This window comes from Syngnathoides biaculeatus, chromosome 12 (genome assembly GCF_019802595.1).
Source record: "Syngnathoides biaculeatus isolate LvHL_M chromosome 12, ASM1980259v1, whole genome shotgun sequence".
In the NCBI taxonomy this organism is placed as follows: domain Eukaryota; kingdom Metazoa; phylum Chordata; class Actinopteri; order Syngnathiformes; family Syngnathidae; genus Syngnathoides; species Syngnathoides biaculeatus.
This window is the reverse complement of record NC_084651.1, coordinates 15,554,139-15,697,555: the sequence shown is the minus strand read 5'-3', so window position 1 is coordinate 15,697,555 and position 143,417 is coordinate 15,554,139. Positions and strand designations below refer to the sequence as shown.

The 143,417-nt window shown below is 40.9% G+C and overlaps 7 protein-coding genes and 1 pseudogene across 22 annotated transcripts in view; 4 read left to right on the top strand and 4 right to left on the bottom strand.

Annotated features, from left to right (window-relative positions):
- Nucleotides 1–1,458, top strand: part of LOC133510201 (transmembrane protein 229B-like) — a 1,904-nt gene extending 446 nt beyond the window's left edge. Inside the window, exon 2 of the mRNA XM_061837986.1 lies at nt 989–1,458. Coding sequence (XP_061693970.1) covers nt 989–1,458 — 470 coding nt within the window. The remainder of the gene's footprint in view (nt 1–988) is intronic.
- A 2,461-nt stretch (nt 1,459–3,919) lies between these two features.
- On the bottom strand, nt 3,920–9,104 carry haao (3-hydroxyanthranilate 3,4-dioxygenase). The gene is made up of 11 exons (XM_061837568.1): nt 9,079–9,104; nt 7,019–7,188; nt 6,859–6,937; nt 6,331–6,414; nt 5,556–5,662; nt 5,290–5,379; nt 5,179–5,222; nt 4,962–5,107; nt 4,569–4,637; nt 4,120–4,202; nt 3,920–3,992 (listed from the first exon to the last, which is right to left on the bottom strand). Exons 2-11 carry the CDS (start codon nt 7,105–7,107, stop codon nt 3,920–3,922), a joined length of 864 nt encoding a protein of 287 aa, XP_061693552.1. The 5' UTR covers nt 7,108–7,188; nt 9,079–9,104.
- Nucleotides 8,680–20,283, top strand: tmem87b (transmembrane protein 87B). 2 transcript variants are annotated; one of them, XM_061837567.1, is made up of 19 exons: nt 8,680–8,846; nt 11,735–11,795; nt 11,874–11,965; nt 12,040–12,174; nt 12,253–12,306; nt 12,396–12,564; nt 12,847–12,908; nt 12,985–13,168; nt 13,252–13,351; nt 13,435–13,528; nt 13,663–13,730; nt 17,710–17,822; nt 17,910–17,968; nt 18,058–18,161; nt 18,241–18,314; nt 18,388–18,458; nt 18,729–18,781; nt 18,888–18,918; nt 19,014–20,283. In XM_061837567.1, exons 1-19 carry the CDS (start codon nt 8,700–8,702, stop codon nt 19,053–19,055), a joined length of 1,713 nt encoding a protein of 570 aa, XP_061693551.1. In that variant the 5' UTR covers nt 8,680–8,699; the 3' UTR covers nt 19,056–20,283. The 2 variants fall into 2 exon arrangements, with proteins under 2 accessions (XP_061693551.1, XP_061693550.1); XM_061837566.1 differs by having other exon boundaries at nt 11,732–11,795.
- Nucleotides 20,284–24,584: 4,301 nt separating this feature from the next.
- Nucleotides 24,585–47,548, bottom strand: LOC133509716 (fibulin-7). Of its 3 annotated transcripts, none has more exons than XM_061837031.1 (9): nt 47,423–47,548; nt 47,174–47,312; nt 35,919–36,081; nt 34,355–34,531; nt 30,537–30,662; nt 30,315–30,452; nt 29,094–29,231; nt 28,601–28,739; nt 24,585–26,330 (listed from the first exon to the last, which is right to left on the bottom strand). In XM_061837031.1, the coding sequence occupies exons 2-9, from the start codon at nt 47,303–47,305 to the stop codon at nt 25,958–25,960; spliced, it is 1,386 nt and encodes a 461-aa protein (XP_061693015.1). In that variant the 5' UTR covers nt 47,306–47,312; nt 47,423–47,548; the 3' UTR covers nt 24,585–25,957. The 3 variants fall into 3 exon arrangements, with proteins under 3 accessions (XP_061693015.1, XP_061693016.1, XP_061693017.1); XM_061837032.1 differs by having other exon boundaries at nt 47,216–47,312; XM_061837033.1 differs by lacking the exons at nt 47,174–47,312; nt 47,423–47,548 and adding an exon at nt 36,840–37,063.
- On the top strand, nt 37,814–46,574 carry LOC133509714 (zinc finger CCCH domain-containing protein 6). Of its 3 annotated transcripts, XM_061837026.1 has the most exons (13): nt 37,818–38,093; nt 38,193–38,303; nt 40,681–40,894; nt 40,967–41,089; nt 41,169–41,406; nt 41,484–41,629; nt 41,701–41,826; nt 42,565–42,679; nt 42,764–42,873; nt 42,960–43,186; nt 43,262–43,665; nt 43,738–43,926; nt 44,008–46,572. In XM_061837026.1, the coding sequence occupies exons 2-13, from the start codon at nt 38,218–38,220 to the stop codon at nt 45,432–45,434; spliced, it is 3,405 nt and encodes a 1,134-aa protein (XP_061693010.1). In that variant the 5' UTR covers nt 37,818–38,093; nt 38,193–38,217; the 3' UTR covers nt 45,435–46,572. The 3 variants fall into 3 exon arrangements, with proteins under 3 accessions (XP_061693012.1, XP_061693011.1, XP_061693010.1); XM_061837028.1 differs by lacking the exon at nt 38,193–38,303 and having other exon boundaries at nt 37,814–38,093; nt 44,008–46,574; XM_061837027.1 differs by having other exon boundaries at nt 37,817–38,303.
- Nucleotides 47,466–105,730, bottom strand: itga9 (integrin, alpha 9). Of its 2 annotated transcripts, XR_009797432.1 has the most exons (29): nt 105,173–105,730; nt 104,877–105,004; nt 102,387–102,493; nt 100,473–100,596; nt 98,025–98,092; nt 95,408–95,537; nt 95,240–95,325; nt 95,090–95,152; nt 94,426–94,563; nt 94,012–94,117; nt 92,728–92,822; nt 91,520–91,610; nt 91,160–91,205; nt 90,919–91,070; nt 89,059–89,219; nt 75,054–75,206; nt 74,078–74,154; nt 73,045–73,192; nt 64,170–64,256; nt 62,070–62,149; nt 61,560–61,643; nt 61,084–61,192; nt 60,886–60,993; nt 59,457–59,582; nt 59,237–59,356; nt 59,050–59,145; nt 55,634–55,753; nt 52,125–54,328; nt 47,466–47,599 (listed from the first exon to the last, which is right to left on the bottom strand). XR_009797432.1 is itself a non-coding variant. In XM_061837029.1 (28 exons), exons 1-28 carry the CDS (start codon nt 105,346–105,348, stop codon nt 54,230–54,232), a joined length of 3,078 nt encoding a protein of 1,025 aa, XP_061693013.1. In that variant the 5' UTR covers nt 105,349–105,730; the 3' UTR covers nt 51,558–54,229. The 2 variants fall into 2 exon arrangements, 1 of the variants encoding a protein (XP_061693013.1); XM_061837029.1 differs by lacking the exon at nt 47,466–47,599 and having other exon boundaries at nt 51,558–54,328.
- On the top strand, nt 103,924–104,042 carry LOC133510332 (5S ribosomal RNA; annotated as a pseudogene).
- Nucleotides 105,731–106,724: 994 nt separating the features above from the next.
- Nucleotides 106,725–140,957, bottom strand: golga4 (golgin A4). Of its 10 annotated transcripts, none has more exons than XM_061837016.1 (26): nt 140,742–140,957; nt 139,927–140,004; nt 139,259–139,291; nt 135,395–135,496; nt 128,760–128,828; nt 128,327–128,653; nt 128,204–128,251; nt 128,069–128,125; nt 127,855–127,953; nt 125,659–125,803; nt 125,373–125,563; nt 122,901–122,984; nt 122,473–122,620; nt 122,202–122,380; nt 121,977–122,075; nt 121,729–121,884; nt 117,590–121,239; nt 117,293–117,414; nt 116,552–116,682; nt 116,212–116,298; nt 112,490–112,510; nt 111,673–111,741; nt 111,252–111,327; nt 108,639–108,736; nt 107,282–107,368; nt 106,725–107,049 (listed from the first exon to the last, which is right to left on the bottom strand). In XM_061837016.1, the coding sequence occupies exons 1-26, from the start codon at nt 140,817–140,819 to the stop codon at nt 107,032–107,034; spliced, it is 6,252 nt and encodes a 2,083-aa protein (XP_061693000.1). In that variant the 5' UTR covers nt 140,820–140,957; the 3' UTR covers nt 106,725–107,031. The 10 variants fall into 10 exon arrangements, with proteins under 10 accessions (XP_061693000.1, XP_061693002.1, XP_061693001.1 ...); XM_061837018.1 differs by having other exon boundaries at nt 125,373–125,560; XM_061837017.1 differs by having other exon boundaries at nt 139,259–139,288.
- Between the last annotated feature and the right edge of the window lie 2,460 nt (nt 140,958–143,417).

The following is a 143,417-nucleotide window of genomic DNA, read 5'->3' as shown; positions in this document are numbered from 1 at the left end:
ATTCGTGGCAGGCCATTTTTTTTTTTTTTTTATCAGGTTTGCTTCCTCTCTTTGATCTCAGGCGGGGTTGGGCACTCCTCTGTCTAATATGGATGAGCGTAATGTTTAGCCCAAGATACATGTGCACACACACACAGGATTAAAAAGTCTGAGGGAAACACATATGCTGCTTGATGATGGAGCTGAAAATATTACATGAGAGGAGAACACATGGTGTTGGCCCCTTAGGTGAGAGTTATGGCTGTTCATTGTATGTTAACTTGTGTTGAACTGCTGTTCATGTTCACACTCGGTGAGTTCATGTAGCATCGACTGGCACTCGCAAACATGTAGTGATGGAGCGAGGTTCAGGGTAGCCCATTGTAGTAAACTGTTCGTAAAGGAAACAGAGACAAAGTCACAATAGCTGCCCAATCTGTTTTGGTTGGAAACTCTCTTTGAGTTTTAAATGCAAGAGCTTTTTTGTTTTAACGCAAAGATGACCCACTGTCTTCTTAATCCCAATTAGAGAGGATACTCGACTGTTAGTCCTTTATCTGCGACAAATGGAATGTGTGTGTAGAGTCATGAGAATGAAATAGAAACTATCGGGAAAAAAGGGTAGTTCCACTTGACAAATTATAAGAGCAATGTCTTACTATAATGTTCAAAATCCCCGAAAGGACAGAGGAAAGCACTTTTTGACTCCCTGCTTTTATTTTTGGCGCTTGTCTTGGCATCATTTGCAATTTTATTCAGTCCTATGCTTTCCGACTCCAAAGTCCAAGTCCCCAACAAACTGAGCTCTGGCCCCCAAATAGCACGCAATGGAGCAGACACCCCCAACAAAGTTGAGCTGGTTGAGTTGAATTTTATATATGCATCATTTAACCTTTTTTTTTTTTCATTTTACCATTTGAAATTGTTGAATTGTTTTTTTTTTTTGTCTTTTTTTTCTTTTGATCACACACCATCACTTGTTGCACTAACAAAATTTTCTTGGTAGCAGGACAGGAACCAGCAGAGGTTTTCGGAAGGGCCTCAACTCGTTCCCTCTCTGTTTTGGCTCGTCTCTATGTGTATGCATTGCACGGCTGCTTCTGTGAGGTGACTTTCACTGCTGTGTTGGACTGGTGCAGCGTCCAGGACAGGAGGATGATGGGGTACAGCAGCCTGTGGGCGCTGCCGATGTACGCCACTGCAATCTACCTCATGGAGAGCCTAAGAGGCTGGCTGCTGACTCATCATCAACCGCTGTGTCTGCGTCTGATAACCTACACACTGTTCATCTACCTCTGGGAGTTCGGCTGGGGGACTGGGCTCAGGCTGCTCGGGGCATGTCCCTGGGACTACTCGGGTTATAAATACAATCTGGTAGGACTGGTGACTCTGGAGTATGCACTACCATGGGCTTTTGCAGCCTTCATAGCAGACCAGCACGTTATCAAGAACACGCTGAGGATAAGAATGTTCAAGTGAACAGCTAATGTTACAATCTCGAAATATTTGCTTCCAACAGCTGCTTTGAATGAATTTGATCGCGCTAATTTCAGAGCAAACCACACAAGTGCACTGATGAAATGTTAAACATTTTTCAGGGATTTTTTTAAGTGGGTGTGTTAGACTAAACCATTTATTTTTGGATTTTCAGTCCAGTTTTTATTATTCTTTTCTAAATAGGAACAACATTTTTATTCATTTATTGAATGTACAACTAATTGAAGATGGCTAAGGTTATTTACAGCATTTGCACCCAATGTACCAATGCAAGAAGTTATTGTGAATGTATTTTTAAATAAATCCACATCTTGGATTTGAACCATTGAGCACCACATAGTCTGTATTTTTTTATATCAAATTTATATGTTATTATTACAGTATCCATTCATTTTGTAAATTCACTAAAAGGGCTATTTTCTTCTGTTTGAAGCCCATCCATCCATTATCTGAGCCGCTTTTCCACACAAGGGTCACGGGGGTGCTGGAGGCTATCCCAGGAGGCGGGTACACCCTCAAATGGTTGCCAGCCAATCGCAGGGCACATAGAGAGAAAAACAACCAGTAGCACTCATAATCACAAACTATCATAATTTAGAGAAGGGGTCGGGAACCTTTTAGGCTGGTAGAACCATAAATGCCAAATATGTTAAAATGTAATTCCAAGAGTGCCATACAACATTTTTAAAACTAAATACAAGTGTATGCTGTTGCTGACCAATAATGACAAAAGTACTTCTTACCATTCACACGACTTCTGGTGCTCCATGGTTTTGCTGATGGCTTTGTAGTCTGTTTCATACCTCATTAGATTAATTTTCATTCAGGCGTTGAGACGTCCATCCATTAATTGTGGACGTAATTCAATTTGATTTGCCATCATGCTGGTACGATGCTGAACAGTTCTTGCCAACAAAGGCATGTCTTTTATTTGTTTGATTATCTTGCCTTTATGCAAAAAGTTGTCCAAAAGTTCGTTGGCAACCGTTTGGGCAAAATCCCGGTCTGTGAATAACTTTGAATTCCAGTCATGTTGGGTTCAAACACTGAGTTGCTGCTGACTAGCTTGGACTCTGGACAGTAGGTCTTGACATGCTTTTTTTCTTGCTGTCCCCCGCAGGATATTTTGATGTAAACTCAGTAAGGCGTGTATAGAAGTGATGCTTTATACTTGAGAATTTCATCGTTTCAATTTATAGGCTATCTGTCTTACAATGGATGAATGGTCAAGGCTTTTGAGAAACTTAAGTATGCAACATAATTCTTAATTATAGCTTTTCTCAGAGCTCTATTTTGTGAGGCACAGTTGAATGTGTTCAATGTTCAAAGTTCAATGCTTCTTCAGCCAAGCAAATTCGAAGCAGATGGGTTTTTTCATAGGGCACGGAAGTATTAACTAAAACACATTGATGAGACTTGAGGTTGGCTGACTCCAGTCAGTCATACGCCTGCAGTATTGGGATCAAATGCAAGGCACAGGGGCCAGATCTGGCCCTCTGCATCATTTTATGTGGACCGTGAAAGCAAATCATGTGTCAAGTACGTCCAAAGAAATCCATACCAAATATCCAGATTTCCATATGTAATAAATTTGGAGCTTTTTTCCATTTCTTCAAAATAGCTTAAGAACGATTCCTTGACTTCTGATTTCAAAACTACTGTAGTTATTTATCAATTTCTTGTGTATATGCAATAATATTATAAGCCAGTTAAACATTTGGAATCTTGTCTCAATAGCACTCTTTTGTAAACCTTAACTGCAATGTGGCCTGTGACGAAAAAGGTATTTGACACCACTTACCAAGTGGTTCACAGTCTTTTTCCATTCTGCACTGTGAATTTTCATATTTTGTGTGCAGTAAACACATGAAGATACGTCATTGTTAGTGTGGTAATTTACTCAAACCTTGTTTGTCTATTGTCGGCCCTGTGGAGCAACTGGTTAGCGTGTTGGCCTCACAGTTCTAAAGACCAGAGTTCAAATCCCGACCCATCTGTGTGGAATTTGCATGTTCTCCCCACGCCTGCATGGGTTTCCTCCCACCTCCTAAAACAATGCATTAATTGTAGACTGTAAATTGCCCCTAGGTGTAACTGTAACTGTTGTGTTGTGTGTACCCTGCTTCCAGCCCGTTGATAGCTGGGATATGCTCCGGCACTGCCACGACTCTTGGGAGGATAAGCGGCTTTGAAAATGGATGGATGATGTCCATTGTTATTGTCAAGACTTAACAGGTGAAGCTCAGAACACATTTGATATCCGACCTAACTAAGCTAGCTTCAGCAACCAGCAGAAATGCATCTAATTACAATTACTAATTACTTGCAACTGTATTTTTTATTATCGTTATGATTCATATTTTCACTTTCACACTTTTCACTTTTGCATTAAAATTTTTCAATTAGCAGTATGCTGAATGTTGAGCGTTGCTCGCAGATCTGTTCAAGGTCTTTTACGCTCCGGGTTTTGAACCACAACCAGTGCTACGGAGTCCTCATTCCGCTTCCACTCGTACCTACAGAAAAAGATAAGAAGATATACTGAATTAAAAATCAGAATCAGTGATGTGCTTCATGTGAATTTTATGACAGATTGAAAATTACAGTTTTGAATTGATATTGCAAATAATAAAGTGCACTGACTGGGTGTACTCAAGAATGAGCAAACTGTCTCCAGCTGACAGATTAAACTCCTTTTCGTCCATGGTTACGCGAGACGATCCCTCCTAATGGTGAAAAGGAGAAGAGATACAACGTCGCTACAATGTCACAGTCTACAATGTTATCGTGAAGTTTTATTTGGTGATGGCGTACTTTGTAACCAAGTGAAAAAACCCGGTGACATGCTTGCTTTAAGTGATGAATTATTTACATTTTTACATAAAACTTCCATGTCTGGAATTCATTCATGATATTTTGTAATATGAGCCTACTTCATTTTGAGAGGAATGTTTTACATGACACATAAAAGTACTCAAATCTTCCAGAATTATGAAAACGTGTGTGAACTGTTAACTTGTTCGGCACGGAGCCATCAGATGGCACACACAACACAATGCTGTACACTAAGCAGCACATTCATAGAAACATACCAGTTGCCAAACCCAGAGATCAGTTTGTGGTGAGGAAGTGTCAGAAAAACCAGGTCCATACACGGTGACCTATCAGGGTCACAAGCAAGCTGTATTATTTCATAAGGGTGACGTTATAACCTTCTTCTTTGAAAACACGTGATGGTGGCTGTTGTATGACAAGACACACAATCTAAAATGATTCCGAAAAGCACTGTGAAGAATCATTATGGGGACCTTTAGTGAGACAAGCTTTCTTGTGTGTATGCAAATATGTTATCAGAGATTACAGATATTACATCATGTACCAGGTGTGCGACTGTACGTTACTGATTGTTGATATTATCTAGGTGTTCAATTGTACTTTTCAAAATGAAAGGCTTCATTCGCATCTGATAAGGTCCAACATTGTACCCGTGTCTCAAACTGAGCTCCGAATATGTTAACGCTGCTGCCATTGCCGAGGAACGGCTTTTGTTTTTCCAACCAGGACTTCAAGGAGAAGGGCGACATCACGTTCATGCTGTTCAGCTGGAATGGCGGTTCCCCGAAGACTTCATCTGTTCCAACAATAATGACAATGAGATTCAGAAAAAAAATAACAATTGCAGATCCCAAAACAATATCTGACTTGGATCAGGTTTTCCTGTCTTGCACTGCTTTGATGCCATGAACCTGGTGAGAAAAGGAATTTATTTTGAGTAGAGCCATGAAGAGTGGGCGATCATAAAAAAGCTCTTACTCTTTGATTATCGGCACCAGTTGGGTTCCAAGGTTTTCGCAGTAGAACCATCTCTCAAACAGGATGTCAGTTGTGTTGCCAACATAATACCTGAAGGCATCACCACATGCTTATGTCTACATGAGGAATTTGAATCAGGCACACATGCCTTTTCCATGGTGACAAAATAAAATCATGTCATATGTGGAAATCTACACTTTGTCTTCATTTATTCTTCTACTCTTTTCATTTGCCCTTTTTTTCCCCAAGAAGGTTCAGTCCGAAACCTGAGGCAGTCAGTCTCAGTCAGCAGCCGTTTCCTCTCTACCACCAGTCCCATAGTGTCGGCCTGTCTCTGAGGCGAGTGGGGTATCCGAGCAGGCAGCAGAAACATCTGAAAATTTGAAGAGAAGCACTATGAAACTGAGACATCCCATCATGGGGTCCCGTATTACAGAAGGGACAACTCAAGAGTTATTTTCTCAAAACAAGAGAAAAGCCACATTTAAAAAAAAAGATTGATGTTGTCATGCTATCTTTAGTGTAAAGACTCGGTTATCATTTGTTGAAAATGTTCAGACTGAGCCAAGGAAGTGTTTCAACAAGATAAAAATTGCAGGTGAGAATATATGACTCATAACAATTAAAAGGCCCTTATAGAAGACATAGTACGTTAGCGATGGTGTAGTACACGGGGGTCAGGAACCTATGGCTCGCGAGCCATACCTGGCTCTTTTGGTGGGTGCATATAGCTCGCAGAGCCCTCATAACGACATACTGTACATGTGATTTCTGTCGTGCAGGCAACGCAAATGATGCAGAGACGACAGGATTTATTTCTCATGGTCTTGTGAAACCGACTCGGTTGTACTCTTCAACCCAACTACTTTTGCTAGCTACCAGTATAGGACCCTAAAGGAGGCACGTACTCACAGAGAAAGGAAAACATGCAGCAATTATAATAACATCAATTAATTAGTTATTCGACATGCGTTGCTCTCCATTTCATTTTTAATGCATCCTGTATCTCTGGTTGTGTGAATGAAGTATATTGAATTTCACCTCTCCTTCCTTGATGTGTACATCCTTTCTCTTGCCATTTTCAATCACCTTCAGGCACATGTCACCCCTCACCATGTAGAACAGCTGTTGGAGATGAATAATGTTGCCACAACAAATATTATATTACTACACGTCATGCACGAGTAAGACGTTTTGCGGATGAGGAGAAAAGTTCTGCCTCTCAAGTGACCTTACTACTGAACCACAGGTGAGTAAAAGCCCAGAGTGTGCGACATATTGTATGGAGCTACCAACTAACTACCATCTTCACTGCCAGATTGGAACACAAAAGCTAAAAAACATGAATCGAATTGCAAAATTAGATTAAAGTTTGCCCCCGTCTGGGTGTCCAGATCAATAGTGTCCAGTACCGTCTAAGGGAGGAGGGGTACGATCTGTGTAACATCAAAGTAGGAAAAATTAAAAAGCTACAAACTAGCAACAGCACTTATGCCACTATCATGTGTATTTGTATTTTTTGAAATTTTGTATATGGTGGTATTGATTGTAAATCAGCGCTCGCCATACCTCCTCCCCTTCTTCTATATGGTAATCCTTCCTGGTGTTTGGCCCTCCAACAAACATAATGATTAACTGGGAAAAGTGCCTTAATAAAAAAACAAAACAATAATAGTAAATTTACACATTTAATACTGTACAGTATGTTGTTAATGAAGTCCTTACTCACATGAGCTTGTTGCACACTGGTGGCAAGAAGGCATTCTGGTTCGCCGTTATCCAGTTGTCCACGTTCACAAGAAGCTGACTATTACTCATTATTTCAATCAACGTTTGGGGGCTTGGAGCTTTACCTTACCTCTCTGGCCTCTTTTAATACATTAACCAGTCTGACTGTCACTGAAAGTCCAAAATGCAAAAGTGGGTATCGGGCACTGGGAAGGTTGTTTTTTTTAATGGTGAGAAGTCACGTGTATTTTCTGTTACATCACATGTCACATTTTCTCATTTGGATGGAAACAAACAGGAGCGTTCTTCAATCATGAAAAACCCTTTTTAAAATAATGACCGAGTGAAAACTAATGACTTTGGTGTCCTATGTGAAAAATTCTGCAGAGGAAAAAAAAGCCTCTAGCGATAGCTTTGCCTAGATGATCTCCTACACAAGGGGAGGCTGATACAGTGAAATTGTGTGCCCACTCTCTATCAATGTCTGGAAAGTTACAATCGATACCCCACAAAACCTCTGGGTGTAATTAACAATATTGGCCTGACATGAAAAAGAGCTCGTCTCGCAGAGACAACTGAAGACATAAGATTGATAGATTCACAGTTTATCCTTACTAAGTTAAAAGTTCAACTTTTTTTTTATGCCATATCTCTTTGATGAACTTTCTGTTTACATTTACAGGTATGTAAAATACCTGCTCTTCATAAGGGTCAGAGTTATTCTGGTAAAGGGCCCGGACAGGAATCCCTCACTACTTCACGCTTCACTATTTGTGGCTTCAGTGCTTCCTGGCCCCCATTCCCACACAAACAGATCGGCCTAGGGTATTGGGGAAAGACGCATTGATACAAGAGATGTGATGGGTCCCCGGCACGACATCAAGCAATGAGAGCATGTGTGGATTTATCTGTGAGAATGAATGAAGAAAGACATATTGAGACGAAGAGGACATCACAATGGTGAGACGAGGGGACGTAACAACGGTGAGAAAGAAGGGTTGTCACGGGTGAGTCGGGAACATTTTGTGCCCTGCACTCTACAGGAAAAGAAATCACACGTTTGCTTTGTTTGTCATGTCAGCTGTGTTTGTTACACTGCGGACCACCCTAAGGAACTGAAAAGGACGATTCATGGGGATGTGGCCAGAACGGGCAGGAGATTTTACACATCCCATATGTTCTCCTCGCGAGCGAAAGTTACTCTCGTCTTCCCTCCTTTAATTTCGTACTTTAAATGTCCTGTGTTGCGTAAACCTGACAAGCACCTCCAGCAGAAGATTCTATCGAGTGAAGAATGTTAATTCCGTACTGCAATAAAAATGTTATTGTTTTGTGTTAAATTTACTATTTTTTTTTGTGTTTGGAGAAATGTTAAAAAGGTTTTATCTTTGGTTTTTGTGTTTTGTGATATGCTAATGTGTTTTTGTGTTTCGTTGTTGTGTTTCGTCTTTTGTTTTTGTTTTGCACTTACAAGCCACCAACTATATCCAGTAGAAATTCTAAAATTAAATAGAAATGGAAAACAATAGATTCCTGCATACAGCTGTAAAGACCAATATACAGTTTGGTGAAGTCTAATGTTTCCGAGGTAGATGGAACGTAGCATCGACACATACAATGGCTCTCTCGCCTGGTGCGTTTATGACACCTCGTAAAGGGAAGTGTTCACTCGCTTTGACAACATGGCAGCTGTTCCAATGAGAACGTGGAGAAATTTCACAACAGACCGTTTCTATCCATGGATGCGTCTTTATTTGCTCTTACTCGTTACTATAAAAACGACCGCTGCTGCTCCAGAGAAGGGATTGTGGAAAATTATTGCTTTAAGTGTAAGTAATGAATCAGAAGTTGGCAGCTCAATAATGACACGGCTAGCTGTGTTAGGTTTAGATGTGTGATGCTAGCCGAGCGTGCTGTCATCTGAATTTGTCCGTCGTTTAACCTACAAGTCCACACAGGTGCACATCATAACGCAAGAATTGAAACAATTAGACTTTAGTTTGTTTATGTCGTGAAAGACAAATGTTGTCGTTTACTCAGCTAGCTAGTTACCTTACTTACCAAATTGATATGTCAGTGTATTTTGGTTCATTAAAACCAATGGCAGAAAGCTTGAATGTTTTTGTCTATGAGAGAAGTTTTTGTGCTGTTTTTATGCATTATGCTTAAATTTATGCAAACTAAATTCGTGTATGTACGCATTATATGGGATGAAATATCTGAGAGTCGGACCTGAATTGTAATCCTAAATAATTCAATTGCAATTTCTTCACGTGAAGGAGATTTGGGTGTGGAGTTTTTGTCCAACTTGTTCAACACAATTCTAGTGTGTGAGAAGATGCCTGAGGAATGGAGGAAAAGTGGACTGGTGCCCATTTCTAAGAACAAGGGTGATGTCCAGAGGTTTGGGGACTATAGAGGAATAAAATTGATGAGCCACACGATGCAATTATAGGAGAGAGGAGTGAAGGATAGACTCAGGACAGAAGAGCTAGCAACAATGTGGTTTCATGCCAAGAAAGAGTACCACAGATACTTTATTTGCCTTGAGGGTGTTGACGGAGAACTCTCGAGAAGGTCAGGAGGAGGTACTGTACATTATGTCTTTGTGGATCTAGAGAACACCTATGATAGAGTACCCAGAGAGGAACTGTGGTATTGCATGCAGAAGTCTGGAGTGGTAGAGAAGTACGTTACCGTAGTATAGGACATGTATGAGGGCAGCAGAGCAGTGGTGCGTGCGGTGTGGTGTAGGTGTGAGAGAAGAATTCAAGGTGGAGGTGGAACTGCATCAGGGATCAGCTCCGAGCCCCTTCCTGTTTGGAGTGGTGATGGATAGGCTGACACATGAGGTTAGACTGGAATCCCCTTGGAACATGATGTTCGCAGAGCGGCAGATGATATTGTGATCTGCTGTGAAAGCAGGGAGCAGGTGGAAGAACAGGGAGAAGGGTGAAGGCATGTAATGAAAAAGAGCGAAATGAAGATTTGCCGAAGTAAGACAACATATGTGGATGAATGATAGGAGTGGAGGGGGAAGAGTGAGGCTACATGGAGAAGAAATCGCGAGGGCGGAGGACATTAAATACTCGTGATCAATAGTCCAGATTGGTGAGGGTGGTCATGAAGTGAAGGAATGGGTCCAAGCAGGTTGGACCAGGCAGAGGAAGGTGTCTGGTGTATTATGTGACAGAAGAGTCTCTGCTTGGATGAAGGTCAAAGATTATAAGATATTGATGAGTCCAGCCATGATGTACAGATTCCAGACAGTGACACTGAAGAGATAACAGGAAGCAGAGCTGGGGGAGATGGAAATAAAGAGGTTGTGGTTGATGTCGAGAAAGTTAGAAATGAGCAGCTCATCAAAGGGACAACCAAGGTTAGATGTTTTGGAGACAAAGTTAGAGCGCAGACTTTGATGGTCTGGACACATCCAGAGGAGAGAGACTGAATATATTGTTAGAAAGGTGACGTAGATGGAGCTGTCAGGCAAGAGAACTCGAGGAAGATCAAAGAGAAGGATGCTGGATGTAGTGAGGGAAGACATGAGGGCTATTGGTGTTAGAAAGGAAGATGCAGGAGATAGCTTTCCATGGGAAAGGATGACATGTTGTTGTAACCCTTAATGGGACAATCTGAAAGGAAATGAAGAGAAAGATAATGTCGTCTAAGCATTGAACACCATGCTTTAGACTCCACTGACACACAGGGGTAGAAACAACACACCATATCTTGATATCGGCAGCATTGTTTCAAATGAATTCGGATTGCGTTTGTAAGTGCAATGTTGCAAATTGAAATTGTGTTTTTCACATTCAGTTTTTGAATGCAATTATTCAAGAATAGAATTTCAAATATTGGTTCAAATTCACTCGCTGCTGGCGCAGATTTCAGTCCGTAAAATGGATTCTATTGTTATTGTTATGACGTTAATTGTGCTGTGCTTTCCTGGCCAGATCACCCTTGAAAAAGATAGGTCCATCTCTATTGTTTTTATTTTCAAGTGAAGCTAAATAATTAATAGTCATAATGCAGAGACATTTCAGTTGGGACTTGAATTATACTGTATATATGAACCTAGAAGGGTGAATTGTCAAGCACATATCCTATAATTACGACACAAATCATTCAACCATTCAAAGCGTGTATCATTGAGGTGAAATTTCAGGGTGAACCTGAAATGCATGATATCCTGTACAGGTGAATTTCATTTGTTGTTGTGTTTAATGTTTCAGTGCCTATTGCACAACTTGCTCTTCTCTAAAAAGGAACTGAATGGCAAAATTCACAACCAAACACATCCATGTGCCCCTTTATGACTTTCAGTCTCTCTATAGTGCAACCTGCGTATGACACATTATGACATTCTAAACTTAGCGACATCTTCTCTCTGAGAACATCGTGTTCGAAGCCTCGGAAAAATGAAGTGCTGCTGATCAATTATTAGGTGTCATCTTGGTCTCAAAATTTGAACAGCCCGATGAAAAGGACTGTTTCGATACAAAATCTACTTGAACCAAAAAAAAATAAGGTTTGACACCTGCGTTCAAAGTTTATGTCTAAAACTTCATCTATAAGAGTATTTTTGCATCCTGAAATTTCAACTGGAAGTCCAATATCATTGGACCAGCATTTTGTCATTATTGTACCTGTAATGATTTCAACAATAGTAAAAAGAGCTGTCGTCTTATGCAACAAAACATTTACTCTTCAGCAGACCTCAAGACCGCTCCTGTTAAGAAAATCCATGTTCAAAGACACTAACATTGAATTGAAAGGTAAGACACGAAAAATAGTCTGAAGAATTCAGTAATGCACACTCATTTTTATGTTTATTTTCTTTGTATAACTTTCAGTTGTTTCATTTGGCTGTCCTGAGGAGGTAACATTCACCATCCAATGGTATTTAAAATACTACCCCTGCCATAATGATTTCAATAACATTGAAGTAAGTGTGAATGTATTTAATTACTTTGTTTGACCTTGCTTGATGACAGAATGAATCGTTCTTGTTCTCTGTAGGAAATGTATGAGCGACCGCTGCTGAGTCGTGGACAGAGCCTTGATCCCAATCCGCTTGTACAAGGAGAGTACATCGAGCACAAATACAAGCCTATAATGTGCAACAGTGAACTGCGCTCCTTTCCAACGTTTAAAGTAGGTTTTTGTATCAATTGTATAGTCTTCCTCAGGACCGTTAGTCACATGGTCTTATTTATGATGTGCTTCTTGCAGAAAGCCAAGGGAGAACCCCGACCCGTCAGTCCGCATGTTGAGGGAGAAGTGTTGGTCAGTCAAATTGGGAAGTCAGCCGACCATCTCTGATGGCAGTTTTTTGTTGTTGTTATAATCACTGTATTATCTTTGTAATGCGGCAGGACGAAAGTGAGATCAGGTGGATTACAGAAGAGTACGACAGTGACGCGGTGACAAGCAATGGTACAAAGCTCAAAGACAATGTCATAGCCTCCACGTGGAAGGATGGGCCTTACATACTCGTGGTGAAGATTGTGCCCAGTAAACAAGATGTTAACTGGAATTTAACTAGTGAGCTTTTTTTTACCTTACTATTAATAACAATCCAAAACTAAAAATAAACAAATTTGACATCTGAAAAGGTAATGTCACTGAGGGTATTGAAACACACTTTACGTGAATGGTACTACTTTTTCGTGGTGTTCCATATGATGCATTAAATTGAAAACAAATGATTTCATGTTTGTTGGAAATTTTTATAATCTTCATTGAATTGAAACACACCAGTGAAAGTCAGTCATGGTAAAGTCATTTTTTCACATTATGCATTAAAAATAATGTTTGTCTTTCCAGTGAATGTAGTGATGAAAGGCAGGCATGGCTACATTTCCATCACGGAATATCCTCTTATGATTGTGAGTAGACATTGAAAACATTTTCTACTATTTGGTGTCTCATCAGTGAGGTCAAATGGCTACCATTTGTTCACAGTTTTACATGGTCATGTGCGTGGTGTACATCCTGTTCGCCCTGTTATGGTTCACCTGGGCTGCCTGTTACTGGAAAGACATATTAAGGATCCAGTTCTGGATTGCTGGAGTTATATTCCTCGGTATGGTGGAGAAGGCGGTCTTCTGCGCCGAGTATGAAAACACCAATGCTGTAGGCTCTGCTTGTGAGCGTCCACGGAAATTCTTTATTCGAATGTAAATGTTTCCTAACATTGTTGATAACGGTCCTGCTCTTTGGATTTTTCAGCTCCAGGCCTGCTGATTTTTGCTGAGCTGGTCTCGGCCCTCAAGAGAACTATAGCCCGATTGCTCGTCATCATTGTCAGCCTCGGCTATGGCATTGTAAAGTATGTCAACATTGCTACTGATTTCAATGTGAACAGGCGCTGATTTATTTTGAATACTTTTCTATGCGTCTCATTCCTCACAGGCCTCGATTGGGGACGGTAATGCACCGAGTGGTTGGTCTCGGAGTTCTCTACTTAGTCTTTGCTGCAATCGAAGGAGTACTGAGGATAACTGGGGTAAGACTTCGGCCCCTGTAATGTAAAATGTTTTGACCTCAGGTAAACGTTTAGTGTTCTCACTTGATACTGTACACAGAAAATGTTTCAATGTTAAAATAAGAAACTCTTATGATTGTGCCAAATCATTTAAGGGTCGAGACAATGGCCCAGCTCTCATTACAGCAATTGTTTTGGCTGTGTTAGACTCATTCATCATCTGGTTCATATCCTTTCAGTGTTTTTATTTTCAAAAGGCAACTCATCTCTGCTAATCTGTCATTGCTGTGGGCTCATGGGCTGGGTTACCTGTTTCCTCTTATCTCCTACTTGCGTGAACGGCTGCGTTTCTTGCACCTCCTTGTGTCCTCCGTGTCCTGTCCTTTCCAGGCAAAAGACTCTGACTTGGCCCTGCTGGCCAACATTCCCTTGGCTCTGCTTGACTCCTCTCTATGCTGGTGGATATCCTTCCATGCACATAGACCTTTCCTCCCTTTCTTTAGGAGTACTTAGACCAAGAGTGGTGAATCCGCAGTGTCGGAATAAGACTTCACAGCAAATATTACACACCAGCGCCTTAGATTCTAATTCAATCACTTTTTCTGCCTTGTTGCGACTAATGACGTCTCTTGGTCTAAGTTGATTTGTATGCATTCTTCTCAAACCTTTAAAATCCTTCTACATGCCACTACCTTCCTTGACCACAACATTAGCCACACTAGCCAATTCAAATGGTCAAAGAGAGGTATTCATTTGTGTTATCGGAGTTGTTGAACTGTACTGCATCATACCGAAGCAAATGGAGGTGGGGGGGCGGGAGCAGTGACATGGTAATTTAATTTAATTGGGTCTATTTCAAAGTCAAGGTTCTTTAAAGCAGAACAGTTTACATCTAGGAAAGAAACATAACCTAGTTATACAGTGTAAAATACCTCCAAGACCTGTACAACATTTTAATGACAGTGTCTTATATTTGAGAATGTAAAATAACGTGGAAAAACCACATCCGCCAGAGGATTCTAATCAGCCCCAAAATGGGCTGTCATGTACAATTTCATCAAAGGATGATAAAATACAAATGTACAATTGTAATGAGGCCGTGGCATTCCCAAGCGCTGCCTGTTCCAACCAGGATGTAGCCGCCTCATTTTCTGTATCGCTGCTCTCTATCGTGTCAAATTCTCATCCATTCATAACTTCTCTTGAACTCACTAAAATCATGTTTACTGTTCATAATTTTTCCAATGACCTCTGTGTAGAATAGTCTTCTTGTCTTCATGGAGCAATGTTTTGAACTCCAAGCTGTACACATTGAAACATTCGGATATCTTCTCCAATCAAGAGCGCACACCTCATCGTGCTGAAAACACAAAGTAATACTGTACTAATACTGTAGTTGTGTCCCTTGTGGTTTTCCTTTATGCTCTTTCCACTTGAGTTAATTGCTTTCGTCACATTGCAGGTTATATGCCCTCATAATTGTGTGTAAATATGTCCTGCTTATGTAAAAGGTGTGTGTGTGTGTGTGTGTGTGTGTGTGTGTGTGTGTGTGTGTGTGTGTGTGTGTGTGTGTGTGTGTGTGTGTAATCAGTGGGTGGATCTTATGTACCGGTTTATTCAATAAGTGGAATTTTACATTAATTTTGGTAAAGTTACAGCTACACCAAAGGCTGTACAGTTTCATTTTACGTAATTGTGATCACTATTTTGGCTGCCACGATAACATTTTCATTATTTTTTTTTCACATTCAAAATGCGGGCACTGCTGCATATGAAAATTTGCAGTAGCATCCACAGCCTAGTCTGCCAGTCACTAGGGTGTGAGTGGACAAGGCTCACTGGACAACTTTAAGTAAAAACTACAATGTAGTAATATATGAAACTTTTGTTTTGAAGTTGCACTCTCAGCACATTGGCAGAGAGGCGGTGTGTCACGTGTTAGACACTATCAGAACCATAATCGTCTTCATTTTGCCAAATATGTCACAAAACCACGAGGAATTTGTCTCTGTACAACTTCTTTTTCTTTCGGCTTGTCCCCTTAGGGGTCGCCACAGCGTGTCATCTTTTTCCATCTAAGCCTATCTTGTGCATCTTCCTCTCTAACACCCAGTGTCCTCATTTCCTCCCTCTAATCATCCATCAACTTTTTCTTTGGTGTTAAAATTGTATATTTATCGAATGATAAATCATTTTAGAGTGGGGAAAAAAAGCTTGCTGCTGAATGTTGTTTATAATGAAATTCATTGGTGTTTGGCGTCCCCTAACGGTTGTTGTACTCTAAACAACGAAGTTGGTCACGCTTCCAAAACCACGGAGGACCATTTGCAGTAATTTCCTATTTTCTGAAAAACTACCCGAGGCTCATTTAAAAATTAGGTTGCAAACACTCTCTTTTTTTTAAATTAACAGGAAATATCATCATAAAATCTTTATTGACTGTACAGGCAATTGTTTTGAATGGGAATGTTCAATCGCACTTTTTTTTTTTCAAACTGATAGCAACCAGTATGAATATTACCTCTTGAGTGCTACCTAATACCGAGTCCCACTGGTACTTTTGATACATAACATTTCAATTCTTCTTCTTTTCCTTTCCGCTTGTCCTAATTAGGGGTTGCCACAACGTGTCATCTTTTTCCATCTAAGCCTATCTCGTGCATCTTCCTCTCTAACCCCAACTGCCCTCATGTCTTCCCTCACCACATCCATAAACCTTCTCTTTGGTCTTCCTCTCGCTCTTTTGCCTGGCAGCTCCATCCTCAGCACCCTTCTACCAATATACTCACTGTCTCGCCCGTGAACATGTCCAAACCATCGAAGTCTGCTCTCTCGAATCTTGTCTCCAAAACATCCAACTATGGCTGTCCCTCTAATGAGCTCATTTCTAATTCTATCCAACCTGCTCACTCTGACCAAGAATCTCAGCATCTTCATTTCTGCTATCTCCAGTTCTGCTTCCAGTTGTCTCTTCAGTGCCACCGTCTCTAATCCGTACATCATGGCCAGTTTCACCGCTGTTTTATAAACTTTGCCCTTCATCCTAGCAGAGACTCTTCTGTCACATAGAATACCAGACACCTTCCGCCAGCTGTTCCAACCTGCTTGGACCTGTTTCTTCACTTCCTTACCACACTCACCATTTCTCTGGATTGTTGACCCCAAGTATTTGAAGTCCTCCATCTTTGTGGTCTCGTCTTCCTGTAGCCTCACTCTTCCCCCTCCATCCCTCTCATTCATGCACAGATATTCTGTTTTACTTTAGCTAATCTTCATTCCTCTCCTTTCAGGTGCATGCCTCCCTCTTTGTAATTGTTCCTCCACCTGCTCCCTGCTTTTCCCGCAGATCACAATGTCATCAGCCGCTCTAGTACAACACAGGAACTCAATTGACAGATTCAACAGTCATTAAGCAATAAAAGCTTGCAAATCAATAAATACATAAATGCATAATGAAAGTATCATTGTAAATTGGCTGTTTAAGAATTTAATTGCAAGAGGGAAGGAGCTGTTGGAATGTCTGCTATTAGGTGGCGTGTCACGTGTTTGACACTGTTAACAATCATTGTAGCACGTCTTCAATTTTTGGACTGGGCTGACACAATTAAAAAAGAAAAATGGGATTAGTACAGCACATCGAAATATAACCGCAATTGTGGAGACCTGGACAATTCACTATAGCGACAGGGATTTTCAAATGACAAGTCGCTGCAGCCTACTGCTATTGCATTGCGGTGTTATGCATTTACTGTACTGTAGTTGATTCCCTTAAGTTGCAATATGTGATGGGTCTTTGGAAAAGCATATTAATTCTGGTAGCCCTTGGTAAAAGTAGAATTTTGGAGGTACATTTTATTTATTAGTATCTATTAATTATACTTATTCATTACAGATTCATTTTGCAGTGATAATGGTTGCATATCTTTGGTGAAAAGTCGTGCAGTATAAAGATTTTTCCTTATCATGAGGAATAATTGTGATTACAATATTGATCAAAATAATTTGGATTATTATTTTGGTCATGTTTTTGTGCAGCCCTAGTTACACCTCATTCCAAGGACCAAGCATAAACCACCAGAATCCACACTATTTCAATGTCATTATCTGAAACACTTGAAATTGTCCACTCTGTGATTGCATTTATTTAAAGCAAAGTATCATGGTTGATTTTAGTTGAGTTGTGTGTTTGCCTTGACTGCCAGTTACATTTTTGTCAGCCTGGCTCAAACCATCAAGACTCTCAAGCTGAGAAAAAACCCGGTCAAGTTGTCCCTTTACAGGCACTTCACAAATACACTCGTATTTGCAGTCATTGGTGAGTCGAATACACAACACTTCTCATCAGATGTGGAGATGTTATAATTACCGATACTTGTTTTTCCATCCGTGATCCGTACACCAGCGTCCATCATTTTCATGGCTTGGACAGCAAAGAAATTCCGTCTTGCAGATTGCCAGTCAGTGAGTATGCTTGGGATATCTGTATTGGCTGACTTTAAATAATAATAATGTTGGCTACAATTTTTAAGTGGGACCTAATTTGTTTTCAGGATTGGATTGAGCTGTGGGTGGAAGATGCTTTCTGGAGGTTTTTGTTCTCCCTCATTCTTCTTGTCATAATGTTCCTATGGAGACCATCTGCAAACAACCAAAGGCAAATTCTTTCACAGTACCACTCTGTGCCCTATTTCCCTCCCCCCTTATTTTTCATCATCAAATGTCCACGCCAACAGGTACGCTTTCACACCTCTCATTGACGACTCCGATGATGAGGAAATTGAGGAATATGTTGCTTCCCCAAATATCGGTGCGATAATGTCACAATGATCACATTTTGCACAGTCTGTGCTCCTGTTTTAACATCTTCTCCCTCAACGCAGCTGATGGCATTAAACTGAGAGCCACAAAATACGAGGCAAATAGCGCAGCGACATCTCCGGAAACAAACCCGGTCAGTAATGCAAATGCAACAGTTTTAAAAGGGTTTGGCAAAAATAAAATGATCTATAAGTTGAAGGGCTTTAATGTCTTAGTAAAGGTATGTTAATGGATACATGATGGTGTAGTTTACTGTGTTTGGCTCCTGGGGAGAAAGCACTTTTCTGATTTGGATCATGAGCTAAAAAGTCAAGGGAATAATGCACTAGTGCCACAAGAGATCTGGAGTTCTAAGTGTTGTCCTACAGGCGGCAGTGTTAACCATCTTTTTGTCTCCTTCCAGGAAGAAGACTTGAAGTGGGTTGAAGAAAACATTCCAAGCTCTCTCACTGATGTGTAAGTCATTTAGCATAAAAGTGTATTCAGTTTAGCAACATGCTTTGAATCCATGAGATTTGGTTGAGTTGAGTGACATTCCAACAGTGTCTTTTTGTGTTTTCAGAGCACTTCCTGTTTTGCTTGACTCTGATGAGGTATGCACTTGTACTGTATGTTATATCAGGAATGAATTCCATTGTTGAAACATCAAATGTTGACTGCAGTTGACACTACTTCTATTCCTGTGTAGGAGAGCATGACAACCAAGTATGAGATGTCCAAGCTGGAGTGAGGGGAAACCTTCAGAGCTGTCAGCGGAGGATGTGGAGACTATTCCTGACTCTGCAGTTGTCTTCTGTGCACAGTTGCATCTTATTACTGATGGCAGGTCATGGTGGAGGTTTGCTAGTGACCCTTCCAACACCTAAACTGTTTTTTCCTCTCAACAACTGGTTCATCTTTGCCCTGACAGAATCAGTTTGAGCCTTTCTTTCCAAAGAGATGAATTGATTTTATATTATGTGCTGTATTTATTAGCATTATGTCTACTTTATAAGAGTTTTTCTACAAGTAAGAACAGAGGGTCTCGTGCATGAGGATATTCAAAGACACAATGTGTTTGGGGGGTGTTTCAAATGATGAAGATGGGGATAGTTGGTTTTATCTCATTGATTTAAAGTGGGATTTAGCAAGCATGCACGTTTGATGTACTGGTGAGACATGGTTGAGATGATAACGGTGGAAGAGAACATTTTGCGTCTATGCACTTTCACCATCCAAACTGTGCCTACATGTCGTTCTCGTATCAGCCCCGATGTGATATTCCAGTCGTCTCAGTGTTGATGTGTCAGTTAGTCTGTGATTGGGAAACTGAAAACAACGTCGTTTGAACAATTAAGGCACAAATGCGTTCAGTAGTTAATTAAAAGGGCAGGTGGGTATTTGTCTTTTGAGCAATACAAAGTTTGTCTACAGAATTTTGTAGCTTCATTCTTATTTATTTATGATGAAAGTGTACTTAAAAGTCATGTTCAGCGTTTCTGTATTTTTCAGAGCTGGACCAATCTGAATATATTGGGCAAATGGCAATTTTTTTTTTTTTTTCTTGACTTTGCATTCTGCTCATTCTGCTGGGTGGTGCTGTCAGTCGTTTGGAGTATAAGAGCACTGTCCTCATGTTTTGTGTGATGCTTTCACTGGTTAGCAAAAGCACAAGCTGAACACTCAAGAGGATTACAATACTGTAATGTCAATGTTCACAATTGTTCTTGGGTTATTTGATTGAAAGACACCTGCCTCTTGAATATTTGTACAGATGCCTGATTTGTTCGTGACATAATTTTGCCTGAGTTTTAAGGGGTAATACTTGATTTTTTTTTTTTCATTTTAAGTATTTTTCATTCTTTTTTTTCTTAACTTTTCCATTTTGGGAAGTGTTCAAATAAGATATAGAGGAGTATATTAGTTTTCTGGACTATAATTTGCTCTGTTTTCACTCCAATAAAAGGAATTATTTTACAGTGGTTGCATCATCCCGTAATGCTTTTCTAACGTCGCTTCAAAAAGAAATCTGATACAAATGCTGCAATATTATGACAAATGCTAATGAAACACAGAAGGACAGTTTGAAAGAAGATCACAGTGAGAATTAAACTTCACGAGTAGTTGAGCCTTAAAAGTCTTTGCCACTTCAATCTAATTTATTTGGCATGTCACTACATAGTCTGACATATAAATGTTACTCTTGGCAACTTAAAATAGATGAACAATTTTGGAGCAATGTGAATTGACTTTGAAATTTGGGCTGATGCTGATGATATGAGTTCAATGAGTTTTCTTCTTTTTTGTACAATTCTTTTGTAATACTGTATTTATTCTAACACTGGCAAAGACATTCAGCACACCTGCACTGACGGACACCTGCATTTCAAAGATGTATTAAAAAGGAGTCACGTGAGACGGTCAAAATCTAATCCCCACCCCTACAAGAAGACTATGAAAATAGAACAAATAATGAATCCGTCTGTCCATCGCTTTTCTTACGCTTATCTGAGGTTGGGTCGTTGGGCTGTAGCTTAAGCAGGGAAGCCCAGATTTCCTTCTCCTCAGGCACTTCCTCCAGCTCTTCCGAGGGGATCCCAAGGTGTTCCCAGGCAAACTGAGAGTCCAATGACAAAACCACAAAGTTGATCATCAAATTGTGACCTAAGGTGTCCTGTTAGCAAGTGCACACGTGGACACCCTTACACTTGAACATGTTTATGGACAATTGGATGAGCACAGGAGTCCAATAATTGAACACGACTCCATTCCTTCCAAACCTGCCCTTCTAGATCTCACTGTCATTGCCCACGTGAGCATTGAAGTCCCCCCAGTGAAACGATGGAATCCCTGTTGGGAGCACACTCCAGCACCCTCCACAAGGGGAGCGTACTCTAAATTGTTGTTGAGTGCCTAGGCACAAAAAAACACGACGTGTCCCCCCACCCAAAAGTGGAGGGAAGCTACCATCTTGTCCAGCCGGGGTGAGCCCCAATGTACAGGTGCCGAGCCGGGTGTAATAAGTATGGCCACACCTGCTTGGTGCCTCTCACCGTGGGTAACTCGAGTAAGAGCCCAACCCCTCTCAAGGGGACTGGTACCAGTGCCCAAGCTGTGTGTGGAGGTGAGCCCAACTATATCTAGTTGGAACTTCTCGACCTCATATACCAGCTTGAGCTCCAGGGATCCGGGAAAGGGAAACTTTTGCTTAACTTTGTTCATCACAGGGGTTCTGGAGCTGTGATTTGTCTGATCCCTTACCTAGGACCCCTTTTCCATGGGTGACACGACCAGGAGACCATTCCTAGGACCATTGAGAGACACCACGAGAGGGAGGTGACGGCTCAAGGATGTTTTTAATCGATACTGGATATTATCATCTTTCTAAAAGCAAAATTACAAGCCTCGAATTGGATCACATTATACGGTGTACATTGCCAAGTCATGGGACAAGAAAATAGTATATAGTCCACAGTATAATGTCAGTATAGTCCATGATTAATATCACTTACGCAGCATCAGCATCACAGACGGCACCCAGGTGGTATCTTCTCTTTCCTGCATAATGCATTGCAGTAAAATTGGAAAACCTTGGGATGGAGGTCCTTAAACTGATTCGTAAAGGTGAGTTAGCATAAACTAATGACTTGAACAGCTTTACAAAATTGACATTAGAGCACTGGGGCTTTCGCATGACAAATCAACGAGAAGTGACCAGCCTGTAACAGAATATTAACATCAGCCTGTTGATGGGTGCGTTCACATCTTTCATCGTGTTTTGTGATTTATGGACCGAAATGAAGAACTTGCCAAGGTCCCATCTGTTGAAATACTTGTCAACAAAAATAAGACTTGGCTTTTCAAAAGTATACATATTTAATTGGGTAATTTACATGTTCAAACATGAGGAAAAAGAAAAGGTCAGTGAGTTGCAGTGCTCCTCAAATGTGTTAACCGCATCAATTTGGACTTTAGTAGCTTGTTACTTATATCGTCCTCCCATGTGTGTTCGGCCCACTGCAAGCACTCAAGCCACCGCGGGTTTGGAACCCACAGGCCAAAACACACTGGAACCTGGCTTTGCCTCAAGGCCTTCCTTGTGCATTCTCTCTCTCTCTCTCTCTCTCTCTCTCTCTCTCTCTCTCTCTCTCTCTCTCTCTCTCTCTCGAGCAAATGGCTCGTATTAGGAAGCCTGTCATTCTCCAGTTGTCTCTGGCAACATCCTCCCTTCTCGGAATTGATGCAACATGTGCGTGAGGACAAGCCTTGAAAACAACCGCACAAATGAGAGTGGAGTCGAACCTTTGAGGTTGAACACCATTCATTATGGGATGCTGATCAACCTCCAATTTGGATAGAATTTTTCCTAGAGAGAAATGGAAATAATCTGAGTGTCAAACGAGTGTTATATCATATATCCTTTGCAAACTGCACAGGTAATATTTCAGATTTGATTTTACCTTTCTAATTCTAATCTCTAGTGTGAAGATTTGTCAATATATCCTTACAATTTCTGTACCGATTTGCAAGTAAGCTAGAGCATTACAGAGCTCAGGAGGCATACATACAGTGAGTATAAAATGTCTCCAGACCCCTGTTCAAATGCCAGCTTTTCTGGAATAAAAGATTGTAGACTAAGGTCAATCATTTAACAACTCTCTGCAACATCAATGTTACCTATAACTTGTACAAATCTACTCCAAAGACAAAAATATTTTCAATAGGGCAAGAAGGAAACATAAGCGTGTTTAAAGGTGGTTGCAAACTATAACTTGGGCTATGTTCGGACTGAACCAATCACTTTCCAACTTATTAAATGGAAGTCAGCACAAGCCTGCAATTATTTAAAGTCCCTCTGATTAAGTTCAAATCAAGTTTGGCTCTTCTGGTAGGATGTTTTTGCTTTCTAGAAGAAGTCTGAAGGTTTTGTGCGAACACTGACTGGTATTTGGAACTGTTCATAATTTCCTCCCGTGTTGAATAAGGCTCGAGTTCCAGCTGAAGAAAAACAGCTCTAAAGCAGAGGATGTTGCCACCACCATGCGTCAGAGTAATGGTATGGTTTTCTTTTGGTAATCAGCAGTGTTGTGTTTTTTCCAAAAACACCTTTTGAAGTATGGCCCAAACAGTTCAACCTTGATTTCGTCAGACCATAACACATTTTCCCCTGAAGCAATTTCAAGTGGGGTTTTTTTGTTGTAAAAAGTAGCTGGGCTCGGATGCTTTTCTTTGTAAGATCAGACCGCTGTCCTTCTTGCCACCGTGTCCCGTAGTCCAGAAGTACTGTACTGTATGAAGACGCCACATTGTTGTCACATGTACTAAATGGCCTGTACTTTTCAGAAATCCCTGCAGCTCCTTCAGTTTTGCTGTTGACCTCTTTGCAGCCTCCCTGACCAGATTTGCTCTTCTCTGGTCATCAATTTTGGAGGCATGTCCACTTAGTAAAGTCATTCTTATGCCAATTATTCTCCTCCTCGAGTTGATTGTCTTGTGGTCGAGTTCATGTGTATGAAGGCGAATTCTATGAATCCCTATCTCCTGACCGATACTTTTCAACAATGAGAGCCCACTGATGCTTTTGAAGCTCTCTATGGACCATGGCTTAAACAATATGATATTATTTCTTTTTAATTAGAGGCATTTTAAAAATCATTGTGTAACATGAGTTAAATGTGATTGGTTATTTCTGAAAACAGCCACATTCCCTGTTATAAGAGGGTGTGTACATTTCTGCAACTATACTATTGTATTTCAGTTTGTTTTTACCTTCCCTTTTGTAAAGATTCAGGGGTGTGTGGACTTTCTACATACACTGATGAACACCCATTCAGTCACACGACAAGTAAAGCTCACTTTTATTGGCAAAGTATGACGCTACTCTATGGCGTAAATGAATGTTGGGCATCGTTTTTCAAATATTCTCAAAATTTGTCACACAAGTATCGAGAGGTTAACCGGCGGAAGACGTGAAAACAATACAACTTCCACTGGATCTGCTTCAACACTAGGCAAATTGTATGGTTATCTTGCCAGTCTTAAGCGCTCACTAACTCCCCGTGTGTATTTTTCTTGCCGTTATTCTCTCCTCTTGTTGAAACCGTTTGATCTTTTGGAGCCCACAGTTAATACTTTGCTTGCTGAACTTACATTTAACTCTTCTGAGGTATACGCCAACGTCGTGCAAGATTTGCTGACGTCTCACACGACGGGATCCAAGACAGCAGCCCATCTTTTGTTATAAGTACTGCAAAATAATCAAAGAATGAATAAAACGAGCTCTGAGTTCCCGTGATATTATAATTGACCACAAGTCAAACGGTGATCATTCGTGGGATTTTGTACAGAACATATTTTTCCTGAAATGGACTTCCCATATCATAAATAAGGCATGTTGTGATGTTCTGTGCTGTGTATTTTTGATGGTCATCCCCAAACCCCTTTGGAAAAATATACTGCACGGTTTGATTTGAGTGAAAATGTAAGGCCCAGGATGGGATGGGATAGAAGGTAGTAAGACAACACACGTTGAACTTCAGTATCTTATTTAAAAAAAAAAAAAAAAGTGAGATTTGTTTTTACATACATGTATTGGACAGTTTCCGCACCTCGGATGAAATCCAAACGGCTTTGAAAGTGTGCTGAAACATCTCGTCATTCATTCTGAAAACATTTTGTTGCTATCCAGGATTTATTAATCCCCTGAGGTTTGGTTTTACTACCTAACTCTGACTTGGAAAGAAGAATCTATGCTGAACCAAGTGAGGTAACTTACAAAAGCTGAGTAGTTACATTGAGTTTATTTCATTTATGTAGAGACGTTATTTAAGATTGTGCAGTTATTGTCCTCAAAACACATGTACTGTATGTATGAAGTGTGAGTATATGAAAAGTCCTGCTACTGTAGATGATTCACTCTCGAAAAGAAGAAAAATACCCTTAGTAGGAATGAATAGTGTGCTTATATACAGTATATGATGGAAGATAAAAGATGCAAAAAAAACAGCAATAATATATCCCATATATAAAACTCCAGGTACCCACGTATTAGAACAGGGGGCCAGGGCTACTTTGGTAGTTTTGTGCAGTAACACAACCGTCTACAGTCACGTTCTCTGAGAAGGAAATTGGATGTTAAAATAATGGGTATTCACAGCAATAAAATCCAAATTTGAGAATTTGAAATAAAAAAAAGAGAACTGATGAACTCCTGTCCCCGCTGTGTTGAACTCAAAATTCTTGATTTAGTTATTAGTCTGCATGTACTGTATGTTTGCTTTGTGCTTCAACAAAATGTGTTAGTTCCCCAATAATTCACTCTGAGTGTCATTGAAAGTGTCATTTTAGTCCAACTGAATATTTTTAATAATCTATCTTCCCATGGGTAGTGTTGAGAAAGTTTTAAAAATTGATGGCTCTTGTTCACCCAATTTTTCATTTGACGCATTCAAATCCAGGACCTTTTCTTCAATTTTCAACAGACAAGACAACTACTAACTTTGAAGGCTGCATTTTGATGTTGATTCAAATTATTTGGCCCTCGTGGAGGTCTGCGCTCCACTGAGGGACAAATCGTGCTGTCATAGTTGTCCTGGGATTTCTTGTATTCATCGTATATTTTCATTTTCTTACTTTCACTCCTCCCAGACTTGTTCAGAAGTTATAAGGTGACACCAGGACATGGACTCTGGCCACGTGCTTTGCTTGAAAGGTGCGCTCGGCATATTCAGACATGTCCACGTCCACGTTGATCTCCTGAGGGCCGCGCAGCTGCTGGACCAGTATCAGCTCGCCGGTTTGTCTGTCTGAGCGCTGCATGACAAAAATACCCCGTGAGTTTCCTCCCACGATGCCAAAGCGCAGGCTGTCAGGCCCCGAGCGCCCGGGGGCCCCCGCGGTGGCCATACGGAAAAGAGTGGCGGGTGTCTGAATGTTGGAGGGGAGGGAGAGGTAGTGGAACGAGACGGTCTTTGGCGCGAGGTGGCAGGAGCGGCTTTCCATGGGGCAGGGATTCCTCTCGCATTGACTACACAAGACAGAAACACATCGAGTTAGAGGCACAGGAAAGATAAACTCTGCTTGATTTACAGTCCACATGTGGCGCTGTTTGATATGTGAAGGCCCTTAACACAGAACGTAACCCTACGTTATCACCTCAGTGAAAAGCCACTGTGCCATTCAAGGTACAATTCCGTACTTTATGAATTCTTCATAAACAATAGAACCATGTGTGAGAGAGCAGAGCCAGTGAGTTCACGACTACATTTTAAGCCTTAAGGAGAGGGATTATATTTTTATTTACAAGCTCGTGAAAGCCCAAGACTGTCATATGCTATAAAAAGTTTCTTAGCATAGTTTTTCTGCGTAGCATAATGTTTTCGGTTCCCTAACACTGCAAAAAAGCAAAATATTACCAACTGAGCTTATTTTATTTTTATTGAAAACATCTTACTAAAAGAAAGTCTGGTTTTAGGTTTTAAAAAAAAATTGCCATGCAATTGATAAACTTTATTTAAAACAAGCCTTATGTCTAAAAATGAAAAAAACCTCAAAACTCTTAAATTCAGTTCAATAAGATGGCAGTCACTCAGTAAGTAAGGTGGCCACAATAAAATGGAGTCAATTGGTAAGATTTGGTTTTCTTTGCTGTGAAATCTGCGCAATGACATCACTATTTGTGATTTTGTTTTGGCGGCTTGTATTTTTAAGACAACTGAAATCACGTTTCTTTGTGTTTTCCACACATGAAAATCTGCATTTGTGACAAGATTGTGGTTATAAATATTTGCAGCATAAACAAAATAAAACACATCATGGGAAATGTGTGTCAACTGCAATTTCCTTTTAAGAGCATATTTTCCGCCAGCTGGCATCGCTCGGAATGTGTGGAAAATGAACATGCGGTTATGAAGAATCAACAATAACATCCAACCTGACTCCTATGCTCAGTGGACGCTTCATTAGGTACAGCTAGATCTGATCAACTCCATTACGAGGGATGTCTCAAAAACCTGCATCGCACTGAGAGACTTTTCGATGCAATGCAGCATAACACGACTGCAAACTGCAATCATAATGCAATAACTACACTTACAAGATCTGTTTGAATCAAAACCTCACTGATATTGGTGAGGCCATATGGTGTATTTGATTGGGCTAAGCTACAGTGCTAAACCACGCTTTACTTTCTCCGTGTTAGCGTCTGCCAAAAGCTTCAGTCATCTCCTCCGCTGGCATCAGCGTTCGACCACACTGCTGGTTAAGTAAGAGCACACGGCGTTATGTTTCCGTCCTTTAGACCAGGCAGCTTGGCGCGACTGAGACGTTGTAATGTTTCTTAGCAATTGGACAGCATAAAGAGAAAATCATGTTTGGCAAATGCAGTTCTGCTGAGCATGCATGCTCTTGTCACATATGGTTTGCTTCACTATTTTACAGCTTTAACCACAAATCTTATTTTTGTAGTTTTGGGCTTCTCATGTGGCTTCTGTGTGTGTGCACGCACAATCGTCTCATCCTCCTCCTTTGAGCTGCACTCCAAGGTTAATAATGATGAAATACACTCACAACATTCAGTACACTTGCACAAGCTAATGGTGTTCCTCCTCAGAAGTCGATCAAATATTGCTTTGAGTGTTGATGCAACAAAATGTTGATAAATTGTTGTTGAACTTTGTCCTGGTTTCAAAGTATTCATTCCATAGTGTTTCTAATATTCTGATGACCTTATTTAACACTTATCCCTAACCTGACAAGGTACTGAAAAATAACGAAACCGTTTCATTGTTAAATGGGGTTGATTGCATTCCACTGGTCTGCTCAGTTATCGGATGGTGCAAACTGTCATGTTAACTTGAAAAGTAGCACATGCAAATGCAAAACACAGACAGCACCACAGCAAACCTGTTATTAAATTCAAAATGAACAGATTTATCATGCTTTGCACACACAGCTCCATCCCGCCGCGTAGGTTTTGGGATTTCTAGTAAAGCTGCGTATACCAAGACTAACTAAACTTGAGCCAACATTAATGATATGTGTAGTCCTGTTTGACGTAAGTATTCCCTTCTTCTCGGTCCACCCTCCACATTCAGACCTGATTTAAGGGCGAATTTGGATTTGATTTGGGGGTTATAAGTAATCAGAATAGAACTTTTACATTTTACTCTTCTTTTCCATGCGATTAGTCAAAACGTTCCCCAGGAACTATTTCTCCAAACACTAAGGGGCCATTGAATGCTGCTGTAACATCAACATGATAAAACGGTAGCAAAGAAGTTAAAACCGTACACATACAGGGCAGATGTTTTGACATAGGTGATATTGCCATGGGAACGGGGACAGTCCGGGTTGACGCACTGAAAGCCTCCCCCGGTGTTGATACACGTTGTTCCTCGGCTACAGTTGTGCTGCTGGTTTAAACATTCGTCCACATCTGGAAGACAAAACAGAAGAGGCATGTAAGTAGAGTGAGGGGCCGGCAGCCAGACCGTCCACAGTCTTAGCATCGGGCGCTGAGCTCCAGTTGTTTATTTGGTTTTTTGGTTCAGTCTCACATAAATGCTTCATGTCCTACAGATCCTTTCTGCTGGGAAATGGTGAGGTCATTCATTCCAAAGCCAAACATTTTGTTCCAAAAAATTGGTCACTGGTCAAAGCTCAGTGTTTGGAAGCTTTGCACTGTTGTAAATCACAGGTGACCCCCTTTGGTCTAAGACACCAAGTCGTCTCTGCAGCTGTTCAGGTCTTGTGAATGAGCCTTTGTCCCCTGTGCCCTCCTGTCACTCACCCTCGCAGCTCCGCCCATCTGGGAGCAACTTGTAGCCACTGGGGCAGGAGCAGTGGTATGAGCCTGGGACATTGACACATTCATGGATGCATAACGTCCCTCCCTGATCCAGACGGTAGACTTCACACTCGTTGACATCTGTTGAAAACAGGGAAAGGCTGGCATCTCGGGACCATACAGGGCTGCTATACACAAGACTACAGGAATATTTGGGATAGATAGCAACCTAGGTTGGCTGGGTGCTATGCTACACGATAGTCTCCCAAATACTTTTACAGCCATTCATTTCCTGGCCGCTTATCCTCACAAGGGTCACGGGACTGGTTGCCAGTCAGTCGCAGGACACATACTTTTACATTTTGCAATAATAATCTGCGAGATTACAGTCAGATATCTTAAATGCCAAATTCAGTTGAGGAAAAATGCAAGTCAATATGTCACAGCACTGCACTCCGGTTTCCTCTCACATCCCAAAATCATGCATGGTAGGTTAAGTGAAGATTCGAAATTGCCCATAGGTGTGAATGTGAGTGCAAATGGCTGTTTGTTTTTATGTGCCCTGTGATTGGCTGGCGACATATTCAGGGTGTATCCCACCTCTTTCCCAAAGATAGCTGGTCACAAGCGTGCTGTAGCGGGCTACACCCTCAACTGGTCACCACCAAATTGCACGGCACATATAAACAAGCACCCATTCACATTCACAGTAACACATACGGTCAATTTAAAGTCTTCAATTGACCTACCGCACGTGTCTTGGAGATGTGGTGGATGACTTGATGGCGATGATTTGAACCCACATCATCGGAAGTACGAGGCTAATGTGCTGCCAGTCGTGCACCGTGCTGCCCACGAGAAGTTTAAGAAGTGCCAATATGTTGATGTTACTTCGCTCTGTTAAATCCTTTTGCATTGTTTACAACAACATCCGTGTCACTTTTACCGTGAATGCTTGTCTCTTAATTACATCCTAGAAGCACTTGAACCGTGACCTAAATGGATGCTAATCACCCCATGACCCCTCAAGAGGATTATTTTGTTTGGTACAGAGTGGCCTCTGCTGATTACTAGTCAAAGATTCAGGTATTTAGCGGATGTTTTCTTGTGCAGTTGCAGATAAGTGAGGAAAATGAATGGCTACGAAATTCAAGCTGGGACGCAACGTAATTACAGTTGTGACAGGAGTCGAGTGAAACATTACTACAGTCAACATTCCCTCACCCTGGCAAATGCTGTTGTCCGAGGTGCCACTCATGTGGAAGCCCGCATCACAGCTGCAGTGTTGGGCCCGGTTCACTTGGGCACAGCGAGGTTTTCGGCTGAATGCCGGGTCGTTCATTACGCTCCACTCAGGAGGAGCTGGATTCAAGGGAAAAATATGCATTGGCCTATGTATGCTAAGTAAGCTAAAGAGAGCAGTGTGATTTCTCGAGTGCTACCTACCGGTATGAGTGTGGTGCTGGCAATGGGAGCCGCTCCAGCTCTGTGAGCAGGCACATTTGTACTGGTTAATACCTTCCACACAGGTACCTCCATTTTGACAGGGGTTACTTGCACATTCACTGATGTCTGAAGTCACAGAAGACAGATGATAACAGAAATATATAGAGTATTTTTCCATCTTGATGGACAACAAACAATGTAGGTAAAACTGCAGCGAGTCATGTTGCATTAGTAACTTTACACTCACATTTGCACCTTTACAGTGCAGGAAATGTACTCACGCAGCCTGCACTGAATGGAAATAGAATGTAAAAAAAAAAATTACAACATAGTTTGGAAGGACAACTAAGGTTCAGCAACAAAAGGAAAAGAGAATGTCTTTAAATTCCATCACTAGTAGTGGTGAGTCCAAGATTCCAAAATCAAATCTTGAAAATAGCAAATGTCAAAGTTTGATATGGAAACATTGACTAAGTCGTTATGCTCTTAGGCTAAAAGTGAAAGTTCTTTGGCCACTGACATGAACATTGTATATCCACATCAGTGTCTACAAATGGACTCATCCATAGCAGTAAATTCTCCTTACACACATTCTTTCCGCTTAAATGTGCACAAAATACATCTGCTGGAGCACCGCAGACAAGAAGATAACTCAATAATAATAAGGTTGTATAAAGGGGAATAAATACATGTGTGCATACTGTACATACAGATACAGACGTGAGCTACAAAGAACCACATTAACAAATATCCTCACTACTTATTTGTAGGCAGTCTGGTCCAATGTGATCTTGTGTGTGTTTTATCCTTGATGTACCAATGCCAGCAATCTTTTTTTTTCATTATTTATTTTCCTTGCAGTGTGGAGAACAGCACAAAATGAAAGATAGGACTCTATTCAATTAAAAAAAAAAAATAATTTGAATACAAACAGTGAAATTACAGTTGCACCAATGCTGTGAATACATGATTTTTTCCCTCTCACTTAAATTGGGGGTTGCAGTGTTAAAACTTAGCAAGATTTGAATCTATCCTTCTTTCACTAAATCTCGCCACCCCACACCAAGTCAGTGACTAAAGCCACGCCCCTCCCTGTGCATAATGTACACAGTGGCGCTAGCCGTGACTGTTACATCAGTTGCATGATTTATTACGGTTGGACTGTTACTATAACACTAAAGGCTCTATTTTCGTAGACAGTGATTCTGCGGGAGGGCACAAATGCTGGAGTGTCCTGATTTTCAAACAAGAGCAAGGCTCACTACTCATGTTTGCCAATTCAGCATGGTGGACAAATGGTTATCACATCTGCCTCACCATTCTGAGGATCCAGATTCAAATCTGGTCACGCCTGTGTGATGTCTGCATGTTCTCCCTGTGCCTGTGTGGGTTTTTTTCTGGGTATTCTTGCTTCTTCCCACATCCCAAAAACATGCATGGTAGGTTAATTGAAGACTCTAAATTGTCAGTAGGTGTGAATGTGAGTGCAAATGATCGTTTGTTTATATGTGGGATGCGATTGGCTGATGACCAGCAGGCCTGTGACCCCAATGAGGATAAGCGGTATGGAAGATGAATGAATGAATGAATTACTGGGGCACAGACAGACTGGCACTAAGGTCTGTGGACATATTTGAGTTCCCAGCCGTGATCAGCACCTCATTCTGGATTTAATAAGGGTAATCGTGCACACTGCCTGTAGTCTAGATAGATTTCAGCGCTCCACGTACGCATGGATTGCTACGATTACGCCTCAGAGAATGGCGCTATGTATCTGTCGAGACTGTCAGTTGCGCCACATTAAAAAGGGAATGAGAGGAGCCGCTTTGATTGGTGGCGACCGAAGTCAACTGTAAACATTCCCACAGCGGCACAGCCAGCCAAATGTCTCAACAAAAAGATTTATTTTAGAATGTACAATCAGTTAAAAATCAAAAAGGTGATAAACACAGCTGGCAGGCTGACATGAAGCTAGTTCGATGTTCTGTATGCTTCAGACAGAGGTGTGAACTCTGAACCATAACTTAGATAATGATTTGTTACTGCACTGGGACTGGGGCCCATTTATTTGAAAACACTTGCCACTTTTGCAAAAGTATTGAGAAATAGATATTGAGACACTGCAATTTTCTGTCAATAGCTCAACAAGCCAATGCTTCCTTTAGGACTAGAATTTCAGAATGATATCATCTGAAAGTGATCTTAAGACAGATACTGTTGATTATCTAAAAGAGGAAATCAATTGGTTGTTCAGTATTAAGTGAACTGTCTCATTTTCTTTTGTGTATTAATAATTTCTTTTTAACCAAACAAAAACATATTTTATCTGATTACATAATTATTCAAGAGAATTGTCTGTAGGGTAGTCAATTCGTAATTGTAGTGCTACTGGATGCAAATTTTCATTTGTGACAGGTCTGTTTCATGTAACTTGAGAAAAAAGGTGCGAAGAATTAAGTCATAGCACAGCATTTTCATCGATTAACTAAAAATGTCCTATCGATCGATAAAAGCTGAAAAATCAAGAACAAAAAGGGCTCACATAAATAATGCTCAAGAATTGATTTGGAGCAGAGATTATCATCTTAAATTTAAGATGTTCCACAAAAAAAATACATTTAACAATGAGGAATTACGACCACTTTTATGAGTACTTTTGAGGGGAAAACTTGGATAAAAATCCTCCTGCCTCAAGTTAAATCTGGAGGTAGCAAATCAAGATACTGTACTGCATTTATCACCGTAACCGGCCAAGTGAATTCTGAGAGTGTTCAAAACTGAGCAATGAAGTCACTGTATAGTCGATGACAACCATCTCATTTAATATTTTGTTTGGCTTGTCAGGGGGCCTCCATTTTGCCTAAACATTTACCAGCCCACTTCACTCTGCAGGATATTTTTAAACTAATTTAAACTCGAGTTTTTTTCCACACTATGTCAATATTGTTTGTTAAGTGTGGCTAAATTTAGAATGCTGATGCCAGTTATTAAAAAAAAACAAAAAAACAGGAACAGCGATAATACTATAGCAGAGTTGTGCCGACTCACATAGCTCTATGAGTGAGTGGAAATATAGCCTCTCAAAAATTTGGGATTTTTGAGTATGAAATATGCTGAGACTGCTGCCTTATGGGGCTATGAACAGCATGCTTAGCATACTTCAGTACTATCAGACCATAGTTGGGATATCATTTCAAGGCCAGATCTCATCTAATAGGATACTGCTGTGAAGAAACATGAGCGAGGTAGTGAGAGGAGGAGAAATAATAGTCACCCAACACAGGCGATTCGTGTTCAAGAGAGGTACAAAGCTGGCTGGCTCCATCGCACAGCAAAATGAAATACAGGTGCCTTGTAGTGTTCTCAGACATTGAACGCCACATTTAGGGCCTTCTATCAAATTGTCAGACGGTCCAGGAAACTGAACAAGGCTTCCTTTCTCTGCTTTCCGGATGTCACGCTTGCGGAACTGGATTTGAAATATAAAGAAAGTGAATGAACATTGAACTCAACTCAACTAAATTAAATTAAACTCAATTGGGAGTCACTGATGTTGGAACAGCTCACTTGCATGACTTAAATGCAGGCTGCATGTGTGCAGTACCAAAATGAAGACGATGGATGGATAGATCAATTAAATTTGATTTGATTACATTGAATTTGGACTGGAATCTGAATTGAATGCCACTTGCAATATTTGGAAATCCATTTCAGTCTCCTTGGGTCGCACATGAGCCAGCTCCGACTTGACTCTCATACCTGCAGCTAGTAGCGGAAGCACGTTATGAGCAGGGCGGGCCGGGCCGGGCCGGGCTCACCTTTACAGACGGCGTCCACTCCGCTCCAGGTGCCATTGTCCTGGCACACACGTGTGGCCGATCCAACAAGGTGGTAGCCCTGCGAGCAAGCGAAATGCGCCTCATGTCCGGCCAGGTGTTTGGATCCAAACTTGGTCCCGTGATCCGGTTCTTCCAGGGGCCGGCATGTGGCGGGGGCTGTGGGGAGAAGAAGGCCGATCACACGTGGAGAAAATCAGCAAGCCTCCCAACATCCTCTGGCATTCTCTGCCTGAGGATATATCGTACACGTGTCGTTGGGCAATCCAAAATGCATCATTAGCAGCAAACTGGAAATTTGATTGCCAGTGTAAAATACAGCATTAAAATTACATAATATTATTAATAGACTCCAATTTTGCCCGTTATGAAATATTTATGCTTTCTCAACCTATGAAGATTTTGAACAAGTGTTTAATAACAATACAGTTTGGTTCTTTTGTACCTTGAGACCAATTTTGCAGTTAAATGTTTTCCAGATGAAAAGGATAAACTTCATGACGGAAACAAGCCACATGAGAAAGATGTGTGCACAGCAACATTGGAAGGCGTGAAGCTTCTTTTTTTTTTTTTTTTTTTTTTAATATAATCGAGAATGACTCAATCCAAACATCTTAATCCACCAATTTGCCATCTTATATTTTGCCATTCTGCTAAAGAGTTTTGGACTGGACTTTCACGACTAAAGCATCCAAAGAACACAAACATTCCACATTTCTGCTTCCTCTTTTGAATGGTCACCATAGTGACAGATGACCTTGACTTTTTAGGGGTAAAAATGACGCCAGGCATCTCTTGTCAAAGCTGAAAAATGGATAAATGACTAATACATCCAGTATATTGTGTGTATTCTGTATTATTAGGCACTTTTGTCATAACTGAAAAGCCACTTTGTGATCAGGGTTCCCTGATAAAGCGTTTACATAGTATTGACTGCATTTGTATTTATCTTTACACTACAAACACTTATAATTGTTCTCAAACTGGGGTCCCTGGGCCCTTGGAGAGGGAGACACAGTCTCAGTGAGAAAGACACAGTTAGGGTCTGGGTCTTCAGCCCAGCTCCTTCTCCACAACAGACCAATACAGAATTGCATCCTGCACCGATCCATCAGTCCATATCCTGCTCCATTCTTCCCTCACTCATGAACAAGACCCCAAGCTACTTAAATTCCTCCACATGGGGAAGGAGTTCTTCCTCGACCTGGAGAGCGGCACACCACCATTTTCTGCCCGAGAACCAAGGCCTCATATTTGAAGGTACTGATGGTCATCATGTTCTTTAACTTTGGGACAATTAGAAGCTGCGATATTACCGAGATGCATCACATAAATCTGACATTACTGCAGTTGTAGGTCTCACATTCTTTCTCTTTCTTTCTTTTTTTGGCAAAATATTTTCAAAGTTTTTGTCTTGGATGTAAATACATTGGATCAAATTTTTCCATTATGAACATTTAACAGGGACCCTTAATGCAGCGTGCTACCCCGATATTTGTTAATTTTGCCCTCTCATTTGATAATTATGTGACCATTGATCACTCACCAGCTGACTGGTCCGCTTGAGGCAACTTGGAGACCGAACTCTGAAGCGTTGCCAGTTTTGACTTCATGATCCGGAAGCCCTCAGTGAATCGAAGCTCTTGGCCTTTTAGAAACTTCTCCATCTGTCGTAGCACCCCAACCACTTGATGTTTATCCATGCAGGTCTGTAGAACAAGCGATGATATTTGTTATTGGAGGAAATGTATTATGTTTGTAATTGGCACCATAAAGTCGTGTGTTCAACATGATCCATTATTTTAAATCAGGTAGAAAATATACAAGTTCAACCTACAACTTTTCTAAGTGCAACCCAAACACAGCAAGACAAAATCTGTCTGGCAGATGTCTGTGGGACATGAGGCCAAACGTTGTTCCTTTGTATATTTTGCATGGCAGCAGGACAGTCAAAGGTTATGGGATGAACCTGAATGACTAAAATCAAAGTGGATTGGATGTTACAATCTGTTACTTGAGCAAATGTTGACGCCAAGGCGGTACAGAGTTGCATTTAATCCTTCCTGCGCGGTTTATTAATCACATGCTCATTGAAGCAATTTCTCAGGCACGGCATACCTTGAATTCCTGTACTCCTATTTGTAAGGAGGGGGCTTGCTCCAACAGCAACTAGCTTCAAGACATTACATATCAAAATGTACATAGTTTTGACCTGTGTGCAATGGCAAGTACTTTTCTACATGTCCGAGGCTAAGGAGAAACTCCTCCAGCTGACAACACACGAGGACTTCCAATTTTCCTTCCAGATGCTATAGCAAGATTGATTTTTTTTTCTCCGTGCCTGTACTAGGACGATTTGTTGAATAGAAATTAAGTGTCACCCAAAAAAAAAAAAAAACGCTCTAAACCAACACTTCTAAGCATTATGTCAGACAACTATTATACACAATGACAATCGTATTCATACCTGAACTGCGGCGCGGCCGTGAAGAGCTGTCAAACACAGTAAAAGCAAACACCTGCACCAAAAAGACAGCCCCATATCTCCAGAAAGCAGTTTGTTCCTCTTTGGTAAGACCCCGTACCAACCTAACAATTAAATTAATAATAATTCTAACAAGGTGTCCTTCAGGTGGGTTGGGAATATTTCACTGGGATGCTCATCAGGTGTCTCAGAAGGTCTCGACGCTCCGGCAAAGTTGGGTCTCTGGGTTTTACACGTCGCCTCCTGCTGCATGAACCCCTCCCACAAATGGAGGCTACAATATCCACTTTCTAGCATTCGTACGGGACGGAAATAGCTTCCTGTGATCAGTTAATAACCCTAAGTGATAAGTAAATAAAGATTTTGCAACGGTAACGTTAATATTCTTTTGATTTTGGGTGTGAAATGCCAAATATTTGTTATTACAGGCTAACAAATGAATTGTTATTCGGCATTATCCCCTTTAGCGCCAATAATTATTTTTACAAAAGTTTTTTTTTAAAATAAAATAAAAAGTCTGTTATTATTTCTAGTTAGTTCTTATACTGTATTTGCATGTGGTATTGACATTTCAAACTTACCACTTCTGTCTGTACTGTACAGGATATGCTTTCCATGCTGTGTGGAAGGTAACAGCGACACTTAGCGGTTGAATACTGAACCGCACGAGTCCCCGAGGAGGAGCCCGTCTTTATGGAGAGCACGTCTCACACTTTCGTAAAATTAAACGTCGAGTGTACAATGAACTTACGGAAATACGCTTTTGCCTGTAGATCAATCCTCAAATTTAAAGTGAAATATAGGATCGCAGACACTTGGAAATGTGAGGGGAAAATAACTGACAACAATTTGAACCAACGACAGACGCCGTTGTAAAGACGTCGGCGAAATCTGACCAATCGCAACCGGTGATTGGTAAACTCCAGTTAGCTAGATCCGCGAAGGGCTATAAACGCGCGGAGGGATACTCCGTTCGGCAATGTACGCGGCGCGGCAGAGTAGCCATTTTGAGATCATATCGCGGTTGAGAAATCCTATGAAGATGCTGAAATCAAGGAACATGGTTACAACACAGATTGTTTCTCCCACCGTCTCCTCTCTTCTTTCACCATGGCAGCTGTCAACCGACGGGACATTAGCAAAGCGGGGTATCGAGCTGTGCTCACAGAGTTAAAACGTCATTGGTATGAGAGAGGAGAGTGTCTGTACACTGTCTCTGTCGAGACATGAAACACCGTGAGTTTTTTTTTTCCTGCAGTCTGAACATCTTCCAGCATCGGTCACAACACAACGTCTCATTAACTGCTTGAGTTAATTCACTGTTGTTCTGGACAGAGAAGTGAAGCAGATTTGATTTCCAATGGCCTCTGTGAGCCTGGTTTCCAGTCCCCCAGCCCCCGTTTTTGACAAAAACATGACAGACTCTGAGCTGGCAGGGGACGAAAGGTCGAGTAACAATCTTAATGTAATTCTTAACACAATCATCTGTGCGTTTCAGTGCTGTGCCTCCACATGCTTGTTTTTAATTTCTGTTTCCCTTCTCATCATACATTTGGCAGTATTACATTTCCTGGCCCTTGACGATCCTTGCATGCCTTTTTTTTTTTTTTTTTTTTTTTTTTGGTGCATTGAAGTATCGCATCTCGCTTTTCTGCCTAAACGACTCATTCACGGTCATTTCTGTGCGATGGCAGACATCATCATCATTTGTGTGGTGTTGGTGGGATGAAGCCATGGCTGCATTGTTGCAATTTGCAGGGAGCGATGACGCAATGACACGCCCATCGCTCCATACCCTGCTGGCCGCTTGCCGGTACTGCAGGAGAGACCGTTGCAATGATGATGGTGATGATGCCCAGGCCTATGAAAAGCCATTAGATCGCCTTTTTAAAGTTGTTGATATCCAGCCCAAGGTCCATGTACTAGTATGCTTTTTCTTTTCTCTTGTAAAAAATTTCAGCACACTAATAGAATCAGAAACATCTGTATTGGTCAAATACGTCAACAAAACAAGAAAGGACAACTGTCTTACTACAATAATATATATATATTTTTTGCGACTACGAGTGCCACTTTTGGCCTGCTAGTACGGTAAACCTAGTTATTTACTCTTCTGCACTTGTAACACCATAGGCCCAACTAGCAGCCATGTGTCACACACTAGTAGCCCTCTGGACCTGACTAGTACTACTAAAATGCCCACTCCAAAATTTGCCGTACTAATAATGTGTACTTGTCCTAAGGACACAGTATACAACTAGTACATGAGTCTGAAGCTGGGTTTCAAGGATATTGAGTAAATCCCCAAACTAGCAAAGTGACAACCTGAGTATAGGGAAGCAAGGATTTGGAAAATCAGATGGCATTTCAAATGTCCTCACTGGCCCTAAAACCTTGACTGTACTCGTGCAAATGGAATACAGTACAGAGAACAACAGTGTGGGAAGTATAATACGTCTGTACTTAATCAGTTGTTTTTCCTGATTTTGTTATGAAAGATTTCAGATACGCTTTAAGTTCTCAATGTTTTTTTTTTTTAGAAAATTTCACAAAGATGGCACAGACTTGTCACGTTGCTATAAACGGCATTTTGAACATTAGATGACAATTCTGTGGTACTTAGCTGTTAGTACCACCAATAACATTAAAAATTCAACTAGTTAACATTTAGCACTTCAGTATAATTAGCATGCCAATGTCAACTAGTGCAAACATTTGCTTGGCTCGTAATGTCCTACTACTTTGCCAAAGTTTTACACTCAGTGTGCAGAAATGTCATACAGTGAATGATGTTCCTTTACTGCACCCTAGTTATTCTACTAGTGTACTGAATTGTCTTTCAAGAGAGTTGAAAGAGTACTAGTACATCAAGGGAATCAAATACTACAAACAGCTTGATGGTAAAGGGTAAAGAATGAAATGGTAGCTCCATCTTATTTTATTATAGCACAAGCATAACCATTATATTAACTGACAAAAGTGCTTTATTTAAACAGAATTGTACTTGATAGTGAAAATATATTCACTTTTACTTCTGGACAAAAAAATAAGCCTTAATTCTTTCAAATCAAATTTGTCTCATTCTGGTTGTTCTCAACAAAAATTATGCCAAATATGTAAACAATGTTGGCGTTAAAACAACAATATTGTAATTTGGATTTCACATTTATTTGATTGTATCGTGATTTGTTATCAGGACATCCAAACCAAACATCCCCTCCTTGTCGTCATTCCACCTGGAGTAAAACAATCACACATGCATTGCACAGGCAACATGGTGTTAGAATCTCTGCTCTGGCCTTCCTGTGGAGATGTTCTTTCTATCTGGGGATGCCTGAGATTAGAGAGGTACTGCGGCTTCCTCTCACGTTCCAAAAACATGTTGGCATCGTTAAAAGACACGAAATTGTATGTATGAGGGAATCTGAGTCTGAATGGTTGTTCATCTATTGGTGCCCTGGGATTGGCTGCCATGGCCCATGCACAAGCTTGGCTTTTCCAGTCTTTGTAAATAAAAATTGCAATCAAGCAAAAAGCATCGAAATGTCAATGTTTGCAAATGTACAGATTTTGATTTGCATTTTTTTCAAAAGGTTAAAATGATCTGTCTCAAAACTATGGAAAGTTAAAAAAAAAAAAAAAGGTTGTCACTTGGAACCACTTTTTGGATGATTAAAATGATTAATTAAACATTACTATTTGCTGATTTAAATATGGAAAGTACTGGATTTAACTGAAATTGTTTCAAAACAGATGTTAATTTCTTCAGACATACCATGTTACGCACCTTTGATTTTGAATGATTTTAAATCAATTGTTCTAGAGAGGATGGCGAGTTGGAAGACGGAGAAATTGATGATGAGGGGATTGGGATAGAGGAGGAAAACAAAGAGGCTTCAGAAGAAAAGCAACAAAAGGAGAAGGAAAAGGAGAAAACAAAAGAAAAAGAAGAAAAGTCTCACCGGTACTCACGCAAACGCTACAAAAAGACCAGAGAGAAGAGAAGGTCGAAAAGGAGGAGACGGGACAGACAGAAAGTAAGCTGGACCTTACAATTTGAGTTTGATTGGTTCTGTGATTCAATGGGCTGTTTTTGTCCCTTTACTCAGCATCACTCATCTTCGAGCAGTTCAACCTCTGACAGCTACGGCTCCGACTATGACCGTCCAGAGAAACCCAAAAACAGACAGAGTTATGGATCTGGACGCGATTGCGACCTCCAGAATCCTCAGGTGAGCTTAAGACTGTACACCCTCCCTTCCATTCACGCAGACAGGTTATGATTGTCACTTGTCACTGTTGATTTTCCAGCATGGACGAGACCAGAAAGGCACGCGTGGCAACTTGCACAAGTCCCCGCCCCACAAAAGCAGCAGCTTTAACAAATACAGCGACTACAGCGGTGATGACTACGAGGACGAGGAGGACCATTATGATGACGAGATCGGGTACCTCCAGTCGAAAGATACAACATCCGGCATGGGAAAAGGCCGCTATGCGAAGGAGCAGATGGGGAAGAGGGGAAGCATGAGGGGTGTTAAACAACAATGTGAGAAAGCAGTTATGAAATATTTCAACCAAATGTGTTAATGGGCAATTTAAAAAAAAAGACTTGTTACCCTGCAGTTGGGCAGAGAGGAAGAGGCAGAGGGAGTGGACCTGGAAGAGGACGAGGGATGCTAAAGAACAAGAAGATGAAAGGGGGGAAGCCCTGGATGGGACGCGGAGGGCGTGGCAGAGGGGGTGACCAGGACATGGAAGACATTGCTCCTGTATGACCGTGAAATCTTTCATTTGCAACAAATTGTTGGGGAGTGCTAACGTGTTCCCTTTCATTTGACAGGAAGTAAAAAATTCTGGTTTTCAGAAGAAGCGACTGATCATGAGCAAAGAATTCATCAGTCAACACACAGTGGAACACAATGGAAAATACATTTGCAAGTACTTCCTGGAGGGTCGATGCATTAAGGTACACTCTACTTCTAATCAGCATATTTTAACAACGCCAACAAGGACTTTCATTGCCATTTATCTGTTTGCTTTGTTAACTGTTTTCTGACAAACTTTGTAAAAAGGTGAGACATGCCCCAACCAAGAACTTTGATTTAGTGCAAATACGGAGTTGTAACAATTACCTTTTAGATCATATTTCAATGGATTTCCTCATTTCAGAGTGAATTCATTGATTACAACTCTCTAAATAGAGCACTGTTAAAAACAACTGCAGCTGTAACCAAGTCTGAACATAACACCAAAAAAGATTGAATGACAATTATCATCATAATTGAATAAAATATTGTTTTCTAATTAAAATATACAAGTAAAGCTCGTTTCATATTGGCATTTGGGATACATGAGGTCCAGATTTTGTCATTTGACAGTTTAGGATGTGTGAATCATGTGTACAATTCATTCAGAAAATGGGCCATCCACAATTGACAAAAAAAACTGAGTAATTACTGCACCCGCTTAATAAGTTTGTAATTACCTATAAATTTGAAAAGATGGTGGCAAAGTACTACTTACGTCTAAGTGAAACTCAGTGAAATAGTGGATCATAGGTCCCCCCCCCCAAAAAAAAAAAAAAAAATCTGAAAATGTCAAACTGTAAATATGGTGCTATTCACTTTAACGGTATGGATTGGGGGGGGGGGGGGGGGAACTACTGTCCATGAAACTGAAAAGTGGTGGTCATCTCTTCCTGTAGGGGGAGCAGTGTAAATTTGAGCACGAGCTTGTCATCCCAGATAAGAAGAAGGAACTTTGTAAGTTCTACCTCCAGGGATACTGCAGTAAAGGAGACCATTGCATTTATATGCACAATATCCTTCCGTGACAATCACGCATGACTTTGTAAAAGCAATTTGCCAATTCAGTGAGTGAGGCTCCTTAACTTGTGACTGAACGTGAATATCCTTGCAAGTTCTTTCACACTGGAGCCAAATGCTATCAAGGGGACAACTGCAAATTTTCCCATGATGCTCTGACTGATGTGACAAAAGAGTTGCTCAATAAGGTGAGATATATTTAAAGGACAACAAAATCACAACTGATTGAAATCCAAAACTAATTAAGAGTTTCTTCTCTGGGACGCACGCTAAGATCATTAATACAGAGGAGGAGAATGCACGCGAGGATGAATTGGAGCTGGAGGACCTGAGAAAACAGGGCATTGCCCCACTTCCGAAGCCGCCTCCGGGTGTGGGCTTGCTCCCCACGCCAGGTCAGAGCAGCCCGACAGATGAATCTTCTCAGGGAGGGAAGATCCCCTCCCTCTTCGAAATTAAGGTTCAACCTACGGTCGACCTGGCACATAAGATTGGCTTCAAGTAAGGCACATAAAAGGCAAGTGACTTGTTATTCAGTCAGCCTCAAATTAATTGCGCATTTTACCTCATCATCAGTGAGTCCAGCTACCAGGATTCCAATGAAGGGACTGACCAACTTAGTGGTGGGCCAGAGGAAACACAAAGTGGAGCTTTGGTGTCTTCAGGCTCTGATGCTCCCACAGCGCCTTCGTTAGGGTCACCAGGTACCATGGGATACCCAGCAGGACCACCCACGAGTGACCAGAGCCCTCCTGAACAGCAGCTGGCACATGGATACCCACTGCAGCAACCAATTCCACCTGGCCAATTGTCAGTGTTTCATGGAAACATAAACCGGCAGATGACTATGCAGAGGCCTCCCTTCCCTGCAGTACCAGAACTACAGATGCTGCAGAGCCTCTTCCCTTATCCATCGTTGGGCCAGAACCCACTAGAGCTCCTCAGCAACTTACTCCAAAACCAGCCGGTGGGCCATCAAGGTTTGTGTCACATTACCACCAGTATGAATTTTTGTTGCTTCAAGTACAATGGATCTTTTTGTTCTGAATTAGTGGAACCTGGGATGAATCATGTCCAGAACCTCCAGCAGCAGATAGGTCCAGATGTCCAGTTCCAGTCTTTACCATCAGCGGTGCAGAAAGCCATCATTCTACACCTGTCTCAGAACCAAGCAGAGTCAAAGCCACCAGAGAGCAATCCACAGAGGACAGAAAGTCAAGGTGACAAGAACACTAACAGAGGCAAGTGTCCGTTCTGATCCAAAAGATGGTCCTTGAAAAGCACAGAGATTGCTCCAACGTCTTTTCTTTTTTTTCCTTCAGATGAAACAACAAACTGGTATTCAAGCGATGAAGATGGTGGAAGTAGTGTTGCTTCCATCCTAAAATCTCTGAAGAAGCAGAGTGAGATGCAGCGGCCCAAGACCCCAACGCCAGCCCCCACAGGACCCCTGGGTGACCCTCGACTTGTCAAGGACAGAACTCAACCAAGTGACCCACGTGTGAAAGCAGACCCTCGGCAGAGACCTCCTGATATGAACAAGGTGTCTGATGCAGGTTTGGATCTACGACTCTCCAGAGACCCTAGGAAACAGAGACCTATGGAGTCAAGCTCGGAGCGTCAGCAGAACCAGTCAACTGGACCAAAAAAGCCCCCTGGAGATGAGGATGATGAAGGGGAGAGAGAACTCAGAGACAGAGCGGCCCTCATCCCGTTGGAGGTCAGTCCGGGTGTGGTGCTGCAAGATCCCCGCTGTCAGCTGAAGCAGTTCAGCCACATTCGGGTGGACATTTTGCTTCAGCGGCCGGCCTTCGCCCAAACAGTGGTCTGGGGTCCTGAAGACCTGATCCCATCTCTGATACCCAAACAGGAACACTCCATCAATTTGCCCCTCCCACCTCTTATCGCCGATGCTCAGATGAACAAAACAAGTGTGCCGGAGCACCCGCCCACCTCCAGCCCTCCGCCGACCGACCCCAGATTGGCGACTGCTCGCTTAAAGGAGCGTCTCGCTCGTCTGCCGTCTGGATCCTCATCAGAGAGACCTGCTGATCCACGTCAGCAAAAGAATTTAGACCCCAGACTTAAGCGTACAATGAGTCTAGACTCCAAGCTGCTGGGTCAGAAGGAAGCCTCAGCAGACGCAAGAGCCACACAACCCAGGTTGCAAAAGACCAGCACCAGCACCACCCTCTCCGAGAGGCTGCCGCCCTACGCCCCTCGGCTATCTTCCTCTGGCGGGGTCCTGGATAGCCCCACGACAATCCTGGGAGGCATAAGTCTGTACGATCCCCGTAATCAGACCGAGCCAGTTCAGAAGGACCAGGTGGAGCCACCTAAAAAAGTGGGCATTCTCAAACATCCAGTGAAGAAAGACACTCCTCCAACACAACCCGCCTCACCAAGTCAATGTCGTGTCTCTTTGGAGGAGACAAAAAGCAGAGACGGTTCCTCCGATCGCTATCACACCGCACACGATAGTCCATCCCCTCTTCCCCAGGACTCGGTCATCACCCCCCACGCAGTGCATATTCTGCCCGTCCAGGCTCTGGCAGGATTGATCAGGCCCCAGTATGCTGACGCCAGGCAGGCCAAACTGGCAGGACCAAGTTCTGCAGGGGATGCAGAAGAACAGAAAGAAGTTCCAGCGGAGGAACCTAAGCAGACTAATGAGGAGGAGCTCGAAGACAGGACGCTCAAAGAGGTCTTCAAGACCTTTGACCCCACAGCTTCTCCTTTCTCCCAGTAAACTGTGTTAAATTTTTATATTGGTGGGACATGCCAATCACTATTTAGCTTTAAATCTATTTATTTGTACATTCACTCTATAGAGACTAAAAATGGTATAGCATGTTAACATCTGTGAGTAAATTTAGTTGATTGATTGTGGATTTTTTCAGAAAGATTTAAGAAACACAAAACATTCTTACCCCTTTTGTTTATTTCCTGACAGTATAGTTAGTTATACTTGCAATGTGAGATGGTCCTGTTACTACATTTACTGTCTTTAAATGTTAAAAACTGATGGTTCTTTTCATAGTCTCCATGTGTTCAGGTTTTAATCCCCTTTGAACATTTCATAAAATATTTTCCAGTGAAAAACTTGCAAATAGCACTACACACAATAGGTGAATCTCAATAAATTAGACTATTGTTGTGTAGTTGAAATCAAAATGTTGTGTAATTGTGACGATTATGGCTTTCAACTAAAACCCACAAATAACCTTCAAGAAATTATACTAAACTATTTTTCATACTGTATATGAATTATGTAGGCAGCATGGTGGTTAATTGGTTTCATAGTTCTGAAGACCGGAGTTGAAATCCTGGCCCCACCTGGGTGGGGTTTGTACGTTCTCCCCGTGCCTGTGTGGGGTTTTTTTTCTGGACACTCTGGTTTCCTCCCACCTCCCAAAAACATGTATTAATTTCAGACTCTAAATGATGTAAGTGCGAATGATTGTTTCTTCGCGCCCTGCGATTGGCTGGAAACCAGTGCTGTGTGTGCCCCGCCTCCTGCCTGAAGATAGCTGGGATAGGCGCCAGGACTCCCACAAACCCTTGTGAGAATAAGCGGCTCAGAAAATGGAGGGATGGATAGAAATTATGTATGAATTGGCTTTTCCTTTGTTAAATGAATCTATGAGTTTGCCTTATTGAATTTAACTGCTAAATTTATTGAGATGCACTTACAATGAACACTTTTACACTTGTTTTAAATCTGTTTTTATGTCAGACGGTTTGCCTCAAAATGAGTTTGTATTTGAAACTTAAGCCATAAACATTTTTGTATTTTGACAACCATTTAAATGACATATTCATTGTATTTCTTGATGTTTTCTGTGCACATTTTATCAGCTTTGAAATACAGTGCACTGTATATACTGTATCCTAATATTAATTAAATGTTTACAACACAACAGAGGAAAAAAATAGTACTGAGTGGGTATTGATTTTTTTTGAGGGGCTGTGTAGTGAGGCCTTGTAAATGTGAAGCTATGGATTCAGATTCAAAGCTGCAATCACAATTTCAAAAACAAAACAGGATTTCCCTCACTGAAAGTGTCAAAATGAAGCATTTTGTCCTCAAGCTAGAAATTCCGGTACAAATCTACTGTGATATTTCCTTCGAAGGATCGAGTTGGAGCTATCTGGTAGTGGCGAACCAAGACTCGGTACGAAAAAGTACAATGAAATCTTCCTCAGAGCCAGCTCAATTTGGGTCAGGCTGCTTTAAACCCTGAACGACACAACCCATTCGTAGACCTTAAATGTAATTCCCGTATTACATCAATCCGCGTCTGTCCTATTTGCTGTGATACAGGCGGTCTCTGGGGCATGAGCACACTTCAAGATTGTGTAGAATGGATTCTGTGTATTGTGGACATAATTCATGTAATTCACAGCCAGGTGTTACAGAATTGACACTGCAGTGCAAAAGATTTATCTCATTACATTTTTTTCCAGCCTCTGTTCACGTATCCTGACCTGGAAAGAATGCTGAGCTGGTTGGTGATAGTGAGAACTTACTCCACTATGTGGGAAAGTTCCAGTACGTACTTCGCAACCAGGCAGTGGTCGCCTACGACTTGAATACCGACTACGAGTTTGACATTGCATCTTTGTTCTAATGAAAAGCACAACAAAGCTCAAAGATTATTTAACACACCAGTGAGGATAAGTGGTACAGAAATTGATGGATGAATGTATAGTCAAATGTCAAATTAATAAACTTACTTTGTCTCGTGGTCTTTACCAGTTTACCCGTTCCTCAGGTACTGGGTCATGTGGTGCAATGTGTATTCCATCTTCCTGGTCTCCTGGACTATCTTGTCTGGTATCTCAGCTTGCAGCTTTTGTTTCAGAAAAAGGAGCACGACGTCAGTGAAGATGCTTCATTGGACCCAAAACAACCTGCAGAGAAATGATGTGGATATAAATCTTGAACAGGGGCCCAGATAATGACATGGGAAAAAATTGAAATAGGTACAACATACCTACGAGAATACAAATGCATGGGTTTGTTCACGTTACTATTAAAAGCAGCAACAACACTATTATTTCATGGTCACAAAATGTCCCTCCCCCCCCCCCCCCATGTTCCGTCAGTGGTAAATGAGTTCTATTCTGTCTAAATGTAAATGATTAGCGGGACCCTCTATACACATTTCCATTCATTCATTTTCTATGCGTTGTAGGTTAGAGGGTGAGCAGAAGCCTGTCCTTGACCAGGGTAGGCCCAAGACTGGTTGCTAGCCAAATACAAGGCATAACCCTGTAGACACCTAACTGTTCACTCACATGTACACCTTGGGATAATTTAGCCTCCAATTAACCTAACCTTTTTTTTATGCAGCTCTAACACAATCTTTTCTGAGGTGATTTCCAGTTTAGATCAAATTTAACTTGGAAACTAAACACTTACAGACTTCACAGTCCTTGTGGATCCATGTTTAGTCTGAGTTGACATCTTTGATTTTGCAGCATTTTCGCGTGGCGTTACAGTATTTGTACCTTTCCATCTCTTCACTGGATGTCGGGTAGACATTCTGGACACCCCCAGCTGTTGTCGTGCCCCCTGAAGACCTGCTCTGAAGTCCTCCTTGACCTCCTGGTGGATCCTCTCTTGCTTACTAATCTCCTCCATCACATAGCAAGCTTTGGCTGACCAGCACCGAATCTTCACTTTCAGGTTGAATGTGGTTGATTATATCAGACATTATCAAAGACAGTTGGGTGTTGGTGGAGCACAGGTTGACGCGTTCACGGGGATCTTGCATGTAGTTGCAGCTCTCTTCCATTTTTTTTGGGTGGCATTGTTAACATTTTTACGATAGAAACTAGCAGAATGTTCAAGTCTTTGGCGTTCTCCTTTTGATTTGATCCCCTCCGTTTGTGTTCCTGTCCAATGAGCAATGCTGACCATATTGTGTAGCGTAGTGTCGTACTTTTGAGTTGCTTTGCTCAAAAGCCCAGAGAGCGCTTTCATCTGAATTCTAAGATCTCTGGCTTTGCGAGCTGAATGACATTACGCGTTCGTCAAGGTCCTCTGCAGCATTGAAGGTAGCGCTCAGTCTGAGTCATAAGCTCATCCCGGCAAGCCTGTTGGTTTAAAAACACTTTTATAAGTTTACTAGTAAGCCTTGCGGCTTCCAGGATTCTCAGAGTTTTGGCTCATGGTGCCTGACGTTCCCAAAATCCTGTCCAGATAATTCAAGAAAATCTGAATGGAAGCACAGCGCCTGGAGCTGATCTATCAGACTGTCAGATGAGGCCCTAAAGTTTCGGGCCTAAACTCTTAGTCAGATATTTTGTGTGGTTCTGGGCTTTGTTCAGTTTGTGGTACAAAAGAGTCAACGTTTCCTGGGTGTCACTTTGAGGTGTCACGTGATGACATGAGAAATTGCACAGGGTCAGCACAGCAGTTAATCATTCCACTGAGCTGTAAGGGCATGCAATAAGCCACCAAGAGGACAAGATGGGAGAGGACAGATAAGCCAGGGCAGGTCAGGATGTGGGAAATGAGCAAGGCAGTGCTGCGACGGTTTGACATATTGGCAAATCATCACGTGTCTCAGAGAGAAAGAAACGTCTGTGGTCACAACAATCTTTCAGTGTGAATTGAAGTTTTACTAGTTCCCATTTTTAAGAACAAAGGCGAGGTTCAGAGCTGTGGAAAATATAGAGGAATAAAGATGATGAGCTACACAATGAAGTCAGGTCAGAAGTAAGTATATGCGAACAACGGTTTGGTTTCATGCCTAGAGTACCACAGATGCACTATTTGCCTTGACGATAATTGTGGAAAGGAACAGAGAAGGTCAGAAGATTAGAAATGAGCTCATTAGAGGGACAGCCAAAGTTGGATGTTTTGGAGATAAGGTTCGAGAGCGCAGACTTCGATGGTTTGGACATGTTCGGAGGCGGGAGAGTGAGTATATTGGTAGAAGGGTGCTGAGGATGGAGCTGCCAGGCAAAAGAGCGAGAGGAAGACCAAAGAGAAGGTTTATGGATGTGGTGAGGGAAGACATGAGGGCAGTTGGGGTTAGAGAGGAAGATGCACGAGATAGGCTTAGATGGAAAAAGATGACACGTTGTGGCAACCCCTAATTAGGACAAGCGGAAAGGAAAAGAAGAAGAATTGAAATTTTATGTATCAAAAGTACCAGTGGCACTCGGTATTAGGTAGCACTCAAGAGGTAATATTCATACTGGTTGCTATCAGTTTGAAACAAAAAGTGCGATTGAACATTCCCATTCAAAACAATTGCCTGTACAGTCAATAAAGATTTTATGATGATATTTCCTGTTAATTTAAAAAAAAGAGAGTGTTTGCAACCTAATTTTTAAATGAGCCTCGGGTAGTTTTTCAGAAAATAGGAAATTACTGCAAATGGTCCTCCGTGGTTTTGGAAGCGTGACCAACTTTCTTGTTTAGAGTACAACAACCGTTAGGGGACGCCAAACACCAATGAATTTCATTATAAACAACATTCAGCAGCAAGCTTTTTTTCCCCACTCTAAAATTATTTATCATTCGATAAATATACAATTTTAACACCATTACAAAAAAACAACACTCTATAATGGCAATAATATTCAGTGGCAGTAGTATATTCAGACCAACCCGACCAAAATCACCTGGATGGCAGATGGAAGAATGGCAAACCACCAAAACTCTCCTCTTCCATCCCAGTTCAAACTGACCCCCCAGTAAAACCTCAAGTGTGTATCTGCATTTAGGTTTAAATGATCAATAAAGTGGACTGAAGACGGGATGTTGTACGCAACATATGCAGTCATGCCAGTGGAATTCATTGATAACATGAGAAGAGTGGCCCGTCCAAACAACACAACACAACCGAAAGTTGTTTTTTTTTTTTTTTTTTTTTAAATAAAGTAATCCAGGTCATGGGAAGCCACAAAGGTCGACTTTTTCTCTTCCTTTTTTTCTCTTGTTTTCCAACAACATTCCGAAAGGCAATTAGGTTAATTGCGTGACCATGTGATCTTCCAATGAGCCCCGAAAATCTCGTTTCTGTACAATGATTGAGTGTAGCCGATTGGCGTCTATTTTTATTGCGTGACTCACACTGCAGACCCGCTGAGGGGGTCCAATCACACTCTTGCATCTGGCTGCAGAGGCCCATGCACGCGGCTCGGGTTTCCAACTCTACGCCTCACGGTACTACAAGCAAATAATAAGAGACGATGACATCATAGTGACACTTAATACGCTCAGCTGTCATCAATCGAGGATCAGATCGCACATAAATCAGATTCAGTCAAGTATATTGAGAATTTAGGACATGACACAGGACACAACATTAGGTACACCATATTAAATCTTATCCGTCTGAAAAAAGAACATAACTTTTACAAGATGAACTGTGTATAAATTATGGTTGAAGTTTGCACTAATTCATACTGACAGCTCTTTGTCGATGGGTTTCCTCGTCTTTAACTAAAGGCGCCCTAATATTAGAATCACCTCTTTTTATATCAGTGTGGAACATCCAGCCATTTTCTGAGCCGCTTATCCTCACGAGGGTCGTAGGACTGCTGCAGCCTATCCCAGCTATCAACGGGCAGCAGGCAGGGAACACCCTGAACCGCAGTGCCCGGGGAAAAGCCACGCAGGCACTTGGAGGACGTGTACATTCCGCACAAGGGGGCCTAGGATTTGATTTGAACCCACGTCCTCGGAACTGGGAGGCCAACGATCTAACCGGTTGCCCCACCGTGCCACCTTCACCGTGAAACAACTTTTTCTGAATATTAGGCGAGAATAATACTGTACAGTGGAACCCTAAAAGTTGAACGTCTCAAAAGGCAACACAAGATGGTGTTTGGAAACTCAAACCACTTCAAATTGGTGAGTTTTAATAATATGGAAAGGGTTTTGATTTTTAATTGACTTTTTTTTTTAATGATGGCCCCACACAGGGTACCACTGACAGTAAAAGAGGAAAAGTGTAATAATAACCATAGACCAGAAAAAGAGCACAAACCCTAACCCGAATTACAGTATGCATGTGCAATTTTATTCCATACACAAGTTAGCAGACAATAATCACTGATTAACATTAATTCTAGCAATGCTTATTACAGCCAAAGTGACAACACGTTCTACGAACAGCACCTTCATGCTCCAACTATGTTCCATCTGTCAGGAATCTTCAATAGGTGAGTAGTTTTACTATTTTATTTATGTTTATTTATTTGTGGTTAACTTCTTACACTTTTATGACAGTCAAGAATATTCAAATGCGTGTTAAAATTGGGGATGGGCTACTACCGATCAGTATGAGGCTGACGCTATCCTTACTTCAATGTGTTGGGCACTTCATGTAAGAGGCCGATACCAGCCACCGATACTTAAGATAAAAAAAAAAAAAAAATCTAATAAACTCTGAAATTGACTGGAAGTCCCGCTCACCAGTAGTTGGTGGTACACAGTGATCATCATCCATCCATCCATTTTCTTTCCCGCTTACCCTCACATGGGTCGCAGGGAGTCCTGGAGCCTATCCCAAGTGTCAACAGGCAGGAGGGGGAGTACACCCTAAACTGGTTGCTAGCCAATCGCAGGGCACATGGAGACAAACAGCCGCACTCACAATCACACTTATGAGCAATTTAGTGTGTTCAATTAATGTTGCATGTTTTTGGGATGTGGGAGGAAACCAGAGAAAACCCACGCAGGCACGGGGAGAACATGCAAATTCCACACAACCAGGGCCTGAATTGAACCTGGGACCTCAGAACTGTGAGGCCAACGCTTTACCAGCTGATTCACCGTTCCGCCTACATATCATCGCATCTCGGAATCAAAAAACAAAAACGCGTGTCATCACAATCTTTCATTGTGATAATTGAAGTTTTATGTATCAAAAGTACCAGAAGTACTCAAGAGGTAATATGTACAATGTTATCAGTCTGGAAAAAAAGTGGGATTGAACATCCCCATTCAAAACAAGATTTTATGATGATGAAAGTTTGACCATGCAGAGCATTAATTTATATTCTGTTTGTTTTGAAAGTAGAACAGCGAGTATCACAGTACACATTGCGCTCCAGTTTTGAGGTTCCACCGCAGTCGCTGAAATGAGAATGCGCAGGTGTCCCTAATGTTGTGTCAGGTGAGTTTATTTACGGTACTCATTTTCAGGGTCAGTCATTTACATATTGAGCAATGATTTTGAGAAGAATGAGCACATTGCACTTTAAAAATAGTCCTTCATATGAAACATCACTGAAAAGGGAGAACGAGTTGGTCAGCAAGACTGATTTTTTTTTTCTGTTGAAAATTACAACCTGAATAGGCAAACTAGAAGTCAAGCAATTATAAGGAATGCCACAAATCTGAAGATTCTGGCAGGAGGATTTTTGACTCAAGATTCATATTCAATATAGATCAGTGATTCCCAACCAGTGTGCCGTGAGAGATCAGATCGGATCGCAAGAAATAATCCGTCCATTTTCCGTACCGCTTATCCCCAATAGGGTCACGTCTCTCCCAGCTATCTCGGTGCGAGACGGGGTACGCCCTCAACCGGTGGCCAGCCAATTGCGTTGAAAATTGAAAATCCATTTTCACTTAATTGCTCTGGAAAAAAAATGCATTTTCCACAAATACCGTATCTTTGTTCATATATCTATGCCAGTGACACAGGTAGAGCAATTCCAAGCATTTTCACTAGAAGGGAATTCATCTCCACGTCTGATTTTTTTGGTGACTTTTTCAAGTGGTGATGTACATTTTATTCTGCAAAATATGTGCCTTGGGTCGATAAATGTTGGGAAAAACAACTGATATAGATGATAAGAAAGCATGACCTCGGCCAGCACATTCAGTGCGCTTGTGGGCCAACTCCACAACAGCAGCAGAGGCTACAGTGTTAAAAACGTGTGTGTGTGTGTGTGTGTGTGTGTGTGTGTGTGTGCGCGTGCGTCTCAAAGACAACATTAGTTTAAAAAGGAAGATCAATGAAAAGAGAGAATTGTCCACTGTCAAAATACGAAACACGTCAAATCTGTTCTGGGCAGGATCTCTGTCGTTGAGGCGTTCAGGCGTATCAGACACCAGTGCTTTTAGGAAAACATACTATAGACGCAGTATGTTTAGAACGGCCCTAACGCCTCTCCGAGACCACTTTTTGCACAATATGGCTTAAAAGTGTATAAAAATAAAGTTGCTATGAAACACAGCCCTGAGGTTTTTGTTGCCCACCAGTGTCCGCATTCGGACCTTACACCGGCAGCTCCGTGTCGCCAGCTGGAAGTTATCATAATTCTTCGTCTTCTGGCAGGCCACGCTGTCACCTCGCATGTTCCCGGCCCTCTCACCCTCCAAAACATATCAAGTCTCCAGAAAATATGGAGAATATTCTTCTTCTTCCACATATGGAAGGCTTGATGGGCCTGGTGCCACCAGGGTGGCAAGGCTATAAAGGAGCCCGGTGCCATTGTATTCGTCCCCAACCAATTCCGAAATGTCTTTGGCTCCACAGGGACCCCACCCCACCGCCACGACCGCTGGTCTCAGTGGTTCTTTTCCATCCAGTCCCAACTATCATCGCTGTCCTTCCTGTTCCGCTCTGCCTCGATAATCTCGCGGTACCGCCGACGGAAGAAGCCCATCTGTCAAAAACAGCAATTGTTAGTTTTGGACTGTTGCAGTCTTCTCAGTACATATTCAGTACAGTACTGTTGAACACAATACATTAGCAAAACATTTCAATAATAATAAGGTTTGAGGAGCATTAAAATGCAGTAATAATAATACACGTGATGACCTTTTGAAGCTTTTTGTCACAAGTGGATCAAAAAGTATTTGGTAGCATTTAGCAGTTAATTAAGTGGTTTTACTGTAGTTTGCAATGGGAGCAGTTTATAATAAAGTAATATTAACTCAAAACCATTCATTTAGCTTATGACAAAAAATGTAGTATGATGGTATAAATAAATTATATTCTGTTGTGTTACAGTAGAACCTATGAATTCTATTTTTTTCTCAATCCAGTTTCGTTATACAGCTCCTTTTTATATCATAATTTAAGAGAGATTCTACAAATGCATTTTCTGGACCATTAATATCCTTGCTCAAGGTCACGGGTAAACTGGAGCCTAAAACTGCACTGATCCGCAGTCAATTGCAGGGCACAGAGACAAACAACCATTCACACTGCCACACCTCTGAAACCCAGAGTTAGAAAAAAAAAAAGTACCGTAATTTACGGCCTATAAGCCGTGACTTTTTTCACATGGTTTCAACCCTGCGGTTTATGTGGTGATGTGGCTAATTTGTGCATTTTTTCTAATGGCTGCAAGGGGGCACACGAGCGGAAAAGGTAAGAAGAAGACCGGTGGAATGTATGTGCCAAGGATGTTACTTTTACCAGGTCTGTGCTATGCTAGCGTGTTATTGCTGTGTCTCAGTGATTTTTACCGGTATGTTTTTTCTTTTTTTTTTTTTTTTTTAAACCAACCCTGTTAGCGCGGCGCTAGCATTACCGCGGCGGTGTTAGCGTTAGCACGGCGGCGCTAGCGTTAAACTCTCTGTGTACTGTCTTTTATGTTTTAATGTGGGTGTCAATGTGGGCACGTGTGGGTTTTACAGAGCTGTGGCGCATGTATGTACCAAACGGTATTTCCTTTACAAATGTACTGGGTGAGGCTTAAAACCAGATGCGCTCTGTAGGCCGGGAATTATGGTCACAAATACGGCTAAAACATGCACACTCCACTAGAGAAGCCTCTCCAAGCAGAGATTCAAACACAAACCTCTGCCTATGAGGCATACATGCGAACCACACCTGTGCCACCCATTCATAACTTCACGTCTTTTTTTTTTTTTTTTTTTTTTTTTTACACTAACTTGAAGTTACAACTCCAGCGACAAAACACACACAGATAGGAAAAAGTACAGTCATGAGTAGATTTTACCTTCCACAGCAACACAGCCATGAGCAAAAAGATGAGGATCCCCACCAGCAGACTGATGGCGATGATCCAGCCCACCACGTAGCCTCTGGGCTCTTGACTGTGCAGCGCCTCGAAGATCAGCTGTAACGGACACGGGTACGGTACGTACTGGATAAGGTCAAGTGTCTCAATGATGCAACATTTAAAAAACATATGGAGGGCATTCACTGGAATACTTGGAAATTCCCAACCCTAACACCATTGATATGACATCGGAGCGTTGATAATTGAAAATCCATTCAAAATATTGCATTGTGTTACAGAGAAAGGAAGTAATCACAAATGCTTGGTTGAGTTTGAACCAAAGCACTCAAAGTGAAGCTGAAGACAAGGGAAAATGTGCACAATCTAATTTAATTATCAATATTACGTCAGTACTGCTGCACTTTTATTACTTTGGCTCGTGGGGAAAACCAATATTTCTAATTAAGGACTTGAGCTGAAAAGCATTTTAGAAATGATTCTTTAATGCATTAAAATAATCTGATAAATGAAGGTGTATTTTGGTCACCGATTTCCAATATGCAACGTCATATATATTATCAGCGTGAACGGGGCTGCAAACGTTCATCTTATTAGGTCAGAGTATCTGTAAATCATCACTCCCTTTTTAAATTTGGGGTCTCCCCATATCAGAACAAATTTTTCTTTACAGTTCATAGGTTTAGGCTGCTTCCCAGTACATTAACTTCCTGGATCACCCATTTTTGTCCAGTTTTCCTCAATAAATACAAACTGCAACTCTTCACTACAATTATAACATGTAGAGAATTTACCATGAAGCAATGCTTGGATTTTTGTTGGATTTCCTCAGGATTATTTCTGTTTCCACCACAAGGATATGAGCATTTTTTGCTTTGAGAATGAAGTAATTTGATATTTCTGTGCTAAAACATAATAACTTTGATTGCTTTAATGTATTTACACTATATTAGCTTGAGTGGAAAAATAGCAATCTTTTACCACAGCTCTAAGCCAGCGTTTACGTAGCCATCAAATGGAAATTCATGAGACGTATTTATTTAACGATGCAAAAACGATCTTGGACAAATGCAAATTACATGACATGAACGGACGCTTGCACAATTACATGAGAGGCACAACGTCATACTAAAGGCAGCTGCCTAGTCTTTGAAAGGCAAATGAGGCCTCAGATAGCGAGAGAACACAAATTAGCACCTTGGCCCAACTCACAGTGGTAGAATTCAACAACTATTGAGCGTATCCTGGCGATTGCTCTTCTTGCAACATGCAATCTGCTCATTGTGGGAATGTCAGGTTGAACATTAAATTCATACCTCATGAATTTACGCTGATGTGTTTACACCACAGGCGTCAAACTCAAAACTAGGGCGCCAGATCTGGCCCGCCACATGATTTTATGTGGCCCGCGAAGGCAAATCATGTGTGTGAACTTCCATGATTCTTGTGAAAATCTGTACTAAAACTTTAAATTGTGAGATCATAAATGATAACAGTGACATATTGCTAGCATTTTTGTATTACCAAACATGAACAACAGTTGAAAAGCCATTAGCCTTGATTTCTTATTCCAAAATGACTTTATACATTTTATGTGTGAATATGATGTGGGGTGGCACAGTGGACAGCTGGTAAAGCGTTGGCCTCACACTTCTGAGGTCCCGGGTTCAATCCTGGAACTGCCTTTGTGGAGTTTGCATGATCTCCCCGTGCTTGCGTGGGTTTTCTCTGGGAAGTCCTGTTTCCTCCCACAACCCAAAAACTTGCACCATTAATTGGACACTCTAAATGTCTCCGAGGTGTGATTGTGAGTGTGGTTGTTTTTCTTGATGTGCCCTGCGATTGGCTGGCAACCAGTTCACGGTGTACCCTGCCTCCTGCCCGTTGACAGCTGAGATAGGTTCCAGCACCCCCTGTGACCCTTGTGAGGATAAGCGGCTAAGAAAATGGATGGATGGATGGATGGATGGATGGAAATATGATGAAGTGGCAGCACGGTGCAGCAACTGGTTAGAGCATTGGCCTCACAGTTCTGAGGACCGTGGGATTCAAATCCCGGCCCCGCCTGTGTGGAACATGCATTCATTGGAGGCTCTAAATTGTCCTAAGGTGTGATTGTTAGTGCGACTGTTGTCTGTCTCTCTGTGCCCAGCTTTGTATCCCTGCCTCCTTCCTGATGATAGCTGGGGTAGGCTCCAGGACTCCCGCGGCTCTTGTGAGTATGAGCAGCTAAGAAAATTGATGGATATGATGAGGCAATTAAAGGATTTTTTGGATTCACAGTCATGATGGCTCTTGGAGGGAAACTGTAACTACAATCTGGCCCTCAAAAGGAATGATTTTGACCCCCCTGGTTACACGGAATGAGTGATTAGAAATCCAACTTGTTGGTCCGCCCCAAGTAATGCAACATGGGAGCACGAATCAGACTTTGGAGCATGTGTTTTTTTTCTCTACTTGATGCTGGTGGATGGGGGTGGTTAGCATGTCTGGAGCTCAGGGTCAGAAAGCCTGCTCTTTGATCACTAATGTAATGCTACCAAGAGGATGCCGGGTGCCCAATTTAATCATCATGACTGATCTTCTGAGCCATTCAGTCAGTCGGCAAGTGGGGGGAGCGTCTGTCCTTGTCTGCAGCTTCATGGGCCCAGTAAAAGTGCCACCACATACCCAAGGGCCTCAGCTGTTACCCGCAGGGCTCAACACATTACCGTCACACAACATTTTAATGCGGATTTGGACTATTTCATCAGCAGAAATGGGGAAAAAAGCAGCTTGCATTCAAGTTTTAATTTTGATGAGAAAAATTCAAACAATAGGAATGATATTAATTGGAAAATAACACCTATAAAGCCATCCATTTTCTACAGCACTCATCCTTGTTAGGGTCACAAGTCTATTTGGGTGCACCCTGGACTTGTTGCTAAATAACAGAACAGTTGACTCAAAATATGAAGTGATTTTTGTCCGTGGTGAGTTTCAAGGTATGCATCTCCCAACATCCACAAACCTCACTGTGAACACTTCTTATTAGAGTTGTCACAACAGCCTGTATAATAATGACAATTTTGATTAAAATTGTCAGAGGGGTGTTCATTTAACAATTTCAGCAGTGTACAACTGAACACTTAAAAATATCCTGACTCGCCTTTTAGAAAGAACCTACTTCTCTGGCAGCGTCATTCAAATCTGGTCATTTTTATTGTTATTCAAATCGACAGAAATCATCTTTCGGATCTCATTTTACTGTGCATGTATACACTGAAAATCTTACATCTAGGAGCCTTTTTGAAGTTTACAAAGGTGCTATGTAACATTTGGAGTGTTTTATTTCTGTCTGTGTACAAGATCTTAATGATTGATGTGTTATGTAGTAAAATATGTACAGTACTCACAGAGATGTCTTCTGGCAGGCCTTTGGGCACCTCAACCGTCCTGTCGTCTACTTGCACGTGGCCACGTGTCACAAATTGAACCACTGAGGAGGTATCCTGAAGAAAATCCAAGATTACATTTAGTCTATGGTGAAGGTCACAAAAACTTGCACGCGACTGTCTCGTGAGGTGGTCAAAAATCTCTTACCCTCTTCAGAATTTCAGTGTTGAGTAAAATTTTTAGATCTATATTCAAAGCTTCTTCTTTGAGCTGCGGCCCCAGACTGCAGGAGATTGTCATACATGGTCTGCCTGGCCGGTCGCAGTCCTGAGAAAAGACAGCAGAGGAGCAATCCGTGTTGAACTTACAAAAGAAGAAAAAAACAACAACTTGACTGTCAGGATATGTGAATCCAGTGCAACGTTACCATGACTTTGCGGCCTGATTTAGTGAAAAAGGCAACTATTGTGTAGAAGATGCTCTCTCGATCCTGGGGGATGGTGCAAGGTGTCGGGTTCCTATGGGGGGTGCAGTTTCCTCGGTTGTCAGCCACCTGAAAAAAGACATTAATGGTGATAAAGTTTCCTTATTGAGCATCAGAACATCAAATGGATGTCATTTTATAGAGAAACAAGTCAGAATGGATGATATAGGTGCAAAAATTGCTTCAGGTTTCTGTGCCCTAAAATGATGTGACCCCATGAATGTTATGGCTTTCCACGGGGAAGCTAAGAAGCTTTCCCAAACATAAGGTTTCTCATATGGAGTGATTTAGAGGTAGCTGCTTTACAGCTCAGCCCTCCCTCAAGGGAATCATTCCCCTTTTCCCCCACTCTTGAAGCTCTGGAGGTGAAATGCTCCCATTGTCAGGGGTCATACATCTACAACTCAGCGATCTATCAAGAAAACTCAAGGTGACTTCATAATAAATTTAACAGACACTCAAGGCTTTACACAATCCAACATTCATATCGTTTCTAAATTCGGAAAATAAATGGCTAAAGAAATGATTGGAAGATGATACTGAAAACCTGGCATATCTGAATGTACCATTTTTCAAACTTCCTGTGTGCTCTGCTGCCATCCAGCTCGCCCGACTGCACACTTTACTTTTACTACATGGCTTTTTCATGCGCTGGCTTCATCCTGCCATCGCTGCTGTGATGATTCATCAATCCTAAACCTGCTAGATTCTCTCACCCCCGGAAAACCGTATTTGCATGTCAAAATGGGCAAGATTGAGGGATTTTGCACAGAAAACTAGGAACATGTGGCAGGAGCCAAGAAAGTGGATGTTGTAATCAAAATAAATGAATAGATGAAATTAAAGAATCTTTGGCAAAAAAATACAAGTGAGCAACTGTCTGGTGTCCTTCAGGTACCTATTTCAAGGCATTTTGATATGTACTCCCAAGCTAGGGATGGTATAGGGCAGTAGCCTGCGCCACAGGTGTCCCTTTTCCATTCCGTAAAAGCCGTCTGATCCCTTAAAAGTGATTCCAGATGGGCTCCAGGAGGGTGGGATATACTCACTCGCCCACCCATTCATAGTCAATACAATTAACAGCTTGAGCTCCCCCATGAGCTGCCTCAATGAAAGGGCCAATGGAAGGGTTAAGAAAATATCCAAACCATCTGGGAATATTGTGTTCCTTTATCTAAATGCAAAATGGTGTGAAACCAAATGACTGACTCGCTTCAGGAGCAACATTAACAGTTTGAACTGTGCGCCTCACACCCAGCCGCGGCACCAGAAGAAGTCAGACAGAAGTCAGACTAAAGATGTGGCTGCCTGTGGGTGAATAAACAAACAATCAATGGTTTGGTCTGGCAATTCAACCGCTGTTGCCATCCACCTGTGTCTCAACAATGTGGAACATATCAGCTCCATTGCCAGCCAGCCGGTTGGGTATCCTGATATCAACAGTGGAGCCTGGCAGCCGGCTGGGCCCGTTATTTATCACCTGGAACAGATAAGAGACGAAAAGGTATAAAGACACACACAAAGCTAACTAAATACAGATGACTGTGTGTGTACACTGCGCCGGCGCTACCTGGAAAGTGACATTGAGAGGCTGGAAGTTGCACTCCATGTCGTCGAGCTGAACGAAGCGTGAGGCGTCGATGGAGTTTCCATATACAAAGGAGCTCGGTGTCACCACACTGTAGAACACAGGGGAAGTAATGTTTGCATTTTTTGTTTACAAGTGTGTGATTTATAGCGGTATTCGCTCTATATGAGCATCCCTGTATACTGTAGTTGTTAAGATAAGAACCAGATGCACTCTGACACCTCCCTTCGCGTTACAGACAGCAGGCACGGCAGCCTTATCAGATGTCAAAGTTCTGGTGGGTTTAAGCTGTTTTACATCTCTCTCCCATTCGCACGGTGATAAAACATTCTGAGATAAAGCCTTTCATATTGATGTGTGACAACAACACTCCCTCATTTCCTGAGAGCCATCAAGCAGGCAGTCAAGCCACATGGCCATTTTAAGGTATTACCGTGGATGTGTTTTATGGTTCTTACCCAGTAATTGTTGTGTCAGTCTCGTGAATAAGCGGGATGGAAAGATCCACAACATTGTCAGAGAGTTTGTGCTCTGGATTGGCGCTACGACAAAAAAAAATATATAAATAAATAAAAAAAAAAAAGAGTCATCCAGTTAAATAATTTTGCACACAAGCCGCAACATTAGATAGAATCACAACACTGCAACCAAACAGAATGTGCGTGTAGTTTGGAGTGGAGTCTTATCTAAAGTGTAGTTTGCTGTGGTTTAGAAGATCACTGTCATAGTAAGAGGTGCTTTTAATTAGTTTGACCCTCTCATGTAGCTAAATAAGGGATTATATAAAAAAATAAGGGATTATATCAAAATGATTGTCAGTATGATACTGTGCAATGATTATAATAAAGATATTGTTAAATGGATACCTCTCAACACTGATCATTTTTAACTTTGAAACAGCTCTTATATTAGGGTGATTGTGTACCGTAGGCTTACTGTACTAAATTAAACGTCTGGTGAGAACATACCTTTTTGCTTGCACCAAGAACTGCAATGTATCATTTTCTCCAGAGATCTGACTGGTGTCAAAAAGGACTGCAAAATGATACTGAAGAAGACAAACAGAAAATACAGTGGCAGACCATTACAATGAATGACATCAGAGTAACGCACTATATTTGCTCCATTACATCTACTCAAGTAGGAGTTTTGACAAACTGTAGTTGTCTGGAGTACTTTCAATGCACCATATTTCTAACTTTTACTTGAGTATTTATGTAAAGGATGGATACTTTTAGTCCACAACAATGATCCACATGCCAATCACAACTTATATTGAGCGTTCGAGTCTATTTTTAAACATCTTGAGCTTCCAGAGAGAACACCCATTACAACTAACATGATCACAAATGTCATTTGTCTCTAATTGACCAATCAAAAGACAGAAGGCAGTCACTGGCCGCACAGTCTTCGTGAGCCAATCGAGATGATTCGTTTAGGGGGGAAAACAGCTGTGCAAGTGTGTTTACTTTCCAGACTCCAAAAAGCAACAGTTTTGTCATTCAGCTCTTAAATTTTGACTGCTCGAACTTGGATATTTTAACCCACTTCTAACTTGAGAAAACACCTCACGCTATGTTGCAGATGTTTCCATTGTTGTTTTGTCGGTGGATATTGCAACATAAGCCCTATTGTATGGTGTCGCGCATACAATCATTAATCTGGGCCGCAAACAGCTTCTTGAAGTCATTTAAGTGAATAACGCATGTAGTACTGAAGCAGTACTGTACTCTTATGTTTCTGTAGAGCTCAATGCTTATGTTGGTCTTCGGGTAGTTAAAAAACCAAAATGGTGGCAGGTTTGTGTCAACTCCTAGAGATTGTTTGTTTAATTTTATTTGAAGTTCCTGCTTTGATTTTTAAAAAAAAGTTAGTGACAAGTTAATCTTTACTTGAATAGTTTTTATCATTGAGTACTTCTTACTCTTAATGGGGAAATCCAGTGGTTTGCATTAACAATGTATCCAATAGGTCATGTAATATGTACTCTATCTTGACAATGTGATGTTAAATCCTCTCTCAATTAACAGTGTTATGAGAAGGTTTTTAATTGACAATTACACATTTTCAGGGCCGCTGGCATTTTCACGAGTTACACGACCTACGTGCGGGGATGTGACGTGTTACCTGCCGTTCCAAACGCTCGATTACATGGGACACTATTATGCCGGTGGTGGTTTCTCGTCTTTATCCTCATCTTATGAAGAAATAGCAGTATCGGTTGATCGGGAAGACGGAGGAATGCTTCTATAAACATCCGTGAGTGGCACAGCTGTGAGCGGCTCTCCAACCGCTTGGTTGATCGGGAAGACAGAGGAATACTTCCACACAGAGACGTGAGTGGTATGGCCGTGAGCGGCTCGGCCGCTAGATTGATCGGGAAGACGGAGGAATACTTCCATACAGATTTTAACCTGAGGCTGTAAATAATGCCGCTGAGCGGTGGCGTCGTGAGCTGTGCTCCGCCGAGTGGCGGAGCCAAAAGCTTGCTCCATCGCTTGGCTGTAAATAATGTTGAATATTCGCATGGTTCTTTGGGCGGAATGACGCGGAGTCTGACGAGCTCGCTGGCCGAGCGAGCTCACGGCTCCGCCGTTCTGTATGGAAGTATTCCTCTGTCTTCCCGATCAACCGATACTGCTATTTCTTCTTCAGATGAGGATAAATATGAGAAATCAGCGCTGGGCATAATGGTGTCCCATGTAATCCAGCGTTTGGAACGGCACGGTACACGTCACATACGCCCACGTAGATCATGTGAATCGCCAAAATGGCAGCACCCGTGAAAATTCGTAATTGTTGATAAAAATCTTCTCAAAACACTATTAAATGAGAGAGAATTTAACATCACATTGTCAAAATAGAGTATACATTACATGACCTATTAGATACATTGTTCATGCAAAGCACTGGATTTCTTTAAGTAAATATTCAGATGAGTGGTTTTTACTTTTACTCAACTCATATTATTTTAAAATAACAGTACTCTTACTTGAGTACGATATTTGGCTACTCTCCCCACCTCTAACTGACACTAAGAACATCATCAAAGCCTTGCTTAGCGTTACCTTAGTCTGTGCTCTCATGAAGGGAAATCCCACACTGCATCGGAGGAAGTCCAAGTCAACAAGTTCACAGGAAATACCCTTCTCTTCCTGCAAAAGGAGAGATAGATGGAGTAAGGAGGCGAGCCAGACGGACTGGAGACTGAGTAGGTGACATGGGAATTGTAAAAAGGAAGCCACGGCAAAGACAAGACGTTAGTCAAAAGAACAATCACTTCTGATGACAGGTGAAGTTTGCCTGTGGCAGCACGTGTACACTATGATGACAAAAGTGTTGGGAGACCTGCTCTTTGCACCCACAGAAAGTGAAAATGAAAGGATACCTCAAGACTTTACAAATTATGAGTGTAAGAAGTGATTTTTGTCCATTCATTTGGAAGAACATTTGTGTGGTCAGACCTGAGAGATGGCCCGCTCACAAGCTTTGTTGGCATTCATCTCGAGGTGGTTTGATGGATTGAGGTCAAGTTCTTCCACACCAAACTCTGCCAAGCATGCTTTTATGAAATTATCTTTATGGACCTTGCTTTGTGCAGTTAGGAATGGGATGTCTGTAGTTTTTGCTTACGATCTATGAGTAATTAAATGGGTCTATTCCTCTAAATAACAGATTATATAAATCCTAGGTGTAGTTACTGTTATTATTACTACTATTATTGTCAGTATGAGGTGTGAATTAATGTTTGAATCTGTCAATTTTCTATAACTGCTGTCCTCATTAGGGCTGACTTAGGGCAAGAGACAGGATGCAGCCTGGACTGGTTCCCAGTCAATCGCAGGGCACATATTATTATTCAAACTTCAAACAGGAAGGCCTGAATCAAGATTCAACCCCCCCACAACTATGTAGAGGACATAAGAACCACTAAGATATCATGCTGCCCATTGTAATAATATGTTTCCATGTAATATGCACCAACTAGCAGAGGTGGAAGCAAGTCACAAGGAAGTCTCAAGTTCCAAGCAAGTTTTAAGCAAGTGCCAAGTCACTGGAGGGAAAAATAAAAAATAAAAATCAAGCAAGTCAATATCGAGTGACTACAATATTTTAAGTAAGGCAAATCATGTCATTACTTGGTTGAAGCAAGTAACAAGTCAAGTCATACAATCCGGCTCCATTCGCAACATGTATTGAAGTGGTAATATATATATTTTTTACACAAGTTTAAAAAATAAGTATTTACACCATATAAAACTTAGACGAACACCAATTAATAAGGTTAAGATTCATTGAATTTATTGCACTGAATTTTTCCGATGTATTTCAAACTCAATTTAACTTTATTTTTGAACAAATGATTGTGTTCACTTTGTGGTGACACTCTTGTAACTCCAAAAAACAAAAGCCATATACCGTATAGTATATATTTTCACTACTTTTTTTTTACCTTTAATGTGTCACATAACCCAGGTCACTGACGGTGTAGTGGTACACACGCCTGACTTTGGTGCAGGCAGCGTGGGATCGATTCCCCCTCAGTGATGGTGTTGACATCTGCCCTGCAACTGGCTGGCAACCAGTTTGGGGTTAGTCAGCCTTCACCCAAAAAAAGTTAGCTGGGATAGGCTCCAGCTCTCTCCCCAGATAGAATGGATGCAGAGGAGTTACATCGGGAATGGCGTTTGCATAAAAACAGTGCCAAACAAATATGAGCGGTCATCTGAGATGACACGCTGTGGCGACCCCTAACGGGACAAGTCGAAAGGAAAAACAAAGACATAACCTGTACAACTCATTTGAAGAAAAAAATGGAAATCTTTTTGAAAGAAGTAAAATTAAGCATAATAAAACGGTTGCTTACATGTGCAAATGCGCTCATAACTTGGCTTACATTACTTAGCTGTACTTAAAATGTTCACTAACACTTCAGTTTCATTTTTAATCATCCCAAACCAGTCCAAGAAATTTAATGATAGAGCAGCTAGCTAAGATGTTAGGTAGCCTACCTGTTGTCATGATTTATGCGTCTTTAATGTGCGAGTTGCAAGCAATGCAGGTTGTCCTCGACTTTTTGTGGACTTCATCGAACACATAATCCTGGAATCAAAATCTCTGGAGCTTTTTCAAATGTCAGTAGCTACTTCACACTGACAAGTGCACAACAATCCAGACTGCGTTGCCAGGTTAGTACAAATGACCCCCGTCCTCTACTCCCCCTCCACCCCAAAAAAATGTTTTTCTATCAAAAAGAAGGTAAACTAACTATCTTTCTTCATATGCAGTTTTCCAACTATAAACGAGGACAAATGATGAATCAAGTCATGTAGTTCAAGTCAAATCTTAAGTCAGGTCTTCCTTTAATATTTGGCAGGCAAGTCAGAAGTCTGGCTAGTCGACTTTAGTCGAGTGAAGCGACTCAAGCTCCCCCCCATCTCAGTAGACAAGTCACAACAGCATGACCTCTTCCACAGGATAATGATATCCAATACAAAAGCTGTGTTAAATATTTTATTTTTACAAAATAATATGCTCAGTTTTGATTTAGAAATTGCACAAGTAGAAATAAGTGATCATTATGTTGGGGGCTGGTGTGTGTTTAGTCTCATGGATTACTTTATTCTATACAAATCCTATATTGTACAAAGCAGTGATGGCGCGCGCGCACACAAAATATAATCTTGGCGGGTGGGTAAATTGGCCAACCTCCAGGCTGTGTGTTTGGAAGCTTGTCTAAACAACATGGAGCTCCACCGGCTGCACTGTGTAAACATTTGGGCCATGACCCTGTGAGCAGTAAGGATTCTTTTTTTAAAAAAAAAAAAAAAAAAAGATTCGGCGGTAGGCTTTTGGCCAAACCTGTGTTGTGGGAACATAAGATGAGGGCAGACAGACACAAGTGAAAAAGACAGACTGGCCCTCCTACAACATTCTGCAGGGGGTCAGCCTTAGAGGATGTTTGAATACATGAGTTGCTGCCAAGTTTTAACAAGCCTGGAAAAAAAAACACTTCCAAAAATGATAAGGCAATGAGCTGCAAGGACAGACACTGGTGACATATTTGTATGGTCCTTGCTTTGGTTCTGCTGATCCAGCAGGGTGTGGCAGTGTACCTCCTCATCATTAACTCAACTCAATTAAACAAGCACAATTTCTTTCTTTATGGGGAGTGGGGGGCATCAGACACAACTGGCAATGATGGAATTTCCTCTATTTCCTGTATTCCTCTGTGCACACACTGCCCGTCCCGTGGGGTTGCGCATGCAGCGCACTGGGGAAGGCAGCCTATTTAGTCATCACCCACCTGGCCAGCCTTGAGCAAGAGCAGAGCACGGACATATGGTGTGACGGGTCTCCACGGGGTGAACAACGACAAATGTCTTGTTAGTTCAGCACTTCTCCACATTCTGTCTCTTACTTTCTCCGGTCTCACATGAAAACATACACATGCGCAGAAAGGGATTCTTACAAATGTCAGGCCCATTAAGGGTCATTGGGAGTGTTTAGTGTTCTTTAGTGCACTATTGAAATGCAGCCCTATGGGGGCACAAACCAGTGCAATCTGTAGGCCGGTCCCAAGCCCGGATAAATGCAGAGGGTTGCGTCAGGAAGGGCATCCGGCGTAAAAACTGTGCCAAACAAATATGAGCGTTCATCTAAAGAATCCCATACCGGATCGGTCGTGGCCCGGGTTAACAACGCCCGCCCCCGGCACTGCTAACCTACAGGGCGTCGGTGGAAATTCAGCTACTGTGGGTCGAAGACAAAGAAGAGGAGGAAACCGGATCCAGCGTCAGAAGAAAAAGAGGAATGCACAGAGCCTACAACTGAGTGTAGGGACTTTGAATGTTGGGACTATGACAGGAAAAGCACAGGAGTTGGTTGACATGATGATTAGGAGAAAGGTTGATATTCTGTGCATCCAAGAGAGCAGGTGGAAAGGTAGTAAGGCAAGAAGTTTTGGAGCAGGGTTTAAATTATTCTACCACGGAGTAGATGGGAAGAGAAATGGAGTAGGGGTTATTTTAAAGGAAGAGCTGGCTAAGAATGTCTTGGAGGTGAAAAGAGTATCAGATCGAGTGATGAGACTAAAATTTGAAATTGAGGGTGTTATGTATAATGTGGTTAGCGGCTATGCACCACAGGTAGGATGTGACCTAGAGTTGAAAGAGAAATTCTGGAAGGAACTAGATGAAGTAGTTCTGAGCATCCCAGACAGCGAGAGAGTTGTGATTGGTGCAGATTGTAATGGACATATTGGTAAAGGAAACAGGGGCGATGAAGAAGTGATGGGTAAGTACGGCATCCAGGAAAGGAACTTTGAAGGGCAGATGGTGGTGGACTTTGCAAAAAGGATGGAGATGGCTGTAGTGAACACTTATTTCCAGAAGAGGGAGGAACATATAGTGACCTACAAGAGCGGAGGTAGAACCACGCAGGTAGATTATATTTTGTGCAGACGATGTAATCTGAAGGAGGTTACTGACTGTAAAGTAGTGGTAGGGGAGAGTGTAGCTCGACAGCATAGGATGGTAGTATGTAGGATGATTCTGGTGGTGGGTAGGAAGATTAAGAAGACAAAGGTAGAGCAGAGAACCATGTGGTGGAAGCTGAGAAAGGAAGAATGTTGTGCAGCCTTCCGGAAAGAGGTGAGACAGGCTCTCGATGGACAACCGAAGCTCCCGGAAGACTGGACGACGACAGCCAAGGTGATCAGAGAGACAGGCAGGAGAGTACTTGGTGTGTCATCTGGTAGGAAAGGGGAGAAGGAGACTTGGTGGTGGAACCCCAAAATACAGGGAGTCATACAAGGAAAGAGATTAGCGAAGAAGAAGTGGGATACTGAGAGGACTGAGGAGAGGCGAAAGGAGTACATCGAGATGCGACGTAGGGCAAAGGTAGAGGTGGCAAAGGCTAAACAAGAGGCATATGAAGACATGTACACCAGGTTGGACACGAAAGAAGGAGAAAAGGATCTCTACAGGTTGGCCAGACAGAGGGATAGAGATGGGAAGGATGTGCAGCAGGTCAGGGTGATTAAGGATAGAGATGGAAATGTGTTGACTGGTGCCGGTAGTGTGCTAAATAGATGGAAAGAATACTTTGAGAAGTTGATGAATGAAGAAAATGAGAGAGAAGGAAGAGTTGTAGAGGCAAGAGTGAAGGACCAGGAAGTGGAAATGATTACTAAGGGGGAAGTCAGAAAGGCACTACAAAGGATGAAAACTGGAAAGGCAGTTGGTCCTGATGACATACCGGTAGAGGTATGGAAGCAATTTGGAGAGATGGCTGTGGAGTTTTTGACCAACTTATTCAACAGAATACTAGCGGGCGAAAAGATGCCTGAAGAATGGAGGAAAAGTGTTCGAGTTCCCATTTTTAAGAACAAAGGGGATGTTCAGAGCTGTGGGAACTATAGAGGAATAAAGTTGATGAGCCACACAATGAAGTTATGGGAAAGAGTAGTGGAGGCTAGACTCAGGACAGAAGTAAGTATCTGCGAGCAACAGTATGGTTTCATGCCTAGAAAGAGTACCACAGATGCATTACTTGCCTTGAGGATGCTCGTGGAAAAGTACAGAGAAGGTCAGAAGGAGCTACATTGTGTCTTTGTGGATCTAGAGAAAGCCTATGACAGAGTACCAAGAGAGGAACTGTGGTACTGCATGCGTAAGTCTGGTGTGGCAGAGAAGTATGTTAAAATAGTACAGGACATGTATGATGGCAGCAGAACAATGGTGAGGTGTGCCTTAGGTGTGACGGAGGAATTTAAGGTGGAGGTGGGACTGCATCAGGGATCAGCTCTGAGCCCCTTCCTGTTTGCAGTGGTAATGGATAGGCTGACAGATGAGGTTAGACTGGAATCCCCTTGGACCATGATGTTCGCAGATGATATTGTCATATGCAGTGAAAGCAGGGAGCACGCAGAGGAACAATTGGAAAGATGGAGACATGCACTGGAAAGGAGAGGAATGAAGATTAGCCGAAGTAAAACAGAATATATGTGCGTGAATGAGAAAAGTAGAGGGGGAAGAGTGAGGCTACAGGGAGAAGAGATAGCGAGGGTGGACGACTTCAAATACTTGGGGTCAACAATACAGAGCAATGGAGAGTGTGGTCAGGAAGTGAAGAAACGGGTCCAAGCAGGTTGGAACAGCTGGCGAAAGGTGTCTGGTGTGTTATGTGACAGAAGAGTGTCTGCTAGGATGAAGGGCAAAGTTTACAAAACAGTGGTGAGGCCGGCCATGATGTACGGATTAGAGACGGTGGCACTGAAGAAACAACAGGAAGCTGAACTGGAGGTGGCAGAAATGAAGATGTTGAGGTTCTCGCTCGGAGTGAGCAGGTTGGATAGGATTAGAAATGAGCTCATTAGAGGGACAGCCAAAGCTGGATGTTTTGGAGACAAGATTCGAGAGAGCAGACTTCGATGGTTTGGACATGTTCAGAGGCGAGAGAGTGAGTATATTGGTAGAAGGATGCTGAGGATGGAGCTCCCAGGCAAAAGGGCGAGAGGAAGACCAAAGAGAAGGTTTATGGATGTGGTGAGGGAAGACATGAGGGCAGTTGGGGTTCGAGAGGAAGATGCAGGAGATAGGCTAAGATGGCAAAAGATGACACGCTGTGGCGACCCCTAACGGGACAAGCCGAAAGGAAAAGAAGAAGAAGAAGAAGTGCACTATTGACATGTCATCCCAACCTCTTCATGGAGTAAGCACACCATGATGACAATCCCAACTTAATACAGTATTGCGTTTTTGGGCATTCCCTCAGCCTCAGCATGTCAATACATTTGGCTTTACTCAGTCTTGTGATTCTAAACTCGTGTCTTATTCCCAGCATGGAGTCAATTTTCTGATTATTTTCCAGCAATATTGTTTTGTTTTTAAAAAGTTCTTATGACTAAATCATGAGTTGCAGAAATATTTGAATCTTTTTTTTATTAAAATTAAAAGTGCACATGATGCTTTTAATGAGCAAATAAAACTACAAAGCTGTCTTGTCCTTAATTGGAAAAATGCCTTCTAAATATAGTTACAAATAATGATTTTATTTTTATTTCAATAGAATAGAAAAGGGCAATAATGTAATTATGTCACTCATTTTTTTTAATGTTGCTCATCCTCATTAGTGACACAGTGAGCTAGAGCCTATCCCAGGGACTGGGGAAAAGGCAGGGTACATCCTGGACTGGTCGCCAGTTATTAGCAGAGCATACACCTTTCAAACAACTGTGGACACAATCATTCACACCTCTGGACAATTTGGACAATTCCTCAATGACCCAAACATGCTTGTTTTTGGAATGTGGGAGAAAGAGCAACTGGAGAAGGTTGCAAGCAGTTAGTGATAGTTATGTATTTTGCCTCCTCCTTCATTCCAATATGAGGTGTCTAAAAATATTCAAAGTATATATATATATATATATATATATAATATATATATATATATATATATATATATATATATATATATACACACACACACACATATACACACACACACACACACACACACACACACAGGCACAATGTGCAGTAGAAACGTTCAAAGGAATCTGTGTGAGAAGTGAAACTACATTTGCGTGGTCGTTTCACCGCTGTTTTCAAGTTCATATACGTAGCTTTTCGGTAGAGAAGCTACTTTCGCGATCTCATAATGTGGTAGCACCCACAGAGGCTACATTTCTGAGACAGTTCTAAATCTTAAATGCACCTCTTCCAGTTGACATTACATCACGATCCTATCCACCATGAATGAACGATGGAAGACCGTGATAATTTTAAAAAAGAAATAAAAAGGGCAGCGGTAGGATGCAAAATACAGTGAGTTATTGGTTCAATAAGTTGAATCTTCTTTTTGTATATAATGATAATACTGCAGCTGGTAAGAATTAATTAAAAAAAAAAAAAAGAAACACTGGTGTTGCAACAGCCTCACAGGAGTCCAGGCAGCCTTGTCCAAGCAATTGACTTCCACGGCTTTCTGACAGCTTTCGTTGCAAGAACAACAGCCAGCTAAGACCCCTCACTCTTAAATCTGAGGGGCAGGAAAGTTCATGCTGGGTGTACTGGAGGAAATTGCCTCTGGGGAGAATGGAAAGTTGGCCTTGGCTTTGCAAAAATAGAGCAAATATCATCCTACTGGTCTTCTACGGTAGCGATTCGAAACGTCTCTAAGAGCACTTAATCTGGTGAATGGATTGTTTGTCACTGAAGTTGGCTTCCTGCTTCCTCTGCAGCAGTTCACCCGGACTATCAGGTTCCTGCACCAATTTGAGGCTCTGTGAACGTTGGCAACCTGTTGAATGACGTCAACAAGCAACATTAAATTAACTAGGGCACTCAAAATCTGCTTTTCTAATCAAACTCATCCATAGTTCAGGATGCATCTAGATTGGATTTCATCTTGATTGTTATTTTGCATTATTGGATTTGAGCTTTCATCCATCACTTGAGTCTGATGTGAGCCTCCCGACCGGATGTGTTCCTGCGTAGCAACTACAAAGCGAACTGATGGGGCGTCTCTGAGACCTGCTCGGCTTCTCTTCCAACTGACGTGCACATAGGCACATGTTGCCACCGTGAAATCCATTTGCATTCAAGACAATCTCTTTCCCCGAGATTAAAGGAGATGGGCAGCGGGTTGAATTTTACTGTCAGGGTGACATCATGACTGAGTAATAGCGCTAATTAATATTACACAATGTTACAGTATATTGACATGAGTTTAAAGGATGTCTGAAGGATCAGCAATCTTCTACATATTGGATGGTATGTAAAGCCCTCTGCTCTACATTAGGTTTGTCTTTTCGCTGCTCCTGCTTAACCAACATTTGTTGTATTTTTTTTTTTTTTTACCTCTGAGGAAAATGGAAGAAGGGGTGACTGCATCCAAATATGTGACTGATCCTAGAAAAGTGCCAGGCGAGGAACTGACCTTCTGCCAGAAGTTGATATAGAAAACCTCTCGGGAGAAGTTGAGATAGACGTTGGTGTCGTAGGCATCGTCGCCAGCGTTCGAGATGGTCACATTCAATGAGACGTTCTTTACTCCTCCCAGGGCCAAATGGGGCTTGCTATGTACCCTGATTGGAACAATGAGTAAACAATATATGTCAGTGAATATACTGTTGTTTGAACAACTCAGAGCGATGTCACAGGAGAAGACATGTGAAAGTCTCTTCACTTTCAAAATCCAGTTTTAGGTACACCTAAACAATCCTGACAGCCATTAAAAGAATAAGTGTGCAAGAGTTTTGACATTTATTGTGCTTAGTTTACAGTGTTGCAGTGTCATTTTTTCACATTTTGAGTAATTAATAAATATTGGGGACACGCTCAGTATGATCCAATAATGCCACCGCAACAATAAATAATTCCCAGAGGCAGTTTTCAGATATTCTAAGGAATTCTTGATGAATCTTTTGTATTGTATGTCAGACTACACGTGTACCTAAGGTTTTGTCCATTGAGAATTAGTCATATTGTAATAGAGTTAACATAATGCTATATTTTGGACCACCAGATATAATAAACACATTGCCAACAGGTGGTTTCCACTTATTTAAACAAGAAAGTGAAGGAAGGAAGTGAAAGTAAGAAAACATCTGTCCGCACATTGAAAGACACTTTCCACAGCGCCATGAATAATATAAATGACAAAAAAAGAACATCTGATGAGAATTTTGCACAAGTTCTAACAGGCAGAATCAAGAGAATGCTATTAATGCAGCACTGCAGTAGAGTATACTTGTAAGTTTAAAAGAAAATCAACCAAAAAAGACCTTTCAGTGAGTTTGAGGAGTAATAAACCATAAAAAGAGGGGGCGCTCCCTGTGCATGGAAAAAAAAATGGCTATCCTCCAAGCATGCGTCATGGCCCCACACCCACAGGGCTGATGTCTTCTCACTGTGAAAAGGTCCAAAACGGAGACTGAATGTGAACAATGAGATAGTAACTTTGTTTTTACCCAGAAAGCAGCAGTTTTCCATGGAGCCGCAGATCCGCAGCACAGTCGTCCGACACGCAGTTCTTCTCAAACCAAGTCTGACGAAGAAACACAATGACTTTGTAGTCAGTCTAAGGTCACACCTTATTTACTTCATATGTGAAACCTTTTCATCAGTCTTTCTACGGTCAGGCTAATCCTTACGGGGAAACTTCAAGCCAAGCGGATCAGAAGCCTGTATTAGACGTTTCTGATTAATTTCAGATAAATGGAATTTGGGGTTGTCGAAAGATATGAATCCCTCCATTTTTCAAGACATGCAGCCCATCTTGGAAACATGTGGGCCAGGTTAGAGGTGGTGACAGTGAAAATAAATGAATCTGTCTCTTGGATTCCACTAGAGAAAATCTAGGAAGGAAAATAGTAAGCTGGTAACGACCACATCATTTGGATCTTCATTCATGCTCCTTCTTTAATTTACCATTTTTAGAGTAGAGTTCAATTTCACGATGACCAAAGGCCCAACTGAAGGATGGGTTTCCTTTGTCACTTTTCCACATCGACCACTGACACTGGAGAAATTAATTAATTTTGACCGTTATTAGTGCCCGGAGGAGGTGTAAGAGTGGAAGTCGGCATTGTTTTAGCTGTACTTCCCATAACTGGCGTCACAGTGTTCTTTAGAGGCTGAAGCAACGACACATCTACTGGTTGCAGTCAAGTACTGCACAAATCTATTTCACACACTCAAAACGTTTTACCAAACAAGTATACATTAAAATGTAAAACATATGGCCCATGTAGTGAGTACAAAGTGATGAGCGACCTGCTGCCACTTTATGAGATTAGAATGGATGTTAAATTAGGTTAGGTTTGACATTGAAGTTTTTGTAAATCAGTTTAAAGTCAGCCACAAGAAAAATTCACTAGCGTCACTGTGAATCTGATAGGACACCCCACAACTCGTAATGCCCCCGTTCTTCCGTATCTTTAGTACCTCATTCCTCACTGCGATCTTGTTTCCTTTCCTCCACCGTAGCACTGGAGTGAGGGAGGGCAGGTCTCGCCCCAGGTCTCCACTTAGTACGTGCTTCCCAAGGCTGTAGGACACCTCAAACGTGATGGCTGTGAACACCTCTTTCACTTCCTTCTGTAAAAGAATTGGAAAAAAAATAAAGCATCAGTGCGACTTCCACCCAAGACACATATTTGCATATACATTATAGAGCAGAGTAAACAGTACTTGTTTTGTTTACTGTTAAAGAGATTCCCCAACAGTTCTCAATTTAAATAAGATGTACCGTATATAAAAATGTAAAATTACAACAATAAGATCCAACAACAAGGAGATGCAAGGAAACATTTTTGCTGACAGACAAATGTGATGGCGGAAGAATAAAATGCAATCTGGATCTGAGGTCACATCAGTGGCTGCAATGAATTCTTCCAAAATACGATCATCTCAATTGATTTTTATGGTCTGATTTACAAGCTCATCAAGATGTTTCATTCACTGAAAGTAACGCAAGCATGGGGGGGAACCGATGATGAAGTTCTGAGTCATCCGAACATGTGCAACGTTTTTTTAACCTGACTGTTGTGCCTCGGAGAGCTGTCCTTGTGTATCCAGCAGTTTATAATAAGGAGACCAGGGGAGAACAGTTTGATTTGGCATCAGCTTTGGAAACAAGAAGAGCTACATTTGATCATATCTTCATTAGATGACAGAATAATACGGAAAAAAAAAAAAAAACCTTTTTCATCTACTTCGTCCGTTATATATAAAGAGTGGGTCAGGTCACACTGTCTCAAAGTCAACAGTATAACCATGCACAGCTTCATCACTAATCTGCCGACAGTGAGCCAAAATCCATAACGAAAACACCCTTTGTTTCCGGGCATCACACGCTCACTTTTGAGGACTTTCACAACATTTTCCATTGACCACCCACCCATCCTCTTTCCTCAGACAGGCACACAGCCAGTCTGGGCTTTGAACACATTGAGCATCACGAGTGGCGAACCCACCCAGCTCATCACCACTGAGAGAGTAATAGCAGGAAACGGCGCTCATTAGAGCAGGACATGAACAGACAGAAACTGAAGATTTGGGTCTGGCTTGGGAAGCGGTGGAGCACGCAGATAAAAGAACCGGCCTTGGAGATGATATCCCTTTTTTTATTTGGTTGACGACGACACCGAGTTGCTAGTGCAAAGTACAGGGAAAACTCCTAATTGAAATGCTTCAGACATCATGCAATTTAGTGAAAGTACACTTTAAAGTAACATAATTGACCATTAAAAATATGGAATGGAATATTCCCAGAAAATGTGAAGAGATTCACCTCTCATGCACATGCAGTGATCCCACTCTGTGTCCAATAAAAGTTAAAGGTGAGTCCCGGTATATGATTTGCTGATTCTGATTGGTTAAGTTTTACTGTACACCAACATCAATTTATTTATATGGTTTATTTAGTGTTATGCAGTGGTCAACACGTTTATACTTATGCAAGTAAAAACTTATGTGGTTGTCACTGATGATAACTAGCAAGAAGATTATGTATTTCAATCCTGGGTACAACTTTTCTTAGGAGATGTTGCCTTTTTTATTTGGTCTTCTGCCAGTGTTTGCATCAATTCCTTTTGGTTACTTGGATGGACACTCAAAGACCAAAAGACAACTAACTTTGTCACTTACCCAGTGCCCCCTAACGCAGAACTTCTGATCAATAACAATAAAACAGCTGGCCAGAGAGAGAGGTCAGCCTCGTATCCATCAATAGACTGAGATTCATGCCCCATTGGACACACAGAGATTGTTGTTCGGATTCTGTTGCTGCTCAGTTGGAGGGTGGTAACATGACCAGCGTTGGAGTCGGCACATGAAAAGCGGCGGTAAGCTTGCCGGCAAAAGTCTCCACCTCGGTAGCCATTAAACCAGCATGCTTTAAATGGGCCCTGTCCACTGGCCCCTGTGTGAACCGAACCCCCCGGGTGTTCATTGCTCGAGTCTGTAGCCCCTAAAGTCCCACAGCTTATATCTCGTATTCACAAGCCACATGAGAACTGAGGGTGTAGGCGGCGAATGCGGCATAATGACTTGTGTTTATGCAAAATGGCCTGCTGAAGGAGTGACTTTTGTGGTACCACTAAATAGGCCTAATCATTTCATGAAATGCCCGTGCCCTGCAGGGATTTACACATCTCTTTTTCACAGAACATCCACTATTGCAAAGAGAGACATTTTGACATAAGAAACAAAAGCCGTCTGACTGTTAACTCGCATTTCTTTCATGAAGCTAACATCATACGTGCTCGAGGCTGCTCATTAATACTCTGCTGGTTTTCTGTATTGCACTTATCCCTTGATCAGTAATCCCAATTGCCACCACACCCCTGACGCCACTGCCCACCCCATGCACCGAGATCACACGTAAGCACCAACTGAAAAGGCAACCCACACAGTGTTGCGTTTAGGGAAATAACTGTTTGACACGAAAGAGTTGACAACAGAAAGGTTGTGAGAGGTGGTTCTGCCATCAAAGGTTTCCATAAGATTATAACATTCATGTAGAATTAGTTTCCAATAATGTACTGTATTTGTTTGTGAATTTAAAGGGAATGAAATGAGCTTCTGTTACTTAAAACGTCTGTTACTGTGTCTTCAGTAGTGACAAATATATGTGACAGTTTCAAACATCGAAGCACAGGAAGTGTAGTGTGTCAGAATTTTTAGGGAGTATTTTGTTGCCGGATCGTCTGACATCTCCTTTGACATGGTACTTGACTTCGGTCGATAGGATGACCATTTAAACCCTGGCTGACATACCAGCATGCAAACATGACAGAGAGATAGCAAAATACTTCCATTGCTTGCGGAAGAACTGCTTGTTGAGCAGAAGCAGTGATATAATACTGCTGACCTTTTGACATTTGCTCAAGGGAGTACCACAACAAAATCAAAAGGAGATAACGCCAAATGTGGATGAATTTTAAGAGCCTTAACACCCAAATAACTTGACTGCAAAACCTTAATTCAACATTTATTCTTCCGACATTGTTTTTCTATTTAAAGATGAATTCTAATTGGTCCATCATTATGCTTACTGCGTTTGATGTTTAGATCAATTGGAAGCTGAAATTTCAAATAGTATCTCTCTTCTTTCTTTATTAGTGAATAGAGGTTGCCATGAGTTAACCTTGTATTTTTCGTTTTTATATAGATTTTATCTTGACATCGTGACATCAATATGGTTGTTATCCAGTTTAATCCACTGTTGTAATAAAATAAAAAAAAGGTTATGCATTTAATTTTTTTTCTCGCCTGGTATGGTCTCTCTGTGGATACCACCCCCCCCCCAAAAAAAAAAAAAATAACAGCACCTGGCTTTATCAGGTCAGCACAGATCACAGAGAGAGAGAGAGAGAGAGAGAGAAGAGCTCAATAAAAAGGCAACATTATTGCATGATGATTGTAATCCCCGATCACCATCTCATCAATGACTTAGTAATTCTTCCAGTCACAGAGCAGCCCAGCGCAAAGTATTTTCTTTCCTGCTATCCTTAAAAAACTGTCAATTGTCAAATAAAACATGACAATTCCACACTAGTACATTTGTGTTTTTCCCTTCAGTACTCTTCCTTTCCATATATACATATTTATGTCGTGAAATCACAGGATGCTTGCAGTCTGACATGTTATGAAAGAAAACAGCTCATGTGCAAAGTTTTATCGACAACACCACCTCACGATGGACTAAAGCTCAAGCCAACACTCGGTGTTGATGTTCACACTCTGAGCCAACGCATTTGGTATGTGCTCCCTCTACATCCATACATAAACTATTTTACTATTTTAATTATGCTCAAAAGAGTTCAATGAACGAGACTTAGAAGATGATTGCAAAAACTCTACTTTGGTATTTCTCTGAAAGTTCAGATAATCACGTTCATCTGATGAACATAATGGTGACAAACCAAGTGTTCTCCCCACCCCCATAACCCCGCGCCCCTTTGGTTAATAGTGTAGCTCCACCGCAGTGAGTCTATGGGAGGAGTGACATCAGGCTACGAGAGGCTCTGATCTTTAAATGCCTCATGCTTGTCTGAAATGCACAAGAGCTCCTCTCTCTCAGCCAAACCCTCAAAAGCATATGGTTGGAGTCTGTTCATGGGAAGTCTTTATTAACTTGCGAGGGAAATCAGACACACACACGCACACACACACACACAACACACACACACTACTCCTTATTAGGTCAATAGACGTTTGGATGACTTGCAGCTTGAGCTCCTTTCATTGGGGGGCTGAAAGCCAGGGAATCTTAGCCCGAATGGAAAAACCTTTTGAGTTAAGTGATGAATGAATCAAGCCCGTTAAACATTAGCCTGAGATGTTTGTATGATGAGACGTATTACTCGCAAGAATACTCCCAGCAAATACTGTAATGTACAATCGCACAATGTCCAGAAATGTGAAAAGAAGTGCCGTGTGCTACAAGAACCACAATCCTGTTTGAAGTCGTGAGAAATGTGAAATTGGAGGGAAGTAGGAATAGGAAGTCATATTAAGAAAATGATCCTCTTCTTATGAAGCTCCGTAGGTGTGTTTCTAATATAAATGTGTTTCCAAATAGTTCTCATGAGAATTTTGTGGAAAACAGTCAAGCACGCGGTACGGCAGAAGGCTGGCTAGCACATCTACCTCATAGTTCTAAGGACAGGGGTTCAAATCCGGTCTCGCCTGTGTGGAATTTGCATGTTCTGCCCGTAATACATTTTCGTCCCAAGTCCCCGAAAGACATGCATGGGAGGTTAACTGACGACTCTAAATTGCCCGTAGTTGTGAATGTGCATGTGAATTGTTTTATTTATTTATATGTGCCCTGCAATTGGCGGGCAACCGATTTGGGGTGTATCCAGTCTCTCGCCCGAAGATTGCTGGGATTGCCTCCAGCACACATTTGACCCTAGTGAGGCCCTAGTGAGGATGAGTACTACCCAGCAGGGTGAGTGGTACGGAAAATGGATGGATGGAGGAGTCATGCACCAATATATGATTCAAATTTAAATATTTTACAGCAACACAAGCGTCACACTAGAATGACACACTATCTAAATATCCACCTACAAGGGGTCAGAGCGTGGGCTGGACTCCAATCAAGCTAATTTACGACAAAGGCCAGACTAGACTCTGCACTGGTCACTAGTTGGTTGCTGCAGGTGAAGTAAAAAATTTATGCTTATCTGTTTTATTTAGTTTCATAACTACAGTGTGTATGAACTGCCATTCAAAGTAAACAGCAGCCACCTGCATCCACCAATTGGCCTGTTCTGTCAGACAGAGTCAAGGACAGAGCGACAGGGTGGGGACATGTTTAATATAAGCTGTTTACGACCTTTTTTCCGCTTATTGTCTGGTCACTTAACAATATATTGCTCCAAATCCACATGTACAGAATATGGCTATGAATTTGTGATTACATCAGCTTCCTACATCCTCTGTGTGGAAATTTTGCCCAGTCAGTGTAGTTCCTTTTTAAAAGCGCTTCATAATGTGACACTAGTTCACAAAAAAAGCTGTTAACAAAATGCAGATGATTTTTCACATGACATCTTGCAAGATCAAGGGAAAGAATCACGCCTGCAAAACCACACAAACTTCGTTTGTAATTGCAAGTCTGATTACAAAAAAAAGCTTACAAGCCAGCAAAACATTGCACTTGGACTTTGAAAGCTTGAAAGAACAGCTCACACCAGATGTATGCACTGAAAAACTTCAACAAACATGCAACACGCGATCAAACATTCATTCTGTCTGATGTTAGCAACTGAAGTAGGCAGAGATGTTTGTCCAGCTTCAGGCATTAACCTGATAACCTCCACAACCTGCTGTCCATCACAACATGGTGAACCTGACACAATTCAAACAAACAGAGCACTGAAGAGGTTGATGCACAGTCCTTGCTGCAAAAGTATATTTGTTAGTAGTTGGAGCTTCTGCAAACTATTATTACATTTATTTTGAGAGAAGAAGCTTTATTAACTTGGGTCAGTTCTGAATTACAAAATGCAATACAGAATACAGTGGTTGGGTTTTGATTGGATTTGTTTGCAAGCTCATGTAACAATTCCCAAGTACATGTCACTATATTTTCAGGGCATTAAATCAATTGCAACTGGACTGAAGAAGACAATTCGCCTCTCATACGAGCAGGTTTCCTTAATTCAGTAAGTGAGTAAGAGATTCAGTAAGGGAGATCGTAAAGGCCCATTCATACCTACTCAACATGACATCCATAAATATCATCATCCACCCCTGTGTTGATCTCGCCACAGTCAACCGCATGCAGCCCCATTTTATGACCACATGGACCGGACGCATATGAAGTGCCTTGACTACGGATCTGCCACCACTACAAACAACTGCAACTATGTCACTCACTTCAGTTTGCCCTTGTATGAAGAGATCAGCAGTTATCACCATTTTTTAAATTCTAATTTAAAAGGAATATGAATAAACATTACATTCACAAAGTACTTGTAATTTGCAATTGTAATTGGCAAAGTTGACTCAACAGAGACTCCCGGGGTAGAGATAAGTAGCTATACATCTACACTATGGAAAATGTATTACATTTACATCTTAAACTCCACTCACATAAAAAAAAATTGCATTCGAATTTTACAGCCTCTTATGCATCAAGAAGATGTCATTCAACATTTGATCCTTGGATGGTGAAAACCACAGCTGGGTTTCATAAAAGAGGAGAGATACAGTAGGTGCCTCACGTTCCTGCTGGAAATAGACAGATGGAATAGGCTTAATGGTCAAACATACCAAAATCATCAGTGCTGTTATTTTTACTCCATTCTATCAGCAGCTACTTGATTCGATGCCAGTGCTTACCACAGTTGTGTTCCGTGGTATCTGAATCTGAAAGGCTGCCAATTGCCGATAAATACACAGATGTGCTTCCTTGCAGCTTTCTCACTCAACCCTCCCACATTGTTTTATTTCTTATCAGGGATTTGCTCCTGTTCTATTTTCAGGATCACAGGATTTAATTCTGGAAATGATGAAGCAGCACAGATGCAGAACCAAGAGGTGGCTTTGTCAAAAGATTTACCCACACTGCTTCTAAATTGCCTAAATAACTTAAATAACTTCATCATTGTAATCATCATTATATCTTCATTCTACTACCTTCCTTCTACAACGGTCAGTTAATTTTACAGTAACATGGCTGATGCGTGTATTGTGGAGTCACGTGCAAAAAACTAAACAAAACCTCATATTGAACTAAAAAAAAAAAAAAAAAAAAAAAAAAAAAAAAAAAAAAGCAGAGTCCAGATGGAATCCTTTTAAGGAAGCAGTGTGTGTGTTCTTAACGACGGGTAATCAAATAGAGTCAGGTCACCACTGCAGCAAGTATCTCATAGCGCTCATAAAAAAGGAAACTAAACAATTTTATCCAAATAAATATTTTCATTTGCATGTAAGCAGCCACTTTCATTGTAAAATAATTCACTGAGTGAGGAAAATTTGTGTTGTTGTTTACAAAAGGAGCCCTCTGAAGACTGAGAAATTAACTTCCTCCAACATGGTGATTAACTTTCATCTATAAACAGGAAGCTTATTATCTCCACACTCGCGCAACCAGTTAAAGCTGCCCTGATGCGGATGGCTCCATAATACTGGTAAAACGACTGCGTTACAATAGTTAAATTTCTTTGAAAATTGCTTTAAAGCGCTAATCCAAAAGCTAGCAGCTCTCAAATGCGAACAAAATCAAGAAGGGATGGGGGAGTGGGGGCTGAAAAAGTGCAGTGTTTGTGTTTGAGACGGTTCCATCCGGGTGATGGAAGAAGGCTCCAGATGCTTCCTGCCACTGATTTCGTCACTCAACGCAAACGCCTTTGGCTACTTCTGCTTTACAGTTGTCATTGGAGAAATTACACAATTTATGGGCCCAACCCCGATAAAGCTGCAACACACAAACCCAGTTGTGCTAAATTCAGCCTTCAAGAGCTTTCTCTGTTGGACATAAACAGTAATCTAGTGTATACATTTTTATGTTCGCTTTGCTCCAGAATGCAAGAAGCAGAGGCTGATGTTGACATCTAAAATAACAACCATTAACAAAGAGAAGTGGGATACGACAACATGGTCACGGCTACGTCTCTCAAGGAAGTGGCGTGGAGAAGCCAAGTGATGAAGTCATGGCAGCTTTTTGTCTCCCCCCTCGACACGATAACGCGGTGCTCCCTTTGCTCGATTGTGTTTCCTCTTCAGTAGAGGCTGGGGAAACGTGGCTAGAGAATTCCCATCGTTGTGGTCGCACTTGGCCACCCATAATGTTTCCTTGCGGTGGCATCATGTGGTAAGGATACTGCCAAAATTATGCAGAACCATGTTGCCCAGTGTGCTGCGCTGCCAAAGTGAACAAATCATCCAATCAGCGCAACTTTTGGTCAGTCTGATATGACGATGGATTTACAATCGTAAGAACAGAATTAGTATAATGATCCATGGTGGAAACACACCTTACAACCGATCACTTGATGGCACATTTAGGAGAACGTCAGATGTTTTACTTGTTTTACTGTAAGAGAAAATGCTGGCTGTGTGCTCGCAAAACGAGGCTGAAGAAGTACTGTCTCATGTTCCCTCTGGCAGGACCATGTAGGGAAATCCTGACGAAAATATTAGTCTGTGCTAAATTTAACTGCAATAATTCATCTTTACTACCTTGTGATATGAACAGCAGAAATTTCAGGACAAAGCACCATGACCCATTGACGTTTTCCACTGTAGATATTATCGCAGCGCATTTTAATTATATTCTTTAGACGCGATGCTTGACGTCCAGCCGTGTATGACAGAGGACAGCTGGATATGATTACCTTCCCGCTATGTACGTTCACTGTATCAGCTCTCTTGGTAAATGAAAGCAGGGGGGCGGCATCAAGGGGACTGCACGTTTTGGACAAGTCTACTTTGTCTGTAAAGCGGCAGACAATGCAGGCAGTGTGACACCGGCCCCGACTCTGGACTTCCACGTGCCATACAATGCCGTCTCTGGGACTTTATCCGCATGGGGGACTCTTTGGGAGGTTGTTACAGGAACTTCTGGTTTGCTTTTCTCTCACTAGGGTTTCCTGTTTGTCTGTCAAGAGAAAGCTGCCAGGTGTCAATGACATGGAACATTTATTTCAACTCACTAAAAAGAGTGGATTGCAGGAATACAATGCTGCAATATATTAGATTAATTTAAAAGAAAAGTGTACACTACAAAAAAGAGCCAAGAAAGAAACAGAAATAAAAGAAACAAATACAACTCACATAACCACTTGCAGTCAGGCACCTGGTAGTTCTTTGGGTTGGTGACACTGATTCAGCTATTACTTTAGACTTAAAAAAAAAAAAAAGACAAAAAACTGCCATCTGGCTGGGTCTTTTGTTGAAAAAAAAAAAATAATAAAAAAAATAAAAAAATCACACCCTAAAAGCACCTACCGTGGAAGTAGACCCCAGAAGTCAAGCACATCAAAATAGAGTATTTGATACGCTAGAGATTGCTTTTGATTTTTGTGAGTTTTCTATAACAGCTTTCCCCAAGACCAGTCTCAATAGGTGAAGAAAAATATAAAAATAAAGACAAATATACACATAAGTAAACTAAGGGCGAACAACTCCAGTGTCATCATACATGCACTATGTTAGATTATACTATTGATGGTAAACAACTTTCACTGGTAATACTAATTAATATTATGGCAAGAGTTTCACCCAGTAATAGATTATTTCTTTTTTCCTTTGAGAAAATGGTTTAAAAGTCAAAACAAATCAGAGGCAGATTTGTATTCAACTTGAAAGATTATTTACTGATGATGTCCTGCCTTTTTTTTTGTGATACAGCATTGTTAATCACAAAGCAACAATAAGTTAAGACAATGAGAATAAGAAGCGGCTACGTCCTCATTAATGGGATTTATCATTCGGCTGTTCCCAAAGGCCCTCATTCGTCAGCGGTTGGGAGAATTGAACGTTAGGAGAATCCCAATGCGTCACATACCATAGATGCCTGGATGATTGGGAAGTAAACCAGACCAGTCACCTCACGGAGAAAGCTCATTCATCAGCACTGTCACGTGACTGCTGCAATATGATCTACTAGTGGATTGGGGTAGTAGAAAGTGTAAGCATGTTCTTGCTTGTGGAAAAAAAGAGGAGAGTGGAGACCGCAGATCATTACAAACAGTAACTACCTCATACCACATTATAGTATATCGTGCTGCCTACTGGTTTGGAGTATGAAATGAGAACGTCTGTTTTGGACGGTGGTGGGGGGGTGGGGTGGGTATTAAACAAACAAAAGAAAAAAAATCCTGAATGTAGTTCTTTAGCTATTCCAAGTACCTTTACTTTTTTTATTCAGTAATTTAATAATAGATGGAACTGGCTAATTTCATCTTGAGCGATGCTGACCAAAAATATATTTTAATTGCTGCTTAGAAGCTGGTGGTGAACTAAACGAGAAGTGGTGAGGGATTCTCATGACAAGAAGCGAAAGATGCCGTTCTTCTGGACTGTAGTGCTGTGTTGTTGCCGAGCAAATGTTAGTGGGTCATTGAAATATAGGCCATAGTAAAGTGCACATGTTTTGGATGTAACAAGTGGGACACTTTACAAGCTAAATTAAAACAGACAACTGTTAGAGGCTGGGCTTTAGGGACCTATTTTAGCTCCTCGTTGGAGACAGAGATGCTTCAACTGAGCTACAAAACACCAGCCAATGCCCACAAATGCTCTTGCTGTGACTTCATGGCACACGTGCAAGAGCCTGTGACGACCACGATGATGATGGGCATTTTGCAAAAGACGCAAACAAGTTATATGGATCACATGTGACCATAGGCAGAGTTCAGGAGGAGTGCAGAGTACCTTTAAATGGATTAGTTAAAAGGGTTTGTTTACTAGGATGAGCTATGACTCAATTGAATCAAAACTAAGCAAGCCATGTAGCCTCTATGCATAGACATAGTGAATAATAACTATGCTACAGTGAGACAGTCTGTTTATCACAAAGTAATCCAACACTCCACCTGTTGTTCCATTGAACATTCTGCAATGGTGAAGAGTGCATAGAGTGGGAATCGATTCTACACCAGCTGTATTCAAGACATCGATGCCACCTACTGCACTACAAACACATCATTGTCGTGATAGTGCCGTTCATCCAGCTTGCAAAGAAATACCGCTGATCAGCTATTAGCCTATTCCTGCTAATTATTTTACAATCAATTAAATTTGTTAATATTTGGATTAGAAATCACATTTGGGGAATTGAAGGGTTTTGTTATTTACATTTGTGCATGCACACGGAACTAAGCATAACAAAGCTGTTTCAGTGGAAACTTGTCTTGTTTGAACAACTGTACGGTTTAGCTTTCCATGGCGTTTCCTACGTAAGAACACGTTGGACTTGGGTATATCACCTAAAAAGTCACGTATCTTTTATTGAAAATGTATCTGGATCTGGTAAACCTTCAAGATGTGTTTATTCTGGCACAATACCCTGAAATCTCACCAAACCAGAAAAGGATCTCAATTATTCCAAATCACACTGAAGAATCTGGTATGCCTCACAACATGGCTCAGTAGCACATAGCATCACTGGTCATTTAAATCCTAATTACTCATAACTCTGCAAAACTATTTCTTTTTCTCCAACAGGGGCAAGAGCAAGTATGTGGTTTATTTAGTCGAAAAGAACTAAACATGGGCCATCTGGATGGCTGGTATGCTGCAAAGTCAATGCCAATGAAAACATGTTGAAAACGGTCAACATGAAAGACTTGCATAATTTCTGGAGTTAATTCTGAATATGTGCAGAAGTATGAGCCTCTGCATGTGGCATACCTGGTGCTATGTTATGTTTTTTCAAAGTGTGAGGTGCCAGTCTAGACTCTCAGTCAAACTCAGACCGTAGATATTGAGCATGTCTGTTCCAGTCCTGTGCAATTTCCAAAACAAATTCAACTTCAACAGTGTATTATTATGATTCGCTTAAATGGCCTTTAAAACCAAACTATTTGGTAAACAAATAGGGCTGACAGACAATCTGAGGAGCTGCAAATATGATTCTTACAATTGCTAGCTCAAAGTCAACATCAAGCATTCAAAAAACCAACGTTGACGTGAAGATGACATAATCAACAACATGAGACTTATACCCTGCTGAGGCATTCAGTCATATTCTTTGCATCTACTGTGGCGTATACGATACGACTCCCTAATGAGACCTACAACCCAACCATAAAGATGAAACTGAAAAGCCAGATGCTTTCCATTAGCATACCTCTTCTGGGGAAAGGGAGGACTGACTGGTTGATGTGGGAAAACGTGAGAAAGATAAATGACGCCACTGGTCAGGAAGAGTCCTTGAAAGGCCAACTACGTAGATCCCCCTCTGATAATGATTCTCTAAAGTTTAGGGAAAACACATACTTGAAAAGAGTCAAGAGTCATGGGAGGTAATGTGTGTCATCCTTCACCTTTCTCTAAGCCATTCAGCCTGTGCTAATGCTGTAATTTTAAATATTGCCAACACACACTGGAGGTTAGACACCACCCAAAGTGGCAACCCATGAAGAATGGCCTACAGGTAGACTTATTTCAAATTGTACACTTCACCACATTATATTTCATCCAACTATCTCGTCCCTATCCTTGTCAGTGACATGTGACAAACCAATCCATTTTCAGAGATGTTCTCATTTTCACATGATATACATTGTGTGTGCTTTCCAGTTGGAGATGTTTTGGAAAGTCAAATGTCAGCTGAGAGAACCATGTCTCTACAGAAGATACACATACTGTAGGGAACCTTTCCACATATCACTATATCGTAATCACAGTAAAAACAAAACCCTTACATGACCATTATCAGAATTTAATATGGTTGGTGATAGTCCCATCAAGCACCTATAGTCCAAGAGATGTTTATGATATTGGTATATCAGAAACAAACCCAATAAAAACTTAGGGGTAGAACAAAATATAAAAATTTTGGGACATTTTGGATTCACTCGAATGTGACTAGCAATCCAGGCCTTAATGGACATTTTGACCTTTCAACCTCTTGGTGATCACTTTGAATCATATATTAGGTACATATGAATCATATCAGCTTTTCCCTTTGATGTGGTTGCCCTCAGAAAACCATAGGCAGGAATTGTACGTGGCACTTCTTTTTTTTTTTTGTTGTTAAATCGATATTATAGCTGTCCAACTTCTGTTATTACAATTTGACCATTTAATACACTTTTTAATAAAACAAAAGAGATGTGAAGATGGATTTAAATAAGGTATCATGCAATGCTCATTATTGTGTGCATAGGTCACCGAGGAGATGTAGTCCCCAAGCCTCCCACTTATAAAGTAAAAAAAAAAATTTCACGAATTTTACATGCATGCATTATGGGCTTCCGTCTTTAAGGAGGGGTATCATGGCCAGTGCCCTAAGGGTGTGGACCTTCCCCGTGGCTCCAAAGCTTAATCGCAGCAGAACACAATAGAGGGACTTTGTTTTCCGTCTTTTTTGGAGACATGTACACTCGAGGCTAGTAAAATACAGCCCTATGACAGCATGATTTCACAAGCCATGAAGCGCTTGACTGTAACATTAACCTCAGGAAATGGTGGTGGAGAAGCTGCTGATATTCTCATAGCCTCCACATTTTGCAACGTTGCTTACTTGATTGGGAGTTTTTCTTGTTTGTATTGAACAGTGTAAACATTTTAACTGGAAAAGTGTGCACTTGACCTCTCAAATAAACAGATGAAGATAAAAACAAACTTCTGAGGGAAATAGTTTCAATGTCACTTTGCATGATAAGTGTTTCTGTCGTGGGAAACAAAGTGAGCGACTATTTGAGGGAGTTAGCAGCAAAGAAACGAAGCCAAAGTAAAGATGAGACACATCCAAACTTACTTTGACATAGGCAGTATAGCGCTGGCACTCATTCCTGTTGATATCCAGGCTGAGCTGCTGGCTCTTCTGACTGATCTGAGAACCGCTCTGAATGAAGTAAACCCGTGAAGGCAGGCTCTTTTGTCTTTTATCCACATCAGCTGTCAGGTTGTAGAGCAGCTCTAAAACGGATCACATGCACAGTGTCAATTGAAGCCAATGGGCAAGACTGGTTCAGTTTAGTTGAATGGCATTTGGGGAACTGAATGGCGCTTGGTAGAATGGACCTCTAGGGCCCCGATTATGGGCCTCTAGGGGCTCTCTCTAGAGCCCTGATATGGATACAAAATCTGAACTCAGATTCCTTCTGTACATAATGCACTTGAAATCAGCCATTATTGCTGCATTTACACTTCAAGGCACCCAATTATATTTTTATTCCATTTGGCCTTGAAAACCTACCAGAATGAAATATCCTTAGATCTCAATTAGATGATGAAATGTAAATAGAACTCCGATATTAGCTTATGTAACAATCTGACCACAAAGATTGTTGACACGTAGACTATTATATAGAAAGGGGAAAACAATTATGAGATGATTTCTTGTAATGCAGATGTTATCCACCTTTTGCATTGTATTTAGGAGAATTCTTAAAATTTAAAATATGAAATTACATTCACCAAAGAATTTATCCAAATTTGACATAGTCATCCTTGGTCCATGGGTTAAGAAAGTTTTGTGGAAATTACTTCAGTAGGCTCAATGGTAAAAGGGAGCGATAAGAACCACTACTCTTTGGCGGAGTAGTGGTGATTTGAGACTGTTACTCATATCCACAGACTGGAGCTAAATCTTGGGTGGGTTTTAAAAAGAGTTATTTTGGTTTCAAGATGACTCAAGCAGAACTTTGTTTATTAATGGAGATTGAGGTGAGAAGATGAGGAAAAACATTGTAAAAAGGAAACAAATCCTCCAGCTGGTCAAGCAGAGTACTTTATCTCTTATTATACCCTTGTTGGTTCCACCACTTTAGTGACGGAGAAAATTAACAACTACTGTACTTTGAAGAAGAAGGATAAATGTGAGGTCGAGTGTTATTGGTGTTTCTGAGAAAACTATATACACCCCTCTTGTCATTCAAACGCCAGTACCGTGAATGAATCAGCCTCAGTCTGTCGTAATTGCTTCACAGGGTGTTACACTGGCAAAACACTGGGAGTGGTGGCAAACACACCCAGGTAGGACCAAACCCCTCCGTTTCCTCGATCTAGTCGAGGCTGAGCCATTAGCTCACTCACGAGGAGGCAACGGGAGAATTCATTGTGGACGTCACCAAAAACATGCAGCTACACTTTCCATGCGCTTTGCCAGACGGCCAAACAGAAAGGCCTTATTCCAGCTAGCTAGGATGCAGTCATTATGCAACACGGCTCTTACTCCCTTAGGGTGCGAGCTAGGAGACACCACACCCAAACACTGAAACAGGACAGCACCTCAGCGCTCGACGCCACCATAGACGCTCAGCAAAGGCTAAACACAGACTCTCTTCCTGTTCAGGCAAAATTGCTCAACATGATCCTTGTTTAAAAAGTTCCTTCTGTTTAAATTACTAGCAAAAGGTCAAGAAGCAAGAATTTCACTTGAGCAACAGAACCAGTAAACGCCAATGGGATTTTGTCTTTCAACACTATTTTCACATTTCATGCAGAATTGAGAGCAGGCAAGGTGCAAAAATGTTGATCTCAAGCTGCCTCAAATCGAAAGTGTTTCAAGTAGCTGATACCATTTTAGTTTTCTTAAAGTGTGAAGGGACTCGTGGAAACATGATCAAGGTGGATTGTGTGCGTGAAACCTACTGATGTATTCTGTCATCCTCACCCATTTGTCCAGGAAGTTGTCTTCCATGGAAGCGGATGCAGACCGTGACAATGAAGCAATTCATGTGCTGAGCCTCGTGGCAATGAGGTATAGAAATGTTGATGGACACAGGCAAGAAGATGGAAACGTCCACTGTAATGACAGGCCGGGACCTGGCACCCCATGGGTCACCAGTAAGTACTAATCAAAGAAAAAGATTCCCACTTTGCCCATCCCAAACTGAAGTGTAACAGTTCCTCACCTCAGTAGCACTACACTATCCGTCATGAAAGCTCCTATTGTGACATCTGTAACAAGAACATGCACAAAGATTGATCACAGCAACATACGACATTTACATATGACATCACTTTCTACACCTGCAACCGATAAACAAGGAGTCAATCTGGTTCAAATTGAATGATCCCGAAGGAATGTCAACAAAATGAATCTCTCATGAGTCTATAGTGAGGCGCTTGCAGGAAAATGAGTTAAAACTTGTGACTGTAAAAAGACAAATGTTTCATGTTCTTTTTCTTTGCTTGCTGAGGTTTTCATTTCAAATTTTATGATGCTTATGGGAAAATCTCTCAAACTTCAATCCTGACTGATATGACCCTACCTGTGTATCCATTGTCGTCCATGTCCACATTGCCAGATATCGCCTGTCCAAACATCTGGAGACTAGGGTTGACACTGCGCCCGGTTATTTTCTGTAACACAAGAGAGCACCCATTAAAACACACAGTTCAAGATAACATGAACAGTGAGTAACTCGCACTTTGTTTTGTTTGCTTTTCTAATGTGACACATTTAAACGCACTTCAGGACAAGTCAAAGAGCATTTATTAATAAAGTCTCATTATTAAAACATCAAAGTATGGAATGGAAGGTCCCCAAAATTGCCTTTTACGTATAAATCTAGAAAAATGAGGTAGATCAAATTCAGCTCTACTATTATAAATTATATAAAAATGTGTTCTGGAGAGGAAAGCTGAACGCATATCTCAGAATACACACATATATTTTAGTTACAGTAATCTCAAGATAAAGCTTCATATTTTCGCAAGTCACAGGCTAAATAGCTAATGATAGCTAACACTCTCACATGATCATCACAGCGTCTCTCGCATATTTATATTGTACGAGCCTCTTAACATATCGTTCAAGCCAGAAATTGAGTTTTCCACAGTCTGGCCTATTAGCAATGAAACAAATTTGACCTTTCATGCCAATTAGCCTGCGCTACGTTTTCACAATTCCCCAAACCTATCACTCCAGTGTGTTGCTTGTCTGAAGAAAATTACTAATACAAATGTGTGCTATTCTGTGTAATGCAGACACTTCCGAAAGCTAAAAGACGAGCCTACGCTTATAGCATAACACTAAACTAAGATAATCGTGGTCAGAATGCTAGCCCCCGAAAACAGGAAATCATAACATTCCTGTCACCAAAATGGTCTAATCCAGTCTAATCCACAGATGGAATATGACTACTGTAATACAGTGCACCACTCTCATCTGTGTCTGAAGATATTGTTGGAAACATTCACCAGAGTCACGATTAAAGCATTATGGTCTAAAATTGGACATTATGCTAGTCATTTTCAGCATGGAAATGCATTGTGGGTCAAAATAGTCATAGCTCGGTTAACAGCTTTGGAGTGCTCGCATTAATCCTAAAAACCACATCCTCTTCTCAATTCTTTATTACCTCGAGTTGTTATCCGGCACACATGCATGGTTGGTGGCCATATGTTTTTTATCTAAAATTCTAACGTGCAGCCTACATAATAGATGCATTTATGCACATTAATGGCGACGTCTTACCATGGAATATTTGCTGATGATTCCCGTGGCATCCCCATGATAAATATAAACAGCTCCTCCATAGTCGTCCTCTTTTGGTGCTCCAATGGCTACGTCTGCAGGGAAACATATGCTAAGGCAGTGCAACAACGGCAGGCTGTGTTTGGGAAGCATGGATGTTTTAGTGTGTGTTTACTTTCTACTGGACAGTACAAAACAGATAGCTATAGACTCCTAATAGACAATTAAGTTTTTGTTAGTTGCTGTAAATGTTTGTGGCACCTCGGAGAGAGTGGAAACAAAATTATAAAGCTTGGGCAAGAGCAGTGAAATAACATTACCATACGGTATTTCATTTCCCCCCAAAAAGCCTCATATAGTAAGTTTCAATGCAGCGAAACACACCAAAGTAGAAATGATAAAAGGAGATGGCATGTTTAAGTATATAACACAATATAATTAGCTAATTATGACTAAACAAGGGATTTATTTAAAAAAAAATGGTAATTTTTACAGCTATTTTTTTTAAATTAAATGGTAATTCCTGTCAGTCAGTCAGTCTGGCTGCTTTTTTTTTATTGAGGATTATAGTGATGATGGGTTATAATATGATTCATAACTGCTCGCGTTCATTTTCCCCCACACACACGAATACCGTGCAAGACAACAGGCGGAGTGATGGATGATACAGTGAAATGGTGTGGCATAAGAAGGGTGCCAGGTTGAACCCTTGGAGCCAAGCCATGAAACGACCAGGAAAACACACAGTAGGTACATCTTCATGAATTGTTAGAATAACATTTTGAGCTGGATTTATGGCCTACCATTGCCTTTAAGTCAACAAAATGGGAGAATTTCAATAACATTCTGACCTTTTTCTGGTAGCTTCTGTTTTAAAAATGCAAAAAATGCCATGAGAGTGACCAACAATGGTAGTTATTTAAAGTTAATGAAATTACTTTCTTGATTGCACATAAGCTGTATGTACACACAAGCTCACTTAATAGTTTACTTCTGACTCGACAGACTAGAGAAAAAGTGACTTGTCACTGTAAAGTGGGTACTTTACATTGTGGCTGTGTACTTTGCAGCTGCACAGTATGTCTATACAATAATTGTTTACAAAATAAGTTGAGCATACATTGCTATTTGCCAATGGTTGCATGGTTAACTGCACAGTCAGAAATAGGTTCACTTACCAAGTACCAATTACTTTATGGAGACAATACCACCTGAGCCATGCTGCCCTATCGTGGCCCTAAAGCTACAGACTAAATGGACCATGATGCTATTACTTAAACTGACCTTGGTAGCCATCGTCATCGATGTCTCCAATCGAGGAAATGCACTCTCCAAAGTGAGCATTGTAAGCATTGTCCCCGGTCAAAAACGCCTGCTCCTCCATCACTCCCTGAAAAAAACAAAAGCAGGCACGTGATGATGAATAAAGACACAGAAGTCGTGATGGTGTTAAATTGAAGCTTATGACGGGATCGTGCAGAGCTCTGAAACAAAATAATGTGTATGCAGTGATAGAAAAATACGACACACATAGCAATAGTATGACTTCCAATGAATCGCTTCAGAAATTGCATGTGGATACCGAGAAGGAGTCCCGCTAATGTGCAACCAATTTTTTATTTCTTTTTTATGTGTCATAACTCTGGAGCTGAAACTGTACATGGTATAACTGTGGTGACCCGCGAGATCCCCACTTACATTGCCCTTGCTGAGGTACACAGATACACGGCCCTCATCCCGTAGCTGGCTGTGCATGGGTGCCCCCACCAGCAGGTCTGACAGGCCGTCCTTATTCAGATCAACTGCACACAATGAGGAGCCAAAGTAAGAGCCCATCTGGAACCAAGCCGAGCCACAGAGCATTGGGTCAGATCACAGACATTTCTTTTCTTTTTCATCACTTGACACATGCAGACAATCTGACTGATGGGGCAGTATGTTGACTGGTAAAGGTGCATCAATATCAAAGGAATAGTTCAACATACCCAAAAAAATACATACATATCTATCTATATATATATATATATATATATATATATATATATATACACACACACACATATACAATTAAAAATACCGTATCTGAGCTGTTTCCAAAGTTTTTGGGGATTCACTAAAATCATTTATGTGAATTTACAATAACCTTAATTCCAGTGTAAGGACAGTTAAGAGCAGTTGAGCCCCAAAATGATTCATCCACAAATGTTGACTGAATACTTATTTGGTGAATGGTTATTTTTTTATTTTCAATCTAAACATACAGTATTTGATTATCGAAACAGCATCATAGTCCCTTAAGGCAGACTCTGCATAGTCATTTAAAACACCAGTGAGTGCATTTAAGTCATATTTGAACTCATACCATTTTCCCTGATGCTTGAAAGCTCTTCACCAAAGATACGCCATCAATTTTGAAAATGTAAACCTGGGTGTGGGGAGGGGGGGGTTTACATGATTAGCTTGGCAAGCAAAATCGGCTTGAAAATAACGCCCAAAAAGATGAGGTAACTACCTTCCCGCTGCCATTGTGCTGAGGCGCTCCTGCAGCTATGTCAATCACATTCGGAGAGGAGAAGTGTCCTGCAGTCACAGCGTAACCTGCAGACAGAGAGAGAGTCAGATGTCCTTTGGTTTGTTGGACTTTTATGTTTCACATGAATTCTTCTTAACAGCCTCTCACCAAGGTAGCTGTATCTGTGGGAGTCAACGTCATCTTTGTTTGGGCTGTAGAAGGTGTCAGATGTCAAGTTGTAAACCTTAATTGTCCCAGTCCAGTAGTACGACCCAGGGGCCCCCATCACCACCAGCTCCTGAAAATGAATCCCCACTGCGTTCATTCATATACTTCTCTGTTTGCGGCTGTGAATTACCTTTCATCTGCACAGTGGTTGAAAAGTCCTGAAAAGCGAAATGTCCTGCAGGGTGAAATTTTGGTTAACCGAAGGCCACAGCCGGTTGTACGCTACCGGCTGCAAAACCACCCAGTCGGAGGCCAAGAGGCGTGACAAGGAATGCAGAGCCCGTGCAAAATTGACAGCTGTAGGACGACTTCTTTGGTCACAGCTTTGCACTGTGACAGTTTGATGCAGTTGTAGCGGAGACCGGCAAATGACAATCAAGACAGGCCACATTATTTATTTTGAACGTTTCTGCTACAGTCTCTATTCTTTTATCGAATACGGCTCCACGCAAACACGGTAAAAGGGGAGAAAAAAAAAAAAAAAAAACAACAACATCATCCTACTCTATTGCATCACCGATGGCACCAGGTTATGGTAGCCCGGTCACAGGCGCACGCAGTCCTAGCAATCATTCACAGATGCCAAGCATCTGGCGACTGGTGAGCCCCTGGATCTTGGTGCAGACAAGGTTAAGATTTAACAGTTGGACATCTTTTCAAAGAATGCCATACATTCTTTCAGGCTAGAAAGCTTGTTAGTGGGGGGTGGGGTGCCATTCAAATCCCTTAACAGCTCAACAGTGATCCTTTGTTGAGAGAACTTTTTTGATGATGTCACTTTTTTTATTTAAAACCACACTTTCTGTACTCATTTAAAATGAAAACAAAAATTGTACAGTTGTGGCCAAAACTTGTGATAGCTGTGGAAAGCAGTTTAAGCATCTAGCTGACAGACAGCTTAACATATACTATTTGACCTCACAAGTAAGACAATTCTGCACGCAAGTAGAAAGAAGAGGGTGCACTAATCAAACTTTTTTCCATTATTCCTACCAATTTTGGCTCAATAGTACGCAATAAAACATTACTAGTCAACTACAGTACTGCATTTGTAACAGTTCTATGCCCAATTAGTAGGCATGTGATAAACACTAGTAAATTCCTGGATTTTACTAGTAGCACCAAAATACTCACTAGTAACGTACTTGTCCTACTATGTCGAGGTTGTAAGACAGTCTACAGAAATGACATATAGTAATGGAAAAAACTTTACTCTTAAAACACAGTCTTTCTATTAATCCAATGAATTGTGTTACGAGGAAAGACAAACAGCATTCTAGTATACGGACCTTAAGGTGGTTATCGAGCAGGGATATCGAAGAAATGGTCACGCAGATTTCCATCAGCAGTTGTGTTTTACTCTTTCCAGATTTTTCATTGGAAAAGCATGTTTTTTTTAACATGTACATAAAGTTACCAATAATTTTGACAAATCTTTAGAACAATCGGCTCACGCATACCATCGTCTATATCTAAATCAGTGTAATATTGTATGGTAAATATTTAAATCTATATGCTGCATGTACACAGATAAATTTGTATATTGTATTCTATGGAATTGTATCAGCCATTCCTGAATTTATTGTTGGATGTGGTTAGTTTTGGGTAAAATATTTTGCCAAATACCAACATTAAAGCAGAGTGTATTATTATTATTATTTACATTTTACCATGGTTAGCTTGTTTGACCAGTTTAGTTTTTTTTTTTTTTTAAACAACATTAAATGCAATTTACCTAACCATTACGCTTTTCTCAAAGCATCTTTATATTAACTGGTGACCTTATTTTTACACCTGTGACTGTTAAAAATTGTACAGTAACAGTACCGCACTTCAATTAGTAACCATGAATAGTAAGTAAGATCATTTAAAATGTAACCTCTGCCCAATTTGGCTGTGATTTCAATACAAGACTGCTTCTTAGCACCAGGAAAGGATTATACCGTATTGCCATTGTAGAGAAAACGTAACATTTCCATTGGTCACATTTTAATGTATACGTGACATGCACACTTTTTCTGCATGATACAGTACATTTTACAGATCGAAGCAGTTTGACCTCATTTGTTCTGCTCACTTGGGCTTCACTCCGGCTGTTTAAGAATGGAGTGCCGTACAAAAAGCTATTGTGCGACGGTGGATGATGTCAGGGGTCAGTGTTACAACCCCAGAATACTGAATAAAGGGAAGTGTGTTTTCTTCATTGCTTTATCTCGTGGAGGTACACAAGAGGTGAAGAGAGGATCCTGCAGCCAATGGAAACTGGATACTGGAAGCGAGCAGTTATCAGGCAATACTATCTTACAAGTTCAATTTCCATATCATTTCCCATCGTAAAAGATATAATCTGCAAATATATTTAAAAAAAACATCTTAAGGTCCTAAAAGAGTCAAAGAACAAAAGTAGACCTTTGCAGTGTTTCAATAAAAATGCTTTGAATAGACAAATTAGGTCATGTGTCATTTTAAGTATACACAATGAAAATACTATATACACATCATGTGTTCATTTTGTGTGTTAAGGAGATTAAGAAGATGAACAAGTATTGTTACTGACCTCTGTAAAAACTCCCGCTATCCCAGCTTGGCAGGAGCCGTGCTCTTCCCCATACTTCTGCTTATAATCTGGACACAAAAAAAGCAAACCACAAATTATTTCATTGTGTGCTTGATCCAACATTTACTGGAGTTTTCTCTCTCGGCATTCCATATGGAGCTAGTCAACGAGCTGGTCACATCCAAGAGGAATCCGGGGGAGCAGAGTGTAGGCAGGAAGGAGAAGTGCAAGAAGTCTAACCAGACCACTCACTCACTTTTGAGGGGGGCGCGCTCAGGTTACAACATGGATCAGCCGAAAGTGAGCGGTAAGTTGAATACAACACAAATCACAAGTCTTGCTTTGCCACTGCTGCAGATCTTAAGTTACGGAAGGTCGTCAGACTGAGTTAACGACACCGGCGGTGCAAAAAATTCCTTCTGGCGACAAGTTCAGGGTGGAGCCCACCTTTGGCCCAAAGTCAGCTGGGATAGGCTCCAGCGCCCTACAACACTAAGCAGACTAAGTGGTGATGAAAATGCATGGATGGAATAGAAAAAAAAAAAAAAGAGCAATGACATGCATTACGTACAAGATTTCACAATTTGGTGAAAATGACGCAGGTCATAAATTAGAAAATAAAACTCAAGTATGGTGCTTAAATAAGTAAATCAAATGTTGGTGAACAATAATAAAATGAATGGTTTGAACGCACAATGTCTACTACTACTAATACAACTACTGCTGCTTTTCCTTTCAACTTGTCCCATTTAGGGTTGCCGCAGAGTGTCATCCTTTTCCATGTAAGCCCATCTGCGATATATTTATCTCTTAACACCAATTGCCTTCATCTCTTCCCTCTTATCTATCCACATTCTCTGTAGTCTTCCTCTACCTCTCTTGGCTGGCTGCTCCATTCTCATCATCTTTCTACCAATATACCCACGATTACTCCTCTGGTATAGGGTGCTGTTTGTAAAGCAGCTCGTGTTGAAAACATTTTTTTAGATTGAAAAAAATGTGTTGAAAAAAATTGTCAACTACATATTTCTATCCTATATATATATATATATATATATATATATTATATATATATATATATACATAGATAGGTAGGTAGGTAGATAGATAGATAGATAGATAGATAGATAGATAGATAGATAGATAGATAGATAGATAGATAGATAGATAGATAGATAGATAGATAGATAGATAGATAGATAGATAGATAGATAGATAGATAGATAGATAGATATAGATAGATAGATAGATAGATAGATAGATAGATAGATAGATAGATAGATAGATAGATAGATAGATAATTACAATCTGCACCACAGAACTACAGTACTTCATGTAGTTCCTTCCGGAATTTCTCTTTCACCTCGAGGTCACATCCTACTTGTGAGGCATAAGCACTAATTACATTATACAAACAATTTCAAGTTTTAGACTTACCAGTCAATCTGAAACTATTTTCACCTCTAATTCATTCTTAGCTAATTCTTCCTTTAAAATAAATTGCTCTTCCTAGTAGTAACATCATTTGAACCCTGCCCCCATGCTTCTCGCCGTACTGCCTTTCCAACTGTTCTTCTGGACACACAATAATGATGTGATCACCTACTTACTTACTTTCTCATGTTAGCCAACTCCATATCTTTTTCTGTCATAGTCCCAACATTTTATTCGACCTGCTGGAAATTCCAATTTTAATTTCATCTAACATGTTGTAATGTGTGTGTATTTGCGGCGATCAATAAATCACAGTGGTTAAGGTCCAACGTTAAGTCTCTCAGACCACCATGAGCCAAGTTCTGGTGCCCCTGTCATAATCTGTACTGGCCCCATATAGTCAGGATATAATGTGTTTTCACATACGTTTTAGTGATTATTTCCCATTAAGCATATTATACTGTATTATTGAAATCCTTTTTATTTAAGGAATACAATTGCATGAGATGGCCCTGTACTAACTTCACTAAAACCACGGCATAGCAACTGCACAAATGAATAATAATGCTTCAAAGAATAACTCAATTATGTTAAAATCAGCAATGCTCTATCTTGTGTCTGTACACACTATGCATATTTTATATCCATATATACTGTATGTACATGCATATTGTGAAATATTAGGTGGTTGGTGCGAGGGTAAGATTAGGGGATTCATTGGGGGGGCATTTGTGTGTGTGTGTGTGTAGGTCATGGCAAAGGTTTGCAGTAAATGTAGGAAAAATTGTTTTTAAATCAGAACAACTTGAAAGTCTGGTTGTGTTTTCATTTGGAGGGTCCACTTTATGTAACTCTATCCAGTTTACTTTTAATTAGTCAAATAATGGTGCAATATTATGGTCTCGCTTCCATGCTACAAAATGTTGTTTTACATAAAAGCAATAAGGTGGGCTGCCTCTACCGTGCAAAAGAGAAAACATCTGAAATTATAACACGCCAAGTGGGCCACGATACCTTCATAACACGGGATGAGCGGCTGCGTCCTGCTCTGGAGATTTGACGGGATGATGGAGCAGTATCCATGCGGGAGGATGTGCTCTGAGTCGTAGTAGACGTTTTTCCAGCGATGGGCGCAGGCCTGCAGGAAATAAAATTTTAAAATTAGAAAAGGCCCCTCTGACAGCTAAGCCAATTTTGTATCTGCTTTGTCCATATGTGGCTGAAACCCCCTTTCCTCTGATAAGAGGCCTGCATGTAGAAGACACACTTGTGAGAACAGACTTTACACCATTACACCATTAAGAGGTGTATTAAGTCAGGGAAGTCCTGACTGTTCGCCAGCAAATCGCTTTGCACATATAGGCAAATAACCATTTGCACTCACATTCAGACCTAATAAACCTCACCTGTAACTACTCCCATTATAAACTTAAGTGGCACTAGAATGACCTGAAAGAAATCATTTTAAGCGGCGCCACGGCTATTGTCACGTTCTCGTTCAAGTAAGAGGCTCAGAAGAAACATCTGCCAAGCAGCCGGTTCTCCCCCTGATGTGTTGTAATATGAGCTCATTCAGATGACAAGGGGAAAAAAAAAATGTTAAAAAGGGAGCAGTTCAGCCACAAAAGGGCTATGAAATGTGAAAACCTCTCTTTTATCATATACTGTACCTATCCAGACAGCCGCAACACGCGGCAGCCAAACCTTGTCATTCACATTCCTGACTCTGGAGCCAGAGGTAATAGCTTGATGCAAAGTCATTCCAATAGATTCCCCAAGTGTATATAAAAAAAAAATATATATATATATATATATATATATATGAACAGGTTGAACAAGCTGAACAGGCCTAGGAAGGACCTGGACATCCTCTGAGAGAGGAAGATTCTTCCAATTTTTCCTCCCTGAGCTGGATGTCAGCCCGAAGTGTGCTCAAACTGGTATTTACAGTAAATCTGAGTCACTCACAATGATTTCTAAACTTGCACGACTGACTGATGGTTCCCTTGCAAACTCAACGGAAGATGTGCCTAAAGGTTAAAAAAGAACCACCTCAGAGGGGTAGAGGCCTAGACAAATCTGCTAATCAGATAACATACTTGTCCAAATCAAGGTTGCAGTAGATAATCACACTCGAGAATTTTCCAGATTTATCAGTGCTGCAACTAGACCGACTCCCATTTCCAAGATGGCTGCGCCCATGAACCCAATCCGCAAAACCATCCAAGAAAGTGAGGTTCAGAAATGGATAGATGACTCAGAATGTAAGTGCAGCAGTTGATTATATTTGAAATCTAAGGAAAACCATAATTTGAGTAAAAACGGGTATACAGATGTAGTAACCTTCCCATACAAATGAACAAGGTATAAGATCAGATCTTTCAGATAAATGGAAGCTCGGAGAGAAAAGAGCTCTTTCTTTTGCTGTTCCCAAACTATGGGATGACCTCACAACGGATATTAGACAAGACCACACACTGTCCAATTTTAAAACAATTGAAAACTCCAAATGACAAAAAGTAAATCATAAAACTTTTTGAACTCAGGTCCTCCAAACTGTGAGGCAGATGTTTCCACTGCGTCGACAAAAGCAAAATAATAGAATATAATGTTAAATGCCTCTAAGGTCGTACGATACAGGATGTCAATACATCGTACTGACTAAACCTATTTTTTTTTCCCCCCACATCAAAGTGTTGTTTGGTTTCTTAAGTGCTTAAGGAACAGCTTCCTACAACACATGATAAAAAGTCCCTTGGAATAATGGTAAAACTGAAATCCGCCTCAGGCTTGTAATCAGAAATTTAGAGAAGCAGACTGTTGTCTTAAATAGAAAATACCAAGAAGTGACGCTAAACCGCATCTTGGGCTTATTTTTTGAAACAGCGATGTCGTTGTAATCGATCCAGTTCTCGTTAATCAACTCACTAGTACTCTGCCGTCGGCTCTGTTCTGGCGGGCCAGGCTCACTCCCATCCACTCATCGTCTCTGTCCCCTCGGCACGTCTTCCCACAAGACTCTTGGGGCTTGTTTCCTGGTGGGACAATGAGAGCAGTTTGCAGACGTCACAACAACAGGAGGAAGGATGCCTAGCAAAAAACAAGAAAAAACTCCTCAGCTATTGTCATACTTTTGGGCCCTGTCCCTTCAGTTTGTCAAACAATGTCCTGAGACTTTATCAACAGGAAAGTTGTTTGTTTGAATGTGGTTGCTAGGTAGCTGCACAGTCATAAGCCAAGTGGAATTTCTCAAGGCAAATGCTCAAAAGTGAGACAATTTGGATTTCCACCAAAGATTTAAAGACAAACAGGCCTCAAAACTCAGGATTCGGAACCATCATGATGTCTGACATCACACTTGACATCAGCAAATAGTCAAAAGCATTCATCTCCACAAGTGTGTTCTGCTTTTTCCTTTTTTTTTTTTCATGACCCGACAAAAGATGCTCAGTGTGATATGAGCGATACAATGAATTTAAACTATATTATATATACATAGGCGGCACGGTGGATCAGCTGGTAAAGCATTGGCCTCACAGTTCTGAGGACCCGTCGGGTTCGATCCCGGCCCCGCCTGTGTGGAGTTTGCATGTTCTCCCCATGCCTGCGTGGGTTTTCTCCGGGCGCTCCGGTTTCCTCCCACATCTCAAAAACTTGCAACATTAATTGGACACTCGAAATTGCCCCAAGGCGTGACTGTGAGCGTGGCTGTTTGTCTCTATGTGCCCTGTGATTGGCAACCAGTTCAGGGCGTACCCTGCCTCCTGCCCATTGACAGCTGGGACAGGCTCCAGCACTACCTGCAACCCTTGTGAGGATAAGCGGCAAAAGAAAATGGATGGATGGATATATATACATACATGTACATTAATAGGCTAATTTTAACAAACAGATCCTAAAATAGCTGTAAAGAACATCAAGACAAGCACGATGGCTTAGAATGATTACAAACACCAGAATTACTAGAAACAAAACAAGACTTTTTTTACTCTTGATGAGTTTTTCAACCGGCAGCAAGGTGTATGCCTCACAGTTCTGAGGACCCAAAACATCCATGGTCGGCTCATTGAAGACTCTAAATTGCCCGTAGGGTGAGAATGAGAGTGCGAGTGGTTCTCAGGGCGTTTCCTGCCTCCTGCCCGAAGATATCTGGGATAGGCTCCAGCGCACTGGCGACCCTTGTTGTGTGGTAAGCGGCTCAGAAAATGGACGGATGGATGGATGTCTTTTATGCCTCGTTGAAGAAAGCTTTTAAAAAGATGTACTTTAAATTTGAATTATACAGTAGTTAAGTTCTATTTAAATTTTTAGGACAGTTTAGAATGCAAAAATGTGACTTAAAAGTGCTCCTGTACCATTAATTAAAGATTTATGTTGGCACCAGTTTAATTCAATTCAGTGGTTTTTGATGGGTAAAATTGTTTTGAAATTAGAACAATTTGAAAGTCAACTAGTATCACAGGAGGCTTACGCCCACGCTAGCCTGAGAACACCCGATCTCGTCAGATCTCGGAAGGTAAGCGGGTTTGGCCCTGGTTAGTACTTGGATGGGAGACTGCCTGTGAAGACCAGGTGCTGTAAGCTTTACTCCCCAGCTAAATGCAGAGGGGTTGGGTCAGGAAGGGCATCCGGCGTTAAAAAGTGTGCCAAACAAATATGCGTTCATCTAAGAGGACAAGCCGTAAGGAAAAGGACAAGAAGAACTAGTACCACAGGAACAGCTTTAGTTGTACTTATGAGATTTGATGACTTCATGGTAAGATGAATGAATGCATGACTCCATATTTTTCAAGCATGATGGCATGTATAAGACTTGTTATAATATAACTTACAGGAACCTGATGGAAGTCAGAATTAATGACAGAGCATTGTTGCAATATTCTGCTGTTTGTCAAACATGTTTTCTCTTAAGCACAGCATATTGAAAATAATCATAGAATAATGTTGTACATCAGGAAGTTAGTCAATTTTCACTTCGGTGTCTGAAATGATCAAGATGATACTTCCTGTAACTCGCCATGTGTTTTTGGTGACACGCTGATCATGTCAAAGCTTACGCGCACCCCCGTACTCTCCACCACAAGAACAGAGCATGAGGGTGCACAGTGGGTGGTGTGTTGTGGAAGCTAAGCTTTTTTTTGGCATGTACACACTGAAAATATTAGCCGGGGAATAAATCCTATTTATCCAAGAAACTAGTGGGGGGGGGGGGGGGTAGAGTCTGCCCACAGAAGCCGCTTGTCTCCTGAATATTGCAGGTTATGTACCAAAAACAAAAAGACTAGTAAAAGGCTGTGTTAGTCGGATAAAAGAAAACAGATGTTTGGGGGGAGTTTATGTAGGTTTTGGAAGGTGAGACTGTTGTCTCAAGTGAACACACTGATGGTCTGCGGTGTGGATGCTGCAAGCTCGACTGACCTCTTCCCAAGTCCATCTCTGTGCAGCGGCGCTCCGGGTTGCTGTGGACTCTGCACTTGAACACAGCACCGGGAGCTTGCGCAGAACTACTGTAGGTAGAGTTGGCCCTGGGAGCCCCGACGATGACCCTGAACACACCAAGAGAGGAGAGAGGATGAAGCGTGGTCATGACACTGGAGTCACAATTCATGTTTCAATTCAACCCTTTCACTTTAATCAAGTGTCTTTACATTCACGGCGTACTGTAAAGTGTTGAATTTAATGTCACAGCAGCGTTGGCATCAATTGGGACTTACCAGCGCGTGTTGTCATGATAATGCTCCAGCACGGAGTAGCCAAAAAAACTAGATTCGGGTCCACGGAACACCAAGGGATGTTCCAAGTCTATATTGTACGAGAAAACCACAGAGATGGAGAGGCACACGTGTAAAATATTTTGTAGTCCTGCTTTTTGTCTTCGACGAGGAGCCATTCCCTTTTGCCTGTCGTGCGTAATTACGCAGTCAAAGTGTCCAAATGAGGAGGAAAAAGCAATCAGGATAAGCCTGTTGTACCACGGTCAAAAAGTCCTCAAAACAATGGAGTGTTTTTGCCGCTCTATCGTAGCACGTAAGCGGCAATGGCATGAGGAAAAGCTTCGCTGAGGAAAGTGAACGGTCCACAGAATAACGGCGCGTCAGCTTCTCGACATTCCGAGTCCATCTGATCAAGTTGCTGCATCCTGGCAGAGAGACGCGCAGTTAAATGCGGTCAGCCAACATCAAGTTGACGTGCAGCAGCGCAGTCGGGACAGGAAGTAGTAATAGTTCTCCACAAAGTAAACGCATAGTAATTTGGTGAATATAGGGCGATAAGAGGTCGTCGCAGTTGGGGATTTACTGTGAAAGAACACGGCGAGGAAGTTGGGCACAAAAGTAAATAGCTTCACACATGAGCTTCGGAGGGGTGATATTTTTTTCCACACTGCAACGAGCACACACTGTCTCCCTCTAACGGTGATATGCCGAACGTGTAATAATTTGATCAATTCACTAATTGAAGCGTCAACGGCGGGAAACAACCTTCGAGTTGTATTGACTCCGGTGTAGCTTTTACCCCCCCCGCCCCCGCCCACGTCTTAACCTCTTTTGCATGTAGCAAAACAGTAGAGGAATTTGTACAAAATTTTCTTTTTTACCTCAACCACAATTATAACTTTTGTTCTGAATATTGCGCAATACATTATGCACACACACAAAAAAAAAGCACGGGAAACTTTGCATTCCTGTTTCATTAAAGTCAAATCAGGCCTGTATTATAAGCAGGTGTTTGGGGTCTAATTCATTTCAGTGCATACTTGCTATAAAAGCTTCATGGATATATTTATGTCCTGCTGTAAATCTGTTCTTTGGTGTGAGTGCATATATTGAAGGCAGCTGAGAACAAGCGGCAAATTCTCTCAACAACGCCCAAAATTTGTTTCTCAGGTCTATTAAGATGGAAAATGGTGATCTGCGACCTCTGACAGCACAAAAACAAGGCAATTCTCGTGAGTTCGCGCCAAAAGTGCCAAACTAAAGAAATGAGCCAGGCATTGTAAATTTTGGAAACATGATTTAATTTCTTATACAGAAAACGTATAGCAAGATACAACTATCGAGCCCTGTAGTACAGTTTCTATTTTCAATACAAATTATAGTGTCTTCTGGGGACAGGGTTGGACTATAAAGCGTGGGGAAGCTAGAAAAAAGTGTCACTAATTTAAATGTGCTGTTAGCCCAGAGTTAAAGGGGATTTACAGGTTTGCAGAGGAAGTGAACCAGACAAAAACACAAGAAAACTTATAAATCAACTGACTGTCGGCCTTGATATGTGATAAGAGTACCATTTATTGCACGCCAATCAGTATGGACACAGAGAATAAAAAATCATACTTCGGAAAACACAAGTTAATCGCAAAAAATATGCAGATTTATGGAAGATCTGTGTTTGAAGTTCCTCATACTTGTAGTGTAACACACATTCCAAAGTATACAGAGCACGATAAAATCCCATTAGGCATTCATACACGCATACATACACAAATACATTATGCAGAGGAGGGCTTGATCAAATCCTTGGCAGTCTTCCCCATCAGCAGCAGCAGCAGCAGCAGCATGATTTTCATCGCAAAGCATCAGACACTCAACCAATGCTGCAGAGAGAAACAAACTGTCGGTATGGTGTATCGTGTTCTGGATCAGAGCACTTGAAATCTGCAATAGCGTATGTCAACAGCCATGTAGGGGCGAGAAATATAGTAAAGTATTTGTACTTCTCACCACCGTCAACAAATGTTTAAGACTTAGTATCCATTTTAGTCTGCCTTAGCGAAAGTCGGTTGTGAAGTACCCCCAAAAAATAAATAAATAAAAGAACAGCCGTACTGTTGCTTTGGACTCCTCTTTGTCCAAAACCTTTTGAGCCTGGTCCGGAGGAAACTTGAGCATGGACGTTATCACTTTGGCCATCGTCTGTGAATGAAATTAAAAGGGGGAAAAAATTTGAAACATAACAGATCTTTAGTTTGACATTATCATCAAAATAAACCGTTTTATATCAGGTGTAGAATAATACTTTAAGATCACATTATTAAAATGGACACATGGTGCACTCGGCTAATCAAAAATGGATGACTTGATATGAGAAAAAAAACAAACTTCTGTATAACCATTATTTAAATGTACATGTGATGCATTCATCCAATAAAAAAAAGTAAAATAAATAAATTTCAGAGATCATTAAGTAAGAGAAAAAAACATTGTGTACATAGTCAACACCAGACCTCTCTGCCTGGGTGCATGCACTAAGCCATAAACAAGGATAATCAGGAACAGGGGTGCTACGCAGAGAAACCAAACAGCTTCGCGAACAATAAACAAGGCCAGCGTGTCTTTAAAAGTGTGCGTCATGCCACACATATGTGCTTGCAGTCTGCCTGCAGGACATCCTGTGTACAAGGAACATTGCCGTGCTGGTGTTAAGATGGACTCTCGGGAAGCTGCTGAGAAAATCCCACTGGTTTGAGAACCTCATCAACAGCATTGTTAAACAGAGAGATCAGTGTCAATTAGACGTGGCCGCATATTCAATGCTGCAGAGGGTCATTATTGTGATTGGGTCATGTCCCCATTGAGCCAAAACTACCTAAAATGGACAGAAAACTTGGAATCACTGGTCACTGTGTAACTGTAAAGTATAGCAGCTGCTGCTTTACAATGCTCAGTTTTTGACATCATATATTGTCCATTATGTTGGTGTTGTGTATAGATTTGTAAAGGCAGACTGACTGGTTTTCCAATGTTTTGGCTCAAGTATGACAATATTTATGCTTCAGTCAATAAAACATTGTAAAAGGACAAATATCTGAAGTTTATGTTTAATAGCTGAATTACCAGTTTTCACCAGGACGTGAATTTTCCTTACTGCAATAAATAAAACAAAAACACTGGAACCAGTAGCGTGGGTTTGCATTCATTCAACGTGTTTCTGTGCATTTGTTTTTAATCTCCATATTTTATAGCTTCCACAGTTTTGAATGTTTTGGTTTATTTGAAATGTTTTAATAGCTCTATAAAATATAACCAACCATACTTCAGCAATGAGAAAAAAGGGAAATAGCTCGACTACATTTCAGGGCCAACAGCTCAGTCCAACAACAATTTGCCGAGATGGAAAAAGGCATTCATTTGCATTTTTTGTGCACAATTATGTAAGAAAGAAAGAAAAAAAATTAAATTGTACTTTTGTTTCTCGCCCCATCATGTACTCAAAGAGCACTTTCTTCAGGTACTCCAGCTCAGTGGCTTCTGAGAGGGGCTCGGCTTTGTTGAGTGATGCATCTGTCAAGAGAAAGTCAAGTGAATAATAATACAGTACGTGACTCAGATTAATAATCCAATGTCATGCCCCAAACTCTTACAAATTTAGCTTGATAGAGCTTCCCCTTCCTCTCGGTACTAGGAAATTAATGGGGTCACTTGGCTGAGTGGCATGGCTGCAAATTAAACACTAAATAAAAGTGTAGGCTAGTAAGTCCAGGCTCAGCGTGAAGACGCTGAATGAGTATTTTAATTCTTTGCCTAAAGGAATATAACATTACAGCTTCAAAATCAATGAATGCCCATTGTTAGCGAGGGCTGCTAACACTTACGACTGACATCAGGAGATTTTAGTACTAATTAACCATTAGCGCATTTAGGTTGGCACTCACTTACCTCTCTGTGCCCGTCTAAAATACTGTAACTTAGACGACAACCCGCAGGGTGTTGACAAAGGCTCTTTTACAATTGGGAAAAAAATACTACAAAAGCAAATCGATGAGATAAGTTGGCAAGATGTGTTGTACTGTACACATCAGTTATCAAAGTTTTTCTCCACATTGCATTTGACTACTACAAATGTGTTCAGTGGTTTCCATAGATCCTCTAAAATAGTATCTAAGAAAAGAAAAACAAAAAAGAAGAAAAACTGGATAAGCAGACTCAGCGAAACTACAAGTATGTATGACATCTCCGGGAACGGGAAATTTATGGAGACAGGGACAGAGACTTGGATAAACGAGGGTTATGTGCTTTGTGCAATTAATGGTGGCCTTTTAGAAGCCAATACCACCACAATGTACCTTTGGGACTTCCCCATTTTACCAGAAAAAAAAGATGAGATTTTTCCACTTGATACTCTTTGTATTAAGTAGATACTATGCTCGTAGAACTGGAGAAAGACAATGTACATGCAAACCGGAAAATATATAAGCTTGCTGACAAGGTGAACAACAACAGGGTGGACATTCTTGACTAAGGCCGCCATTTAATGGGCACAAATTGGACTTCACCTAATAACATGATTCAGTGAGTAAGCCGAATGTACGGTTTCACAAATATATTTAGAACTTGTCAAAGTTTTTATATCAACTGATATTTCACTATGACAGAATGGAAATGTTAACGCTAACTGCTTTCAACTACATATATAATACGATGAAAATATCATCTGCAACTATTCAATGTTCCACAATCTATTGAAGAAAAAAAACCTAAATGATGGTACCTGGAAGTAATGCTACTGAATAGATGAACGATAAAGACATTTTATAGTCATAGTGACACAAAGAGCTGTATTAATCAGGTGGGGGGAGGATTCAATATCTACCATACATTTTGTAATGATCTCCATAGATCTTTGAATGTATTTGGATTTGGAACTAAGTTGTTAAAGTGCAAGGAAAGCTTCACACACTTCAACCCGTGTGTCCTTGTTCTTGTATGTAACTACAGAGACGAGTGGTGTGCGGTGGAACGACAGGAAGAAGGGGTCACACCAACTCAAACAAGTCTTTGATCTCCTGGCCTGAAGTCATGGCTGACCAATAAATTCCAGATTGCCTTTGTCCTTCTGACCCTCCACCAGATGATCTATGTGATCAACCTAGCCAAAAACACAGCTGACATGGTGGAATTATTCAGACACAATGGCCATAAAATATGTCAAGAGGTTTATGTACTGTAGATTTCAATAGTGTAAAAGTTCCACACTCCTTACCTAATGCATTTGAAATAGATAAGTTCTCTCTTGAATGGGTCAATAATGAAACTGTTATGTTTTTGTTTAGTGGACGCACTATAGATACAAATACAAAAATGTCCTTAAATTAAATTTTTGTACTTTAAAAAAAATTGTCTTGTGAGAGATTAATAATGTGATCAAAAAGGTTACACAGAAAAGATAAAATCAATTTTGAGAAAATACCGGTTGTGAGAATGGAGTCAGAGTGCTCTGTAGAATAATTTAAAATCCTAAACTGCTAAAGTCATTATATCTGATCGGAGCTGCTTTAGAGACACCGCCTCCACCTTTCACTTTCTGACTGCAGCTTCACTTTATTACAGCAACAGGAATTGTTTAAAAGGGAAGGATAATTCACTTTATCCCATGATAGGTTTATAATACTGTATACATGAAGATGTGGCACTGATTTACAATCCCAGGGGTTTAAGCCGCAGATCTTTTATGTCACATCCTAATAACTTACGGAAACCTTGACCAAAGCTTAGATGAATCCACAGAGCTCATCTGAAGGCTCAATCACACTTAGCCATATTGTTCTTTAAAGCACAGCCAAACCAGAAAACACAGCCATATGTCACAACACCCCCACATACTCTCTCTGCACATCCTGTTCCCTCTGCTGCGTGAGGAGACATGGACAGTCACAGAAAAGCTTAAATGAACATACTCTAGCCTAGTTGGTGCTGCAGTTCAATGTCAAAAGCTTTATGATAGTGAGAAAAAAGAAATAAATAAGAGGTGGGGGGTGGGTGGACTCCAGAAGCAGAACTAAGTGATTCACAGTGTTACCTTTGTATGTGCTCCCCAGATGAGTTATGACTGTGTTCCGGTGGAAGCATTTAATCTTGTCCTCAAGCGAGTGAATCTAAAAACATGCACAGAAATCACCATAAAAGAAGTCATTCAACCCCAGGAGGTCAATTCACTCCATTAGCTTAATTGAGATGTGGTACAGATGACAGGCACTTTGTTGACCATCCCTCGGGATGTTTGTGAGAAAGATGATGTATGAGAGCAAAACGGTGGGAGGCGTTCCTCTAATTGTTTATATGGCCAAACAGCAAATGTAAACAGATGTGGAGTAATTAAGTTGATGCAGCAGGAGCGCAGTAGCGCTTGCTGGAGGCCACTAAAGCATGGGAACGCAGTACACAAGGTTTGACGTTCACTCGTCTCTGCTAAAAGCGTATACTGTAGACCAGATAGTTACCCTCTCAACAAAGCCCTGCTCCTTCAGTCGAGCTTCACTCAGTAATGTCGTCTTCTCAGCAAGCTGCGCCTGCAGAGCAAAGGAATGAGAGGAGGGAAGTGGTGAGAACTACAAGGAAACACTGGAACAGGAAACAATACTGTGTGTGTTGTTACAATCATGCTTATTCATCAATGGAAAACATTACAAGACCTCAAGATTTCTCCCACCTGGAAACAAACTATTTAAGCTTAACTGACACAGCGAGTGGCTTCTCACTTTCTGAGCAAAGACCAACGTCCTGTTAACATGTAACAATATTAATATTGGAGAAGGGTCCAATTAGGGGCTTGCATTAAGCTAAGAAAACAGATTCCTAGAATGACTTAAGAACTTCAATATATTTTATTTACTTAAAAAAACTGAAAAAACTATTAGCATCAATTCAATAAAGGTGGAAATTAGAAAAAAAAAATCTGTTACAATAAAATATTGGGAATGACAAAGATCACGTATTGATGATGCAAATAGAGGTGAAATTTACATCGTGTGTCCATTGAATGGCACATTGTTGTTACTTATATTTGGCCGATAAGTAAAATAGTAATTGAGGTCTAAAAAGTTAGTGACCAGTGAAAAACCCACAAGTGCATGCACGCCCTCACACACACACACACACACACACACGCGCACGCACACGCGCACGCACGCACGCACGCACGCACACACGCACACACGCACACACGCACACACGCACACACGCACACACGCACACACACACGCACACACACACACACCACACACACACACACACACACCACACACACACACACAGTACCTGTAGTTCCTCAGGGCTCATCTGTGTCAAAGACAAAAGAAAGCAAATGCTGAGCTTATTCGATGGGAATTCCATTTAAGTACATATATATGTGTGTGTGTAATAACACTAAAGTTGATTCTAACAAATACTTCTGACATCCATACACCAAAGTTTTGAAAAGACCAAAGGAAAAAGGTGGCCCCCCAAAAAACAACAACAAAACATTTTTCAGAATTTTTCCTGATTTTAACAAACTAAGCAAATTGGAAGACTGAAGAATACAGTAAGGCAAAAAAATAATTCTTCACACAGTGAAACGTGACACTACTCAACTACATATTGATATACTGTACAAATTCAAGATTAAAATTAAATTTGCCTCATTTCTTTGCTTTTTTTTTTCTGGCGTGTAACATCCATCTCCACCTGCACCTGATGCCAGCTTCAAGCTATGTCACATGAAGACCATCCTCCCCTTTAGGGACTCTCATTTTGGAACAGAATTGAGGTCTTCGAAGTATTCTCACCACCAACTTACAACATCACAGGTCGAGGTCAATACTGCCCCATGCCCACAATACACAGTGTTGACGGTGCACTGCTTTCCCGTTGTGAGACGCAGGATGGTGGATCAGAATTTTATCGAAGCCATCTGATCCTAGGAACTAAATTGTCTGGAGCTTCATACCCCTGGTAGGGTTACCCATGGCAAACAGGTCATAAATGAAACCACACACAAGGCACTGCTAAAAGACCCATATGATGAACAAAACAAATACATGTACGTCTTCCTTGCACAGACACAGGTCACAGGCCCCCCTCCTAGGAGCCAGGCATGGAGGTGGGACTCAAAGGGGAGCGCCTCGTCACCCGGCCGGGCCTGCACCCATGGGGCCCGTCCGGGCAAAGCCCAAAAGGGTCATGTGAGTCCACCTTCCCATGGGCTCACCGTCTGTGGGAGGGACCATTGGGGTCAGGTGCAGTGTGAGTCGGCTGGTGGCCAAAGGCGAGCCAATCCCTTGCAATAGAAGCTGGCTCTAGGGACATGCGTTTCCCAAATAATAAAAATTGTACTACCATATGAACTCATCGCCAATATGTCTGCTTCACGGTTCCACTGGGACCACAACCAGGGCCACGACTTGCAGCACCTCAACGTGAAAATGCAAAATACCAGTGCCACAAATACGACATGGGCTGATCTGCTGAGCAAAAATGTAGCTCAAACAAAAGCACAACAATAGAGGATTTGGGCTACAGGGGTGGGTAGAGTAGCCAAATATTGTACTTAAGTAAAAGTACTGTTACTCGACAATGTGACTCAAGTAAAAGTAAAAAGTAGTTCTCCAAAAAAAGGACTTAAGAGTAAAAATTACTCAAGTACTGAGTAAATATGCAAATCATGTCCATTTGACTAGATGCACAACCCAAAATACAATAAATAAAAAAATCTGTTTATTACTTTGTCAGTACTCGGCAAAATGCAGTCTAAACAGCAATTTCTCTGCATCCTTTTATTAATAGTTGGTTACCTATAATTTCCTTGACATCCATAACAGTTGCCCACAACTGTGGATTTAACTCTGGCAAGACTTGAAATCATTCCCAAATGCACCAACCATTCTCCAACCCTAAATCCTCAATTAAGTAACACAAACGCAGACATTCACACACACAAACACAGAATCTCGTTTTCTTTCTCTTAAGGTTCCAGCTGCTTTTATTTTAAGAACCCAAGCATATTGTCAAGATCCATTTACGAAATGCTCTTCTTCAGTGTAAGTCAGTGGGCTTGTTGGCTATGTTGGAACCTGTTAAATAGATTTTTTTGTCCCCTGCAGTATTCTTGTGTGACACTAATCTACTCCAGACTCTCACAAACTATTATTAGCACATTCTGCTGAAAGGAATGTTCAAAATTTTGGAGCTGAGTCATGAACATCGCAGTGTTGGTGTGCCATCTGTGTAAAGACACGCTGACCTGCTCTTAAGTATGCTTTACACGATCAGGATTTTGGGGGGCAATCACCGAGTTTAAAAAAAACGATAACCTATCACAGATCCGATCACAAGATGGAGCAATGAGTCTATTTAAATGACTGTTCATTTACTCACTATATATGTGTGTACTTAGTTACTCCAAAATTTTTTTTTAAATTAATGTTGTTCATCTCTTTATTCCAGTGAGGCATAGTGACAGACAGAACAAATTAATGGACTTTTTTCGGTGGCAGAAAGTAGATACAATAATTAATGTATCCACTTTTGTGATGTTTGTTGGCATTTTGAGTTTTCAATTGTAAAATATGTGCCTTGGCTCCATAAAAGTTGGAAAACACTGCTCTCATCATAACATGTATTCTAGTCAGTCATAACAGCCCGACATTACAACATGACTGAAATATTAGGACCCAACTTACTGTAGTTGAATTACAATAATGTACGTAATGAAATAAGGTTTAGAGCATGATTCTATAAAACGCCAGCATGTTAAGTACAACCGCTAGTGCTGGCACTAGCTTGCAAGGCTACATAACGTTTTGTTGCAAGCCGTATCATGAAAGTACGTACCTCAACCATACCTCTAGCATGTCCTCTCCTGACTACCAAAACACTCCCCCCACCCCCCATTTGTTTCTTACAAATACACAGTGCAATGCATTGTTGTCATCGCCATGGTTACAAATGTATCCAGTCACGTTTGAGTTGACGAGATGTAGCCCAGCAATGGTAAAAAATGTGATGTGGTGGTATTGGTATACAAGATTTCACTGCAGTAGTGTGATATAATGCAATCGTGAAAGACAAAATGTTGTCTTGTAGTATAATCTGGGCACTACATGTCTCTCTCACATCGCCAGCATGTTCTTTTTTAATAGCTTTCTTGGTAGATGTTATTTACATTACCACATCAAAAGACACACGATAAGGTTAAAAATAAATAAGGTTTTGGATTTGAATATACTGTAATATACACGAGGGCGATGTGGAGTAAATGAGGAGCCGATGAATGACGTCATTGATCAGTTCGGCCAATAATGACAACACTGATTAGCACAAAATGCAAATGAAGGATCAGGCCGACCAGGTGTAAAGTGTGTAATGTCTACTCTTGGTTATTTATTCATTCTTACGAATGGCTTTTGATGCCCTTTGCTGGGGAAGGCATTCCTGAGCAGAAATCCGTGCAATGCATCCATAAAGCTATTACTTGACTGGGGTAATATCCATTGAGAGAATAATTCTTGTTTATCTTAGTATGTGTGGTCAAGACAGAAGAATCAGCGCTTGGCTCACATTATATCATCACCTGGGTCAACAATCTCCCTGGGGTGCTTTTGTCCTACCGGGCTGCTTTCCAATGTGCATTTTCTTGCATGATGTTGTTGCTGAATGAGGTCTTGAGTCACCTCACAGAATAATAACTAAGAGCAGCCACAGAGGCTGGCCTTAGCCTTGCAATCTCTTGTTTTCCAAAAAGAACATTCCTGAGCAATTCAAACGAACTCCACATCTTCCGGTACATTTTGGAGCGCAGACACTCGACTGGTCGGACTGAATTATAAGCAAATTGTCCCTGAACTTGAAGGAAAATGTATCAAAACCATTTGGTGACTTTTTAGCATCCAGTAAAAGCATTTTGAGAGTTTTGAAGACAAGCGCACGGCATTTAAATGGTCTTATGTTTGCAGTGTTTTAAAACCCTTGAAGAGCTGCAGCAGGTCACAAACATTGAGTACCTCAGTAGTGTTGCAGTTCCTAGCTTGGAGTTCCTCCAGTTCTTTCTGGACCTGCCACACTCGTGTCCCCATCTCCTCTTCTCGACTCTGAAGAAAACAACAACGGCGACATAATTTCCTATGTAGGTCCTTTTCACTGCCTTACTTCAGAACTCCACCCTCTGAGACAGTCTGATCATGAATCTAGCATGGAATCAAATCACACATTTGGAACACAATGGGGGTGAGGCAAGAGTTTATGCTTGATACAAATCTGATGAGAAAGTCATTCTTTGATAGCTTCTGCATGCTGGCTTTGAATGATGGACACAGAGGCTGACTGAATGCTTTGGTTTAGTACCTGTATGACCTGCTCATATTTCTGAACAGTTTTGTTTAATTCATCTTCCCTCTGGGCAATCGCCTTCTTCAGCTGAATGGTTTCCTCTCGATGACTACTGAGAAGCTCTGCCTCCACAACCTGGGCATTACCTGCAATGTGTAAAGGAGAGTCACCATGCAACATGCACATTCGTACTTCGAAAGCCCCTCCATGAAACACTATTTGGCAATGGTGGAGAAATTAACATCAACAAACACCTTCAAATATAGCTTAGAAAATGAACTAATGCTGCATGATTCTTTCAAGAGGTTACTCATGTATGCCACATACATTAAATAAATGATTCAGTCACATTTGAATACAAGTTTGAGCCCCGTCTGAGAGAGTTGTCAATAGAATTAAGTTCTTCAAGTGCAGTGGATTTCTAACTTGGGGGGCATGCCCCCATTATGACGCAGGGTGGGGGTGGGAGTAGGGTGGATGGCAACCATCAACTATCATGAAAATATTTTATTAACCTGCACCCAGCTGTTTACATTTTTGTCGATTTCCAAGGAACGTTTGCAAGCGGGGGTGTTTCAGCGTAGCCCTCGCACTCCACTTTAAAATAACCCCCCCGAAATTTCTGAAGCAGGGCGGGGCCACTGAAAATCTCATCTCTAAAAAGCGCGGTGTACCCAAAGAGTTTGGGAATCACTGTTGGTTCAGTATTTATGATGTACGAAAAATGTAAAGTACAATTAAAGAAAATGCTCCTACCAATGGCTTCTTTCACTGCTGTGTCTATCTCCTTCTCTTTTACGGCCATTTGTGTGTTGAACTCCCTCATTAACTGCTTGATTGAGGAGTTGTGCTTCATTTCGATGTCTTCTAATTCCAATCTTTTGGATCAAAAAGAAGATAGAGAAGAGTACATGTCTCAAATTACACCTGCACAATCTATTGACATCCAATATAAACAGTGTAAAAAAAAAAAAATACTACGGAAGGTGGGTCTATATGCACATAAATCAAAATGTTTTACAATGCACACAAAATTTTGAAGCCATAACTTACTTGATTTTGTTTTCACTCTCCTCCATTAACTGTTTCTTTGCATATTCAAGTTCCTGATCATGCTCTTTCCTCATTAGTCTGATATCTTTCTGTAACCTGGTAAAATCTTTGTGGATTTTCTCCTTCTCATTCTTCATCTGATTAAGTTTGCTCTTGAGCGACTCAAGAGAATCCTCATCAAGTTCAGGCGAGTGATTTTTCATCTCATTTTCCAACATTTTTTCCGTTTGTTGAAAACTACTACACTCCACCTTCATGTCAGGTTCAAATGATGGTTGGGCCTTTATCAAGGCAAGTTCAAGTTGATCACACTGAACAACCTTCTGTCGAATTTCTTCTTTCAGAGTCCTAACTTCTTCAAGGAATGCTTCATTCTGCTTCATTACTTCTTTAAGCTTAGATTCATTTTCAAGTGTTTCTGCTTGTTTGAGCTCTGCTTGGTGCAATGAATCTAGCTGAAGTGCAGACAGCTTCTCTTCATATATGTTCTTCAGATCATCTAAAGACTTTTGCATCATCCGCCTCTCGTCATCCTGAGTCTGTTCCAGTTGGCTTGCCTGCTCTTCTTTGAGCTTGACAAGAACCTCAAGAGATTTGTTTTTCTCCTCTAATGTGCCAATGAATTCTTTATCAGCAGCTTCATTTTTCTTAACCTCCTCAAAGCTAGCCTGAAGCGTCTTTATAAGGTCGTCTTTTTCATCAAGCTGTGTAGTTAGCTGCTTCCTAATTTGAGCAATTTTCTGTTCAGCTTTCTTCTTTAGCTCTGAAACTTTCCGAGCACTCTCTGCTGTCAACCTATCCTCAGTTTCCTTTACACACTCATCTTTGCTTTTCAAAATCTGTTCTTTCAACCTTTCAAATTCGTCTTCCTGAGTACGAAGTTGGCTCTTGCACTTTAGATTATCCTCCTCGAGGTGGTGCAGTTTTTCCACCATATCTTGCGCCAAGTGGCTGTTCTGCTGCAGCTTTTCAACCGTTTCTTCCCTCTCATTCTCCCTGATGCTGTGCTGCTGTTTGAGGTCACATGTGAGTTGTTCACACTCTTTCATCTTTAAGGTCAACTGTTCCTGCAGCTCGCATAGCCGATGGTTGGAGCATTCAAGTTCTGCAGTCAGCCCGCTCACCTTCAATTCCTTTTCGCTCAAAACTTGGTCCATCTCAGACTTGCTGATGGACTGATTGTCAAAACTCACCGTCAGCCTTTGCAAAGCTTCATTCTTCTCAGAAACATCGTGCTCCAGCTCTTCGAGCCTTGTCCTTAGAGATGCGACAATGTTGTCACTCTCAGAAAGACTGTCTCTGAGGGTATTTACCTGCTCCGAGACGGACTCTCGCTCTTGTTGTAAACTCTGAATGGTCTCTTCTGTATGAGCTAAAGCCTTTTGTCTCTCCTCTTCATGCTGCTGCTTCAGCTTAAATATGGCTTCTTCCTTACCTTCTAGTTGATGTTTTAAGTCACTGATGATGCTTTCCAAGTTATTCACTTGCAACTCATTTTCTTTCAAATTCATTGATATGACTCTGTTTAATTCATTTAGCTCCTCAATCTTCAGGGCTTTTTCACTGATACAAAGAGAATTGTTCTCATTTTCATTTGTTAAGGCTTTGATTTGCTCCATGTGAGCATTTACCTGAGCAGTCAACTGTTGTAATGAAATGCATAGATTGTTATTCTCCTCCGTCTTCTTGCGAAGATTCTCCTCTAAAGTGCAAACACTATGTACTTTGCAAGAAACAACATTTTTAAGGTGCACAATATTTTTCTGGCTACATAGAATTCTCTCTTTTAAATCAGAGACTCTAAAGTCAATTTTCTGACAAAGTTCAGAGGCTCCATCCACCATTTTGCTGACTTGCTGATGGAAATGTGTTTCCAAAGCCTCTCTCTGAATGGCACCTTCTTCAGATTTATTCTGCAAGTCCACGCATTCCTTGCCTCTGGAACCTTCAACAGCTTGAAGCTGCTTATCCATGTCCTCCAACTTGTCTGACAAAGTTTTTAATTTCTCTCTGCTTTCTTCCTCTGTCATATTGAGCTTGTCCCTTAGGGAGTCTCGCTCATTCATAGCCTGGCTGAGGTTCCTTTCCACTGACTCCAGTTGCTCTTTCAGCAAAGTGTCCCTTGTTGACAAACCTTCAAGCTTAATGCCTGCTTCTTGAAGTTCTTCTTTCAGCTTTTGAACAGTTGTTTCTTTAATTGTAAGCTCCTCCTTTAGATCCTTCATTGCATTAAGTACTTGCGCACTATCCTCTTTGCTCCTGTCAAGTTCTAAAGAACATTCTTCCAGTTCCTGTACCTTTTCCTGTAATACGTGCAAATGTTTTTCCACTAATTCCTCCTCCTGCTGTACTAACTTTTCATGCCAATGGTGTTCCAGTTCCAAGATTTCATGTTTGTGGATATCACGTAGTTTCTCAACTTCCCCCAAATGATTAGCCTGCAGCTCTGACATTGTATCACTCAAGCCTTGGGAATTTTTTTGGGCCATCTCTAAAATTTTCTCTTGAACTTGCTGCTCTTTTTGTTGAAGCTCTGCATCTTTCTTTGCAAGTGCAACTTTCATGGATTCTTCTTTCTGCTGGATCTTTTTCTTAAAGTGATCTTGCATTTCTTTGGCCTTCTGTTTGAACTTTTCCATCTTTGTTTCCTGCGATTTAATTTTAGATTCCATCTCGGTTATAGTGTTCTTCAGCTTCTTCTCCCATGCAACTTTTTCATCCTCCAACTGTTTCTGAAGACATGTTTGCTCTTCCTTTTTAGTGTTAAGCTCTTCACTATGTGATTTTTCCTGCTCAGAGAGTTGGTTTTGGCTCTGCTGTAATTGTTGTTGTAATTCTTGGAGTAATAACTCTTTGTGTTGACATTCATTTTTTGCTACTTCAAGCAGATGCTGCAAATCTGTCAAGTTGTTCTTAGACTGAGCAAGATCGTTTAAGATTTTATTTGATGCTTCATTACCTTCTTTCAAGTTACAATTTTCCATCTGGAGCTGTGATAAAGATTGCTTCAAATCCTCCAGTTGCTTTTCTCTGACATCGAGCTCTTCCAGAGCACAATCTGATTTTTCTTTAAGCGTTTTTTCCTTTTGAATGAGGTCTTCAATTTCCGTTTCCTTTTCCCTTAAAATGATTTTCAAAGCATTAAGTTCCTCCTTCAGTATTTTTTCCATTCCTCCAAGAGACTGTTCATGCACTTGCTTAACATTTTCCATTTCTGCACTGTGCTTTGCTACCTGATCCTGCAGAGCTAAACAATGTGCATCTTGTACATCAACCAACTTTTGTTCCAAAAGTTGTTTACTCTTCAAAATGTCAGAAAGTTCAGCTGCAAGTGCTTGATGCTCAGCCTCCTTTGCATCCAGTTTCTGATTCATCTCCTCTGTGTGCATATGAATTTGGAGGTCTTTCTCTTTCAGAAGTGTCTCTGATTCTAGCCTCTGTTTTTCCTTGAGCTCTTCCAGAGCAGTAATGTGCTGCTGGGATAGGGCTTCCTTGTGCTTTTCCAGCTGTGCCTGGTGCTCTTCCTGTAATGCCAACATTTGCTCTTTGTGGTTCTTCTTTAAGTGGTCCAACAGACTTGACTGTTCTTGGGATGACACAGTTTCCTCTTGGGTCGTTTTCACCAGGGAACTCTCCAACTCCATTATTCTCTGAAAGATACATGGGTGTTTAATTCAATGTATACAATTATAGGAACTCATAACGCTGAATATAAATCAGTGCTTTGCAAAATCTTTATTAGAACCCAAAGGCTTATGAGGAAGAACAAAAAAAAAGATGGTGTGAGTCTCATCTATTGCATCTCTACAGATGCATCTGCTCCTATATGTGCACTATATTGATAAATGTATTGGGGGTATCTCACTCTTACACTCCACACTTCCAGTCTTCTGAAAAGATTTTGAGCTAACTTCGTTACCTTTCCGTTACCGTCACAGAAAAATATAGCTATTGAGATAGAAGCGGGACTGTCTGGTTGAGGTTTGGACTCTTTGTGGGTCTGTGAAGATCTTCTACTCAAAATCATCTAACCACGAAATGGATGTCTTTGCTCCATATAGTGCTTGAGCATTTTCCTGCTTAAAAGGGTCAGTGTTAATATGTCACAACCTTTAAAATGAATTAAAAAAAAAACTCACAGTTTTAGCTACTTCCAGCTCTTCCTGCATCTCTTTACGTCTATTCTCGCCCTCTGCAATAAGAGCTGTCCTCTGTAACTCTGCATCCTCCAAAGCCAGCGATCCCTCCTGCTCTTTATCTTTGATTACCTGAGCAAACTCCTCTTTACACTGCTCCTGAAAACCAAGCAGCAATTCCATGGCATGTTGACATTCTATAGCAAATCATTGGAATTTATTTTGTGCAAATGACAAACACTGGCAGCTACCACAGCTTTGCGGATTCTGGTGCTGATCTCCTCTTCTTTGGCAGCCAGGGCTTCACTGTGGGATTGTTGCATGTTGGCCAAACTTTCTTCAGATGATTTCTAATGTTAAGAAAAATGGAACCTGTTCACATTTTATACATTTGCTTTTATCAAAATGTGGAGGAGGGCGCAGTCAGGTGAAATTACAAGGGTGGATAGAGCTGTATGGAACAATAATACTCTGACCTTCATGATTGTGACAACCTCTTGTTTGACCCGTGTGAGCTCCTGCTGCAAACTCTTCCTCTCTTCTTCATTGACTCTTTCCGCTTCACTCATTTGCGCTTCCATCTGAATCTGCAGCTGCTTTCGTGCTTCCTCAGCTCTATGTGCTGAACCCAATGCCCTTTCAAGCTCTTCAAACGCTACAATAAATGAATGAATAATAAATACACCATAGATTATTAGTTAAGTACATTTTCCACAACATGGAATCACAGGAACTAATTTGTCTCACCTGATTTCTCAGCCTTTTCCTTCAGGTCCTGTAGCTCTTCATTCTGGGTATTAGCCAGCTGGAGCCTGGACCGGAGCTGTGCAATCTCCTCTTCTTTCATTTCCAGAGTTTCGTGCATCTGCCGCTTTGTCTCAGCAATCACCATACCCTAAAAGTCACTCACATCATTAATGCTTTGAAAAGAGTTGTCTCAAATTTAGTGTGTAGAAAGTTGATGGAAGAACTACAGGTATTAAAGAAACAGTATTGGAGTTGGACTCTCTAACTTGGACTTAATATAAGAGTGTCAATATCATCTCAAATAAACACCTTAATTTTATCATACGAGTATCCCAAAAAGGCCACTCTGACAGCTACTTCAGTATTTTATCTGCTTTGTCTAAATTTGGCTAAGACCAGCTTAAGAATCAAAACGTTCACACACCCACCTTGTCCTGCTCCAGCTGTTCATTTTGGTTTTTGACATCACGCAACTGATTTATCAGCTTAGACTTCTCTGTTGTGTGCAGCTCCTAAAAACAAATCACGTAGAAAAACAAATGGTCTAATAATCAAAGTCACCTAAATTATTCAGTCATGTTTGATCTTTGGACTATAAATTACAAGTTCTTCTGTTATGTTATGTTTCACTTGCTCCACCGTCCACAACACCTATCCCACAAGCCAAACCAACATTAAAGACCAGTTTAAGTCTTGTTTTTACTACTGCTGTGTAACCACTGGCTACTATGCACATGCAGGCAGGACTGAAATTAAATTCATGCTTATGAGCATTGGGACCTAAACTAATAGTGTAGAGTAGTGACAGAAACCTGTTTTAAAAACACTATAATGATGCAGTGAAACTGCACTTTGTCACAGTTCTTGCAAGATCCTCTCCTGTTTGTTATCAGACACTGGGAAATGTCTGAGAAATGTCAAGCAATCCTGTCATTCCACTAAAATGTTGTGAAATTTGAAAAAAAAAAACAATCATGCAGACATGTCATAGTGACATCCTATTAGCACGCTTCCTAGAGCTAAACCCAGACATGTTCCGCCTAAGAAACACAGCAATAAACAGTGTGTCATTGAAATAATGACACCCACCGAGGACAGCAGTTTTTAAGAAAACCTAAATTACTGGACCAATTGGGTTTATTTAAACTTGAAAGATGTATTATGTGGGCAAATATTTTAGATTGGTGTTGAACAAATTTTACAAACTTAATTGTTACTGGGTTAGAGTGTTGGCCTCACAGTTCTGAGGGCCAGGGTTCAAACCCCAGCCTCAGTTTGGAGTCTGCATGATCACCCCATGCCTGTGTGGGTTTTCTCCGGGCACTCAAGTTTCCTCCCAGACCACAAAAACATGCATTAATTGGAGACTCTAAATTGCCCATAGGTGTGATTGTGAGTGCGATTGTTGTCTGTCTCTCTGTGCCCTGAGATTGGCTGGCAACCAGGTAGGGTGTACTCTGACAGAAGATAGCTGGGATAGGCTCCGGCACCCCCGTGACCCGTGTGAGGATGAACGGCTCAGAAAATAGATGGATGGAAATGCTGACTGTGACGTGCTATTTGAGCTATTCAGAGTGACCCATTCTTTCAAAAATGTTGCAAAACGCACAGTGAAAAGTTAAGTGCTCAATTTTAATAAATTCAATAACAGAACACCATTCGGGTTTTCATTGGCCACATGAGCATTAAAGTCCCTCAGCAGAAGAATGGAGTCCTAAGCAGGAGCACACTTCAGACTTCAAAAGGGGAGGGTACAGTAAACTTCTTGTTGCATAGGCACCAACAACAGTCAGGAGCTGTCACCCCACCCAAAGGCAGAGGGAGGCTACCCTCTCATTGATCGGGGTGACCCCAAATACACAGGTGCCGAGGCGAGGCACAATAAGTATAATACCCACACCTGCTCGGGGCCTCACAGTGTGGGAAACTCCAGAATAGAAGAGAGTCCTCTCTCTCTCAAGAGGACTAATACCAGGAGAAGAAGAATCACCTTTTATTGTCATGATTATGTATCCATCTACTGTACATAACTTTTTTCTCTGCATTTTACCCATCATGAACACACTTTTGTTAGTAGAACACACTGGAGCAAGGAGCAGCTGAAGCGCCCGGAGAGCAGTTCAGGATATCAGTGTCATGCTCAAGGACATCACAGGCATGAGTCTGGGGTGTGTTATCAGATGAACCAGTTGGGGTTTTGAATCAGGGTCTCTCAAGATAGCAGGCGATGATCTTAACCATTGGGCCGTGGCTGACCAAGCCACGTTTGGAGCTGAGCCCAACTATACTATATTCTATTCAAAATTTCCCAACTACTCCAGCCCAGGCTCCTCCCTTGCCAGAGAGGTGACATTCTACAACTGTAGAGAAAGCTTCTGTAGTGAGGGATCATATCACCAAGGTCCCCGCCCTTGTCCATTGCCCACCTCACATTGCACCCAACCCCTATGGCCCCTGCCACAGGTCGTGAGTCCATGGAATGGGGGGCCAAAGTTACACTTCTGAGCTGTCTTCGGGCAGCCATGGGTGCAGGCCCAGCCACCAGGTGCTCGCCTCCAAGCCCCACCTACAGGCTTGGCTCCAGAGAAGTGACCCTGGTGACATGCATCCACGGAAGTAAAATGTTTTCCCCTCATTTCAATCATCATAGGTGTCTTTGGAGTTGTGCTTTGCCTGGTCCCTCACATAGGACCTGTTTACCATGGGTGACCACCCAGGGGCATAAAGCACAGATAACTTAACAAAATAAATGAAATCGCCATTTAAAAACAGCATTTTATATTTATATATTTATATTTTTTGATGATCAAATATAAGAATTTGAGATGGGAGCCAATACTTTGTCACACTGCTGTACACAAGTGTCTGCGTTTTATGAAAAGCAAAAATAAGTAAATCACCTTCATCTTTTCCAGTTCTTGCAGTCTCTCCTGCAGCTGCTCTTGCAGTGTTTCATTTTCACTACTAATGTGGGCGCTGCGCTCCTTGTGTATACGTATCATTTCTTTGCACTTGTGTAGTAAGTTTTCTTGCCTCTTCACTCTCTTCTGCAGAGCCTCCATTAGTTTAGCAGGATCACTGACCCCCTCTTCTGTCAAAAAATAGAATATCCAATTAAAAGGTTTCTATTTGAACAACAAACTGAATACTGTACATTTATTTTACAAAGATAAAAGGAATGCATACCCTCAGGTATTTCAGGCTCTACGTCATGGTCCTTAGAAGGGCTTGTGGATTCGGACTGTTTTGCATTTGCAGATATGGGGAGCTCACCCTCAGCAAGCAAAGCACCATCAGAGATTCCTTGAACTCGTTTCTTTAGCAAAGCAACCTGTTTCAAAGAGATTCATTCATTAATTTATTAATAAAGGTTTTACTTGTCTAATACATGAAGTTGTTTCTGGATTTTTAAAATATTAATTTGTAGTTTGTGCAATTCTGGGGGACTGGTTAGCACATCTGCCTCACAATTCTGAAGGTTCAGATCCGTTCTTCCCTGTGTAGAAATTGCGTATTTGCCCTTTGCCTGGGTGGGTTTTCACCGGGTACTCTGTTTCCTCACACATACACATGCATGGTAGATAACTGACGCCTAAATTCCTCATGGGGATGGATGTGAGTGTGAATGGTTGTTTATATACATGTTCCCTGAGACTGCCAACCACTTCAAGGTGTATTCTGCCTCTTGCCCAAAGATAGCTGTGATGATCTAGCCTGCCCACGACCTCTGTGAGGATAATCGGTTTGGAAGGTGGATTGACCATTAATTTGTGGAACACAACAATGAGTTGGGTGTAAATGTGATTGCGAATGGTTGTTTTTTTGTGCCCTGTGATTGGCTGGCAACCATTTCAGGGTGTCCCCTACCTTTCACCTGAAGATAGCTGGGATAGGCTCCAGCACACCCGTGATACTAGTGAGGATAACTGGAGTGGAAATGAATGATTGAATAAATGCATGTTTTCTGAATGTGCAAGGAAGCTAAGTACCTGGGGAAAAGCAAGGGGAGAACATAAAAATGTGATACACTACAGCCAGAGCTGAGATTCAAACCTGGAACCTCAGAACTGTGATGTAAACGTGGTAACATGTACCCAACATGTGACTGTCGTGCGCTGGACCAATGCAATTTGAGTTTGAACCTATGGGGGCATCTCTGCAATCACAATCACATCATGTTGGTACCAAATACTTGGAAACAATGCATTTACTGCAAGTAGGGATGTCAAGACCCAATCTTTGAGATCACAAATCAGTTTGCAATCTGCAAAAAAACAAGGATTGGATCGGAGTGGGTCAAAAGATGTCAGATTCACGGACGCCATTCCATGCGCCACTCCAACACTTCAGTAAAGTAGCGTCTGGATGACATGCAAAGCCCACCTGATCACAACAAGTTGCTAAGGTGCCAACTTAGTAGCAAGGAGTAAGAGTTAATATTTCTTGCTTAAATTATTGACACTCTAGTTGAAGTTTACTGTACAACTTAACAGACAATGAAATAGGTACACATCTACTCAGTGTTCAAACACTCCCCAAGAGGTGTTGCGTCAGGAAGGTCATCTGGCGTAAAACTGTGCCAAACAAATATGAGCGTTCATCTGAGATGTCACACTTTGGTGACCCCTAACGGGACAAGCCAAAAGAAACATAATTTTTACTGAATGTTGAAACAATTCAGTTTATTCTAGTTTTCGTTCACAAAAATCACTTGTTCAAAGCTAACACACAACAAATACAAAAAAAGTGAGGAACGGAAATTAGCATCCAACTGGCTGCTTTTCTATCAAAATAATTAATATTGGAACACATTGTATAAACATATACAAGCTCATATCACAATACTCTCTGGTATAGTATTCTTCTGTGAAAAAGGAGTTGCAATAACATTCAAATGAGTTGTACTTTCTTCTTCAATGGCAGTGTGTTATCTCACTGCGTGCATTAAACTGCCCTTAAGAGATAAAGGAGGACAGCAGTTACTTTATATTGCCCAATGGTTAAAAATAAAATGGGTCATTTTTTCTCATACCTACTGTTGCAGTTCATTGTTCTCTAATATTCCTAATTTCACTCAATGAAGCTTTTTCTAACACTGCATACTACAAAATAAGTAAATTATATTATTATTATTCATTTTATTGCAGATTATTGCCAAAATCGGATCGGACCGATATTGGTATCGCCCAGAACTCAAGGCTACACCACAGGTATCGGCTCGAAAATGAATCAGTTGGATCAGGACATCCTTAACTGCCAGTGACAAAATCCAAAAGATGGAAATGTAAACCTATTTTGGCATAAGGAGGACATTTAACAACTAATTGTGCCCCTGCACTTAGCCTTTTAATAGACAAGCAACCCACACGCTAAGGCAGTTACCTGAGTTTGCAGGACAGAAATCATCTGGTCTTTCTCTTCCAGAGCGGCATCAAACTCCTCCTGAAGGTGTTTCTTAGCCTGCTGGTCCATTTGTAACTCCTAAAAATAATTCTACGGTTTAACTTGAAAGAACCAGACAAAACTTATCGGAAAACAAAAAAAATGAAAAACAACAAACTTATTGCTCATACACAATGTTTGAATACAACCTAACCTCTCGTAGTTCTCCTATTCTGCGGAGAGATTTATCTTGACACTGGCTGAGGATGGCCTTGGGGAAGGAAAGCAGACATATATATATATATATATGTTTACGCAAGGGAAAACATGACAAAAGATTTTAGGTTACCTGTGTTTTTTCTTTATCTCGTTGCACTGTACGATATGCAGTAACAAGCTAAAGGGTAAATAATGGTGTTAAAAATTAAACTAGTCAATTGGTTGACAATGGAATTACCTTACGATGACTCACCTCTGAGTATTTCCCACGATACTTCCCCAGACTTGCCTCCACTCTGACTAAACGGTGCAGCAGCTGGTCTTTGGAAAGAAACTCAGCATTCCCTGGAGCCTCGTCAGTCTCGCTCTCAATATCTGAAGGTGGGTCGTATGTAGGGGCGCCAGCGACTTCGTTTTCCCCTAAATGTGTCAACGAATCACGTGATGAGCTCCGGACTAGACTTTCTTTAGATGGAGAGCGGAAGAGGTGTTCAGCCCGAATGGCACCACCCCGAATTATGGACTCCATTGAGGGAACCTTCAGCTGTAGTTTTTGGGCAAAGGACTGCGGTTCTTCTCTCTGTCAAGACAGTTGATCCAAATGACAATTTTAACACAGGAACGCACAAGCAACTCTATTCATAGGAAATATGTACATGAAAATAGGTAAGCGTTTGTTCACGCACATGAGGAGAGACACTTCCATCCCCATTGATACCTCCCCTGGGAGACCTCGGGGGCCCTTGAGACGAACTCTGCAGAGATAAAGTGCATTAGAAAGAGGGTTGGTAAGTGTATATCAGGTGAACTGGTGTCCTGAGTCAGTTAGTCATCCACATCCCGCATGACTCCCTGATTACTCTGGAAAGTGCAATATTAGTATTGCTCGGAGCAATGCAGGGGCATTGGGCACCCTCATGCAACTTGGGCAGGGGGAATTGAGGAGATTAATGACACAAAATGAAGGCATCTCTACAAAACAAAAGGGTTAAAACGCAACTAAACAGCCATAGGGTAAAAAGAGACAGACAAATTACATTAAAGTTGGTGAGTCAGATTTTGAGTTAATGGTGCTTGGTAGTGTTGAGTACAAATGTATTAAAAGAAAAACATCATCATCATAACTGGGCCAAGTTAAGCATTCAGCAGGTAAAATGGTTTAGTCAATTGGTTAGAAGCAGATTTAGCAAAGGAAACTAATCTCTCCTCACTTGTCCAGCTCCAAGCTTTCCTTGCCTCAGTAAACACATTTTAGAATTATGTCTCAGATATTTGCAGTATGTATGTAGTAGCTAATTTGTGCTAAATAGAGAGGTATGCAAGAACTTTCTGAAGAATTTTCTGACAATGTGCAAAGATTTTTACTTGAATACATTATTTGCTCACAGGAGGTTTTGTGAATTTAATTAGCAATGCTTGTGTTGCTATTTTAAAGAAGAAATTTAAAGAAAACTACTTCACTGTGCATTAAACATGCCAACATCTACAGTCTTCGAGTGGCTCTGTGGCCTTCTCTGTCCTTTGGAATTCAACCGTATTGATATTCATAATCCAGACCATTTTAATCAGAAAAAAAATACAAATACAGTTTCAGAGTTTGAGTGGTGCTGACAACATTTTGATAAAATGGCGATGGAATACAGGATATGATGGATGGATGCAGAAACAAGTCACAGCATTGCCACGACCATTGCAACTCTTAACACCACCTGTCGACATTTTTGCACCTTTCTCCATCTCGTTGTGTCAAAATAGCACAGATTTGTGGCAATATTCCACTTCAGTGTCCCTTATCAATGGCGCAGGAAGATAACATGCCTTTGATGTGCCAATTTTGCAGGATCTCTACATGTACTAGCCTTATACTTTCTTACAAAACACTGAAAACCACTACTACAATCACCTTCGTAATAAAATTCTCACTTAACCACAACACAAGTAAAACTATTTCGCCAATAATAAACAATACCATAAATACAGTATATCCAAACCCCAATTACAATTAAGATGGGAGGTTGTGTAAAACAAAGAGAATACAATGGTTTTCCAATCATTTTCAACCTATATTCAAATAAATATTTAAATGTACATACTGATGGTTATTCTTTTTTTTCTTTTCCAAATATTCCTTCATTTTGAATGTCATGCCTTGTAACACATTCAAATAAAAAGCTGGGACAGGGACAAAAAAATTAGCTAAAATTTGAGGAATGGTCCAAAAATATATTTAAAAGTTCCACTGATGAACAGGTTAATTGGAAACAAGTGAGTGTCATGCCTGGGGATGGGAGGAGGATCCCTGAAAGGCTCAGTTGTTCACCAGCAAGGATGGGATGAGGTTCACCAATTCATGAGCAAATAGTCCCGGGGATCTTGTTGGATGTGCGTACCACTTTTTAGACACAAAAATATTAAGGGGATGCTTAAAGTATAATCAATCAGTATCTTTGAATGGCTGCCTTAGTACTTTGGTGTGGTGCTGGAAATCTGGCATGTTTTTTAGGGGACGAGACAGAACTCAGGAGTATGACCAAGAAAAGAAAAAAACAAGTGTCCAATCATTTGAGGAAGAAAAAAAAAACATTTACGCAGTTTGAAATCAGACCGGATGGGTCTCTAAATGAATCAGTGATAGTAAAAAGTGGGGACCCACCATCTGATTGGCTTTGTGCATCTCTGTATGTGATATTGACAATGCGGACGCTTGGGTACTCTAAGCTAAGTTTTCTGACATCAAGTTTGTGATTGCACATTTAATGAATTTAAGGGAATTAATTGAAAAGATTAACAATGCCACCGTGAAAATCTGGCAACATTTTGGATTCAAGCAAGATAAGCTAGTATGTCGGATATGTTTGAAGTCGCAAAAAATAGAACACAATTTAAAATATCAGTGACAAAATCTATTTTAACCCTAGAGAACCCTTGGGGTCACATGAATCAGTGTAGAAACACAACGCACCACAGTTACTCTTTTTACCCTTAAAGCCCAACGTCTCTCGTGTGTCTACATTAAATGCATTGGTTTTTTTTTGGTAATTAAGGCCCACTGGGTCATATGTGACCCACTATCTAAACCGGAAATAAATTGGTAAATTTTTCCAAATGTGATGTTTTTGTATTCCTTTGATGCTTATTGATTAATTTAGTTAGTACAGACAATTTTAAAAGGATGTCTTGGGTTCTCTAGGGTTAAACAACCAGCCCACCAAATTTCTTCAGATGGGAAAAAAAAAGTAGGACATCTCTTGTTTCCCGTCAGCATGCAATTGACCCCTCCGTACAGGGCACTTAACCATGCCTCCTGAAGTGACATCACGCCACGTGCGCTGACGTAAGACAAACAGTAAAAATGGCAAATACAATACAATACATTCTGAACTGAGACAGACTCCATGCTTCTCATTTCATTCAAATCAACGAATATAATATAGATTCTAAATACAATACATTCTGAACTGAGAGAGACGCCATGCTTCTGATTTCATTCAATCATTCACACGTAGCAATGTTATGCTAGCGGAGAACGTCTCATTCATTTATATGAGACGTGTATTAAAAATCAAATTTAGGGCATATCTTCGTGCAAACACAGTCTGGTTAACTTTCGGCCGTGAGCCAGCAAGAAACCGATACGTTTGTGCAGTCCGATCATCGCTAAATATCGCTCAACAAAGAATAAGTGTGTCAATCGTTCACACGTAGCAATGTTATGCTAGCGGGGAACGTCTCATTCATTTATACGAGATGTGGATTAAAAATCAAATTTAGGGCATATCTTCGTGCAAACACAGTCTGGTTAAGCTTCTGGCCGCGAGCCAGCAAGAAATCAATACGTTTGTGCAGTCCGATCATCGCTAAATATCGCTCAACAAAGAATAAGTGTGTCAATCGTTCACACGTAGCTGTGTTATGCTAGCGGAGAACTGCTAATTCATTTATATGAGACATGTATTGAAAATCAAATATAGGGCTTACCTTCGTGCAAACATATGTGTTCCGGTTGATATTAGATGGATTTAGTTAATGATGCGGTCTTCCACAAAGTTTGATCCATCGGAGGCATTTTTCGTACTGGGTCTTCGGTTTTGGAAAGGGTACGAATCGAACTCCACCAACTAGCCTTTCAGGATACCTGTCGTCACTATTACAAAGTCCGTGACTACACCTCTTAACCAAAATTTTTGTTAAATAACCCAAATACGCGATAAAACGCTAACTAACCCTATACTGGACCATGCAATGTTGTCTGAGAAAATGGCGGGAGCAAAAACGGGCTTTGGTTTATGCAGATCTCTGGCCTCTGATTGGTCAGTGACGCGGATTGCGCAATATCCACGGAGGGGTCAATTGTGGAGCCATTTGCCCAACAATGCAATTACAAACAATTACATACAATATTACTATTGTAAAGAGATGTAGCTAGTAAACATGTTGACAAAGCAGCATTCAGCATGCAGCATTCCTCATTTAAATAAAGGCTGCAGAATTATTAAAAGCAGTACTGTACATATTTTAAATCAACACAGGTTGTTGTGATTTCACATACTTGTTTTGTAATGAAAGCTGCTAGTTGTCAATTTTTCTTAAAAGAAAACTTGACTGGCACTATATTTACTGTGAAGGCATTGTTTATAACTGTATCAAATTTTAATATTTTTAGAACTGTATTTTTTGGATCAGAGCCGGAGTCTGTCTGATTTCAACTGTGGGTGGAAAATATTTTAAAAAGTATTAAAACCCCCTTAAATTTTCCTCTCTTTGTTGTACACTTTGTTGGCACTTGCTAAACATCATTTAAGTTCATTTCCCCTCCCCCCAATGTAAACACAGCACCTCACATTGACGTGGAAAAAAAAAATCTGAATTGATTTTTTTTGAAGATTTATTAAAAAAAAGCAAAACTAAAACGTCACAACCCTTAGTAGGAAGAGTTCAGAGCTGAAGCATAACAAATACCAAACAGTCAAAGGCAACTCAATGTATCACCGAACCTACCACCTGGTGGAACTAGTGGCCATTACAGCACAACATGGTGGAACCATTTGGCATTTCAGACAAGGTCCCATGAGTCATGATTTTGGTATGATTCAAGCAATTCTGTACTAATCTTTCGTGGGCCGAATTGAAACGGTCAATGGCCTGGATGTGGTCCGCGTGCGGTAGTTTGCCCACCACTGGTTTAGAACCAGCTCAAGGATGATCAGAAGAAATGGACAGGACCTGAGTTAAATATATGAGTGTCACAGTAAAGGATTTGGACACTGATGGCCATTTAAAAAAAAAAAAAAAAAACAAAAAAAAAAGAATGGGAAAGACCTCCACTGAAATGGCTTAAACATGGAGTGTCCTCAGTTCCCAAATGCTTGCTGATTGTTGTTAAAAGGAAAGGTGATGGAGCACAATGCCAAACATGCCTGTGTCCTAAATTTTGGGGAACGTGGAGCAGGCATCAAATTCTAAATGAGTGAATACCCCCCCTCCCAAAAAAACTTGAACATTAAATACCTTGGTGTATTCAACTGAATATAAATTGAAAAGAATGAGCAAACCATTGTATTCTATTTGTGTTTTTATATTTACTCACCCCAACTTCATTGGAATTGGGGTTTGCATACAGTGCCATGAAAATAATTGGTCTCCTCCTCAAATTCTTATATTGTATTTTTATGCTATAAGATGAATAAAACCCAGAAGAACTTTTTTTTTTTTTTTTTAAATTGGGACTTTATTAAGGGGGGGGGATGATCCAGTTACCTGGCTCTGTGTGTAAAAGTTATGGCCCACTAAATCTAGTAACTCGTTGGGCCATCTTTAGCAAAAACAACTGAACTCAAGCATTTTCCATCACTGGCAACAAGCCTTTCACAGCTCTTGAGAAATATTGACACAATTTTCCTTGCAGAATTGTTTGAATTCAGCAAAAATTAAGGGTTTTCGAGCATGAACATCATTTTCAAGGTAACGACTGCATTTCAACTGGATTCAAGTCTGGACTTTGACCAGGTCACTCCAAAATCTTCATTTTATTCTGTTTTTAAGCAACTCAGAAGTTGACTTGCTTATCTATTTTTAATCGTTATTGAGTCACAGAACCTGAGTGTGCTTCAGCCTGAGGTCACAAACTGATGGTAGTAGCAAGGGAGGCCTGCAGTTCTTTAGAGGCTGTCCTGTGTTCCTACGTGGCCTCCTGGATGAGTTTTTCCTGTTCTCTTGGGTTAATATTTGGAGACAGGCCACTCCCTGGAAAGTTCGCAACTATTTCCCGTTTTCTCCATATGAGGATAATGCCTCTCCAGATAGTTCGCTGGAATCCTAAAACTTTGAGAATGGCTTTTGTAACCCTTTCCACATAGATTGATGTTCTTGACTTTTCATTCTGTTAGAGGTTTTGTCCCTGTTGGTTTTGTCAGGACATATTCTGCTTCAGTGATTTCTTAATTGATTAGGTCTAGAGGTAATCAGGCTTGGGCGAGATCAGTGAAAATTAACCAAAAATTGTGATTAGCCACAACTCAATAATTTACTAGAGGGGTTAGTTACTTTTTCACACAGGACCATGTAACTGATTACGGTGGCTGTTTGTAGGATAAAGAATAGTTATGTTTCCAAATAGTTATTCACACCTGAGAATGGGTAAGTCACAGTTTCGGAATGCTAACTTGATACAGTGTGTGAACATAATTTCAACAGAATGACCTTCTACAAATAAAAATCTTTGTAATTTAAGTAACGACTTGTTTTGGTTGGCCTGTTTAGACACTTGAGAGGGGCAAAATAGAAAGCAAGCACAGCTCTAGTGAACTTTGATAAAAATTTGCTATCAAAATGGACAGAAAATAGGAATTAACTAAAAAGCCAGACAGCAAAGCTGATAATATATAAACTTTCCATTCTCAATAAACAGACTTGCAATGAGAAGGGTTCAAAGTCTATCAGGCAACCAAAGAAGATGCTGTAAGGGGGACTAAAGAAGGCAGGCAACTAAATGTAAAAGACAAAGGGCACATTTTGTGACAGGTAGTAACATAGGGGGCATAAAACATACAGCAGAAAGCAGACAGGCTTCAATACCACAATATAAACAATAATTATCATCAGATGCAGAGGTAGCATTGACAGGAGATGCCTTCTTGTTGCTAAATCCAAAAGGAAATGGGTAAAAGAAGAGCAAGGAACAAGACCTCCCTAAATGGGCCACAGCCCGATACCAGTTTCCCCAATGGGACAGAATCAGGAGGAAGGACCAGAGCAGGAGGAGGAGGAGGAGGAGGAGGAGCGATGCGGAGGAAGAATAGACAGGACGTGAGGACAAACTCACCACACTGGCTACCTGGGCCGTTTTGGGTCGTTTTGAATGGTCCAGAGCAAAGATAGTATACTCAGAGAGAAAAGCGGGCTCTGCTATCATCCCGGCCAACACCTGACCCCGTCAGTGCAGTTATGGGCCGAAAGGTGGGGGGAGGAGAGGAACACAGAGAGTAATGAGAAAAAAACAACACCATGAGAGTGGAAGAGCACTGAGGGGAGTGTGAAAGAAAGACAGTGATAGAGAGGGAATTGGGTTACAGCTACAGCGAAACCTCAACAGTCGAATCCCTCTGAAGTTGTGGAATCAATAATTGGACTTTTTTCTACCTTTAGAGGAGGGGTGCACAAACTTTATTGCTCAAATTTGAATTGTGAAAAAGACAAGCGTCACTTGGAATAATTAAAAAATATTGTAATCATAATTACTTATCCAATGTTTTGCTAAATAAATATAGTTAACTGTTTTCCAAATGTATTTTTGTTGTTTATAAAAAATAATCAATCAATGTGTATTTTACAATAAATAATACAGATTAATTCACATATTTTTAGGAAAAAAGACCTAAATTAAAACACATACCACAGGACTCTTTATCATGTAAATGCATGGTGACCTAGACTAAACAACTGAGCGGACTGCGTAGTTTGCCCACATGAGCCTTGGCGTTAAAATCAATTGTGAAATATCTGCATATTGTGCATCAGTGAACCTCATGAGATGTCTATTGAGTAATTACCAAAAACATGTTTTGTATCTCAAATGAGGGGCGTGCCTGAAAAAAATCCTTTTGCTATTTTTCCAGAAATGTAATATTACAACTGCGAGTGTAACAAAGGCAAATCTGCAAAGCATTCTTGATACATTTGTAAAATTGTCATCACTATTTGTTATTTTATTCGTTTTAAAGGTCCAATGCCATCAGAATGGATTTTATCTCCTGTTGTATGCATAGCATAGGTCAAAATGACTTTGTAACATGATTTAAGTTTGCCACCTTACCGGTTTGTCAATTGATTGGTAAAGACAAACACATAAGGCTTGGGAAATGACCAAAAACGATTTTCATGTATTTGTGACAATAATATTTATTCAAGTACATTCTCACAAAAGTGAAACAGCAAATGTTACATTCATTGTCCCCAGCGAGGTTGATCATGGCAGTTTCAATTCCAATGAATATCATGAAAATCTTAACTTCAAAATATCACCAACCTCTTTTTATTTTCACCCACGTCCACTTTCAAATCACATCTGTTATTAGTGGGCTAAAAGTCAAACGCATGGTGAATTGTCATTCATAATGATCAAAGATTATCAAAAAAAAAAAAAAAATCAGATGGCATGGGAACTTTAAGGTTTTACTTTTATCTCCACATTGTCACTTAGAACTTGCCTATGGCATTGTTAACTTTACACTTATAATAATGGTCACAGTTTTACACTGCAACCCCCCCCCCCCCCAATATGATTATTCTTCTGAGAAAAACTGTTTGGAAAGAAACTAACTGAAAGCCTTACAGCATTTTGTAGAGGACAGTGTTCGACCGTAGAAGCTCCACTATATACTGTACAGTCTCCTCCAAAAGTATTGGAAGGGCAAGGTTAATTCCTTTGTTTTTGTAGTATACTGAAGACATTTGGGTTTCAGAGAAAAAGATGAATAAGAGACAAAAGTTCAGAATTCCATATTTTATTTCATGGGAATTACATGTTAAACAACTCAGGACAGAGCACATTTTGTTTGAAGCCATCCACTTCTCAAATGAGCAAAAAGTATTGGATCAGGCATGATTAGCTTAATATGAATAGCATTTAATACTCGGTCGCATAACCCTTACTTGCAATAACTGCATCAAGCCTGTGACCAACTGATTTCACCAGACTGTTGTATTCTTCATTTGAAATGTTTTTCCAGGACTTTACAGCAGTCTCTTTCATTTCTTGTTTGTTTCTGGGACTTTCTCCCTTCAGTCTCCACTTCAAGAGGTGAAATGCATGCTTGTGATTGACTTAGCCAGTCCAAAACCTTCTACTTTTTTACCCCTAATGAAGTTCTTTGTTGAGTTAACAGTGAGTTTTGGGTTATTGTCTTGTTGGATGATGATTACTTTGGATGCATTTTTCTTTAAATTCCATCCACCCATTTTCTTTTGCCGCTTATCATCACAAGGGTCGCGGGGAGTACTGGAGCCTATCACACCTGTCAACGGGCAGGAGGTGGGGTACACCCTGAACTGGTTGCCAGCCAATCGCAGGGCACATAGAGACAAACAGCCGCACTCACAATCACACCTAGGAGCAATTTAGAGTGTCCAATTAATGTTGCATGTTTTCGGGATGTGGGAGGAAATCGGAAAACCCACGCAAGCACGGGGAGAACATGCAAACTCCACGGAGATGGGTCCGGGATTGAATCTGGGACCTCAGAACTGTGAATCCAACATTTTACCAGCTGATCCACCATGCCGCCTATGTATATATAATACAGTTTCAATTAATTGTATTCCTCATATCACACCTTTTCTTTAAATTACCAGACAAAATGGTTTTCCAACCGCCACAGGACAGGGGTGAAGGTATCACAATCCATTGTTCAAAGAAGACATATTTATAGGCCATACCACAAGATGCAAAGCACTCAAAAGGAAAAAAAACATGAGAAATCCATATCGGATTGCAAAGAAGAACGGAGCAACAACGGTTTTGGAATGAAGTTTTCTGGACTGATGTGACCAAGATTGACCTCTGTCAAAGGGATGGAAGGCCAAAATATGGAGAAAGATAGGAACTGCTCATGATCCAAAACACACTGGCTCAATTGTAAAGCATGGTGGAAGAATGTCACATCTTGGACTTAATTGGTTTCTTCTGGAACAGTCTTGCTAGTATTTATTGGTGACGTAACTAATGATGATAGTAACAGAATGATTTCAGAAGTCTACAAAACAATGTTTTCTGGCAGTTTATTCAAAAATGTGTCCAAAATAATCCAGAGAACCTTCATTAAGCAACAAGACAATGACTCCAAACACAATGCCTACACGACAAAGGACTTCATCGGGGGAAAGGCTTGATGCAATTATTCCAAGTAAGTGTTATGTCACCAAATATTAAAAGTTATTCACTCAATTTAATAATTTCTGTCCAATAGTTTTGCTCACTTGAAAAGTGGGTGGCATCAACCAAAAGGTTCTCTGTCCTGAGTCATTCAACCCACCTAGATGCATATACCATGAAACAAATGCTAGAATACTTCTCATACTTTTTTTTTTTTAAATCAGAAATTCATATGTCTTCAGTATACAACAAAAACTGAGGAATTGACCTTGCCATTCCAAAACTTTTAGTGGGGATTCTAAGCAAGAGTGAAAGAGAAAGAAAAAAACAGAAGCAGGACTATGAACCTGTAAATGTTAATGCCACAAGTAACAGTTTAACATCAAAGTGTGTGGTCTGAAAATAGATTAAAAAAACAGCTGCTAAAAATCATTATTTAATTTGTTCCGAGACTAAAGCATTTGAAGTCTGGACAGGCAAAACAATATTAATCATTGTCGTACTGGAGCTGCAAATAGACAATTTTTCTAGGAAAAGTACAACAATCAACCAATTCTTCCTTCTGCGATAAAGATGAAAACACACTCACAAAGATGTCAAACTCTTTGTGTCTTTTGTGAGGTAAAAATGAAGCTGCCATTATGAGACACGTTAAAATGGATGGCTGGAGGACCTAAACTACAATTGACTTCCCCAGGATCACTATTAGGGGCGTTGTCTCTAATCTAACGTATAGTGAGGATAACCTCTTATGAAAACAGAACTATTGCAAATGTTCTACAGCTAAGACTTATTAGCTGGAAGCTGCAAATCTACCTCAGTCTTGTCTGTATCTTCAAACTGAGACTGCTAGGAAGAAAAGAAAAAACAACAACAGGGAAAGAAATCACTTGAGGTTACATTAATTATTAATATAAATATATAAACTAAGAGGTAGTCTGTTATGGCTCATTCAACCATCCTTTGCAATACTGACAATTTAGAAACCCAAACCCCTCAAGAAAAACCTTGCTCATCCACTGATATTATCAAGTTTTGTTGAATAATATTTTGCTGTAATTGGTCTCATGTTGTAAAGTCAAACATCATAAAAGTCTCTTTTAAGCTTTTGGCTTTTGATTACAAGAAATCATGCTCTGCAGCAGCGGGATGTCATTGTCAAAATTATCATCAGGGTTAAAGTAATGAAGGGACTGTGATAAATAAAATAATGAAAAATGTTAGTCGTGCAAAATGTGATATGCTTGGAACATACAGTGGAACTATTTCAATGACTGAGGAGAAATAGTGAAATAATTGTATTGGTGTATCTGTGAAAGGTTTAAGCACTGGAGGGTCACCGGGTTACATTATTAGCTGAGGGATTGTCATTAAGGGGGATTAGATTCACATATAACATATGGCTGATGTCTTACATAGAAAACATGAGCGATATTACAAATAACTTTCTCCATCTATCAGTTATCATCATGCTAATTGCTCACCTCTCTGTCACCAGGAGAGGGAACACGATCATGGTAAAATGGGTGGGTTTGGCTGCTCCGACGTTCTCCAGAGCCCATCTGGTATTAAAAAAAATTAATGTACTTTTTAAAAGGACGTTCCCTGTCTTCAGCTTCGCCCTTAACCATAAATTCATTGATACGTTCTTTCTTAAACCATTTGAAGAAACAAATGAGCACTTCATGAGCACAGAAAAGTTCCATAGTGACGAACAGAATCTCCGTAACGGTTTACACATCACTTTATATTATCATCTGCCAACACCCTTGGTAGTGTCAATATTATGCATCGCAGTATTTGCGTTAGTCTTATTGCAAACTTTGATGCAAACATCTCTCGTGCACCGACGGGTGTTGAATGTGCCAAATAAAGCTGTCATCTGAAATCCACATGTGACTCACTGAGAGCAGCACAGTCACGCCTATATACATTTAAGTCCCAGTCCCCTGTCCTCTAGAACGCCAGTCGCTACCAGGGACAGCAAAACATCAAAACTGAAAAGATACAGGTTTTTTCCTGGTACAAGCCAAACAAGAAAATAACTTGCCGAGCAACTTCTAAGGCAGCTTGAGAGTTCTTAGCATGCTGCTAACATTTACGTGCAGCAGGACATCTAAATATACTGCTTCTGATGAAACGTTGACGTTTTAATGAGCTTAGTAAAGGAGATAACCTATATAACAATCCCCCTGCCACGAACACTTCGCCCTTCGGTTACTACCAAAGACCGGAAGTCCATACAGTAAACATATGTTAGCCTAGCTAGACTTTAGCTCCCAGAGGCACAACAACTAACCTGGGCCTGTTGGGGAGTCTGCGCATTCCTCTGCGGCGACTGCTCCTCGTTGATCTTCTGCTTGAGTTTTTTGAACATCTTTTCTCGTCTTGTTTGTCAAAAAAAAAAAAAAAGTTGACAAGCAGAGGACGGCTACTGGTCAGAGAAATGTTTTGATTTTACATCCAGTGCTTCTTGTTTGACTTCCCTGTTCGGGCAGGTGACAGAGCCTTCTGCGCATGCGTGGCCAACGTGGAGGAAAAACTCTTACGTCAGCGATTTAAAGGGCAAGTCCCTGCTGCCTTGTGAGCCACAGCGCCACCCAGCAAAACTGAAAGAATGAAGGAAAAGAAAAAAAAAACAGAAAACGCCCTGGGCGGGGATTTAACAACCTTTCCACTTTTCCTCTTTATCTGAGTCATAATTTCTTTGGATATTAATAAATTGGCCCAAGATGTTAGTTTTATTTGGACATATCCATCTGCAGACTGTCTGACTTCTTTCTGTTGAAAAAAATCAATACATGACACTGGAAATCATTTTGGGCCCATGTGGGAATCACATTAAGCCTTAACTCTTATATCGTGCCTATACATGAGATTTTGACGTATTTTGGCACAGTGGGCATGAACTATGGGTGGTTAATGTCGGAGCGAATGAGTTCTCCTGCACGATGCTACAGTTAATGCGCCATGCTCAAGTATACAAAATGCATCTGCTTCATGTCTGATTTTTGACTTTTGTTTTCTACTTCTGGCAAATGATAAGCAGTTGGAGGGTTTTATCAAGATACAACATTGATTGGGCTATTGGGGAAAATTTGTTACATATGCATCCATTTATGCCTGTTATTCTTATTAGGGTCACAGTGCGTAAAATATTCCTAACTGCCAGTCAATCGGAGGTAACCATAGAAAAACAACATTCACATGCACGTGCATCTGTGGACAATTTAGATTTTTCAATTAGTCTAATTTACATTTTTTTCATGTGTAATCTGAAGCTGTTGGAGAAACCCCAAGCATGCTCAGAGCAAACATGTACACTGATTCACAATGGAAGACCTGAGCTGAGAACCATATAAACATATAATTTCAAAACATCTGTGCACTCAAAAGACGATCAAGCAGCTGAGGTACAAACAACTTGTTTATTTCCAATTGTGGGAGTGTTATGCTTTTCATCGTGGTTGGAGCAAATTCCAAGCATCTGTTGCTCAAGTTTGCTAACCAACTGTTCTGAAAATTATTTTAGTAATTAAAGTGCTGATACAGTGACCAACTCTTTAGTATCTCATGTGGCATCGTCATCGGGTCGTACCAATGCCTTCTGTTAACTGTGATTCAGGCCAACGCAGAGGGTTTCATCAATTGTTCATTTGTCCCATATGTTACTTTCTAGCATGAAAAAAAAAAACATTCAGTGCACCTGCATGACAAAATGAGAACCAATACAAGAGATGTACCAGCAATTCTGTCATTAAAAACGTACTAACGTAGCTCTCGGTTTTGCTGTTCAACAATAAACATATTATTTGAACAATACCACTCTGACGACAATATTATCTTTAAAGTGTGAACACCAGAATCTGACATCATGTATGCAATTTTACAAATATAAACAAGGGGAAGAGCAAATTGCTCTGAGAAATACTGATGTTCATACGGATCACATCAAGTTATCTTTATAAATGACTGAAAACCACTAATTTGACTGAAAAAACTCACGTTCTCTTATGTAAATAGCAACGCATTAGTGATAGTGGCAGGTCCGAAAGTAACTCGGTTGTTGAGGGGACTGTCCACAAGATGGCGGTATCATGCTTGGCAACAACGCTTTGGCATCCCCCCCCCCGCCCTTAAGAAATTTAAGGAAACGTATGATATACAGTGTGTTGTGTAAAAAGACATTTAATATGCCCAACATACACAGAGTGATTGATTATTCTACGTTCAATATTGCAATGAGGGACATCAATATTTAGTACATTTAAAGACAATCCCTTTTGGAGCATCTTTTATAACCTCACGTGGGGCAGCACGGTGACCTTCCGGTCCAAAGTTAGCTCCCGCTCACCCGCAACCCGTAATGAGGATAATGGGAAAAAAATATAGAATGGATAAACGGATAACCTCATGTAAATTATGAGCTCTTGAAAAGGCAAGTTGAATGTATCATACCTGTTGGATGAAAGAAAAACAAGCAATTTGTTGGTACAGTATTTTTAAAAATCAACATTACGCAGTCACAACCGAAAGACGTTATTCTCTGATTTTTGAAAACAAGGCAGCTTAGCTCCTCATTGCCAAGGAAGTCGAAAAAAAAATGGGAACAGACACTAATTACGATAATTAACATAAATGTTCATGTCGCCTTTGCCAAGTGGAAAGCACTGATGGAGGCCAAACGTTTCCAGGGTGATGCCAAGCCATTCTGCTGGACGAATCATTTAACCAGCTAATGTTGCTAAACAACGACTATTTCTAGCTTTCTTTATAATGAACACATGATTTTGCATTTGTTATTTCAACTACAAAGTCAGACAACTATAATGTATTTCCACACAGCTGATAAAAAAAATATGAAAATAAAAAACAGAACATGAGAAAAATCTAGGTATGCTATCCAATACCAAAAGCCCAATCAAATAGTCTGCCCTTACAAATGTAATAATAATGTGATTATCAAAGAGGTATA

Bases quoted from the DNA above. Each gene is read 5' to 3' on its own strand.
- haao (XM_061837568.1), bottom strand. From the start codon at position 7,107: ATGAGTAATAGTCAGCTTCTTGTGAACGTGGACAACTGGATAACGGCG. The intron at 6,938-7,018 runs GTGAGTAAGGAC...TTTTTTATTAAG, and splicing joins CCAGTGTGCAACAAGCTCAT to GCACTTTTCCCAGTTAATCA. The intron at 5,663-6,330 runs GTGAAATTCAAT...TCAAATTTTCAG, and splicing joins TACACATCAAGGAAGGAGAG to ATGTTTCTGCTGCCTGCTCG.
- tmem87b (XM_061837566.1), top strand. From the start codon at position 8,700: ATGGCAGCTGTTCCAATGAGAACGTGGAGAAATTTCACAACAGACCGT. The intron at 12,307-12,395 runs GTCAGTCAAATT...GTAATGCGGCAG, and splicing joins ATGTTGAGGGAGAAGTGTTG to GACGAAAGTGAGATCAGGTG. The intron at 18,315-18,387 runs GTGCGATAATGT...CCCTCAACGCAG, and splicing joins TGTTGCTTCCCCAAATATCG to CTGATGGCATTAAACTGAGA.
- LOC133509714 (XM_061837027.1), top strand. From the start codon at position 38,218: ATGGCCTCTGTGAGCCTGGTTTCCAGTCCCCCAGCCCCCGTTTTTGAC. The intron at 42,680-42,763 runs ATATCCTTCCGT...TTGTGACTGAAC, and splicing joins CCATTGCATTTATATGCACA to GTGAATATCCTTGCAAGTTC. The intron at 43,666-43,737 runs GTTTGTGTCACA...GTTCTGAATTAG, and splicing joins CCAGCCGGTGGGCCATCAAG to TGGAACCTGGGATGAATCAT.
- LOC133509716 (XM_061837031.1), bottom strand. From the start codon at position 47,305: ATGCAATGTCAAACTCGTAGTCGGTATTCAAGTCGTAGGCGACCACTG. The intron at 34,532-35,918 runs GTGAGTGATCAA...TTCTCCCCACAG, and splicing joins TCAAGCGGACCAGTCAGCTG to CCCCCGCCACATGCCGGCCC. The intron at 30,663-34,354 runs GTGAGCCCGGCC...CTGTGACTTCAG, and splicing joins AGTGGACGCCGTCTGTAAAG to ACATCAGTGAATGTGCAAGT.
- itga9 (XM_061837029.1), bottom strand. From the start codon at position 105,348: ATGGCTCCTCGTCGAAGACAAAAAGCAGGACTACAAAATATTTTACAC. The intron at 62,150-64,169 runs GTAACGCTAAGC...TGTCTTCTTCAG, and splicing joins TCATGAGAGCACAGACTAAG to TATCATTTTGCAGTCCTTTT. The intron at 54,329-55,633 runs GTAAAATCTACT...TGTTTTTGACAG, and splicing joins TGGCTGTGTTGCTGTGGAAG to ATGGGCTTCTTCCGTCGGCG.
- golga4 (XM_061837016.1), bottom strand. From the start codon at position 140,819: ATGTTCAAAAAACTCAAGCAGAAGATCAACGAGGAGCAGTCGCCGCAG. The intron at 122,985-125,372 runs GTGATTTACTTA...ATTTGTTTTTAG, and splicing joins AAGAACTGGAAAAGATGAAG to GAGCTGCACACAACAGAGAA. The intron at 111,328-111,672 runs GTAACTATCTGG...GCATGTTTTTAG, and splicing joins AGCAGGGCTTTGTTGAGAGG to ATTCACTCGCTTGAGGACAA.